Genomic DNA, 144,179 nt, shown 5'->3' on the forward strand with positions numbered 1-144,179 from the left:
GTCCAACACCGGCATCTCCAAATCTTGTTCTGGATGGTAGTGACTGTGAGTTTAGAAGGTGCTGCCAACGGAGTCGATAGTTATGCACCTGAAACGGGTTGGATCGTTGGTTAGTTCGAATCTCTTTGGTTTGAGGACATTGCCTGACAGTTGGGTGGTGTGAATATTACTTCGAATTTGTCTCTCCTATGTAAATGCCCAAAATATTGTAACTGTTTCTTGACGATCATCCACAAAAGGTTATCTCGTGTGCCTGCTTTCCTCAGAATTTCTTCATTACTTGTATGCGATTGCGACTCATTCTCATCTTATGTCCCAGAAACTGCATATCCGTTGCCTTTATTTTCCATTGTCTAACTTCTGTTCCAACTTTTGGATCCATATAGTAATATGACAATTTCGTAATCGCATTCCCTCTTATCAGAAGAGATATTCCCAGTTCTGCATTCATGAAGCTCTTAATTACTTTTGCGTATCATGTATTGGTGCAGCCCAGCTAGCGAAGAAAATTGCAAACGATCGTTTCGACGAATCGCCTGCACGACTAACTCCCTTTACCCGACAATTTATCACGACTCAAGCAACCTGACAAACCTTAAAACAAGAGAAAGACCTGCGGATGTAAAAAGCACAGAGATTGCTGGAGAAACCCAGCAGGTCTGGCAGCCTCTGCGGAGAGAGAGAAAGCAGAGTTCACAAGTCAATTCCGGCGACCGTTCTTCAAAACTTAACCTCTCCGCCCGCGAAGGGGCCCTTTCAGAGTAGGAGCGGGGGAAGTGAAGCATGCGGAAGGCGGACTTCCGGTTGGAGATGACCTCTGACTCCAAGTGACGCGGCCAGAAAGTGGTGTATGCGAGTGACCAGCGGCGGAAGTCGTGTTGGGGCGGGGCTGGTTCCTCGCCGTCCCATTGGTTGGAGGGGGCGCGAGACGACCCGGGGGCCCGCGGCGCGTGCGCGGTGCCCGGGTTTGGCTCAGCAGCGCGAGGCGGCTCAGTCACCCTCCCCCACCATTGACGCTGTCGGAGACGGAGGGAAAACAACAGCAGCAGCAGCGGCGGCGGCGGCGGCGCTCACCCAGGCAACTAACCGACCCGGACCGCAAGGATGGGTGTTCCGGCCTTCTTCCGCTGGCTGAGCCGCAAGTATCCGTCCATCGTGGTGAACTGCGTGGAGGAGAAGGTGCGTGATGGTCGAGGCTGCGAGCCGGGCCTAGCGTGTCCGTCTGCATTCGGGGAACTAGGCCTGAAGCCAACCCGCTCCCTCTCCCCGCAAATCCTCCCTTCCTGACCACCGCCACTGCCCCCTGATCCCCACAGGGGGAGAGTGGAAAGCTGAAAACCTCGAGGGGAAGGTTTGCATTTGAATTGTTTCCCCCCCCCCCATGAAAGCGATAGAGTCGAGTGAGAAAACGAAAGTCAATGTCTTCATTCCTCACACACTTCCCCCCCCTTCCCCCCCTCTCTCCCCCACCCCCCCCTCCTCCTCCTCCCCCCTCCAAACTTGGTTCTGTGTCGAAGACTTTTTGGAAATTCGAACCTTGCATCTCCATGTTAGCAAAAGCATCAGCGTTTATAAGGCGTTTCCGATCCCAGGTTTATGATGGGGATTTGTGAGTTTGCTCCGTAATTCTCCAAGCATTGTGATCCTCTCTGTGGCAGGCTGGCCTAACTCCCTCTTATATAGCTACCCTTACTTTAAAGATCTTTGAGGTAGATTCTTGCTTAGGAAGAGGTGAAGGCAGGAGGATGGAGTTGAGAAAGCTATGATCGCATGGTAGAGCAGGCTCCTGGGGCTGAATGGTCTAATTCTGCTCTTAAAATGTTTTGTTTGCAGTAGAAGCAAAGCGCCTGCTGTGAATTTGAAGTGCAGTCACTGGGCAAGGAGGAGTAGAAAAGCAGTTGACAGGTTGGGTCAATCAGTGGGGAAAGTTAACAGGTTTTGAACAAAAGTAGAAGCAAGGAAATGGGATGAGGAAATGAACAGAATGCGATGTCTGTGACTGAGTTGAAATCAGATTTAATGATAACAAGAATGAAGAAGAATCATCAAGGTAGAAGGAGATGGTAATGGGAACACAAAGAATCAAAACATTTATCTAGCAGATGTGTAAGTGGGAATAGAAGAATCACTAGCTTTTACTGAAAAAATACAGATTGAGTTTATGATCTGAAATGTTGAACTTCGTTCAGTTTACAAAGCTGCGCAATACCTAATTGGAACTTGTGACCTGTTCCACTGATTGTAAGATTTGGGTTTGTATTCCAGAGGCTCAGGCAATTTAATGCTCTGTTGAGACAGGTTCACATCATATCCAACTAATGATGGAATTCGAATTCAGTTAAAATTTAGAAGTTAAGCTTTCATCGATTGTTGTAAAAACTGATTTCATTCAGGAAGGAATCTGCTGTTCATAGACAGTTGGATCTGCATGTAATTTCAGATCCACAGCAATGAGTTGACTCTTAACTGTCCTCTGAAATGGCCCAGCTCCTCTAAGTTCAAAGATAAATAGAAATGATCAAAAAAGTGTTATCCTTGTCAGTGCTGTCTGCCTTCCATGAAAAAGAATGATGAAAAAAAAGTCACGGTGGTCACAAAAACAGCACATAGGTGCATTCAGCTGTCATTCGTGTCAGCCCTTTGGAATCTATCCCCCTTTACCCCAGAGAGTTTCTGTTCTTGGATTCCCCTTAGGATCATACCATTTTGTTAATTGTTGGTGTCTTCCTCGGTCAAATGTGTCACTTGACACCTCTTTGTATTAAATTTCATCTGTCATGTGTACATCAGTTCCAGCAGCCAATGTTCTTCTGAAGTCTCAGTTCACAATTCTATGTTTTGTCACCTGCAAATTTTGAAATCATTACATATCAGATTATAAGTATAGATCAGGATAAACAGTAGCCTGTGTGTTGACTCCTGTGGTATCACTCTGTACCTGTGCTGTGTTTCTGATCGATGCTCTGAATTTTTATCCATGGTGTCACTATCTCTTCTATTCAAAGACTTCAACTTTGCTGCAAACTTATTGTTTGGCACTGCTATCAAATGCACATGACGTGAGCTACATTACCCTCATTATCGATTATATTATTAAAAGCTTGATAAAATTAAACAACCTTTACGTGATCCATGCTGACTTGCCGTCTAATTGACTTAATCTGCATTTAGTGTCCACACTAAAGGTGATGTTATCATGAGAATGAATACAATATGTAATATTGAAAGCAATTCAAGTAAACTGCTTTTCTTTCTTGGCAAGGAGTGTTTGTGTTATACAGTCTTATAGCAGAGAAACAGACGCTTCGGTCTAACCAGTCCATGCAGAACATAATCCCAAGCTAAACTAGTCCTATATGTCTGCTCCTGACCCATATCCCTCCAAACCTTTCCTGTTCATGTACTTATCTAATTGTCTTTTATACATTGTATTGCACCCACATCCACTACTTCCTCAGGAAGTTCATTCCACGTGCAAACCATTGTCCTGTGTTTAAAAAACAAATTGCCATCATGTCTCTCTTAAATCTCTCTCTCTCTCCCCCCTCAACTTAAAAATGTGCTCCCTGGTCTTTAATTCTCCCATCCTAGGAGAAATACACTTGCCATTAACCCTATCTGTACCCCTCATGTAAGGTCACCTCTCAACCTCCTACTCAAACCTTCCATCCCTGGCGTCATCCTGGTAAATCTCTTCTGAACCCTGTCCAGCTTACTAACATCTTTCCTATAACTGGGCACAGTATTCCAGAAGAGGCCTCACCAATGTCCGGAGCAACCTCAATGTTGCTTCCCACCTCCTACATTCAAAAGAACTGAGCAAGGAAGGCATCCATGCTAAACACCTTTTTAACCACCCTGTCTATATGTGATGCAAACTTCAAAGAACTATTGACCTGAAATCCTAGATTCCTCTGTTCTACAACACCACCCAAAGCTCTACCATCAATTGTACAAGTTCTACCTTGTGTGTTGTACTAAAATACAATATCTTTCATTTATCCAGATTCAATTCCATCTGCCATTTTTCATCCAATTGACCCATTTGATCAAGATCCCTTTGTAATTTTAGAAAATCTTTTTCACTGTCTATTATGCCACCAAAGTAAAAACAAGGACTGCAGGTGCTGGAAACCCTGATAAAGGACTTTTGCCCAAAACGTCAATTTTCCTGCTCCTCGGATGCTGCCTGACCTTCTATGCTTTTCCAGCACCACTCTAATCTACTATGCTACCAAGTTGAATCGTCCTCAAACTATTCAACCATTCCTTCTATATTCTCATCCAAATCTTGTATAGAATAACAAACAAAATTGGACCCAGCTCCGATCCCTGTGGAACACCCCAAGGTGACAGGCTTCCAATCTGTAATACAACAACTCTGTCTATGTCGTTTGTGCCAATTATGTATCTGATTAGCAAGGTTACCCTCAATCCCATGTGATCGAGCTTTACTAATTAGTCTACTATGCAGAACTTTGTCAAAGACTCTGCTAAAGTTCATGTAGACAATGTCGACTGCTCTGCCTTGGTCAATCTTTTTGATAACTTGCTCAAAAAAACTCAGTCAAGTTTGTGAGGTGCTGTTTTCCTCGCCGAAACCAAGCTGATTATCACTGGTCAATTTTTGCCTCTTCAAATGTCTGTACTTTCTACCTTTTTTGGAATCGATTCCCAACTATTTACCTACAACCAAAGTCAGACTCTCAGGTCTGTAGTTCCCTGGTTTTGTCTTACAACCTTTCTGAAACAAAGATACAACATTAGTTATCCTCCAGTCATCAGGCACCTCATTGGGAGTTATTGGTGATGCAAATATTTCTGCAAGGAGCCTCCCAATTTCCTCCCTTTTACTTCTCACAAAGTTCTAGGTTACATTAGATCAGATACTGGCAATTTATCCAATTTTATATTCTCTAAGACCCCGAACTTCTCTTCTGTAATGTGAACGTAAGTATTTATTTCCCTGAATTCTCCAACCTCTATTTCTTTCTCCACAGTAAAACTGGTGTGGAATATTCATTTAGTATCACTCCCATCTTCTGGTGTTTTTGGATTGTAAGAGTGCAGGAGGCTTTAAAAAAAAACAGCCTTTTCATTTCCTGCACTTGTATGGTAAGCAGTATCGGAGGAGTGGTTTTGCAGCATGCTAAGAAGTCTGAAGGAATGTTGAGATTGGGATAGATATGATTGGTGACATTATATTGGCATAATAAATACGCAGGGAGGCTTAAAAATGATGACAACAAAGGAACTTCATTGTGATTCGGGAAGCAATAAACTTCAAGTACAGGAGTCCCCTCCATACTCGCAGGGTATATGTTTTAGGACCTACTGAGAAGCCCAAAATCGCGGATAGGAGTGAATCCATTCAATTAAATGGGAAACATACCTTCCTGGTCCCTGGTTCCAGAATGTTCCCTATAATGTGTTCTGGCAGCAGAAGACAATTCTGCAGATAAAGGAGGTTGTCTTGCACTCTGTTTTCTAGAATCCAACCTTAGCATTGTCATTTCAAATCTTTTTTGGTCAACCTAGCAGATCCCTGCATATTTATTATACCAATATAATGTCACCAAAAAACTCAAGTTTTCACTGAGCTCCACCAAACAAGCTGAGAAGTAGAGAACAGAGTTCCGACTTATGATGCAGAGGTGCTGGTGTTGGACTGGGGTGGACAAAGTTAAAAAATCATAGATGACTTAGGCAGACAATTAAAACTTCAAGCTACTGAAAATTCAAGATCAGACAAGGACTGAAGAATGTTTTACTATAAAGCCCAATTTGCATTTGGTCTCCCCAGTTCAAAGGAGATGTCATTTCCTGTACTTGTGTAAGAGGAGATATGATTGTTAGGGGTGACTGAAGAACATACCAGGGTATCACAGAAGTAACAGTAAATTGGAACTCAGAGGGGACAGAAAGACGCAATTAGCACAATCTAACTTTGAAGGCTGCGGATTGAAGACCACAGATGATACACAGTAAGTGTCAAACTTGGAAACAATGATTCAATGTTCAGTCATTGGGTCGCAGTCCAGATGCAACATCCTTGTAAATCATTTCTGAATCCTTTCAAGTTTCACAACATCCTTCCGATAGGAGGGACACCAAATTTACACACACTATTCCAAAAGTGGCCTAACCAATGTCCTGTACAACCACATCATGACCTCCCAACTCCTATATTCAGTGCTCTGACCAATAAAAGAAAGCATACCGAATGCTGCCTTCACTATCCAAACTGCCTACGACTTCACTTTAAAGGAGTTATGGACCTGCACTCCAAAGTCTCTTGGTTCAGCAACACTCCCCAAGATTTTACCATTAAGTGTATAAATCCTGCTCTGATTTGCCTTTCCAAAATGCAGCACCTCTCATTTATCTAAATTAAACTCCATCTGCCACTCCTTGGCCCATTGTACTCTGAGGTAACTGTCCACTACACCTCCAACTTTGGTGTCATTTGCAAACTTACTAACTATACCTCTTATGTTCCAATCCAAATCATTTATATAAATGATGATGAAAGTGGACCCAGCACCGATCTTTGTGGCACATCACTGGTCTCAGGCTTCAGTTTAAAAGACAACCGAAAACCACCACCACCCTCTGTCTTCTACCTTTGAGCCAGTTCTGTATTCAAATGGCTAGTTCTCCGTGTATTCCATGAGATCTAACCTTGCTAACCAGTTAACCATGAGGAACTTGATGAATGCCTTGCTGAAGTTCATATAGATCACGTTCACCACTCTGCCCTCATTAATCCTCTTCATTACTACTTCAAAATCAGAATGAAGTTAGTGAGACATAATTTCCCGTGCACAAAGCCATGTTGACTCTCTCTATTCAGTTTTTGTCTTTCCAAATTATGTAAATCCTGTCCCTCAGGATTCTCTCCAACAACTTGACCACCATCACTGTCAGGCAATGTCAGACTATACAGGTGCGTAATTCCTTACTGCTTATCTTAAATAGTGGGACCACGTTAGCCAACTTTGTCTTCTGGCAACTCACCTTTAACTATCAATGTTATAAATAGGTTGAGAAATTTCTTTTTATGGCAAGCTACTGGGCAAGGCATGTAGGAAATGATCAAGACAGAATATTTTGCACCATTTGTAGGAATGTTTGAATATTTTAGTTTCAATATTTGACGTAGCATCTTCTTCATGGGAGAGTCAGATAATTGTACCTGCAACAAATGCTGGGAGTCCGTTTGGTTTAACTATATAATTGATTTGGAACATGAAGTCCAAATATGATCTGAGTGCAGTTTGAACTTAAGTTTGTAAATGATTGTTCTATCATATCATTTCTATATATGCGATTTGGTTATCAGCATTGTTTACTAAGTGAAAGTGTTACTTTTTGAATAACTGTGACCAGTGTTCCTCTAGGTTGTTTAGCCACTGAAAAGACTGGCATGAATTGTGTCCGAATCACTTCCATCACACTACTATGTGTGGAGCCATGTAACAATAATTGTAGAACCCGCGTACTCGAACCAATTGTCCGTGTGTTACTAATGTATTTTAGGTGATGTGTTTGTTGTAACTTTGGTGTTATGTAATTGAACATAATTTTGAATTCATAATTTTGAAGAGCTTCAACTCTTGTGCATCAAGCATTGTATAAAGTGTTATGCCATTGTTTCTGTATTACCTTGCAGTCATGACTTGAAATCAACCAGAAAATAGCCTTGATCTTATTATGTTCTTTGTGAACCAATACTGGTAAGGTTAGGGAAAATGATCTTGTCAATGAAGATAAATAAGAAGGGGTGATCAGTTTGATGGGATATCAGCAGAAAATTGAGGAACAAATGGGTAGGGACATCGCAGATAACTTTATGAATAAGAGGGTTGTAATAATTGGGAATTTTAACTTGGACTCCAACTGCCATAGTGTTAAGGGTTTGAATGGGGAGGAATTTGTGTGTTCAAGAAAATTTTCTCTATTAATGTGTAGATGGCCCTGCTCGAGAAGGAGCAAAACTCCATCTCCTCTTCGGAAGAAGGGAAGCTAGATGACTATCAGTAGGGGAGCACTTTGGGACCAGTTCCCATGGTTCTGTTAGCTTTTAAAACTTATAGGAAAGGCCTGGTCCACAAGATAAAGTTCTATACGAGGGCAAGGCCAATTTTGACGGTATTGGACAGGAACTTTCAGAAGTTGACTGGGGGAGGCTATTTGCATGTAAAGGAACGTCTGACAATGGAAGATTTCGAAAATTGAGATAATGAAGGTCAGGGGCGGCATGATCCTGCTGGTGCGAAGGGCAAGACTGGCAGGGCTAGGGAGGTGAGAATATAGGAGGTATGGTTAGTAAGTTTGCAAATGACACCTAAATTGGAGATATTGTGGGCAGTGAGGAAAGTTATCTAAGAGTAAAATGGGATCTTGATCAACTGGCCCACTGGTCTGAAGAATTGCAGTTGGAGTTTAATTTAAATAAATGCAAGGTGTTGCATTTTGGTGAGACAAACATACACAGTTAATGGTGGGGCCCTGGGGAGTGGTCTCAAACAGAGAGACTTAGAGGTGCAGGTGCATTGTTCCTTAAAAGTGGCATCACAGGTAGGATGATGGAAGGCACTTGACATGCTTACTGAAATCAGTCAGAGCTTTGAGTGTAGGAGGGGACATCATGTTATGGTTGTACAATACGCTGTATTTGGAGAAGTGCGTATAATTGTCTTTGTCCTGTTATAGGAATGATGATATTAAACTGGAAAGGGTGCAAAAATTAGTTACAAGGTTGTCATTGGGACTGCAGGATTTGAGTTACAAGGGCAGCTTAGATAGGCTAGGACTATGTTCCCTGAAACATTAGCTGCCGAGGGGTGAGCTTATAGAGGTTATCAAAATCATGAGGGGCACAGAAAAGGTGATTAGCCAAGGTCTTTTCCCCAAGGTAGATGAGTCCAAAACTAGAGAGCATATGTTTAAGGTGAGAAGGGAAAGATTTGCAAGGAACCTGAAGGGCAACGTTTTCACATAGGGTGGTGCTTATGTAGAATGAGCTGCCAGATGAAATGTTAGAGGCAAGTACAATTGCAGTTAAATTACATTTGGGCCGATACATGAACAGCAAAGGTTTAGAGGGATAAGAGCCCAGTGCAGGCAAATGGAACTTATTCGGTTTAGGAAACCTGGTTGGCATGGATGAGTTGGACCAAAGGATTTGTTTCCATGCTGTATGACTGACCCAGTGACTCCTTGATTATGCCTCTTCCTACATCCATATATCAGTGCAGATATTTAATCTTAATGTTAGAGAATCAGTGGGACAGTTTGCCTTTTTCTGTTATGTGAAAAAATATTGTATCTCATTTAAACTATAAAGAAATAATTGGAGAAGCTGTACCTGATATCTTGACCAATACCTATTTCTCAGATCAGTATATTGAAAGTAGATGATCTGATTGCTTGCTGCACAGTTAGTTTTCAGACTCTTTGTGCAGTCGTTGGCTGCCTCATTTCCTACAATGCAACCATGCAGAAGGCCTTCAAAAGCCAATTTGGGATTCCTTGAGATCATGAGAAGTGTTACAAAATGCAAGTTCTTTGAGTCCACGACTTGTTTTATAAATGCGGAGCAATTGCACAGTTTGGGTTTAAAAGGGCTCATACTTTAAAAGCCAAGGTTTTGTGACTTGTGAACACCAATATGGGAAATGTATTAGCCCTCCTTTGAGTCTCAACGTAGAAAATTACTAATGGTCCCGACAAAGTAGATGCTGAGAGAATGTTTCCACTGGGGAGTTGAGAATTCAAGGTCACACTATTAGAATAAGGGATGATCATATATGGCTGAGATTGGCCATTTAGGACTAAGGCCAAAAATATTCCTTACTGAGAAGATTGTGAATTTTTTGGATTCAGTAGTGCAGGAAACTGGATGCTCAGCTGTTGAGCATATTCATGTCAGATCTCATGAGGCTTTTGGTTAGCAACAGAATTGGAGTGCCTGGAAAGTTGTAATTGAGGTACAACAGCTCTAATTTTGAAGTTTTACTTTCTTCTTTATCAGAAGAAATAGTTTATTTCGATTCCCCCCATTTAATCCTTCAAAAACACTTCTATTAGGAATCATCTTGTATTCTAGAGAGTACAAATGTAAGTCTAGCCTGTACAACTTCTTCTCGTTCATTCTTGTTGGCCACAGTCTTATTTGCAGCAGAGATTAGGAAGAGGGGAAATCTGTGCTATTTCCCTTTCTCCCAATCTCTGCTGCAAAGGATGGGATATCTTTCCTGACAGCCATGTGACAAGCTCAAGTGATTTGCAAGTACTTATTGGATATGGTCTGTCTTCTCTTGCACATTGGTTGCTATTGCACCAAGGCTGTGATACTTTACCTGTGTGTTTAAAACCATAGTTTGAGCAGTTTATTTCCTATTTTTTTTTAGGAATAACTCGGTGGCTCAGTGGTTAGTACTGCTGCCTCAGCACCAGAAACCCGGGTTCAATTCCGGCTCAGGCGACTGTCAGTGTGGAGTTTGCACATTCTCTCCGTGTCTGTGTGGGTTTCCTCTGGGTGCTCCAGTTTCCTCCCACAGTCCAAAAATGTGCAGGTTAGGTGAATTGGCCATGCTAAATTGCCCGTAGTGTTAGGTGAAGGGGTAAATGTAGGGGAATGGGTCTGGATGGGTTGCACTTCGGCGGGCCGGTGTGGACTTGTTGGGCCAAAGGGCCTGTTTCCACACTGTAAGTAATCTAATCTAATCTAAAAAAGCTCAGAGGTTTAATTGTAAGAGCTTTATTTATATGTTATGACTGTATTTGTTTTTATATGTTATGTGTTATGAATGCAGGCTAAAGAAGTCAATGGAGTTAAAGCCCCTGTGGACAGCAGCAAGCCTAATCCAAATGAAGTGGAGTTTGATAATCTGTACTTGGACATGAATGGCATTATTCATCCATGCACGCATCCAGAAAACAAGTAATATTTCTCATTTTAGAATAACTTTTTGTTCTTTTGTCAATTCAATTCTGATTCAATTTTGAATGAATTTTGCAGGCCAGCTCCCAAGAATGAGGATGAAATGATGGTGGCCATATTCGAATACATTGATCGATTGTTTAATATAGTTAGACCCAGGCGTCTACTTTATATGGCAATAGATGGAGTGGTAAGTACCTATTTATAGACATTGAAGTTAGTCAGATGAATCTTTAGAGTTTTAAAACAGGATAATTGGATATAGTAACGTATATATAATATGTGTACCATTGAGTTAATTTGGTGCATTTGTTTTGTTGCCCAAGAATATAGTCATAGGGATGTACAGCATGGAAACAGACCCTTCGGTCCAACCCGTCCATGCCAACTCGATATCCTAACCCAATCTAGTCCCACCTGCCAGCACCCGGCCAATATCCCTCCAAACACTTCCTATTCATATACCCATTCAAATGCCTCTTAAATGTTGCAATTGTACCAGCATCCACCACATCCTCTGGCAGCTCATTCCATACCTGTACCACCCTCTATGTGAAAACCTTGCCCCTTAGATCGCTTTTATATCTTTCCCCTCTAGTTCTGGACTCCCTGACCCCAGGGAAAAGACTTTGCCTATTTACTCTATCCATGCCCCTCATAATTTTGTAAACCTCTATAAGGTCACCCATCAGCCTCTGATGCTCCAGGGAAAACAGCAGCTCAAATCCTCCAACCCTGGCAATATCCTTGTAAATCTTTTCTGAACCCTTTCAAGTTTCACAACATCTTTCTGATAGGAAGGAGACCAGAATTGCATGCAATATTCCAACAGTGGCCTAACCAATGTCCTGTACAGCCACAACATGACCTCCCAACTCCTGTACTCAATATTCTGACCAATAAAGGAAAGCGTACCAAACGCTGCCTTCACTATCCTATTTATCTGTGATTCTATTTTCAAGGAGCTATGAACCTGCAATCCAAGGTCTCTTTGTTCAGCCACACTCCCTAGTTCCTTACCATTAAGTGTATAAGTCCTGCTAAGATTTGCTTTCCCTAAATGCAGCACCTCGCATTTATCTGAATTAAACTCCATCTGCCACCTCTCAGCCCATTGGCCCATCTGGTCAAGATCCTGTTGTAATCTGAGGTAACCCTCTTCGCTGTCCACTACACCTCCAATTATGGTGTCATATGTAAACGTACTAACTGTACCTCTTATGCTCGCATCCAAATCATTTATTTTAATGACAAAAAGTAGTGGACCCAGCACCGATCCTTGTGGCACTCCACTGGTCACAGACCTCTAGTCTGAAAAACAAGCCTCCCACCACCACCTTCTATCCTTGAGTCAGTTCTATATCCAATTTATCCAATCTATCATTTTGTGTTAAGGAGCTGTTTGGACTGCAGAATGACAATTTTGTTCAATGTATTTTTGTGTAGATAGGCAGTCCACAAGTATACTTGCTTGTAAATTGTAGTGAACGTTAGGAGGTGAACATTTCGGTGGGATTTTAAATTATGCAAGTATTCATTTTCTGCATCAATGAAATGTTTATTTATAGAATGTCAATAGCTTAATTATATGAACTTAATGACCTAACTAAAGTATAGGCGCACAGTTCTTTATCCAAAATGCTCAGGACCAACTGGTTTTCGGAATTCAAAATTTTTCAAATTTCTGAATAAGTGACAGTTTGATGGTGAAATTTTTAAAAATTCTTACCAACCAGCAGACTCATTGTGAATACAACAGGTCCTGAGACAGAATTGAGGCCTGCCAGTGCTGGGCCGTGCTCCACCACCCCCCCATGTCGCTTCTGAGTGACACACATCGGGTGGGTGTGGAGTTGGGTTAACTGTTTGCACACCAAACAACCGTGTTAATGAGAAATAAACTTCATGAAGAAACATTTGGATTTCGGAGCTTTTCGGGTAAAGGGTTATCTACCTGTATTGTAGATTTGCACCTTCTGCCAAGTTACAAATCAGTGCTCCTTTGTACAAAATTGACCGCAGAGTTTTGCTCAGAATAGCTTAGCAGTACCAAGTAAGAATGCAAAGCATGCAAACGTAACTTGTAGTGGTCTATATGTTGCCATGGAAATGTGCAAATTGCAAAAAAAAATTGGCAAATATAAAGTGATCATAATATTCTCTCAAGTTTTAAGAAATATTGTGGCTTTTTGAAATTTCATTTACTAGTTAGTTCATATTTTAATGTCTCATTCACATTCAGTCATTTAAAAATAAATCTACCAGTGTTACAAATATGATGCCAAAGCACAGATACTAACCTGCCACATAATCTGTAATTGTCATTTTCATCTAACTTTTCACATGTATTGGTATACATTGCACACTGATGTTTTTCTGACCGGTTCTTCAATGATTTTGGCATAGAAACAGCAATTTTACTGTTTGGATCCATTTAGGAACTGTATTACTTTGTAAGCTGTTGGCTGTCAAAATTCAATTTATAATATGTCAAAGATTTTATTATGAAATAATTTTCATAATAGCCAAAAATACATGCCAGTAGTTAGAAGTAAAGATAAAACATGAGTATGTAAATATTATCCAACATATGGCCACCTAATGAGAAAGAGAAGTTGAGTATATCAGCAACAAGTGTATTGGATATTCTAGGCTCCTCGTGCCAAAATGAACCAGCAGCGATCGAGACGGTTTCGTGCATCCAAAGAAGGACTGGAACTGGTTGAAGAAAAGAGACAAATGAGGGAAGAAGTGCTTTCTAAAGGTATGATATAATTGTATTATGGCATTTATTTCTCATCCCAATTCATAATGTTGGAAGTAACATTTGATGGACATCCTCTCTTGGTAAATCATGAATCAAAATGTTTGACTAAATTTAATATGAATTATGTAGCATTTCTAAGAAATTATACATAGATTACCTTTTTGCTTCTGTACTTATTCTCCACTGTGAAACTGGCCTTCCATTTTGCAGGTGGATTTCTGCCCCAAGAAGAGGTCAAAGAGCGGTTTGATAGCAACTGCATTACTCCAGTAAGTATTAATCATTTGAAAATGGATATGTGAAATTCCAATCTGTTTTGTGTTGCTTGTGGTTGCAAAATATTATTATTGAATTACTCCTTTTGATTTATTCAAGGGAACTGAATTCATGGATAACTTAGCAAAGTGTCTTCGGTACTATGTTGCTGATCGCTTAAACAATGACCCTGGATGGAAATCCTTAACTGTAAGTGTCAATTTATTTCTCATTCTTAGCATTTAGAGTATGAGCGAGGGAGAAACATTCAGCCTAGTTTATCATACTGTAAATCTGGATGCTCGGTGGTATTCCGGTTACACTGTTATACTCCTTGCTGAGTCAGGAATGAAACTTTTTCTCTTCAACTCTTTGAAATTCCTCACCAGTTGACTGCATTAGATACTGGACTGTTTTGTAAATTATGTCCTTGCATGCTAATTTGCACAAATAGCTTTGTTTTCTTTTTTAAAAAAAAGTGATATTCTGTATTCCTGTCAGCATTTTTTATTGTAGTGAAAACAAATTTGGCAATCTTGGTGTTTTTATTGGCAACAAATATTTAAAACAGAAATATCATGTAATAAAAGAAGTGGCTAGTTTGTGCATTGGTTTTAATTTTCCAAAATTCTCTTGAACCTGGAGAAGGTTCCCTTGATTAGAGAATAGTGAATACAACTCTTATTCAAAACGTGCGGTAGACACCTCTTGCAGGAAAAATCTGGAGTTGATTATTAAAGATGTCATAGGGGGGCACTTGGAGATGTTCAAGGTGATTGAACAGAGTTGACAAGCTTTTATTGAAGGCAAGTCATGTTTAACCAACTTTTATTGGAGTTCCTTGCAGAAGTGCATTTGGTGTGGTTAAAGGAGAACCAATGGATGGACTGCATATAGATTTTCAGAACACAGTTAATGAAGAATCACGTCTGAGGTTATTGCAGAAAATAGGAGCTCATATATAAGAGCTATGTAGTGTCGTGTTTGGAAGATTGGCTCGTTAACAGGAAACATTGGACAAGATGGGTAATTTTCTGGTTGGTAAGACATAATGAGTGGTGTACCCAAGGGCTCTGTGCTGAGGACTCAACATTTTGCAGTTTATATAAATGACATGGATGAAGGAACCAAAGGCGTGATATTGAATTCGCTGATGACATGGAGACAGGTGGGAAAATCGGTTGGGAAGAGGTTAGAGGAGGCCACAAATACTGATATGTTAAGTGAATGAGCAAAGATCTGGCAAATGGAGTATATGGAGGAACATATAAAATTGTTCTTTTGACAGGAAGAGTGAAAATTTGACATGTTAAAATTGTGGAGTTTGCAACCTGGAGTATAAATTTTAGGGACTACGGAAGAATCTCCTACTCGCCACTGCTACAAGATTATCTAAATCCTAGCTAAGCACCTTCAGCCAGTCTCTGAAGAAATTGCTCCTGAAACCAGTGTGGCTTCAGACCAAATTATGGAACTATGGGCGTGATTTTCACTATTTGGCAACTCCCAAGAGAAATGCCAATAACCCCAAGCACTCTGCATGGCCATCATTGTTCTGACCAAGGCTTTTGATTCAGTCAGTTGGTAAGTGCTGTGGAAGACCCTGGCAAGGGCTGGATGTCCAGAGAAATTCATTGACATTCTCTGTATCTTCCACACAAAATGTTGGTGACAATCATCGCTGATGGGGTATAAAATTACAATCCTTTGAGGTCAAGACATGAATCAACATGGGATATGTTGTAGCACCTGCCCTCTTCCCTACTCTCATTGCCACCATTGTTTTTATCGAGAACAAGCTTCCTAATGGTGTGGACCTTTTCTCACCTGGTTGAAATCAAAGAAAATGACACCAACCTCACTGTGGAACTTGAGCACTCGTGGCTGGCCATGTCATTTCTTGCACTTGTGGAAGAGGATCTTCAAAACTCACAAACAGCTTTGCAGAAGTATACCAAGAATTGGTCTCCACCTCAACCCATAGAACCCATTATCACCTAATTTCCAGACCATCCCTCCATTAAGATCAATCAAGGAATCCTCCTAAACTTGGGACATTTCCCTTCCTTGGGGTGCCACCTCTCATCTAAGACTGACCTCGATGTGGAGATCCAAACCCCACAGCTAATCTGCCAGTGGCGTCTTCAGGTGCTTAATGATGTGACATTAAGATCTTTATGTATAAGGCAGTCATCCTGCTAACTCTTCCATGTGACTCTGAAACTTGGACCATGTATAGGCGCCACCTCAAGACCCTTGAAAAGTATGACCAGTACTGTTTGAGATAGATTCTCTGTCATCTGGGAGGACGGACATTGAGGCTGTGATCACCTGCAACTAACTCTACTGGGGCGGCTACGTGCTTGGGATGCCTGAGTTCTGACTGCCAAAGCAAATTATCTTCGCCTAGCTAAAGGGCGGCGTTTGAATGAGAGGAGGATAAAGGAAACTTTTCAAAGACTACTTAAAGGCTTCTCTCCAGAAATGCAACATCGAGGTCAATATGGGAGACGTTCCTTAGAAGAAACCGATTTGGAAGGACTGCTGTATGAAGAGACATAATTCTTTGAGAACACTTGTTGGCAAGAGGAAGTATGGAAAAGGAACCAGGGAAAGGAATGCCAGTGATCTCAAGGTCAAGGAGTAGTTCCACCTCCTGGAAACACCTGCTAACTCTAGTGAGAGATTCAGCTCTAGGATTGGACTCGTCAGCCTCACAAGGACTGTTTAAAAAGTGGAGGTCGACACCCCTATGATAATCAAAACCAAAACACCCAGAGAGGAGCACCTCACTTTGCAAACTTGTAGTGTGACAAAGGGTATAACCTATTGCTCACTCCCCAGTCAGTTATAAATGAAATGAAATGGAATCCTTTCACCCACTCTAGAATTAACAAGAAACAATTTATTTATGTAACTCCAACAGTGAACAAAATAACAAAACAACTAACAAACTGGAAAATCCCTCTCTAACTACCTTTCCATATAAAACAAGATTCTATTGGTATGCTGTTTCAGTAACACAGTTCCCACTTATATAAATCCAGATAATAAGAACAATAAAAATTAGTCTCTCAAAGTTCACACAGACTGCGTTTTCCAGAATGCTCTGTGATTCTGCTGTTGGGGATGTTTTCTCTGCAATCTTCTGATCTGAATGTCTCCCTCTATCGAATTCTTCTATCCGAAATACCTTCTCAAACATTTTCTGGTGTCAAGAATATTCACTAAATGTGCCATGTACCATTATAGATGGTGCTTTTTAGAGAGCGTGGAGATTTCTTGTCAGAGCGCGGTGTTTCTTTCTTAGATGGTGGGTTTGCTGTCCCTTCAGATAACAGTTAGCTCTCCGCTCTCTGACATTTGCCTCTCTGTTATATAACCCCTGTGACAATTTGAGTTCTTATAATATTATTGGTTTCAAGTCTGATGGCGCTGACAACCTGAATTTAATTGGTTCTAGTCTCCAAGTGCCTTTTTTAAATTAATTGGCTGAATTTTTTTTTAGATTGGATTACTTAGAGTGTGGAAACAGGCCCTTCAGCCCAACAAGTCCACACCGACCTGCCGAAGCGCAACCCACCCATACCCCTACATTTACCCCTTACCTAATACTACGGGCAATTTAGCATGGCCAATTCACCTGACCCGCACATCTTTGGACTGTGGGAGGAAACCGAAGCACCCGGAGGAAAGCCACGCAGACACGGGGAGAACATGCAAACTCCACACAGTCAGTCGCCTGAGTCGGGAATTGAACCCGGGACTCAGGCGCTGTGAGGCAGCAGTGCTAACCACTGTGCCGCCCAATTTATGCTGCTTGGGCCTGCAAAACTGAATGACGTTTTGATACATTGTGTCATTTCAGAGCACCTGCAGCTCCTTAACCACTTACTTTCATTTTTAAATTTCTAAGCGAAAGAACACCAGCTTTTAAAGGGGCGTCACAATGCTTCCCCCATTTTACGATTTTATTTTTTTTACACACGCCGACTTTGTGACAAGGGGCCACTGAACTCATGAACAGTAACACAGAATTTCTTAGGTGGACAATTCATACTCATTAGTGAGTTATGGATGAAGGGAGCATGAATTGCCAAAGACAGGTACAGAAAATAATTAGGAAAGCTATTTATGTGAATGGAATTGGATGCAAAAGTTGGGGGCATAGGCTATTCAACTAATCAAGCCTGATTTGCTTGCCCAATCTAGCCCATGGCTGATCATCTCAATGTCATATTCTCACATTATCTCCAGACCCCTTTAATATTATAGTCATCAGTCGTCAATTCCTACCTTGAATCTGCATTCTGAGCTCTAACAGCCTTCTAGGGTAGAACATTCCAAAGATACTCCACTCAATGAAAAATTCCTCATCATCTCAGTTTTAAATAGGTCGATTCTAGTCCTGAGATTGTTTCCAGGTTTGACAGTTATCAGCTGGAGGAAGCATCCTAACTAGATCAAAAAACCTGTTGTGGCCTGTTTTAAAAAGAAATCCTTGAGATTACTCTCATTTTTCAAAGCATTAGAGAGTAGAGGCTCAGTTTCCTCAAACTCTCCTCTTAAAATCATTCCACCGTCCCAGGGAATAATCTGGTGAACCTCCATTGCACTCCCTCTGTGGCAAGTCTGACCCTCCTTAAGTAAGAAGTTAGGGGCGGCACGGTGGCACAGTGGTTAGCACTGCTGCCTCACAGCGCCAGGGACCTGGGTTCAATTCTCACCTCAGGCGACTGACTGTGTGGAGTTTGCACATTCTCCCCGTGTCTGCGTGGGTTTTCTCCGGGTGCTCCGGTTTCCTCCCACAGTCCAAAGATGTGCGGGTCAGGTGAATTGGCCGTGCTAAATTGCCCGTAGTGTTAGGTAAGGGTTATATGTAGGGGTATGGGTGGGTTGCGCTTCGGCGGGTCGGTGTGGACTTGTTGGGCCGAAGGGCCTGTTTCCACACTGTAAGTAATCTAAAGCAGACTAGCACTCCTAACAGTAATCCAGATGAGATCCCACCAAACTTCTATACAATTGTAGCAGTACATGTTGATTTCCTTGCTCAAATTCCCTGTATTTCAGCTCTAAAGAGCATTGATGAGATCACATTTGGAGTATTTGCACAGATGTGGTCTCTTTATTTAAGGAAGGATGTCAATGCATTGGAAACAGTCCAGAATTCTTACTGGCCCAGTAACTGGAATGGGCAGGCTGAGTTAGGAAAGGATGGACAGACTAGGCGTGTGTCCACTGAAGTTTAGAAGAGTAAGAAACAAGTTAATTGAAAGGTGTAAGATCCTGGGGGGCCATGACAAGATGAATGTGGAGTGGATGTTTCCTCTTGTGAGAGATTCTAGAACTGGGATCATTGTTTAAAACTAAATGGTAAAAATAAACTGTGCTATCCATTTTAGGTATCGGATTTGGAGAGAACTTGAGAGTGTTATTCTGGAAAGTGTAGCATGAGGTTGTATTATTTTCACTGGGTAGGGATGGTGGTGCACCTTGTGTCCCAAACTGATTGGGAAGTCAGAGTCATACAGCACGGCAACAGACTCTTCAGTCTAACTCGACCATGCTGGCCAGGTATCCCAAATTTCACTAGTCCCATTTGCCTGCATTTGATCAGTGTCTCTGTCGACCTTTCCATTTCATGTAACTGTCCTAATGTCTTTTAAACATTGTAATTGTACCCATCTCTATCACTTCTTCTGGTAGGTGGTGATGTTAAGATCCAGAGGAGAATGGGGGGTGGTCTAAACTTTAGTCCTAGGTACCTAAACGCACAACCAGCCACAATGGAATGGTGAGGGGATGAGCAAAGAGTTCAGAAATCGGGAGGCTGCTAGACTGTGGGAGGTTGCAGGTAGGGCAGGAAGCTAAGAAGGGAACTTAAAGCAAAGGTGATTTTCTTATAGAAAAGAGGAATATGCAATTCAACTAATGTAGCAATGCGAGTTGGATTTGAATTCCATTACTCCCCACCAAATGCATTTTCAAGTACTGTGCGTATGCAGAGTACAAATGTGAGTTGGAGAGCAAGGTTAGGAACTGACTATTTATCCCAAAATTAACTGCCATGAGCACTGAACTGCTTTACCCAAGATATTGTTTCAGCTCAATAGAAGCTAAGTTTTTGACCCAGCACCTAATTAGATTTTAGGAAGCTGCAATTGTAGAGTAAGAACCTAATTTATGAAAAGCTGTGGAGTGCAGGGAACTTCTGTCAACACTGGAGCAGACTCTTCCTGCATTCAGCAAGTTAGCAATCTTTCAAGTTCCTAAGAACTTTGGAAAACTAACCGCTTAAAGCAAACTATTTGGCTCCTGTAAGTTTATTTAAGTAGACTATAAAATTCTAGAAGCATTGCAAGATCAATGAAGGCCATTTTACTTTCAAAACTTGGTTTGATAAATGACCAAGTCAAGGGATTATAAAGGGTTATTTTTAAAAATCATAAAATTGCAGATAATTGATGCATAAATTGGAGAAATATTTTTGGTGTCGTAATTTAACTTAATTCCCTGGGTGACAGGAACATTGATCACAGATCAAATTTCTGATCCCAACCCAGCAACAAGTGGTTACAAAAGGAGGCAGAAGCAGAAAAGGTACTCCCTAATTTCTTTACCAATTACTTGACTTCTATGATCCCAATTATTGACCTTTCTGGTGTTAGGAATAGTCCCCTCCGAATCACCTGCATAGCTGCCTCAGTCTTAATTAAATCTTCGTTCAGCCTTCTCTATTCCAAGAAAAAAAACTGCAGTATTTTCAATTTTTTTTATTTAAAATTCTCTATCCCTGGGAATGTCTTTGTCAATCTCCTTTGGACTCTGTCAAATGAAATCGCATCTTTCATGTTATATAGTGAGCATAAAGCTAGAGGTCTATACATTCTAGCATAACTTCATATTCTTATACTTTGTGTCTGTAAATAAATTAAGATATTGTATATGACTCCTTAATACCTTCGTCTACATGAATGGTTATCTTCAGTGGTCTGAGTGCATACGCTCAAAAACCTTCATTTTACACTTCTCAAGATGCCCATCCTTTCATTTATTCCATTCTGTGTTGCCCTCCCCAACTGCGTAACTTTCCTTCACTTAATTCTCTGGATAGTTTTCATTTTCCACTTATATGCACCCCCGGCCAGTCTGCTTTTATTTAGCTACAGTCTGCATTTTTCTTCTAGTCAATTTGCATATTATCACCATATTAAATATATCCAAATTAAGAACAGGAGCATCTCAAAACTGCTCACCATTTAATAAGATCATGATTGACCTGATTACACCATATTTCTGCTTACCCTTGAAAAAAAAATCTGTTTTGTTAATAAGAAGCCATTTACCTCTGCTTTTTAAAACATTTTTCAGCTTCTGCTTCTTGGAACAGAGTTCCAAAGACTCATGACACTCTGCTGAAAAGAATTCTCTTTTGTCTTTAGTGCTGTTAGATCTTTGACTTGGGCCAATTCAGGCTAGATAGCGAATTATAGGTGAAGAATTTGCGTTTATTAAGTGGAGAACACTCTTTGAAGTGGTGATATTTATAATGCCATCAATATGGAAATTAGTTTTGATCACAATAACATAATAAATTTGCTTTTTAAAAATTCACTAGGTTATTTTGTCAGATGCAAGCGTTCCTGGTGAGGGTGAACACAAGATCATGGATTACATAAGAAGGCAACGAGGTATGTGTGCTATATTTGATTGGAAGATGGATTGGGGTGCTGAGGGGTCAGTTGACAGTAATTTTTTTTAATGTTCATTTTTACTTTGCAGCTCAGCCAAACCACGATCCAAACACCCATCATTGTTTATGTGGAGCTGACGGTGAGAATTTGTCTTATAGTGCATACTATGAGCCGTGTAGCTCTTGGGGAAATTAGCTTTCAGTATCTTGTAACTTGTTAAAGATTGCTTTTGTTTCAGAATCTTGACTGCAATTATGTGGCATATAAATGCCGACTCTTCTGCTATTAAACCTATTTCTTTTCAACAGCTGATCTTATCATGTTGGGATTGGCAACTCATGAACCAAACTTCACTATAATCAGGGAAGAGTTCAAGCCCAACCAGCCTAAGCCATGTGCTCTTTGTAATCAAGTTGGCCATGAAATCAAAGAATGTCAGGGTTTGCCGAAGGAAAAGCAAGGAGAGGTACTGTAATAAAAGCCTGTAAAATGTTGCTGTTAACTACTTTCATCAATATTAATATCACTGCTGAAAATAAAATGAGATTTCTTTTTTTCTTGTCAAATGGGGAGGGATTTGACTTGTATTATTTGGCACTATGAGGGTGAAAACACCTGACTCTTTATCCCATAGATATTGAAGCATTGCTTGAGAAACAAAACCATTTAAACAGTGTTTTAATTCATAGTGCAAATTGATTAGCAGCAGTGTCTCCATTGATTTCAACCATAGATTTCCAACATTTAACTTGACGCTCATTTTTATGGCACTTCATGCTCAGCTCACGAATGTGGACATCAAATAAAAGTTTATCTTTAACTTGCAAGAGCAAAAATATGTGTTTTGTTTACTCTGCATGGTCTAACTCCTTAGCTTTCCTACACCTCTTCCCAAAAAGCCCACTTTACAACAGAGAAACACTTGACGAGCAAAGGTTTTTCAGCTTAGAGTTATTAAACCTGAATCCCTGCAGCCTATTGGTCAGCAGCAACCCATATTTTGAAGCACATCACTTCAACCGTCTTCATTGCAACATTGCCAGATTTAAACACTCAAATTGCTAATGCTTTCTCACCATCATTTCACACTCCTCACATTTTTGTTTACTGTTCTCCTGCAGCAAATGCTGACTCAACACTGATTTTTTTTTGTAAATTGAATGCTAGTAAAATTTGCTTTGAGCACACTGCAGATCACTATTATTTATTCCCTTAAGAATGGTTCATTACTGTCTTTTAAGAGTGGCATTTAAGGAAAAGTAATGCTAGATTCGGATTTTACATTTGCTGCTACTGTGCTAATGGGAATGCGCCAGTTCTGTTATAGCCTGTAAGGCTAAGTTTTTTGTGCCACACAATGCAGCTTTCCAAATAGGTTCATACCGTTACAGTAACATTGCCCTGTTACCATTACTCCAAAAATAGCGATTCTGTGGCAGATTGCTTACCTTGTTTACTGTGTGTGTCATTCAGTGCAAAGATGCAAAGCAACCAGATAGCTATTTGGTAATTCCGAACTGGGGGATTACTGAAAAAAAGTGCATTTTGTCAAAGCTTTTTGACTTGTACACATCTACAATTTGCAAGAATACCAAATCAAACAAAACCACGGTTTATGCTAATCAGAGAGATATGAGCTAATTCATGGGCAAGTAAACTCTGCCATGGCAACACTGTACTAATTAGGTTAAACATTCCATCCATTTATTACTGTAATTTCATGTTGTATAAACTTTGTTTTCCCCTTGAGTTGATCATCGTGCAAATTGTCCTGATGAATCCATTATGAAAACCTCTGACAAATTGTGTCAGCAATAAATAATGACATTGAAGTGCCCTCAAATAAACTTGGTATGCTTACTGTGTTCATAAGGAAAGATTAGGATAGATGTCCAAAAGCTTGTTCAAAGTGGTAGGCTTTAAGAAAAGTTTTAAATGAGTTCGAGATGTTAAGAAAGATGTTCCAGAGCTTGGGTGCTGAGCAGCTGAAAACAATACCAGGTCATGGAGATCAGAAAAATCGTGGTGTGGTCACATGTACAGGCAGTTCACCAGGTTACGAATGGGTTCTGTGTTTTGACTCCATATGTAAGTGTGATGCAATGCAGGACAATATAAAGTAACTGCTTGTAAGTACATGAAATATTTGTCAGATCTTTAAAATTAAATCCCAGTAAAGGATCACATTCATAAGCATGGGTGCTTATAGCCAAATGTTCATATATTGGGGAGCCCTGTACTTTGCTGCTACACAATGGAGATATTCTGTTGGGTATAAATGAAATAACCGTAAGTGTATTCTTTGTTTTTTCTTCTAAAAAGTTGTTGGTATTAAGATTGGCGGGTTTTTCACAGTCAAAATTATGATGATTTTCTTCCTTTTTTCCTTTAGTTTGATCAATTAGGAAGTAATCCTCCAATTGGCTCAGAAGTGGAATTCATATTTATTCGACTAACTGTATTGCGTGAGGTGGGTTGATCTCAAAATATTTACTGTTAAAATGTTTGTTTGGCATGATAAAAACTTTTTTTTTTGCATTTTAACCAGTACTTGGAAAGAGAATTAACTATGGCAAGCCTCCCCTTCAAGTTCGATTTTGAGAGGAGCGTTGATGACTGGGTTTTTATGTGTTTTTTTGTGGGAAATGATTTCCTCCCTCATCTACCATCGCTGGAAATTAGGTACGCTAATTCACTAAATTATTTCAATGTTGTTTGACATTTTTCTGTACACTTTGGAATACTTGAAGATATATTGTTTAGATCATCAATACCTTTTCTGGAAATCTCAGCTTTTCACTTCATCAGTGTTGAATTTCATTGTTTATTTTTTAAGAAAATAAATATGGCTACCTTGATTTTTTCCAGTTTAAAATGCTTTTGTTAAGTAAATTCTAATAACTTCTAGAAAGTTAACCTAAAAGAGATGCAGAGCAGATTGGTGAAGCTGAATTTATTTGATACCTTCATGAAAAGCAGTTGAAGTTTACAAGAGTTCTTGTTATTCAATGGTGAAAACAAGGTCAGTGTTGGCTTATTTCCTGCCAGCTGTATAGGGAGCATCTTTGTGCTGGAAGCTAGACGTTTTCAAGCAACAGAGACTCAGGCTTGCAGTGCAATCATGCTGCCTTCTGATAACTGGGTTTTAGTTGACTTCAGTGCATTCTCACAATTGCTCTGCATTTTCAAGATTCTAAGCTGCAAACTTGTTCAGAAATGTTAATAAATAATGCTTGCACACTTCCAAAATAGCATATTACTGGACTTCAAGTGCATTTATCTGAATAAACTACATATAGATTATGTCAATTCTGAGGAAGGTTCATCAGACTTGAAAAATTAACTTTGATTTCTCCTCGGATGCTGCCAGACCTGCTGAGCTTTGCAAGCAACTTCTGTTTTTGTTTGTGATTTACAGCATCTGAGTTCTTTTGGTTTTTACCATTTATAAGTTTTGTTCAGACTTGAGACATGGAGAAAAAAATTTCAATCCCTGATATTTGTGAACTATGTGAATGGTAGAAGCTCTGAAGCCCAGGGATTTGAGTGGGTTTCATTATTGGGCAGCTGATCCCATTAAAGATAAGAAGCAGTATTAATAGGTAGGAGGCTGAAGGTGCTTTTGCTTCTCCTGGCCCAAAAGAATTGCTCTAAAACACAGTAATTTTTTAAGTCTGTCAGCTCTCCCTTGCATTTTGTTTTTGGTTTTCAAGAGCTTGTTGGTAAACTTGTAAGGCTCTTAGTATTGTCATTAACTAAATAACAGAATCCTTTCTGTTCGTGACATGTAATCCTCTCCCCTCATGATGTAGCGATGTAAAAGGATTACAGCAGCGAACCCACTGGGTTTGGAATATGTTCACTGAATAGTTTTAACTCTGCCACAGTCAATTATTAGAGTGGGAATTGTACAGGGCAGTGCATAACTTTGAAAAAAACTCTTTTGTGCTATCAGCATGAAGTAATGGGAGTAAATTTAAGGTGTTTCAAATTTACCTTTGTGAAAGTCGTTGCTTGTGGATATTGGATAAATCATGGCAAGTTTTTTTTTGTTAAAAAATAGTTCTGCAACTAAACTTTTGAGTGGGATGAACATTTGTTATACTGTATTTCCATGCACTGCGTGCAGTTCAGTGTTTTGTGGGCTGCATTGTTTTACAAAATGTGTGATTTGTGTATTGCAACCTCTCATAAAATACAGTAGTTCCATATGAACAGAACTGATGACAAAACGTTTGACCGTGTCATTTCATTCTTGAAGCTGACTTGTGTGCTGTGTTTTTCTCAGGGAGGGTGCAATTGATCGACTGGTTGGCATTTACAAGAACGTAGTACACAAGACAGGGGTAAGTGACATGAATCGCCTTGCCAACTTGTGTATTTAACTGCAAAAAAAATCTAATAAACTACAATGCTTTTGTTTTCTTTAGGGTTATCTTACGGAGAATGGTTTTGTCAACTTAGAACGAGTGCAGATGATTATGGCTGCAGTTGGAGAAGCTGAAGATAACATCTTTAAGAAGAGAAGAGATGATGATGTAAGCTCTCTCTGGTTTTGCAGCCTGCAGGCATATGTTCAAGAAATGATACTTAACACTGTGTTTGTAGTTAAAGATGAAGTTACTTATTATTAATTACTCAGGTAAGTTATTCAGGTATTGTCATTTTGTCATAAAAGTTGACAAGTAAATATCCATTTTCCATTAGTTACCATTCAAAACTAAAAGCATACTTAAACTTGTTGAAGGCTGTATGAAACAGCTAAGTTGTATAATGGGGGAAGGGGGTGGTTAACATTGTTTTTACAGTGCAAGTTTGCAATCAGCCAAGTTTCACGTTGCTGAAGTTGTGGAATGTAAAAGGTTGTCAAGACTGAACTAACTCCCAAGTTTAGTTGAGACTGCTATCTCAAGGGAGTCTTGCTCCTCTTTGTTCTCCACCTGGATTCTGGCCTGTATTTGTGTTTCAGTTACATTGTGGTGTCAAACTTGAGGAAATGTTCCACAGTATTGCTATAGACAGAGTGTGAATGAGCCCCTATGGGATAGTATTCCATAAAGCTACAGTAAATAGCTGCTTTTAATTGATCTTTTAAACATGCAAGTAAGACAATTGGCATCTACTTCTTTCGCAGGTGTCATTTAGAAAAAGGCAAAAGGAAAAAAACAAAAGGATGAAAGTAAGTCATTCCCTAATTCTGTTATAGAGATTAATCTTCACAGTTGTAGGAATTTCCAATATTTTATTCATTTTAATGTGAGGACAAACTTTCATTCAAATCTATCTAACTGCGGGTGAAATAATTTTTTTTTACTTATCTGAGCAAACACCCATCAACTTGTTTGACTTCTGTGCCATTCAATTGAATTGATAGAATTTCTTTCAGCAGATGTTTCATTTCAGATGAGGGAAACTGAGAGTGACACTTAATGTTGCCCTACCTGCACTTGCTAATGTCGAGCCATTGTCCATTTCTGCCTTTTTGTAAGTTTGATCCAGACCAATCAAATTTTTTTATTGAATGTGTTTCAATTGGTCTGGAAAAGAAAATGCACAGATTAGAAGGTATAGATCCACATATGTAATATGGATTTGTTATTTGCTCTGTTTCTGCTTTTACTTTTGATGCTTGATTTGTTTCAGTTTTCTTAAAGATAATGTACAGTTCAAGAGATATGTTGGGACTCATATAAAAATGGAAGTGTAATGATTTCTGAGGTGGAATTTGGAAGTGAAGTTGCAGTTGACTGGCTTAGAGGTCCCAAGTTTCTATTGTTTCATAAATTGAAAGTGTTTCATAAATACTTTCCCATTAAAAAAAATAAGCTAAGCATCAATTAACCTCGGAAATGGCCTCCTCCCAGTATTATTATTCATTTTAATCTCAAAATCATGGGAAAACAACAATTGGCTCATTCATTGGCTATTTTTTTCAGAAGAGGAAGGGGAATAAAAGGTAGGAGCCAGTCAACAGGTGAGCTGGCACTTCCAGGTAGGCTGAGGATCGCTAACCAAACTTTATAATGTGCTTGTTTCAAACTGAAATTTTTTGTATCCTGATAATATGAAAGGCAAAGTTAATGTATTAGAAAATATCAGAACATTTGCTTTTGTAAAAAGCTAAATTGAGTTTGCATAAATACACTTTTAAAATTTTGTACTAAGTTTTACTGAAGTAATGTTGTATGTAGATTTGTTGTGTTAATCTATAATGTCTAGAAACTTCCCATAAATGTTCATTTCATTTTGTTTGGGTTACAGTTGAAATGGAGGCTCTGGAACAAAATTTGCCTCCTGAAGGTTTATTATTCTGTGTTGGTTTGGTCTGTCTACTACAAACAATAAGTGGGTATAGACCATGCCATCCCTCTCGAGCCTTATGTCCCACTTAACTCTATTGTAACTGATTGATTGTCTTCAATGTCACTTTTCGATATGTTTCCCATATCCTTTAATTCCCTTTAAAAACCAATTAAATTTTAAGTTTCAGTTTGCTGAACAGTAGAGAATTCAATCATGTGGGTGCCCAACTAAAGGTTCTTGACTTCTGTGTGGAATAGTTGAAAATGTGTTGCTGGTTAAAGCACAGCAGGTTAGGCAGCATCCAAGGAATAGGAAATTCGACGTTTCGGGCATAAGCCCTTCATCCTATTCCTTGGATGCTGCCTAACCTGCTGTGCTTTAACCAGCAACACATTTTCAACTGTGATCTCCAGCATCTGCAGACCTCATTTTTTACCCTTCCGTGTGGAATAGTTTATTTCAGTCTAAATCCTAAAATGATTGTCTCATTAATCCAAGATTTTGCTACCATGGTTTATCTTTCCAAGCCAACAGAAATAATGTCTCAGTGCATGTCAATCCTCTTCGGAACCATAAATGGTTCACTGAATTAACCCCCATTATACTAACATTTACTACCTTGTGGCTCATGCATTTAACCTGTTTATATTGCCTTTGTCGCCTCTATCATTCTCATTGTTTGCATTCCAATCTAGGTTTCTATTGTCAGAAAATCCGCATAGATTATATTCGTTCTCTTTTCAAATTGCTGTTGCCCCAGCATTAATCCTTTTAGAATCTACTATTTGTCACCAGGTTGAAAATGCACTATTCGTCCTTGCTCTTAACTCCCTTTCTGTTAACTGTTCTCTCTTCCATGCTAATTATTATCTCCACTCAGGAGCTATTATCCTGGTTACTCATGTTTTGTGTGACACCTTTTGAAATACCTTTTGGAAGTCTCAGTTTATTAAGTTTACTGACTCCCCTTTATTCCTCTTTTTATTGGTTAAAGACTATTTTTCTTTCTGATTATCCTATTTCTTTGAATGTATTATTAAGCATTCCTGAATAATATCCTCCTGATGGTTCAAGTCAGGCTAAATGTGAGTTCCTGTTTTCCCTGTTCTCTGACTGCACCCTCCCCCTCACTCCATCCCAACACCACCACCAATGATGATATTATATAGGCTAATGTACAGTCTGTTGAGGCCACTATAAAATCCAGGCAGTCATGAAAAATCTTTTTCATGCATCTACTATCTACTTTAGACCCATAGTATGTATGGCATTAAATCATGCAGAGTTGTTGGTTTTTAACTGCTTAGATCTTTCAAAACTTTTCTCATGCTTATTACACACTCAATTCTCCTATCTGCTTGATATGCAGTTTGTATACTCAGCTATGAAAACAATCAGCAGATTTGTTCAACTCCTCACCCATTTTCATGATTCCTGTGATAATCTCTCCCACCTCTGCCCCTGAAAGACCAATGTTTCTTTCCTTTCTCACATACATTGTGCTAAAAGATACATTTTGGAAGTTGCCTTTTAAAATAGGGGCAGATGGATGTGGTTCATTTGTGTGAAGTTTTTTTTAAACTGGTAAGAAAGTATTTTGGATCAGTAATCTACATGTATCAATACAAAGTATGTCACTGCATTCAACTGGCTGGGCAAAGCCTTTTGCTGTTTACATATGGAATGCTTTTATTACAGCATCCACAACAGACCACAATGCTATTAGTTTATCTTTGTCTTCAGAACAGAACTTTCAGGATCTCTGCTCAGGAGAACCAATGTTACATTTCAAAAAGGAGAAAGATTTCTTCTAGCAAGAGAATCAAATGTTAGTTTAGAAGAATGATTTGCCTGAGCTAAACTGTTGTGAGTTTGTGCAACTTCCAAGTTGGGAACTGAAAATGTGTTGCTGTAAAAGCACAGCAGGTCAGGCAGCATACAAGGAGCAGGAGAATCGACGTTTCGGGCATGAGCCCTTTAGGAATTCCTGAAGAAGGGCTCATGCCCGAAAGGTCGATTCTCATCCTTGGATGCTGCGTGACCTGCTGTGCTTTTCCAGCAACACATTTTCAGCTCTGATCTCCAGCATCTGCAGTCCTCACTTTCTCCTTCCAAGTTGGGAGATCTTATATAGAAGTCTTTAAGTTGTTAGAATTGAGAAAGTTTAGGCCATCAGAACTATGAGAGGTTCATGACATTGGATTCAGAAAAGAATCATAAAATTGTCTCTACAGTTCAAGGAAAAGAAACTGGGAGCGGTTAGTTTTTACTCACTAAGTGTTGAACGGGAGTGAAATTTCTCTGAAAGGAAGTATCTGTAAAATGATGATTTTGGAGAACGTGTTGAAACTTTGTAACACCTTTCAAACTGTCTTAAAATATATATCTTTATCATGCAAAAGAAGGTGCTATGTTCCTTATGATTTAAAAAAAATTTTGGCCATCTTTGCTGTTTGTTGTGGTTGTCGTTATGCTTGCTGAGCTGGAAAGTTGATTTACAGACGTTTCGTCCCCTGTCTAGGTGTACTTTGTCTGTATTGTACAGCAGCGCTTCACAGAAGGCTCCAAAGCACTGAAGATGTCACGTAGGCAGGGATGAAACATTTCCAAATCAACTTCTCAGCTCAGTGAATATACCCACAACTGGCACCCAAGCTACAAATCTTTACACAACCTTGAACATTTGCTGTTTGTTAAAGTATCCCAGTGCCACAGTTCTTTGTGACATTTTAAGCCTATTTTAAACATGTAATTCAATGTTTAATTTCCCTTGTAAGCCATAATTTGGATATATCACACTGGATTTGTTTTTTAATGGCATGCATTTTTGTTAAGCATTTCAAATTGTTTCTTTAAGTATGCCAACTGTTTGTTTACTGCTGTATCTTCTAGTTTACTTGCCCAATTAATGTTGGCCAGTTCTCCTGTTTATATCAACATAATTGGTTTTGTTTAAGTTTAGGGGTCTGCTTTTGGAGTTGGAGCATGTTGCTTTCAAACTTAAGATGAAATTGAATTATACTATGATCATCTTTTTCCAGAGATTCTTTTGTTACGGGATTTATAAGTAGACTTGCCTCATTGCGGAACACTAAATCTAAAATCACCGAATTCCTAATTGGTTTCTCAATGAGACCTAGGAAACTACTGTGGAGTTTTATTTGTCCATTTGATTTGTCCAGTCTCTATGAAAATCATGTCCCACAGGAATACCCATAACAACTGTGCCTGATTGGATTTTTTTTTTCAAATGAAACTTACATTTTCCATTTTTTTTATTTGTTATGCAAATAGTGTTTCGTTTTCCCTTCTGTTATTTCCTATTGGAGTATCTTGAGACTCTTCTTGACTGGTAGTTCATTGCATTAATTAGCGTCTTTTCACTTTTTAACTATTTTTAAATATGTCTTTTTTTTTATTCTTTCATTAGACAGAAGCAGCATCTTTTGTTCTTGGTGGGCAACTTGCCCCACAACCTTTGGGCCAACGAAGTGGTGGAAGTAAACCACAACCCCTCCAGAATGCAAGGCAAACTGCTTATGAAATGAGAGTACAAGGTAGAGATCAACAAAATAAGGTGAGACAGTGGTCGGCTTTAGGTGCCAAAGATATGTTTATGACTAGATATAAATATATGTTTCTTTATTAACAAATGATGTTAAAACAGCTAAATCGAAAGGTGACTTTTAAAATCATGTTCTAAGATGTTGCAGTTCTTGTATAGTTTACAATGCTGCTTCACGTTTAATTATAATGTGGTGGAAATGTTTTTGTTTTTGTTTCCAAAAATCAAACGTGTGCTATATTTTATACGAGAATGTACCTCATCAACAGCATTTAGATTTTAGACACAAAGTTCCTTTACAAATTTCTGGAAGCATCCTTTTGAACACCCATTGAATAGGCTATAATTGTTTGCTGATCTCAAATTTTAAGTGTGTCTGCAATTTTAAAAAAAATGTTGAACATTGCCCTTAATCTAGCATTCTTATTGAAGGCCACTTCCTCCAGCTGCACTTTATTGCTGTACATTCATTTCATTCCATATCTTATGTAACGAAAAGCTTTACAGGGTTGTTTGAAGGAAATCTGGATGGCAAGGTTATTCTAAGCTTGGGGAGAGTGATCTGAGCAGAGTAGGAATCCTTGACTCCTCATATTTTCATTTAATAATTTTGTTAGTTTAAAGTGCTAGCTTTACAGCAGCAAATTTCTTTTCATGTCTTAGTATGAGAAGTTCTGATTATTTCCCTTTTAATTAGACCTTCTCTTTAGAAATTTTCTTGGGGTTTTTCTGCATACTGTTTTCATTGGTTGCGAGCCAACAGTGGCGATTCAGACCTATCTGATTGGTCGGTTCTGCTATACTGGTTTCTGTTGAAGGTGTTGCCACTCCTGGGGGAAATTAGATCTATTCTTATCCTTTTCTCATTGATGCTGTCTTTCTGCTCAGTCTCAACAATGTCGATGACCCGCCTGATATAGAGTCTTTTGGAATCATGTTCTGTAGCATGCTGTTCCCATTGGTAATGGTTGATTTAGCACACTTCTTCAGGGGGTCCTTAAAACATTTGCACAGAGTCCCACTGTTCCATTTGCCAATGTTCAGCACTTTGTACAACCCAAACGTGGGCAGTATATTTGATCCACCCAATGCAGAAGGATGTCTTTGATACTTGTGTTAGCTATTTCTAAGACTTCAATGTTTGTGAATCAGTCCTACCAGTAGATCTTGATGTAGCAGAGGCATCGGTGATGGTGGCGATCTCGGTGGCGTAGATGATGCCACAGAACCAATGACTCTGCAATACATAGCATGATTAAGAGGGCTGTGACTTTGTAAAGAGTTTGTTCTGTATGCTGGAACTGCACGTATTTATCAAGTCTTTTGGCTGCATTGTTTGCTTTTGAGGGTTGATTGTCTGCTTTCTTGATGATGGCATTAAACAAGGTAATTCATCAAAGTGGAAGATTGCTCATCACGTCCAGCTCAAATTCCCTCAGTGTCAATGCTTGGTGGTTATATTCCTTTTGTGATGCAGGCTAAAACAAAACTTAGTTTCTTCAATTTGGTAATTGATTTTAGTCTAAGAGTTATGATATCTCAGGCAAAAAATGTGTAAGTTTTACATAGTGAGTCTGATGGTGTGCACTCCTGGCCCACAATCATCAGTTATAGAAGTTCACAGATTCGGTTTCCTTTTTTGTGTCTTTGTATGAGTTTGAAGATTTGAAAATAACTTTTTCTTATTTAAGTAGGCCAGATGCTTTGGCGGCTGTTAATTTATTTGTTGATGTTCAATAGTTCAGTATTTAAAATAATTTTGTGATTTGCAAATGTGTAAACTTTGACATTGCATTTTACATCTGTTCATATATCAGTTAAGATTATTTTGTGCATAAATTATTTTGTGTAGCTAACCACAGTTATTACTCTAGTTTCTTTGTTTGTGGCAGTAAATATGCTTGTGGTATTTTATACAAAACCTGACTCTGTTTATACAGTAGCATTGTTGATACACAGTTATACATGCTGGTGTCAACCATTTATGAATCCAGATTTGAGCATCTTGCATTTGAAGCTTAATATGGAGTTGAGCATAGACTTCAGAACTGACAAAAAGTACACTGGAGTCCTTCAGTTTCTGAATAAAACCTCCGTGATCATTTAATGTCAAATCTGGATTTTCTTCTGTTTCCTGATGTTTAAAGATTATTTCTGGAAGAAAAAATACATTTTTCTCCTAAAGGGAAATTGCTTGCTTGGAGCTAATATAATCACAAGATTACTTGATTGGATTGATTTTGGAAAAAGTAAAATGCTGTGGGTGAAGAGCTTTGCAGTTGAAGAATTTAAAAGGCTAGACAGAGGGATAATTCTTCAAGTATTCCTTTCTTCTCACCTATTTTTTCATTCAATATATATGGTGGTTAAATATTTTGTCAATGTGGAAATTAGACAAGTGGCAATGTTGAAATTGGCTGTGAATGTTAAGAACTTAGAGTTTGCTATATTGTCTTTTCACTGTGTAAAGCTAATGAAATTACTAAAAACGTTAGAATTAGTTGTCAGAACATCGTCAGCTGTTGCACAGTATGGTATGTTTACTGGTGCTGAAGATTTGACAACATACCAGAATAGCCTAGAGACGAATTGGCCTCAGCCTCGATAAATTCCTGTCAGATGGGAGGTGTAGTTGATCAGAGTAAAATTAGCAGTTTTCAAATTCTGAAATGGTTGTTCACGTAGCTATGAGAAATTGATATTTCAGAGAAAAGCAGGGGAAAGATTATAAAAAGTGGTTTAATAGTCTTGAATGAAAATAGATGATAAACTTTGAAATTCCCTCCCTAAACCACTCTCCTGCTGTATTTCATTTCTGTTCTTTAAGGTAGTCCATAGAGCATTTTTGCCATCACATTTTTTCTATAATATCAACTTATGTGACTCTCTCTTGGGTAGTGTTGTCTAACAGGGACACCCAGGAGTTCAGGTACATAGTGATTAAGAAAGTGTTTAGCATGCTTGCCTTCTCTGCTCAAGTCATCGAGTTTTGGAGTTGGGATTCAAGTTGAGGTTGTACAAGATGTTGACGAGGCCACTTTTGATGTACAGTTCTGGTCGCCCTGCTATAGGAAGGATATTATTAAATTGGAGAAGGCTCAGAGAAGATCTACCAAGATGTTGCTGTGACTGGAGGGTTTGAGTTATATGGATAGGCTGGGACTTTTTTTCATTGGAGCATAGGCGGTTGAGAGGTAACCTTAGAGAGGTTTATGAAATCATGAGGGGCATAGATAAGGTGAATAGCAAATGTCTTTTCCCAATGGTAGATTATTTCAAGATTACGGGGTATTTTTAAGGTGAGAGGAAAAATATTTAAAAGGGACCTGAGGGGCAACTTTTTCATACGGCAGGTAGGTCATATGTGGAATGAATTGCCAGAGGAAGTAGTAGATGTAATAATATTTAAAAGTTACAGTATTTAAAAGACATTTGGATAGGTAAATGAATAGGAGAGGGTTAGAGTGATACAGACCAAACACAGGCAAATGGAACTAGTTTAGTTTGGAAAACTTGGCTGGCATGGACTGAAGGGCCTGTTTCTGTGCTGTTCGACTGAATGACTCCATGTCCCTTGGAATGTTGTATTACTTGAGAGCACGATATAAATACAAATTGGTACAGTCTGTATATATTTGAATGTATGGAGAAAATAACAGTAAGTGGTAAAACGATAATGGAAAATTGAGTTCTTGTGTATAAAGCAGCAAAATAATTGAGAATGCAAAGAAGTTAGAATGAAGGAAATTTTGAAATTTTTGAGTGCCAACCTATTGAGTAATATTTTCCAGCTTACAAAAGACTGGTTAAAGAATATTATAGCTGTGTTAGCATGTCATCTTTAATGAGGAGAAACTCTTGAATGTCACTGAAGAGAGATGAATAATGTATGAATTTTTGTTGGAATTTTTCTGGAAACAGTCGTTCGTAGATGAGTAGATGCTTTCTATCGTAAAGCCCTTTGTATGGTTCCTCAAAAGACTGATAACTCAGCACGTTTGATTTATTTTTCATTTCACTCCTTACATTTTAAAACATTAACTCTTTAGCCTTGTGGGAAATATGTTGCATTTGCATATAATACAAACAAGTTTGAGATTGCCATGCACCGCAAGATTGGACGGTTTGAGGTTGACGAAGAAAATATCGTAATAATTATTGTATTAATTTTTAGATCAGTCTGAAACTTGTAATGTGTTTTTTGGTCCATTTCATGATTGTTCCTGTATTTGCAAATATCCATATAAATTGAAACATTTAAGTAATAATTTTTTGATTATGCATTAAATAAATAGATGTAAACGTCAGTAAAATAGCAGAGATGAAAATGGTGTGGTGCATTATAATAGATCAAGCAAACAAGATGGGCTGTGTCCTTTTCTAATCCTCGCCATAGCAATGTATTGTTTACCTTGCTGAAATAGGCTTATAATGCTGTCTGGGTAATTAGTTGCGTAATTGGAGACTGGCCTTGATTGTAGTCTTGCAGATTTGACGTTTTGATTAATTGGTTTATTGTCATGTGTGCAGAAGTACAATGAAAAGCTTTGTTTACAAGAAATTTAGGCAGATGATAGTAAACAAAAATGTCCAGGTCAAAAAGACTTTGACAGAAGCATACAGGTTGCATTGCACAGGACGTGCGCAAGGCAAGATCGACATTAGCAAGGTCAGTATTATTTGAGGCTAGAGAGTCCATTCATCAGTCTAATAATGGCCGGGAAGAAGCTGTTCCTGAACCTACTAGTGCGTATATTCATGCTAGTGCGTATATTCTTCGTGATGGAAGATGTAGGAGAGCATGACCAGGATGCATTGGGTTTTCTGATGTTGTTGGCAGCCTTTCCGCAGCATATAAATGGAGTCTACGAATGGAAGGGTTGGCTTCTGTGAAGGTCTGTGCTGTGGTTTCTTATGGTCCTGGGCAAAGCAGTTGCCATACCAGATTGTTTTCCAACTGGACAGTATGCTTTCAGTTGAGCACCTGTAGAAGTTAGTGAGGGTCCTTATGAACATGCCAAATTTCCTGACTCATCTAAGGAAGAAGCAGCATTGTTGTGCCTTCATGACTGTCACATCTCTATGCAAGATCCAGGACAGGTGGTTGGATTATCATCTCTCCAAGGACATTGATGTTTTCCACCCTCTCAACTGCAGTTCCAGTGATGTAGTTGGTAGCATGTTCTAAAGTTTTCTTTGTGAAATCAGTGATCAATTCTTTAGTTTTGCTGACATCGAGAGAGAGGTTGTTCTCATTGCATCATGTCACTACGTCCTCTATCTCCCTTCTGTTTTTTGACTCATCAGTCCTCCTGTGGTGGTTTTGTCATCGAACTTGTAGATGATGATCATTAAGAATTTAGCAATATAGTCGTGGGTGTAGAAGGAATACAGTAGAGGCTTCAGTGTTAAGTGTTATTGTGGAGGAGATGCAGTTACCTGTCTTTACTGACTGCGAGCTATGGGTCAGAAAACTGAAGATCCAGTTCCAGAGCGTGGAGCTGAGGCCAAGGTCACAGTTTTGAGATCAGTCAGGAAGGGATGATGATGTTGAAGGCGGAGGTGTATTTAATGAGCAGGAGTCGACACAGTTGTCTTTTTTGTCCAGAAGTTTCCGGGTAAGTGCAGGTCTTGGAATATAGCATCCGCTGTGTACCTGCTACATTATAGGGGATTGAGGCAGGCTGGAAGATTGGAGCTAATGTCAGTCATGACCAGCCTCTCAAAGCACTTGTGATTGTGGAGGTCAGAGCAACTGGGCGATAGACATTAAGGCACATTGCATGTGCTTTCTTAGATAAGGGGAGGATGGTCTTCTTGAAGCAGGTGAGGACTTTGGTTTGTAAGAGGAAGAGGTTAAAGATGTCAGTGAATACCTCTGCCAGTTGGTCCGCACAGGATCAGAGTGGTCGGCTGGGGACACTGTTCGGGCCCATCACAGAGTTAGAATAAACTTTGTTTTCAACCTCTCAAGTTAGAAAAGTCCAGGAACCGCGTTTTTAGTTTTGGAGTATACACTAGAGAATGGAAGTTGAGCACAGTTATATAACTTAAAACGTAAAATTCTTTTTGCAACTTCAGTTAAGTGGGATTGTGTGAGGTACATGTTGAGTGCTTGTTACTTTCAGCACAGCGAATTTGATAATTTGCTGGATGGATGGGTTTCTATCAGGAATCTGTTGAGTTAAAGAGAAAAACTGCCTTGTAATGGACAATGGATTTGCTTTGTAAGCTGCAGTTTTCACAGATCCTGTAAGGCAGGGTATTTAGACAACAGAAGCCTGCAGTGAAGAATCATTTCTCACTCCTTCTCGCTGACTGAAAAAGGTGATATTTGAACAAGCTGTAAGAAGAGAGTTTTAGCACAAGGCGATACCCAGGTCAACCTAGTTGGCTATTGAATCAAAAGATTTATCATTGCACTGCAGGTGACATTGTCCCGTCACTGTTTTAAAAGCAGTGAAAATTTTGTGAAAGACATCTCGTCCCATACTTGACTCATGAATTGTAGAGTTTGTTTTTCTGTCTGTTTTACTGTTCTTAGAATTTGTGTAAAGTTTCTTTTTCTGGTTGTATTTGTGTATGAATGTGTGTTTGAGGTTCGAAAGGAGTATAGATTAAATTGCATGGTAATTAGTTTTTTTTGCCCTTCTGAAAAAATGTTTTGTTTTCTACAAATTGTGGTGTTTTCTGAATATTGAAACTTGATATGAGTTATTTTTGTCAAAGAAAGCAATTGAAGTCTGACAATTTGAACATAGTGGTTTAATTGGTGATTTATGCACTTATAGCAGCTTATAGAATGATGGGGCTTAATTGTTGCTGCACTCTTTCCATTTGAGTGAGAACAGAGATTGGTGAAATAATTTTGTACAACTTGAAGTCTTCAGTTGATACTTTGAGAGTTGGTGGTTCACTCCTAAGATTTTGATTCAACTCCAGACCAATGGAATTTTTTTCTTCTCTGAGGCTGCAAGAGGAGATGGATTTAGGAAGATTCAATCCAGTCCACTTAAGCAGGCTTGTTTCACCAAATTGTACTTCATTCCGTATTAATCTGGCAATCTCATTTCTGAGTAAAGGTGTTATGCTTCACTGTCCACCACCTGACCTTGCAGTACTCAATGTTGAAGATGGTGTGTCTGAAATTAGAAAATTCCCCACTTTCCAGTAAGGATGCCTGTCACTTTGAAGATTTAATGATTGATTATCTGTAATAAACTAAAGAGTAAATTTCTTATAGCCATCTGATTTAAGATGGGCAGTCAGGTAGTTATGCAGCAAATGAATTTTCTTTCCAAATTTCATAGTTTATACTTATAGGTGTTCGTGGTAAAGAATCTTTGCTTAAAATTTTATTCATACTAGTAATTAGCATTTCATCTGAGCACCATATCTTGCCCATAGGCTGCTTGTACTATAAAATTCAATCTTCTGGCATTCATTTGAGACACCTGTTTAGTTCAATGAACAGTACATTTTACTTTGACTCTTGACTTTTTGACTCTAACCTCCAGCATCTGCAGCACCCACCTCCGCCTCTCTGGTACAGGTGGTCAGACCACATGTGGAAGCCCCTGCACTGAGCTGCTGCAATGTAATGTTTACTTGATTTTATTTTCATCTGACATGCCAATCCTTTCAAGTCTTATTTCTGACCTATTCTTTAAGTACTGTAAAATAATGCAATTACTTTTCTTCTTCTTTTGTATCTAAGATCTGTACCTAGGTAGGTATACCTAAGTTGGCGGCACAAGAGGCAACATTGTAAAATCTTTCACTGTACTCCTGTATTTTTGTCCTTGCGTACTTAAGCACATGTGACAGTAAGCAATATGCAATATTCTATTCTAAGGTTCCAAAAGGGAAAAGTGAAAACTGATACTTCATACAAAGCTATAGGTTTACATTAAAAACCTTGTAAATCTCCCAGTCTTTAGTGGCCTAATCCTGTATATGGATCCTGGTGTGTTAAACAATGGACACCCGCCTCTTAACCCACACTGAGCCCACTTCCTTAAACAGTGAAGCTTTTTTTTACTCCTGTCTGGCTGCTCAGACTTTTCCCATTGGGGTTTGATGTTCTGCCTTCCCGACCACTTGAGCTCCATCCAGCAAGTTGCCTGTTTATTTCAATATGGGTATTTCTGATTGTTGTGTCGCCATGCACACACAAGAGGGAAAATTAATGGTGTCCATGGCCTGGTGTTTCATTCATTTTTTTTTACTCCAGAAACAAAATGCTTAAATTTTAAATTAATTCATTGGGCATGGTTGTAACATATAATAGGATCCAAAGCTTGAGAGATTTGTTCACTCTTTCTCCACAGTCAGCATTAAAATTGCTTGCTGAGGCATTTGAGATCAGCTAAACTGAACAGTGTATGGATTGAACCTACATCATCTCCCCCAACCCTAATTGGTCCGAATTGGCTTTTCCGTGCCAACTAACCAGCTGTTTAATAGAGAGTCAGTTTCAGCTCTGTCATCTTGGAAATGACAATTGTTTTACACATCTAATTCAATCAATTCAAATTGTCACACCACAAATACTAATATTTATTGAATCAGACTGCATTTCACTCAAGAAAAAATCAATCTTGGCACTTCGTTATTAGGGGATATACTTGAAACAATTATTGGTGTATCTTTTGTTCAACTTTTGCTTTTTGTAAACTGCAAACACCTAGTACTGACTTTGATCTGGTGGCTATCAGTGGAAGGAAGAAATCTTAAACACTTCCAGTTTTAAAAAATGTAATGCAAGGACATATAAAATTGAGTAAAGGTTATGTTCTCAATGATTGGATTCCCATTTCAGAATATTGTGAAAAGAAACGTTCCAGAATGAAAGAAAAGTGATGTACAAGTCTTTGTCTAAAATCATACTCCTCTTCTTCATTTCAAGAAGGCAGCATTAGATCTCACTAACTGAAGTGTTACCTGTCGTTTATAGCCACTGTTTTGATTGTGGACTTGTAAGCCTTTTTTGATTTGTCAGATCAGTGACATTTCATATGGAGATGCATTTCTGTGACTTGCTGATTTACAATTCTAATAAGTATATACGGCTGGCAGCATTTCACATTTAAGCTGTGATTTTAGTGACATGACTGGTACAAGGCTACCTCTACAGATTTTACAAAGGAATGCTTCAATCTTTTTCTCTTTAATTTTGTAGACATCAGCCCACAGTAACAGTTCTAATTCAGATGGAAGCCCAGTGCCTCTAGGAACGAAGAGGAAGAATGGGGATAATGATGATGACGATGAACCACCAGATAATATCAGGTACTGTTATTGGCTCGTTGCCTTGTTTAGCTGTTCAGCAAATTCCTAAAATAGATGCACTAATTAATACCACTTAATTTGAAGGAAAGAAATCATCTTTTCCATAACAGCTTTTCTGTTTATCGAGTAGTAATTAATGTGGAGGCATAGGAACGCTTAACAAAGTGTTTTGAGACATTGGAGCTGTTGATTGAGGAGAGAAATTAGTTATCAAGTAGGTTTTTCTAGTAAAAGTCCCTTCTGCCTCTGAGATCAAACTGTAAATTAGTCATCTCTCTTTTTTTTTAATGTATTTTTGAGTATTCAATTTGAGTGCTAGTACAGAACATTAACCAGTTCCTTCCACTTCATTTTTGTGGTAGTAACTGGGGACTACAAAATACATACGGTGTACTTTTTTTGTTGGGAGTGGAGGGGGGGCTTGGCTGAAGTTTGGGGAAGAATACTTTAACTTGAAGTATTATGAAATATGGTTGACCTTTTAAGCAGCAATACTAGCTTTAGTTTAAAATAATTGACAGCATTAATGGCTGAAATAAAAAAAAGTAGAGTTATTGTATACCGATGGCTCAATTTGTACTTCCTATTTTACCGTGGGTGTACGCCAGTGATAAGCGCAGATTGTTAGGAGCTGACTATTCCAAACTAGGCATTACTCAAACTAATTGTGATAATCTCTGAAAACGAACAGTACTTTGTTATTGAAGGAACGTGTTGAGACATTTTTCAAACTTTGCTCTCTGAAACTTGCTATTGTACTTTCTATCTATTGGTTTGAGTGTTGGAATTTGATATTTCTACAATTCTAGTCTGAAAATTAAGATGGATGTTGTTAGGAGTTGGGGGTATGTCCATGAAACGTTGTCTTAATTATTTTCTACATTTACTTTAAATATTCACACACTTAATATAATTTTAAATCTGATTACTTTCAAATATCATATGGGCTAGAAGGAATGTCCATATACTTACTGACCATAAATAGGTTGTTCACCTCAAGTTTGAGATCCAACCAATTTATGCGTGTCTACGTGGCTCATATTTTATTTCTTAATCTCCTGTAATTAGCCTGGACCTGAAATTCTGATAGTGACGATGTCTAATTAAACACCTGACCAAATCTTGCATGACCACCACAAATGGATTTAGAGCAGCATAGGTACAGAGGCCCTACCAACGGCAAAAATTTTCCACCACAAACATTTTTATAAAATATTGAATGAGTTCAGGTTGAAGATAATTCTAGAAATAATTTTTATTTATTGAATTGAGACCATGTTAAAACCTTATATCTTTGTACATAACTTTTTTTGAATTACAAAGTAAATCAAACAAATGTGTATGAAGGAATTTAACGCTTAAGTCATGCTCAGTCCGTGTAATGAGGTTCTGCTTAGTACTTCCTGCATATTTGAGAAATGATCTGTCTTGAACTATATTCATTTGTATTATCAAGGAGAAAATTAATAAAGTCAGTCATGTATGCAATACAAGGAAACCAATTTGTCTGTCGAGTCCATAATTCCAGAACAATCCAGTCAGCCTTGCTCCCGTACTTGATCCCGAGAACATTTCAAGTTCCTATTCAATTTTTCTTTTGAAATCATTGATTCTATTTCCACCAACCTCATGGTGGCATGCTGCAGGTCATTATCCCTTGTAAGTTTTTCTTTGACTTTCCCCTGCATCTCTTGCATCTGCTGTCAGATGGCACTTTGAAGCAGGGCCTTCCTGGTAAAGTTGTCATGCTCAAGTATTTGATTACTTTTCTGCATTCACTATTGCAATTTCAACATGAGTGACCTTAAAGTATTTCAATGATTAGGACAGCTTAATTTGTGTGGGGGGTGTGGAAGGTGCAAATACATGGACAAGTTCATATTCTCTTCCTCTCTTGACTTATTCTTGTTGTTGCCTCCTCTCATATTGACCAGCTTGCCTTCTCAATTTTATTTTTGTCTGTTTTCTCTCTCTCTCTCATTTGTGTCACTTTCTGAAAAGATTGTTTCAGTCAATATGCTATGTCACAGTAGCAGCATTTGTTTCTAATGGAGTTCAAAAACGCACAAAACAAATCATTAAACTGAGAATATTGTCAGCACAAAGGTCACCAGTTTAGCTTGTAGTCAGTGTCTGGAATGTGTATAGAGTGTTGTTTGTACTGACTGGGTTTCTTTCAAACCAGAGTTTGGGTAGATGATTGGTTTTTTTGGGGCTTTTTCTAAGAATTGTTACATCATTTTCCTTGGAAAGGCATTAAGCTGCTAGAGCTGCAACAGGCTGGGACTTATGACTATATTGCTTGTGTCGCAACTGACACAAATCTGGGGTTAAGTATATTTTCATTACAAGAGTGGACACAACTTTGTTAGCAGCAGTGCAAGGTCTCCAACTTGACAGGTTTCTGAGTTGGGTCTTGTTAAATGCACAACAGGCCAGAATGACTGGATGCACGATCTACATTTGAGTTCCCCTTCCATATGTGGTTCCTGCTTATGCCATAGCAATCTGACTTGAATTGCATTTGTGAACTTCCCTTATGTATTGCACATGCAGTCCAAGAAGGCATGACTGGTGTAGGTCAATGGCAACAACTGGTGGAACTTTCTGGGCAGTGAAAGGGAAAGCACGGCAAGTAATTCTGCCCCTCCTGAAAAACTTCAGCATGATAACTGAATGCAGCAGTGATCGTGGATCATGAGCAGAGAATCCAACTCTTGTTTGGTTCCACACAGGGTGGTGTGGACTGCCAGAGGAAGTGGTGGAGACTGGTACATTTGCAACATGTAAAAGGCATTTGGATGGGATATGAATAGGAATGGTTTAGAGGGATATGGGCCATGTGCTGGGAAATGGGACTAGAATAGATTAGGATATCTGGTTGACCTGGACAAGGTGGACCAAAGGGTCTGTTTCTTTGCTGTACATCTATGACTCTAATTCTCTCAGGATGTACTTGCAAATACGATGAGTGAAAGCAGGATCAAAGTGTCTTGGTTTCAATGACTAGATTATGAGGGCGTGCAGCTTGGACCTGCTTTTAATATATGCTGGGGATAAACTGCATATGAAGAGTAAGGGAAACTGAAACGCAATTGCATTTCTGTCGGCATTTTAACTCTGGTTGTTTCCCAGCAAGTAGGATGTGTTTTATTGCATTTTTTAAAAACCTTGTTTTTATAACACAGGCTTTGGGAAGAAGGCTGGAAACAGCGTTACTATAAGAACAAGTTTGATGTTGATGCTTCTGATGATAAATTCCGCAGAAAGGTTGTGGAATCATATGTTGAAGGTCTGTGCTGGGTTCTTCAATATTATTACCAGGTATGTAACCTTTTTGTTTATGATCTATTTTTGTCAGAATTAAATTGCAGCACATGATAAATTCCAACTTGAGTGTTCTTGTGGACATCAAAGGAGAGGGAATACTTTTGGGGAATTGAGCATTTCCCTTTTCTCCCCTAAAATAACTCATTAGAAATAGCGTTTTTACAATATCAGGTTGGGCAGTGTATTTCTATTACATTCCGCTGATGGTCCACCGAGGCATGCAGGATTAAGAAAGACCCCAAAGTGTTCTACATTTGTATGCGGCACAACAGGATGGCATGAGTGAGGGTAGGGCCAATCAAGGATAGTGGAGGGAACTTGTGCCTGGAATCGGAGGAGGCAGGGGACATCTTTAATGATTACTTTGCTTCAGTATTCACCAGTGAGAGGGAACTTGTTTGTGAGGACAGGTTGATGTTAAGAAGGAGGATGTGCTGGAAATATTGAAAGACATAAGGCCCCTGAGCCAGATGGGATATACTCAGGGTTATTACGAGAAGCAAGGGAAGAGATTGCTGTGCCTTCGGCAATGATCTTTGCATCCTCACTGTCCACTGAAGTAGCAGCAGATGATTGAAGAGTGATAAATGTTATTCCCTTGTTCAAGAAGGGGAATAAGGATAACCCAGGGAATTATAGACCAGTCTGTCTTAAATTGATAGTGGGCAAATTATTGGACAGGATTCTGAGAGACAGGATTTGTGATTAGAGAGAGTCAGCGTGGCTTTGTGTGGGGCAGGTCCTGCCTCACAAGCCTTATTGAATTCGTTTGATGATGTGATAAAACACATTGTTCAAGATAGAGCAGTGAATCTGGTTTATATGGATTTTAGCAAGGCATTTGATAAGATTACCCATGGTAGACTCATTCAGAAAGTAAGGAGACATGGATATGGAATTGTCTGGCCCATAGAAGACAAAGGGTGGTGATAGATGGAAAGTATTCAGCCTGGAGCTCAGTGACCAGTGGTGTTCCGCAGGAATCTGTTCTGGGACCTCTGCTCTGTGATTTTTATAAATGACTTCAGTGAGGAATTGGAAGGGTGGGTTAGTAAGTTTGCCGATGACATAAAGGTTGGGGGATTTGTGGATAGTGTGGAAGGTTGTTGTCGATTGCAACGGGATATTCACATGAGGCAGAGCTGGGCTGAAAAGTGTCATACAGTGTTCAACCAGGTAAAGTATGAAGTGATTCATTTTGGAAGGTCGAATTTGAATGCAGATTATAAGGTTAAAGGCAGGATTCTTGGCAGTGTGGAGGAACATAGGGATCTTGGGGTCCATAAGTTCCTCAGAGTTGCCACCAAGCTGTTGATGTTGTTCAGAAGGCATATGGTGTGTTGGCTTTCATTAGCAGGGGGATTGAGTTTAAGAACCATGAAATTATGCTGTAGCTCCATAAATTCCTGGATATATTGGTCACCTCATTATAAGAATGAAATAGAAGTTTTAGGGAGGGTGCAGAGGAGATTTGCCAGGGTGATGCCTGGACTGGAGGGCATGACTTATGAAAGAAAGTTGAGAGAGTTTGGGCTTTTATTAGAGTGAAGAATGATGAGAAATTAATTAATAGAGTGTACAAGATGATAGGCATGGATAGAGTGGATAGCCAGAGACATTTTCCCAGGGTGGAAATGGTTATCATGGGGGAGCATAATTTTAAGGTGACAGGGGGAAGGTTTACGGGAGCAGACAGGTAGGTTCTGTACACAGAGTGATGGGTGCGTGGAACGTATTGCCAGCGGTGGGAATTGAGTCAAATACATTAAGAACATTTAAGTGACTCTTAGATAGGCACATGGATGATAGTAAAATAAAGGGTATGTGGTTAGTTTGATCTTAAAGTAGGAAAAAGTTTGGCACAACATTGAGGGCCAAAGGGCCTGTACTGTGCTGTACTACTCTATGCTCTATGATCCAAGTTACAGGGAGTGTCCCAAAACATTCCATTGCAAGCATCAGGAAAAGGGTAAGAAAAGACTTGAGAGCAATCAAGAGTAACCCTTTCCATGAAAACTGTACTCCAGGCTTAAAAGTCTGTATTCTCAATTGTTAAAGCAATTTCTTGTGCACTTTTTTGGCCTTTGGAATATTGTGAGCTTGTGGTAACTGCTGTTTACAGTGTAACAAGTCCGTGCATGTTTTGGAATATGTGCCCCAGGAGAAGCCAAAAATGGTGAATGGTTCTATTTCATGATCTATACCGTAGGTTTTAAGAAATGGGACCGTGTATCATAAATAAGCTGCTTCTGTTGAACTAGATTTCCTCTGAATTTTTTTTAACGAGCAACTAAATTCTATTGACAGGGCTGTGCTTCCTGGAAATGGTTCTATCCATTCCATTATGCACCATTTGCTTCAGACTTCACAGACATTAAAGACATGCCTTCCACATTTGAAAAAGGCACTAAACCGGTAAGACTCAGGAATAAGTGAGTGCTGCACTTTATGGTAACATATGGTCTACCATGTTAACTACTTTCTCAAAAGCTTTGAACTATGCAAGTTAGCAAACTCTGCCATTCCAAGTGTAACAATTTGGTCTTTAAGTGTAATATGAAGGAATTCTTAGTATTGCTACATAAAAATTAAGATTTTTTTTGTTTATTTCGTCCCCTCTATATACTGGAATGAAAATGATTGTGTTTCTGTTATTGTATGTTGAGTGTTTCTAGGTCATAGTGTTGATAGGCAGATAGCCAGACATTGCAGAATTGTTACAGTAATTCGTATTGAATTTGAGAAACTGGGCCTGGACATTTTGCTGTCCAGAAGTCATTTCAGCATATATTGGAGTTGGAAATGTGGACCCTGCAGAATTCCCATCATCGCAGGCTCCAGAGAAATTACATGTGGAATTAAAGATTCCGCTACTCAAGGAACCCTGCCAAAGTATCTACTCTAATCAGACAATGAAATTTACTAAGTTGTTAGTCAGGAGACATTAGACAGTTAAAGACTTAGTCTAACTCTAGAGTAAGTATTCAACTATCCCTGTTTTTATGTCTCACATCACCAGCTATACCTCCTCAGACACCCTACACTCTCAGCTTGATACATTTCCCTGCTCCATTAACAGAAAAGATTTCTCCTACTCAACAGATCAGGTTCTTCCTATCCATGTTGATCTACCTTGAACTCTGTGATACAATTACTAGGTTAGCACATTGATAATCAAGGCCAGATATTCCCAGAATTGTGACAAAAGTAATTTACCTGTTATTTTTGAGGAAGGTTGACAGAAAGCACAGACCCCACGTTTCTGAACATAACAAGCTTTACTATTTATTACAAGCAAATAGACTGTAGCTGCAGGTAAACAATTATGAGCTGTTGGCAAATAGCTCTCCTGGTTAAAGCTTATCCTCTTTCTAGCCTCCCTTAAACATGCCTATAATCGGAGACAGAACAATGCATGGGTGTTATGGGCAGAGGGAAAACAGTTTATTGGTCGTTGTTGACAGAATCTGCTGAGATGATTCTTGCGCCGGTCAGAATGCTGCTGTCAATCTGTCTACTCCTGGATGTTTTCATTGGTGTTTGGTTCAAAAATGTATTCCGGTTCTCTGACATGTTAATTAAAAGTCACAGCTTAAAGCAACAGGGAAAATAAACTGGCTTAGGCTTAAATGGCTTTTTACTGCAGATAACAGCCTTTACTGAGCTGATGGAGACTGGTTGTCTTCTCAATCTCTTGTTCATAAGCCCAAGCTATTCAGCGATCTGACACCCAATCATATAGTTGTTGGTAAGCAGAAGGCCTTCATAAGTCTGTGGACCAGTTATCAAACAACTACTTGTGCTGGCTTGCAATCCCTATTTGTAAGCACCCTTCGGCTCCAGGTTGCCTTCAAGCTAAACTTCAACTACTGTTTGAACAAGTAGCTGTGTAAATGGTGCTTGCATTGTGTGTCAAGTTACTTGCTTTCCAAACACTCAGTAATCTTTCAGCAGTCTTTTAATGTTTAGAAGTTATTTTCCCATTTCAGTCTACAGTCCAAAATACTGAAAAAAAAGACAACCTCATCACTCACCCTTGCCACCTCACACTATGGCATCCTGCCTACTTGGTACTCTAACCACAAGACACCTTGCCACCTACCCACCTGACATTCTACCCTCTCCCCAGCTAGAACTGTACCTACTTGGCTTATTAACTGAATAAACAGTGCAGCACTATTCAGAGCTACGTGAGGTTGCAAGTTTGATGCTTGAATTTGATAGGTGGACATTTGCGGTGAATAATCTTCATACACAATATTTAGTTCCAATTTAAGCTTTACATTTTCATAACTACTTCAAACACCACCCCTATTCCCAACCATCAATGAGCTAGATTTCAGCACTTCAGCGTTTACTCTCTATTGCTGTCTTCTACTATCGTTTCTTGTTTTCCTTTCACATGTCCCCAGCTCCTCCTCTTATACAGAAGATTACACTTTTTGTTAGCAGAACATTTTGTCAGGTGAGTATGAACTGTGTTGTTCTCAATCTTTATACTTAAACATAATTGAATCTTTTGTTTGCAGTTCAAACCACTGGAACAGTTGATGGGAGTGTTTCCTGCAGCAAGTGGCAACTTCCTCCCTAAAACATGGCGAGCCCTGATGGAGAATCCGGTGGGTTTTTTCAAATAATGAAATTGTGGCATGAGTATAATTCAGAATGGATATTTTGTATGATCTGCCTATGTAAATATATACATGTATGAAAAGCGATGAAAATTTGTGTTTCAAATTTACCATTAGATTTAAAAATTGATTAATTTGTGATGCAAAGAATGGAATTTGGTGCTCTGACAGTGACCACTTTAAAACAAATTTATTTTGTTACTTGACCTTTATGTCCAAATGAAAATTTTTATTCTCCATTCCAAATTAAGGTTAAGTGTACAATGTAATCAATCAGTTGTGAGAATAGTCAAACCAAATAACAGCTTGCAGTGTATTGTAAGGTGAGAGGTTTAGATGATACAAATAGTGATGTACTTACTGTACTTCTCTAAGAGGGGTTATGTAATCTGGCTCTTGCTAGCATGCAGCTCATCAAAAATAAATGCTGTTGGCTTGACTTAATTGAAATAAAATTTAACATGTACAGTGCAGAAAACCCAAACCATGCACAAATGAGAATTGTACATTTTTTTTAAACAATTCTCAGCTCATATGGGTTGCAGCTAACAATCACTCATTTCAAAGCTAACAATGTAAGAGAATTAATGCTGAGTTTTGTTCAAAAAGGCTCAAGGACTGTTGCAAGTACAACATGTAATATCCCTAGAACAATGATTTTTCTCATCCTAGTTACCATTATATTAGAGTCGTAGAGATCGACAGCATGGAAACAGACCCTTCAGTCGAACTCCTCTATACCAACCAGATATTGTGGATAATTCTAATCCCATTTGCCAGCATTTGGCCCCATGTCACTCTTAAACTCTTCCTGTTCACATACTCGTCCAGATGACTTTTAAATGTTGTAATTGTACTAACCACCACTTCCTCTGGCAGATCATTCCGTATATGCACCACCCTCTGCATGAAAAGGTTGCCCTTTAGGTCCCTCTTAAATTTTTCCCCTCTACCTTAAATCTGTGCCCTCTAGTTTCAGGCTCCCCCCATCCCTGAGAAAATACCTTGTCTATTTACCCTATCCGTGCCTTCGTGATGTTATAAACCTCTATAAGGTCACCCTTCAGCCTCCAACGCTCCAGGGAAAATAACCCACACCTATTCAGCCTCTCCCCACAGTTCAATCTCTCCAACCCTGACAACGTTCTTGTAAATCTTTTCTGAACCCTTTCTAGTTTCACAATGGCTTTCCAACAACCAGAAAACCAGAATTGCGCACAATATTCCAAAAGTGGCCTAACCAGTGTCCTGTACAGCCATGACATGACCTCCCAACTCCTTTATGCACTGACTAATAAAGGAAAGCATACCAAAAGCCACCTTCAAAGTTTACCTGTGACTCCACTTTGAAGGAACTATGAACCTGCACTCCAGAGTCTTTTTCAGCAACACTCTCCAAGACATAACAATTAAGTGTATAAGTCCTGCCCTGATTTGCTTTTCCAAAATGCAGCACCTCAGATTTGTCTAAATTAAGCTCCATCTGCCATTCCTTGGCCCATTGGCCCACCTGGTCAAGGTCCCGTTGTAATCTGAGGCAATCTTCTTTGCTGTCCACTACACTTCCAATGTTGATGTCATCTGCAAACTTACTTATCATACCTCTTATGTTCACATTCAGATGATTTCAGTGTGGCTGACCTAATAAACTACTGTACTCTATTTTCAAACTGCTTGAACCAAAACCAGAAACTCTGAAATAGGAAAATTGCTGAATGATGATTTTTTTTTGCATGTGAAACACTTTTAATTTTAATTGTAATTTTCAATTCTTTAGTCATTTGATTTTCTTAAGAAAATAATAGACCTTGTGGACAAAATGCTAATGCATCTTAACGAGAACAAAGGTTGGTATAAATGGTCATTTTAAATGCATATTTCTGATAATTGCTTGACAAATGGGCTGAAAGTTGACAGGAATATATTGTATGATTCCTCACAAAATGTAACCTATATAGATCATGAGTTTTATTCTAATCTGCTTCATGTATCATTGTAAATTTTCTTTTGTGGGATGAGGGGAGAAGGCAGGTTGAATTGCGTGCGTGTATTTGTATAATTTAAGATTGTGTGGACAGCAGATGAAAAGATAATTTTTTTTTAAATAGGACTCTTCAATCATTGACTTCTATCCAGATGATTTTGCTATTGATTTAAATGGAAAGAAATATGCTTGGCAAGGTAGGAATTTGGGTTTCAGCATATAGTCTATTATCATAAAATACTTCTGAATATTGCGATATTAAATGTAAATTGAAGACAGCTGTGTTTTGCAGGCATCTGCACAGAAAGCATTAAGATATGCATGACCCAGTTTTCAGATTAAAAGCGGAACTAGCTTTGAGGAAAGGTGTCTACTTGTGAAAGTAATTTGACTGTTATGATTCAGGAGCAGAACAAGGATCAACAATGAGAGTATGATTATGGCTGGTATTATTGACAGATGAATGCGAATGTAATGGACTGATTCTTTTTCTGCTGTTCTTTATTTGACAGGGCTATTATAATTGGATTTTTAATTTTTTTTCTCTCTATATCTAGATGTTTAGCTAAAAGCTCAGAAATAAATATTAAGCTCATTGGTGCACAATTCAAAACCAGATTATTTAATCTCTTAAGTTTCAGAAATGACGGAATTTCAGAACACTGAATAGTTCTGGTATCTAACTTATAAAAGAAAATGTAGAGTCAACAGAGAGTGCAGAAAAAAATTGCTGGGAAAGTAATATAATTAACAAGTTGCAGCTATTGAAAAAGTTTGACCAGGCTGGAGTTCTGACCTTGTAAGAAGCCAAGACTGAAATGTGACCTGTTCAGGGTCTCCATGATTGATTGAAGAGAAAGTGTAATTGTGGGCAAAACCAGAACTTTTAGGTCATAAATTTAGTCTCTGATAAATCTAGTAGGGAGCTAAAGAGAACTTTTTTTACCCAGCAGCAAGTGTATGTGTAGTACTCAAAATGACAAGGAATGGTTAAATTGAATAGTATTGGTACATTCATGGGGATCTACACAAATACGAGGAAGCAATAATGACAAGGATATGTTGGTGGGGCTGGATGAAAGGGGTTTGTGTAGAGCATAAACAATCGCACAAACCTGTTTGGCTCAACGACCTGTTTCTGTGCTGCACAAGCACTCATTTTACAAATCAAAAGAAATGTGCACAGTGGACATGCTTGAAAATGTTCGAGTGGTTTTTCAACTTCTCGGCTTCTGTTGTAACTTGTTTCCTATTGCAATTCACAACCGGTATGGATGATGGTATTATTTCTTTTCCATGGTTGATTGGAATGAGCTGCTGTTACGATAGTTAATGGACAGATTTGTGTCTTTGTGTGTAGTAATGACAGTCTGTACTCAGCATGTGTTTATGGAGCTTTCTCACATTTCTATCTTTTTGCACTGCTCTAATTTTATTTTCATAGCATACTTGATAATTTTGCCTGACTTGGTCATGCAGACCTCATTACGGAAACTAGGACAGACTAAGCAAATTTAATTTGGTTATCACTGCGCTTCAGTGTCACTGTTTCCAAGAAGAAAACAATCGTACCTGTAAAAGCAGGTACGATTTTATCTGCAACTTCCTGATCAGGCATTATCTAAACACCTGGTTGTCAAAATACACTTCTAGAAGTGAACTGACTTTCTTTATTCTATGCTGTCTTACTACTTCACCAATGTACATTGATTCTTCATCAGTTTATTGATCTGGTACACATGAAGTCAGATTCTTACACAGGTAATGGATAACCTGTAAAGAATTGTTCCATGCATTAGAGCAATTATACATTTCTTCAAGATGCAAACACTTAATGGTCAGTCAGCTGTGGCTAACAAAGGAAGTTCACTTAAACTACGTATAAAGTTTCCAAAAATAGTAATTCTGATGATTGGACAGTTAACAGAAAACAATAAATGGCGAGGGAGAATGAGGAAGGAAATTTACATCAGTAAGAAGATCGTACTGGAGAAATGAATGGAGGCTGATAGTTAATAAATCCCTAAGATGTTATGATTGAAGGAGATGGCCATAGAGAGTCCATCCATTAGTGACCATCATCTAAAATTCAATAGATTCTGGAACATTTCTGTAATTTGAAGATTCAAAATGTAATCTTACCATTTAAGAAGGGAATAAAAGAGGAAATCGAGAACTACAGACCTGTTAGCCTTACACAGTGCTAGAATCTGTTATCATGGATGGGATAAATAAACACTTCGTTTATAATCTGATAGAACAGCAGCATCATGGATTTACAAATGGGAAATTCATGTTTAGTGAACTTGGCAAAGTCAATAAACATTCTATTCTTAGATTAGCTGATGGCTTTTGGTGAAGTCCCCAACAGGAAGTTGGTTAGAAAAACAACCATATGAAATAGGGAGTACAAATTGGCATGGATTAATAATTGCTAACAGACAGAAAATACAGGAGGAAGAAATGGGTTATTCTTGCATTGGAAGGCTAATAGGATGTTGCAAGGATCAGTACTTAAGGCCCCGGCTTGTTAATATTAGTGAAACGTAATACTTCCACATAGATAAGACAAAGCTAAGTGGCAATGTGTGATTTGAAGAAAATGTAAAGTGCCTTCAGTGGGTTTGGGGCAGACTTAGTGAATGGGCTAGAACATGGAATATAATGTGGAAAAATGAGGTTAATCACTTTAGTTGGAGAAACAGATATGCAAAGTATTTCTTAAATGGCAAGAGATGAATGTGTATATGTAATATGGGATCTGAATTTCCTTCTTGATAAGTCAGTGAAGGCTAACATGCAGGTGCAGCAACCTGTTAGAAAGGTTAATGAAATGTTAGCCTTTATTGTAAGAAGATTTCAGTGCAGGAATTGAGAGGTCTTGCTTCAAGTGTATGGGAATTTGGTTAGACCACTGCTGGAATGCTGAGTGCAAATTTGGTCGTCTTATCTCAGGAAAGCCATTGTCAGAGAGTTCACCAAACTTGTTTGCAGAGTGATTGGACTGTGCTGTGAAGAGACATGGGGCAAAATGGGCCTGCTCTCTGAATTTCCAAGCATGAGAGGTAACCTGATCAAAACTTACAATACTTAAATGGATAGACAGGGTAGATATGAGTAAGATGTTTCTCAGGTTGGTGGAGTCCAACCCCAAAGGGATCTATTTAAAAACCAGTGGGATGTCCTTAAGTTGAGCATGATGGGGAATTTTCTTTACTCAGAGGGTTTTGAACATTTGCAATTCTCTGCCACAAAGTTCTCTGGAAGCTCACTCAGTCTTTGAGTATGTGTAGCATAGAGATTGATTGATAGATTTCTGATTACCAGTGACCTACATGATTATGGAAATGGTGTGAGTAAAAGGCATTGAAATTTTGATCATCATATTAAATGGCGAGGCAGGCTTATTGGGCAGAATAATGTCCTGATCATATGTCCTGTGACCTGTGCAGATGAGTAGATACCATTTTACATTTGTGCATCGAACTTTATGCAGAACTTGGAGCCTATTCTCCCTAGCATAGGACGGTGGTCAACTTCTTGATCAGACTTGTGAATATCTCTGTGATGCAGCCTTTGATAGCTATTTCAACTTCACTTGGAGTGCAAGCAGCAGTCACCTGATGTCTAGATGCTGTTGTGAAGACTTACATTATGCAAGCCCAGCTTGCTGTCAAACAAGGTTTGACTACTAATACCTGAGTTGCATCCAAGAGGATATTGCAGTCCAACAGAGTGTCTGTAATTTATTGCAATATTTGTTGATGTCCTGCTGATAATGGTTGGCAATGAAGTCACGGAGCTTAAACTGCTGTCTCTCAATGACAGTTTATTCACTACTGCTGCCACTCTACCAACGTGCTTATTTTTAACCTGTCAGCCCAGACTACTGCTGTCTATGTTGATCTGGGGCTGTCTGATGCTGGATCTTGAAGGTCCTGAACTAGTCTGGATCCTTAATGTAAGGTTTTCTGTAGCATCTCCAATTGAAAGCCAGCAGCCTCCGATCAGTGATGTTGCACCCACTGGGATAGCGTTGTATGGAGAGGTATACTAGGAAAAGGCACCCACAAGCAAACATTAAATGATTTTTAACTTTAATTTATGGGGTAAGGGCATTACTGTCTAGATCACAATTTATTGCCCTTGAAGGTGATGAGGAGCTTTCTTCTTTAACTGCTGCAGTCCATTTGGTGTAGGTAGGTCCACAATGTTTTTGGAGAGGAAGTTAGAGGATTTTGATCCATGACTCTGAAGGAATGACAGTATATTTCCAGTCAGGGTTGAGAGTGACATGGAATGGTGTTACAATTCATGGTCTTCCCATGTATGTGCAACCCTTCTAGATGATCGCAGTCATGGGTATCAAAAGTACTCAATGTTTGTGAGAAGATTTGTAGCTCGGGTGCTCATTGTTGTGGTTCTGTTCGCCGAGCTGGGAATTTGTGTTGCAGATGTTTCGTCCCCTGTCTAGGATACATCCTCAGTGCTTGGGAGCCTCCTGTGAAGCGCTTCTGTGATGTTTCCTCCAGCATTTATAGTGATTTGTATCTGCCGCTTCCAGTTGTCAGTTCTAGCTGTCCGTTGCAGTGGTCGGTATATTGGGTCCAGGTCGATGTGCTTATTGATTGAATCTGTGGATGTGTGCCATGCCTCTAGGACCTGGCTGTTCTCTGTTTGGCTTGTCCTATAATAGTGTTGTCCCAGTCAAATTCATGTTGCTTGTCATCTGCGTGTGTGGCTACTAAGGATAGCTGGTCATGTCGCTTTGTGGGTAGTTGGTGTTAATGGATGCGGATCATTAGCTGTCTTCCTGTTTGTTCTATGTAGTGTTTTGTGCAGTCCTTGCACGGGATTTTGTACACTACATTGGTTTTGCTCATGCTGGGTATCGGGTCCTTCGTCCTGGTGAGTTGTTGTCTGAGAGTGGCTGTTGGTTTGTATGCTGTTATGAGTCGGCGTGGTCGCAGTAGTCTGGCTGTCAATTCAGAAATGCTCTTAATGTATGGTGGTGTGGCTAGTCCTTTGGGTTGCGGCATGTCCTCGTTCCGTTGTCCACAGATTCAATCAATAAGCACATCGACCTGGACCCAATATACCGACCACTGCAATGGACAGCTGGAACTGACAACCAGAAGCGGCAGATTCAAACCACTATAAATGCCGGAGGAATTTCACAGGAGGCTCCCAAGCACTGAGGATGTCACCTAGACAGGGGACGAAACGTCTGCAACACAAATTCCCAGCTCGGCGAACAGAATCAAAGGTACAGTCTAAAGGAGCCTTGATAAATTTCTACAGTATATTGTTTCGATAATGCGTACTGGTTCTACTGAGCATAAGTCGTCTTCAGACTGAATGTTTGTGGATGGAGTGCTAATCAAATGGGTAGCTTTGTCATGAATGGTGTAAAGCTTCTTGAGTGATGTTGGAGCTGCACTCATCCAGCCTGGTGGAGAGTATTCTATCGCACTCCCAACTTGTACCTTGTAGGTGGTAGACAACCTCGGGGCAGAGGGGGAAGAAGGAATCTGATGTCAGCGAGAAAGTTGATGATTGTTGCTTGGCTCTTGTGTGGTCCAAATGTTATTTGCTACTTGTCAGCCAAACCTTGTGCATTGTCCTTGTCTTGCTGCATTTGGATATGGGTTGCTTCAGTTTCTGAGGAGTCACAAACGATGCTTAACTGTGTACAATTATTAGCAAGCATCCTCATTTCTGACCTTTATGGGAAGACCCTCGGTGTGAAGCAGGTGAAGATTGTTGTCCCTCAGCCACTATCCTAAGGAATAAATGTCTTGGACCTGAGGTGGTTGACCATCAACAACCATCATCTTCTGTGCAAGTTATGACTCTAACAACAGTGTCTCCCCCCGCCACCCTGTTTTCAATGATTCTGAAATGAAAGAAAGAACTGCAGATGTTGAAGATCTGAAACAAACACAGGAATGGCTGGAAAACTACAGCAGGCCTGGCAGTATCTGTGGAGAGAGAGCAGCTTTGACACTTCGAGTCCAGTGACCCTTCTCCAGACAGCCAGCAGACATCACTCATGTGCCTGCGCATGCGTGAGTCTATTTCGGCATTCTTAATCATCCCACTTATGCTGTGCAATAGTGTTATGACCTGTCATCATGGAATGTATCTTTACTCGAGGCAGGGATCCTTTTGTTTTTGAGGTGTTTTAAATGCAGTTGTGCAGACATCATGACTGCTGCAGGAGTGCCTGAGTGAGGGACTCTGTTTTAATAACTCTTGAGCTGAATATTCCAACAGCGCTCAGGGCTGATATAGCAAAGCTATATGCATGTAATAAAAGGCATCCTGGACCATTGGGAACCCTTCAGTCTGATCAAATTGCATCCGCACTCCTGGCCCCTCATTGAGAAGAGAGAATGGAATGTCTGCAGTTTCCCTGGAATATTAGATTAGGTTCCTTACAGTGTGGAAACAGGCCCTTCGGCCCAACCAGTCCACACTGGCCCTCCGAAGAGTAACCCACTCAGACTAATGCACCTAACACTATTGACAATTTATCTGATTGCACATCTTTGGACTGTGGGAGGAAACCAGAGCACTGGAAGAATGTGCAAACTCCTCACAGTCGCCCAAGGCTGGAATTGAACCTGGGACCCTGGTGCTGTGAGGCAGCGGTGCTAACCACTGAGCCACTGTGCTGCCCCTGAATTGAGTGTAAATGACTAAGTTTATGCAAGAATGAATAGCTTAAAGATATGTTTTGCATCTCTCATGACCTGTAACTAAAAATGGGCACCAGATAGATAAAGTCATCTACATAGCCCTGGCAGTGCGATTTTTTTTTCACTGCCCAGAAGTTCTAACTGGAAGGTTTAAATGAGAACCTCCTCAGTGAAATGGAGATGGATTGTTTTTCACTGTGGCATTGTTCAAGGAGTCACTCCCAGAATATCCAGGATGGATACGACTACAACTGAAAACTTGCTCCCTCTGTTGCAACAGATCGGCCTCCACTTTGCTCATTCTCCTCATCAATACTGTAGGTTAAAGGAAATGCAAAATACAGAGCCATGTCTGGAAACAGGTGTCATATGCATAATCCTTGATGTCAAAACATCCTTTAGCGCATGTTGGAGTAACATGTAAATTTTATCTTTACTCTTGGAAACCAGTAAATCATCCAAACCCCCCACACACACGCGTCCGCACACGCTCTGTAGAAAATGATTGGTAACTAAATCAACTCTACATGGACGGGTTGGACTGAAGGTCTGTTACTGTGCAGTATATCTCTATGATTCCATCACTAAATGATCCCCTTAAAAGCTATTTTCGGTTGTTAATCATGTTGATGAGTAGTATCTGGAGAATTGAACTCCAACATTACAATGTTGATATTAAATCAGTACTCTATAATAGTGTCACCATCAACTTATTCTGCATACTTCAGGTAGATGTCCCTCTGGGTGTGCAAGTAATATACGCTAAAAGCCTTGTGGTAAGAGAATTTGACAGTATTGATATCCAGATTGGATGACCATTATTTATAGAATTAAGATGTTAACTGGAAATGCGATGTTTGTGCGAGTTCGTATCTGGCTTAGTTTTTTCTAGCATTGATTTATTGTTCATCTGCCAATAGGTGTTGCACTTCTACCATTTGTTGATGAACGACGGCTTAGAGCCGCTCTGGAAGCAGTTTACCCTGATCTCACTCCTGATGAAAGTAAGATTTATGATAACTGCATTGGGTTTGCTGGGTTGTTTTTGAGGTTTACATGTTTTGTTTGTATTAATATGCTTCAAAACATCAGTAATGGATTGATATTATTGATTCAGTATAACTGCTCTGCCCTTGATTTATTAAGTGTATGCTAACTTTGTTGTTTGACAGCATAGTACTTGCACTTTGCTGTAAAAAGACCCATTTTGTCAAAGTTTTTCATCTTGCGCTAATCAGGACAATTTGCAGCAAAAACTAAAGGGTAAGTAGAACTTACACATGCATGCGCAGACATGCAATTATTGGAAAACTCAATAGGTCTGGTAGTTATGGAGAGAAAGCAGAATTATCATTTTGCATCCAATGACCCTGAAGGCTTCTAAAGAAGTCACTGGTCTGGAAATGTTCCTTCTGTTTTCCATGAATGCTGTCAGACATGCTGAGTTTTTGCAGCAGTACGTGTTTTTGTTTCTGATTTCCAGCATTTGCAGTTCTTTGGATTTTTGTATAATTTTTAGTGTTTAAGAGGAGGGTGCTGAATGGTTACTGAGTGAACTCTGATTGGTAGGTGCATTACCATGGAGCATATGCCAGTTAGATGATGACTGACAGTTAACTGCCAAATTTGGTTAAATTTTAAACCAGGCAGATTGATTCTGATTGGTCAAGGTATTGCCCTGAGATGTGAATCAGAGAATGACTGATGTCTGTTTTCACTATGTTAGTAAAGTGTTGCAAAGAAAAGTCCAGAGTATTAATAAGTGTAACTTCTAGTACACACATGTGCCACTCTGAGAGACTGACTAACAATCTTAAATTGGTTGTCAGCCAGTTCTCCATGCGCATAGGATTATTTAGTAAATGTTGTCTAGTCATTGAATCACATCAACTGATGGCACTATTAATAGAATGAACTGGTTGGGTGTGACCAGCAGAACAGCTAAAGGGATACTTGTTTTGATACAATCCTCTAGATACTGGTACATATGACCAACATAATCTGGCATCACACCAGCACTAAAATTCATATACCTCAGTAATCTTCCGTGTGATGGGTAGATGTCCTTTTGGCTTGATAGGAGCATTCTATTCATGGTGCATTTAGCAGTGCATAACACCTATCTTTACCTATTGCTCAAACCATTGAGATTTTACCCTTCCAGGTTAACCTTAGACAAAGTGGGCACTTCTCAGGACCTAATGTGATGGCCATGGACCTGTTTCAGTTTGTGTGATAATTAGTGAGAAATTATGGATCGCCATTAACCCACAGTTTTGTTGTGATGTGGTCTGTTTCAGCATCCAGCTTGCTCAGGTTCTGTTTGCTCATCTGGTCAATCTTAAAGCAACTGCAAATGTGCACTAACCAGTGAAGGTCACACCAGTCAGCTAGTGGTTGTAAGCCTCAACAGATTGTCAAACAGTCGATGTGATTGAGTGAATGGACAGAATTTGCTAAATAACCCTGAATACATGAAGAATTGCATTGACAATCAATTTGGGATTGTCAGTTGAGCCCATAGTGTGGCATGCAGATTCAGGGTCGTGTTCTTTTCAAGGGGAAAAAATATGTACAAGCTCTGCCCGTTTTAGCTTAAAATAGGTGACGACCACTTTATGATTGATTTTTCCGAGCATTGCATTGACCAAATGGTCAGCTGTGAAAAAGTGAGGACTGCAGATGCTGGAGATCAGTGTAAGAGTGTGGTGCTGGAAAAGCACAGTCGGTCAGGCAGCATCTGAGGAGCTGGAGAATTGATGATTCTAGCATATGCTCTTCAGGAATTCCTGATGAAATGTCGTTTCTCCTGCTCCTCTGATGCTGCCTGACTGGCTGTGCTTTTCCAGCATCCTACACTCAGCTTGCCTGTTTTAAAATTTAAGCAAAGCTTGACAGCTAACTCTGTCATTGTGTAACTGATGCATTTTCCATGGCAATGCTAATCAGAGTCCACTTGTTAATAAATACTATTCTCATCCTACATAAATGTTGTTTTCCAATTAGATTTATGTTTCTTGCATAATGTCCTGATGAGTGCAAGATGAAAAGTTTAGACAAAATGTATTATTTTCAGCATTACTTCAGTTGAATACTGCTTTGTGTAAGGTATAAGATAATATATCAAACAAAAATCTGTAGCGTTTATGGAAATAATAGTGATGATTTTAAACTTTTTTACTTAGGGATCTCTGCTCCAGTTACAATATTCATAAATAAACAAACACCGTATGATTGAATACTGAACAAGAGGTGCTAGAAGTAGTTGAATAAAACTGAGCTTTTGATAATCTTTGATTTTAGTTCGACGAAATAGTCTTGGAAGTGATGTGCTGTTTGTTGGAAAACACCACAAGTTGTTTGACTTCATTGTCGAATTGCAAAATAGTGGTGCTCAGGTGGGTAATTTGAATAATTTTGTTGTTTCTCACTTTTTTTTTTAAAATGTGTCCTTACTAAATTAAACTTGTGATTCTAGGATATAGATATGTCTCCTGAGCTTTGCCATGGTATTAAAGGCCTCCTAACGTTAAAGGATGATGTAATAAAGCCAGGAAAGTAAGTATTCATTTTTGTTTAAATTGTAGGGATTGCTTAGGAATATAAAGATATATCAACACATTGCTAACTGTGTAATCCATTATAGTTGCCTGTTGAGACAATTGTGGAGGAGAATTATGTCTTCAAAATTTTTTAAGGTTCAATTAATACAATTAAGGCTAATTTATTAGAGTAGACTTGAAGATTTTTTTTAAAAATGGAAATGCTTTTCAGTTTTAAAGACCACCCTGATTAGTTTAGTGCTTGATTTTGAACTAGAAAATTGTCATTCAGAATTAATAGTTGCTTGACCAAGCTAGTTTGTATTCTTGGATGTGTGTGTGCATAATGCTGTACTTAGGAAGAAAAAATATCTTTGAAGGTAGAGGTGGCATGGTTAGGTGAAAGGCTGTATTTACTTGTGCACATAAATTCTGGTGAATTGGGAAGGTCACTGGCTCATTGCTCCAGTTTTTACTAAATGTGACTGTGAAGAGAAGAAATTGAGTTTTTGAAGATAAACCAACATGGAAAATCACATCTTTAGTAAACGATTGCCTGAATTTATATATACATATATGTTTACTTTTAGAACAGTGGAATCTCCTGTACCAGCATTGCAAGACATTACTGAGAATAATGCATGCAGGTGAGTGGAACTTCTGTTCACTTTGCTTACACCTGTTTTTAGTGCTGCAATTATTCTGTTCCATTTTGATGTTGTATATGATAAAAGAAATCTGCTTTATGTGCACCTTCCCTTCCCTCCCGACAGTATATTATTCAAGGATCCTCAGTTTGAAGATGGCTACACATTCAAAGCTGCTTTTTTACCTGGAGCAGTGTAAGTAATATTTCTCAAAACAAAGTTTCTTGGCATTTGAACTTTGTTTAAAAGTTTAGCATTTAAGGTAGAAGCTTTGAGTCATGAAAGCAATCTGGTCACCAGTTGTTTTTATGTATTGAGAAACCTGTTAACAGATCAGTAGTGCATGCTTGTGAGAAACCAAAGAATCATTCAGACAATGAAAATTTGTGTTATTTCTCTTGTTTAAATTGAGTTAGACAATTTGGTTTCTCATGGTGACTTGATTATAGAAGAGAAATAAGATTTTTTGTTCAGTGTCCACCTATACTTGGTGAAAGCATAGTTCTTTGAAGAGCATCATGCGTGGGGCACCTGTTAATGCCTCAGTTCTCTCAACTGCATACCATACAGTACTGTCTAGGCTGAGTTGAGAAAGGGTTCTGCTGCTTGCATAACAATATTCCAGTAATAGCTACTAATTTATGGAAAGAACGTAATAAAGAGAATGTAAAGTAGGTCAGTGGAAGTTGATATGTGGGATTCATCTACAGGTTGGATGCTTGAAATGTTGCTTTCTTTCATTTAATAGCCATATTTCTGTTTGTTGTTAGTGATCTATTAACAAAATTCACAGAATGTGCAAAGAGCAATTGAGAAACAGTTGGAACAGAAAAGGGAATATGAAGAAAGACGATTGGATTAAATAGAGACTCTGAAAGTCTTATCTCAAAGGAGAATGCAGCTGGTTTTGCTATAATGCAGTAGTTCCATTCTCATGCAATCTCATGTTCGAAGAAAATCGCATAATAGTAGCACCATTTAAACTGGAATCGTGTTATAATGAATACATGCTTTAAAAGTTTGCGCTTTAGAAAATTTGTCAATCCCATCATAGCGAATTCCCATGAACGAAACTCATGTAGCAGAATGACCTTTAATTAAGTTAATGGTGGGACTGATGCAGGAATTCTTCTATAGGTGGAGGGCATTACTCACATACGTGTACTTTGCAGCTGATTTTAAACTTTACAGGTCTTTGGTTGGTGTTTTCTGTACTATTTTGATAACCTGACATTAGTACATGAGTACAGCGGAGGTGCCTGGGATGAGATGCATTTGTGATGTGAAGAGGAAAACACTGGAAGTTGAGAGTTTTGATACAGAATCTCAAAGTTATGAGAGATTTCATTATACCAAGTAGGAAGTAATGTATTCCCTTGCAAAGTGGGTTGATAACCACAGGTCACATTCAATATAATTGGCAACGGTACTGTCGGGAAATGAGAAAATTCTTTATACAAATCAGGTTCTGGAATGTACTGCTTGAAAGGCTGGTGGAGTTAGATTTCATAAGAACGTTTTAAGAGATAATTGGCATGTACTTGTAGAGAATTGGTTTGTAAGTTTATGGGAAGAAATCTGGAGTGTGAAACTCAATTTGGAAAGCAAAAGCAGGATAGGCTGAATGGGCCCAATCTGAACTATATTGAGTCTGTACAATAATTGTTGAATGTTTGGAATAAAAATAGGAAGTGCTGAGGAATCTAGCATGATCTCTGAGGAGAAGCAGTTAACCGTTTCAAGCCTAGTGATGCTTCGTCAGAATGGACTCGACTTGAAACATTACCTTTTGTCTCTGATCTTGCAGATGCTGCCAGACTTTGTCTTTATTTCAGATCTCCTGCATCTGCAGTTATTTGATTTATGTTAAGTTATTTGGTTTCGCATTTCTCTTTCAGAAAACCTCCCAAAGTGTTGAAACCATCTGATTGGGAACAATCTAACCAAAAGCAGCCTTGGAAGCCTCGACTTGGCTTTAACCCAAATCGGCCTCAAGTACACTTGGACCAAGCAGCATTTAGAACACTGGGGTGAGTGATGTTCCAAGCCAGCAAATGTAAGAGTTCAGTGGAATAATTTGACCAGCAGGATCATTTTAGCATCTGTTGTGTTATCCCCTGCAGCTTTGATGTTTCTTCCTTATTTTGTTAGGGTACAGACGTAAAGCAGGAATCATGTCAGACAATGCTGGTTTAGCATACAGTAATGAGTACTGTGACCACCACATCCCTCCCGCGCGCTCCCGCCCTCCAAAACCCTGGTCACATTCATGCAGGCAAGCACCCCAGCTTAGTATTTGATCTAACTCCACAATTAAACTGTCTCTTTTTTTAAGAACATTTATTCTCTGGAGAGTGAAGTGGCAGTCAAGATTATTCACATGGCGGCCTATTCCAATAACTGTCAGTGAGTCAGGTGCCATCACTGCAGCCATTGTCCTTTGTGCCATACAAAATAAAGTTTTCCACAGTCAAACTTGTTGCAGAGTTTGATCTGTTTAACTGAATTGTTGGTTGAAAATAATGTGTTCAGTATGTTTGCTGTTGTAATAACTTTGGGCACAGGGACCTTGGTATTTGATTTTTCAACAATTGGTCAAACAGAAATTGGTAAGTGAGTTGGAGTGTTTGCAAAATGGAACTTGTAAAAACTCAAGTAGCATAAATTTTCTCCATCATTAGTAGAAGTCAGCCTTTCCTTTGATTCATTGCAAGATTAGCCAGGGGAGCAGAAATATAAATCCTTTATTGTCAACCAGGTATGTTATGGTAATGATACAGATTTTAGATGATTTGAAGCAGCTCACAAGCACCTGGACCTGTTTGGTTTGTAAGTCTTTTTGTACATGCAAATTGAAGGCTCCAGTGCAATTTTCACATTTTGTGATGCAAAATCTATGTGCCACTCCCTATGTGGGGACAGCAAGACTGAAATGTCACATAGTGTCACATTACATAGTATTTGTAAAACAGCAACAGACCACATAGCCCAGTGGATTAGTGCCAGTATTTGTGTTCTACATTAACCTCTTCCTACCCTTCTGGCATGTTGACAGATTCTTTTGGTTTTTTTGTCCCTTGTGTTTATCTAGCTTCTGTTGAAATGCATAGAGGCTATTCATCTCAACCACTCTTTATCCTACTCTCTGGCTAGCGCAGTGTCTTCTGATTTCTGTTTTGGGTTTATTTGTGTTTGGCTCATAAATATACAATCTAGTTCCCTTGGGTGTATTAGTGGCTACCTTACATTTATGACCCTAATTCTACACTGCCCTGCACTTGGAAAATTCTTCACTGGTGTGTCCTTCATAATTTTATAGACCTCCATCAGGTTCCCTCGCACTGGATCTGGGCAAAATAGCTTGGAATTTTCAATCCTTCCTGATGGGCTCAAACACTCAGTTCAGTTCTTAGTGGTAAATCAATAAAGACATGGCTGTCATTATGAAGTTTTTCTGTGGAAAAATTAACTACTGTTTTGGATATTGAACTTTGATACGCAGGTGTTAATATTTTGTTTTGGGAGCGATGTTTCACATCTTTCAAAGCTGCAGGATATGAATCATTGAAAAAGCTATCGGCTTCAATTCCAACACCCATAGCAAACTGCATTTTTATATTTGTTAAATTGTTTTAGCATAAAAAGAATAACCTGGTTTGTATTATATGCACAAGTTGTACATATTGTTTCTTTAATTTTGTTTTAGCCATGTTATGTCAAAAGATCGCTCTCAAGGAGGAAGTGGTGTTTACAGTTACACCCCTCCGCCTCTTTATCAACAAGCGAAAAATTCTCGGCCCCCATTGATGAGAGCACCACCATCTCTTACTGTCCCTTTGCCAAGTAAGTTATTTGACAAACCTGTGATTTACAGATTAAGTAGTAAGCAATACATAAAGTAAGGATTAAACTTGACGGACTTAGGATTCTGTTTTTCATAGGAAGAATAAAACTTGTGTGAAAAATTAAGCACTCTTAGCAGTGACAGTAAACTTGTGGCCTGTTGACATTTTAGTCAATGGCCCTTTGGAAAATAACTTGCAAAAACTGGTAAATCTATTAAACTTCCCTTTCTGACCTTCATACAGCTGTCTTCATAAATGTTTCTCCTCAAAAAACCCACGCTGTCCTTGCAAGTCTATACCCAATCTTTTTTTTTTCTCTCCTTCAAATACTTGTGCATGTTGATGGTTTACAAGAGCATGCATTTTTCCTGCAACTCGGATGTTTGGATCTCTAGAGAGAGTCCACTTCTGCAATTGCACCGAAGTTGTCCTAACCAAAGGCACAAATAATATTCTCTCAAATGGTGATTGTGTTGTACATATTCCTCCTCAGTAGCTTAGCTATGCTGCAGGTTTTGACAGAGTCAAGTATAATTTCCTTTCTCTCATCAATCTTCATGGGACTGCTCTTACTTTGACTCTCAACTGTCAAATCCTAGATACAATATGAGAGCAAAGGCTCCTGTTGTTAACCTGATGTACAAACTCTAGAATCTATTGCAGTTCTGTTTTTTTTTACTGTGACAGGCAGCTGCATCTCAACACATGACGTTAGCTTTCATTTGTATGTTTGTGATGTCAAGCTGTTATTTTGCATAAAATCTCAGCCATTCCACTCTTACTATATTGTCAGATTTTGTCCGGCATACAGTCTTTGAACTCCGATAAAATTCAGCCAAGCTTTCAGAAGAACAAACTGTTGTATCCTGCCTCAAATTCTGTACCTTTTCCTTGAATTTCATCCTCAGTGGATACTGTCTTAGTTCAAATTACCGTTCGCTACTTTCACATCACGGGACAACATTGCAGTTCTGGAAATCCTTTCCTATCCCTTCTTTACATTCATGATTTTTCTCAAACCCAGCTCTTTAATCAAAGTCAGTTTTTCAGTTTGGCGCACATTTTCATCCTATCAGATCACTTAAGCAACTTTAGGAGAAAATTCAATATTAATGGCATGATGCAAGTATAAATTGTAATAGTGAGATTTACATTTTCTGTTTGCCCTATCTCTGCTACCTCCTCCAGCCCTACAACCTTCCGAGATCTTTATGTTCCATCAATTGTGGTCTCTTGCACATCCCCAGTTTTGATTTGCCACTGATGCTGGTGTCTTCAGCTACCTGGCTCTGAGCTCTGGAGAATTTTGCTGTAAGTCACTCCACCTTTCCCTCCTTTTTAAGACATTCCTTGAAACAAGCTTTTGATCATGTATCCAGACTTCTGCTTAAGTAACTGTTGAGGTTTATTTAAAGCATTTTTGAGGCAATTTGGTGGGCTAATTGTGCTGTATCAGGGCACGTTGTTGAGCATGGATGACACTTTGGTTTACCAATTTCCTGCTTATTGATAGGGAAGTTAAATTTAGTCTAATCTGATTCCTTGCACACAGTCCAGTTGTTTTATCTGTGAGACTCTTGACCTCTTCTCAACCTGATTGTACACCAGAAGTGTGATGGGAATTGTTGCAAAATAGAGCTGTTTGTTCATCTATCAACCTTGTTTTAAAAATATTAGCGGCATTTATGTGGCAACCTTAATGTGAAGTTAAATGTCGGAGCATCTTTCAGTCAACTTGGAGGAGTGCTTACAAAATGAAAAGGCTGGGGACTTTAAACTTTGAGACTTTTAAATGCAACTAATCTCACCTTCCTATACTTTATCTCTTCTTTCTTGAAGAGCTTCAGCTTGACTGCTGATCCAATCCTTGAACTATAATACTCAAGCAGGTCCTTGAGTTGAGTAGATTTCTATGCCTCTGTACCTACATGTAAAGGTTGGTGTTTCTCACTGCTGCTATTTGGCCCCCAAGAAAGATGTGTGATTGTTAGCCATCCTGGCAATATGGAGTCCTTCACCTGCCTGCCTTATAGTTAAAAAGATGCTGCAACGTCCTGAGCAACCAAAGCAATGTTCTGTTCTTCTGGCACTTTGCTTTGAGTTTTTTTTACACGATGTAATAAAAGTCATGTGATAGAAAAGGGTCTGTGGAAAATTAGTTTTCTGCCTTGCTTTCCTGACCAATTTTTCAAATTGACTGGGATTCACTGTCCATAATGTTTTTTTGACTTTTGTACCTCCCAGTATCTTTCTCTGTTTGGAATTGCTACACACACACACACAAAGAATTAAGTGCAGACAGTCTAAAGGACATAAGCACTGATAAAAGAAGAATGGAGGAGAAGTGTGTTTTTAAAAGGACTTGCTTATACTCAAGTAAGATTGAGACATAGAGGCTCTCTTGAATTATTCAGCAAACCCCTGTCCTCACCATTAGACTATCACTGTTGCTGTACAGATGCTATCTTTGCCATTTTTGTTTTCTTTGTGTGTTCATGAGAGACATAGTATGTGCACACAGCTGTAATGTAAAGCCTTAGATACAAAACATAAAGGCTTTATGCACTTTAAGTTTGATCTTTTACCTTTTGTTTACTAATTTGTAGCCATATTTTCTCTTTTGTAATGGATTGTTTTTTTTAATTCTAGCTCTGTTGCAAATGCTAGAAATCTGAAGGTTGTTGACCCTGAATGTTCACTTGCCTTTATGGTTTCAGATGCTGATTCACCTGCATACTTCAGGCATTTTATTTTCTTTTAGTTACAGCTGTTTACTCTTCTGCCTCCTGGCTGGAGCTGGAACCCACACTAAATTAGTACATAGAATTTTACAATGCTAAAACAAACCATTCTGCTATTGTTTATGTTCCACTAGTTTCCTGTCTCTGTACTTTATCTTGCATTATCACCATTTCCTCCTCCTTCACATCTTCCCACTTGAATGCATTAGTTTTGCATTACATGTGGTAGTGAGTTTCATATTTTCAGCACAACTTAACATTGAACACTGAAAAACTGGCCTAGTTTTCAGTCAATCGAAGTTTGAAAGTTTAAAACAACGGATCACTGTTGTCATGTGCTAGGAAGTCAAAACATGTAAGTATGCTGCTCACTGAATTATTTGCGTAGTCAGGCAGCAGCAAGTTATGACAAATTGATACCTTAAATTTATTTATGTATTTAATTGAGAAAATGTAATTCAGGAATAGACCTCATTCCGTGTTTGTGTCAAGCAGCTTCTCCGTATATATTTCTTAGCACAATTGGCTGAAACTGCTGCATTTAACCATCCAGCTATAATATACTTTGTGTAAAGATTTTTAGCATGTTATTTCTTGATGGCTTTGGTGCTATATTGAAGAGTGAACCTGGAAGACACATACCACTTTGAGACAAGAATTACATGACTTTGCAGTGGTCTTTGTAATGGCAGTATGAAATAGGTGGATTGATTTTGAATAGAAAGAAATGTTGGAAGTCTGAACTTGATAGCTACAAAAAGACGAGAGTTTCAGACCTGTCTATTTTCAAGAACATTAAAAGCTGCATGGTAAACTTGACATATGTTGTATTTGTGCATAGCATGTTGTGATTTAGGTAAAATGGCATTTAAAACACTTCGACATTTGTTAGCTGCAGCCCTGAATAGCTTTATTTATTTCAGAATTTGAGGAATGTTAAATAACACCAATACAAACCCACGTGCTGCAGTTTCTGTGGTGGTCATTGAGGAGGACTTTTTTTTTTAATGTTTGTTGCATTGTAAAGATTTTAATATCTGGTCACGTGGCCTTGCCATTGTCTTTCCCAGTTATCCTCATTAGTGCATCTTTTGTTAAATTTCTGTTCAGTTACAATAATTTGTTTTTCATGTCACTAGTGACATGAAAATGTGTACAATATAACCAGTTAATTCCTGTTTTTTCCTACACTCAATTTAGAATTGTTAACCCAGTAAAATCATCATAGTTCTTCTATTACCTGCAGCCCCACCCCAAAAAAAACCACACAATCCATTGACTGCCTTTGGAAAATTGCATAATAAGCTTGTGGTACTGAGAATTTTATTGGAAGGACAGAACGGTCAATCAGTGTTATTTTCTTTCCCCTTCAACCCTAAAATATATAATGTGGGTGTTTCCATCAGCAATCTTTGATTTTGCTGGGATATTTCAGTCTACATACTGCTGATGAATTGTCTGAGTGCTGATAACTTGTGGGAGTCAAGTGCTGTCTGCAAGCACTCGATGTGAATAGCATATTTGGTTTTTGCCATCCAAAATTGAATCTGATTTATGACATGCTTTCATTTCAATGTAAGCTTGCCAATTAACTCCATTTGAAAATTGGTTTTGATTAGTGCAATCAGTAAACACCAAGGCTTTTCCTGATTGTCACACTGATTGGAAGAGTTCTCACTTCAGTTCACAGTGGAAATGTTAACAAACATCTAAACATGTGACCTAATAGCATTGAAAAGTGATGAGCTCTTCTTTCTGCAATTTAATGTTCTGTGTATAAAATAAAACGTTTTTTTTATCTTGACACTGCTACTAGGTGAATCAGTGTGTTTTCCTGTAATGTACCCGATGTTACGAGAGTTAAATCAGCATTTTCATTTTACGGATTGAAGTCTTGATTTGTATCCCCCCATCATGTACAAATGTGGGTAATTATTCCAAGAATTTTCTGAAGTGATTTTCCACAAGCCCAAAACCTAATCAGTCTGTCTTAAGTAATAGAAAAACCTTGAGTTTGAATCCTCATTTAAATGTGCGAAAAGCATGTACTGGAGCAGAATGATTAACATCGTGTTGCAACTTTATGGAAATATTCAGTTTGGAGTTGTGATTTCTATAATGTGTTAAAATTCCACAAACATTCCAAAAGTAATTCTTAATTGGCTGTTTTGAAAACTGAATTTAATGCTTAAACATGGAGTTGCTGCAATATTACCTTTCCAGAAAATACGATATTCATACATTTGAGCCAGGGTCAGCTATATTTGTATCTCTTTGTTTGCCATTGTGCCATATAGCACAATGTCAGTAAAGTTACTCGGAAGTCCTTTCTGTATGTTGGGGATTATAATACCTTTATTACCAAGATTTCAATGTATGTTCTCATGAGCATACATTCCTGGGCAGTGTATATTCAAATTGAATATTGATTAAAATCCATCTGGAAAAATATTCCAATTGTGAGTAACTTTGCCCACAGTGAATCATAGGTTACACAAGGTCTGGTGATGGGGTTAGGATGTCAGAATTGCCTCCAAAACTTCATGAATGATAGGGTGCTACCAGGAGAGGGTACTATTTTAACAAGCAATTTTTTTCAGTTCTCAGCATAAGTAAAAGCTGGTGTTGTATCATTTTAGGATATAATCCTGACTACTTCTACTCAAACTCATCGTAGGCAATCACCTATGACAACCATTTGTCATTTCCATTATTAATAAAATCTACCCTTTGCACCAACTATTTTGTGCAGCCTAGTGTTTATTAATATAAATACTCTGACTTTGAAACAAGAGTGAAGTCTTCAAGCAGCTTCAGACCATAAGAAATAGGAATAAGTGTTGGCCCTTTGCCATTCAATGCATCCATTTTGATGCCCTTTCCCTGTAATCCTTGATTCCCCTACTGATATCTATTTCAGCATTAAGTTTACACAAGGACTCTGATCCCATACCTCTCTTGTGGGAAGAAGTTCCAAAAAGAGACAGCCCTCTGAGAGAAGAAATTCCTTCTCGTGTCAGTCTTAAATTGGCTGGCACCTTTTCAGTCTTAGATTGGCTGACAATGCCCTCCAGTCTTAGACTCCCCCCATTAGGGGGAGCATCCCCTCAGCTTTTACTCAGTCAAGACACTTAAGAATTGTGTACATTTCAAAGAGATCACCTTTTTTTATCTTCTAAATTCCAGTGAGTCCCAATTTATGTAACCTTTGCTTATAAAGCAGTCTGTATACTAGGGTTCATCTGAATGAATTTTCCTGAAATGTCTCTGATGAAAGATCTTTAATACAGGGGCCAACACTGTTCTCAGTACTCTAGATGAGGTCTCGCCATCATTTGTGCAGTTGCCGTAAGATTTATTTCCTCTGATACTCCAACCCCCTTGAAATAAAGGCAACATTCAATTAGCCTTCCTGATTTCCTGCTGTACCTGCTTGCTAGTTTTCAATGTTTCTGGCACAACTATCTGAAATAGACCCTTCAGTCCAACTTGTCCATGCAGACCCGATGTCCTAAATTAATCTAGTCCCATTTGCCAGCATTTGGCCTATATCCCTTTAAACCCTTCCTACTCATGTACCCATCCAGATACCTTTTAAATGTTGTGGAGAAACTGGTGTCTAACTGGGGTGGGCAAAGTTTAAAAATCACACAACACCAGATTATAGACTAACAGGTTTATTTGGAAGCATTGGCTTTTGGAGTGCTGCTGCTTCCTGATGAAGGAGCTGTGCTCTGAAAGCTAGTGCTTCCAAATAAACCTGTTGGACTGTAACCTGGTGTTGTGATTTTTAACTTTAAATGTAATTGTACTAGCCTCCACTACTTTCTAGCAGGTCATTCTATATACGCACCACCCCCTGTGTGAAAAAGTTGCCCCTTATGTCCTTTTTCAATCTTTCTCCCCTCACCCTAAACCTATGCCCTCTGGTTCTGGACTCCCTCAATCCAGGGAGAGACCTTGTCTATTTAACCTATTCATACCCCTCATGATTTTATAAACTTTTATGAGGTCACCCCTCAGCCTCCGATGTTCCGATAGTCCTAGCCTATTCAACCTCTCCCTGTAGCTCAGACTCTCAAATCCTGGTGACATCCTTGTAAATTTTTTCTGAACCTTTTCAAGTTTCATAGCATCGTTACAATAGGAGGGAGACCAGAATTGCACATATTAGCTGTGGGAAATGCAGGATTACAGGGATAAGGTGGGGCAGTGGGTCTGGGTGACTTGCTCTTTAGATAAGGTCTACATTTATTCCCCATCCATACATACTTAGAAGGTAGCTAAGAGTCAGTGATATAGCTGTGGGTCTGACGTCTCATACGGGCCAGACCAGGTAAGGATGGCACATTCCCTTCCCTAAAGAACATTAATGAACCAGTTAGGTTTTTATGATTGTCACTGATTGTTCTCAATAATGAAATTGGCTTTATATTCCACAATTTAAATTCGAACAGCTGTGGTGATCAGATTTGAACCTGTCTCCAGAGCATTGGCATAGATCTATGTGTTGTTGGTCCAATGACGTTTACCACAGCATTCCATTCATTCTGTTGCCCGCATATATCCTATTCCTCTTGACATAAAGGGAGCATTTCTGTAGTCTCTTTTTTGTTACTTGGTGTACCCATTCTTGATATTTTAATTTGTGTACCTGAAACCCATGTGTCTCCAAACATTCACTGTTTCTAGCTTTTCATTTTTTTGGAAAATATTCTTTCATCCTTTCTTACATCCAAGGTGTAGGGTTTCATATTTGCTGACGTTAGCTGCAATTTTACCCATTCACTTTTATTTTTGCAATTTTATGCTTCCCTCTGCACTACTTACACTCTTCCTGTCTTTGCAACATTGTCAAATTTGGATAGGTTAATTACTATTTCATCATCTAAGTCATGAATAAATAGTAAATAGTTGAGGACAGAGTACAGATTGTCTCTAACTGCATTGATTTTCTTTTATATAAAAGGTGCCTTGTTGTGCGATGATACATTGGAGTACCAATGTGCAGTGACACAAGAGTGGATGGTGGGAACTCCCAACACCCTTTTGCTGAGTTCTTTCTGCAATATTGATGTGATGAATGCTAAGTTAAAGGCACGTATCTTTCCATGGTAGAAAGAGTTGTTAGCATCATGGTAAACCTCTTAGTAGATGATATGAAGTCAAGGTTAGGTGTTATAACACAAGGCAGGAAAGAAATGGGTGATGGAGAAGAAAGCATTGCAGCTTACGTATATCTGAGAGTATTTCTGTATTCCAGTGTTATTAGGTGTAGACCAGAATTTGATCATTGGACGATTTAAAGTATTAATATTTATGATTTATAATATATTTGAGAATAGAACCTGAACTATAACCTGAATTGTCATTTTGTAAGTGACAAGACTGCTTTAATGACTGAACAAATTTTAGGTAATCTAGAGTGTGAGCCCATTCAATTAAAGCTGTTTTTGCTGCTTTCACTGAGGTCAAATAAAATAGAATGGTATGCGAAATATGCCTGACCATCAGGGTAACATAAACTAATGCAAAGTCAGCTAAAGTGAATTGGAAACTTCTGTCAAAATATTGTCCTAAAGGTGAGGGATGATTTGAGATGGAAAATTAATATAGACCATTTTGAGAGTCTAAAGTCAGCACCAGGCATGTCCAAGCTCGTAAAGAATAGCTACATAAAGAACAGAGAGAGCTTCAAAAATTTATTACACTCCCAATTTCAAGAGTATCCTCATCACAACTTTGGTCTAAAACTGCAGACAAGAGCTGAACCCAAGAGAGTGAAGTAAGAGTGAACCAGCCTTGACCTCAAGTCTGCATTTGATCAAATGACATAACATGCTGGGAGGGGGTACCTCTTTATACTCGTTAGAATCTCTCTTCCCATGAAGCAAGATGGGTTTTCTTTGTTGGAGAGTTATAACCTCAGTCCTAAGTCATCTGTGCAGGAATTCCTCACTCTACGTGCTTTCTCATCAACCTGTTCAAAAGTGTCATTGCACATCTCTGGAGCAGGTAGGACTTGAATCCAGGCCTCCCAGTTCAGAGGTAGGGACACTGCCACTGCGTCACAAGAGCCCCTTTCCTCAGGACAGACTAATAATCCTCAGCTGCTTTCATCAAAGACCCTCCTTCCAAAATACAGTCAGAACTGACCAAGTTTGCTGATGATTACAAGTACCATTGGCAACTTCTTAAATGTGGAAGCCAGTAAGAAGCAGAATCAGGTTTGAGCTGAGAAGGAACACACAATATTTACACCACGTGAGTATTGGGCAATCATAATCTTCAGTGAAAGACAATCAGACTATATCCCCATGTCATTCTGTTGCACTGCCACCACTGAACTACCAATGTTTTGGTTGTTACTATTGACCCGAAACTGAGCTGGGTTACCTGTATAAATATTGCAGTTTCGAAAGCAGGTCAGAGACTGAGAATTCTGAGGCAAGTAACTCACTTACTGACTTCCAAAGCCTGTCCATCATCTGTCAGGTACAAGAAATGACTGATGAAATACTTTGTTTGATTGGTGCCCAATCCACCAACAACTACTCATTGCATCACCAGTGTGCAATAATATGTGGATTATACACAAGATGCACTGTTGCGACTTAGCAAAGTTCCTTCGACAGCACCCGCCCAACTTGTGGACAGGACAGCAGGAACATGGAAGAATACCATCACTTGCGATTTCCCCTCAAAGTGGCAACTAGCCTGACTTGGAACTATATCTTTGTTTCTTCACTGTCCAGGTTAAAATCTTAAAATTTTCTTTCCAGCAACACTGTTGGTACATCTCATCAGATGGGTTTCAGTGGTTCAAGAAGGCAGTTCATCACCACGTCCTTGGGGGCTAATTAAGGATGGCCTGCAAATTCTGATCTTGTCAGCAATGCCTATATGCCATAATGGGCAAATGAATTTTAAAAAATTCTATCATTTTGTAATTTTCCTTCCCCCACATGGTTTTGCTATTGCAATGCCTGCCATGAATTGTCTTACTATGTGTCAATTTTTGACTTAATTAAGCACTGGGAAAGTAGAGTGATTATCTTAAATTGTAAAGAACCTTGAAATTCACCAAGGCACCAAAGATGAATTGCTAGTATTTAATGTCTTTCAAAATTTTGCATATTAATTTAAAACTATTTAAAAAATAAAGCTTATGATGACAATTTTTGGTAGTCAATGGAAAGGTAATCTTGGTCTGTAAAAAGACATTAATTATCTACATACTTTGTGGGATTTCATTAAAACTTAATTGACTGCCTGATTGATATTGTATAAATTGACATTTAATTGTAATGCACCATGTGGAGACTGGATAGATTTTATGTTGTCTGTTTTCATAAAATCCCAATATTCAAGTGCGCTCATGCAAAATGTAACATTTTCAAAAATATTAATTTTATTAACATAGCTGTATCATTTACAGGTTTGAGACCACAAGATTCATGGCGAGGTCCACAACCACTCTTTCAGCAGCTTATACCTCAGAGGTAAGAATAATCACATAATTTCAAGGCTATTATTTATTCAATCTCTCTAGAAGTTAATGTAATGAGTATAGTATTTGCCTTTGCCTTTTTTGTTTTTTTTTATCTTGGCCAGTGTCCCTCGACAAACATCTCAAAAGAGATTAGCTAGGCATTTTTTTTATTCCTGTTTATGAAACCCTACTGTGCACATTTGGCTGTTATGTTGCATCACTTAAAACATACTTCATGGTGTGCTTAAGGTCTGAAAGGCACCTTATAAAATGGAAGTGTGTTTTTCAGGTTCTTTGTATCAATCTTATTAATTTTAATCTGATGTTCAGATGGGGTATGTGGATACATATGATGAGTACATTATGGTCATTGATTTGCCATTTTTCCGGATAGTCTTGTGATATCTGTCACAGTTGAAGTTATAAAATGTGGTGCTGGAACGCCCCTCCCCCAAGTCCCTCCTCCCTACCTTTTATCTTAACCTGCTGGACACACTTTCCTCATTCCTGAAGAAGGGCTCATGCCCGAAACGTCGATTCTCCTGCTCCTTGGATGCTGCCTGACCTGCTGCGCTTTTCCAGCAACACATTTTTAACTCTGGAAAAGCACAGCCAGTCCCGCAGCATCTGAGGAGCAGGAGAGTTGACATTTTAAGCAAAAGCTCTTCATCTGGAATGTGGATGGTGGGGTGGAGCAAGGGGTCTGAGAGATAAATGGGAAGAGGAGTGGAGCTGGGGGGGAGGAAGGTGGCTAGGAATGTGATAGATGGAGGAAGGTTGGGGGGGATTGATGGTTATGGGTCAGAGCAGAGGATGGAGCAGATGGTTGAGAATAACGATGGACAGGTAGGCCATCTTCAGGAGGGCGGTGCCGAATTGGAGGTTGGATCTGGGATAAGGTGGGGGCAGGGGAGATGAGGAAACTGGTGAAATTGACATTGATTCCAAGTGTTTGGAGGGGCCCCAAGGTGGAATCAATGTTGATTTTACTTGTGGTTTGAAGGGGTTTGTTTGATTAAATCTCTTCTGACCCCCCCCCCCCACATTAAAAAAAAGTTTCAATCTATATCTTAAATTATGCTTAAATCCTGTTTCTTTCTTGGTTATTCAAAATTATTTTGTCAGGTGGCTGTGAATACATGTTTAAAAATCAACTGCTGATGTCGTATTCAGACCACGACTCCAGAGCATTAATCTGGATCTCCAGATCACTAGGCCAGCGACATCACTGTTTGACCATCGTAATCTGTTTTTTTTTAGGCTGAGGACTGGATTGGGTAATTCACTGTTTCTGGTTTAAATGTTTATTCAGGAATAATTTGCACCTCTACATATTCTAAAAGCTTTGGTAGAACTCAACTCCTTGGGTACCTTCCTTTGTTTGATGTGTGGTTAACAAAATTGTGAATAGGTGCTGTAACACTGTACCTTTGATTCCCTGCAAATAAGAGAGAAACTGAGATTAGGTGGCAGTTTCATTCACGCAAGGCCTCTGCATGACATTGGCATTTGTTTTGGATCCATTGGGTTATCATAGTCTTTTTACTCAGACTTAAAATCAGACATCTTTCTTTTAAAGATGTGTTTTAAATCAAAAACAGCAATCAAATTGCTCACTTTTATCTGCAGTCTTATATTTTAATGATTAAGTTTATTTTCATCTGTGAAAAGTTGATCCTAACTCAGGTTATTCAGTGACCTGAAAGGAGACATTCTTTTTAGTGACGGCAAGACTTTCAGTAATAATTTATTTAAAAATGAACTCCAGCTAAGCTCAAATATATCTCATTTCACTTTACTCATGCCACCTGAGGCTTGATGTCCAAAATTCAAGATCATGCAAGAGGGGAGGTCAAAGTTTAAAAAGGAGAGTAGCTTGCGATGAAATTGGTGCCCTTAATTCCATTGGTGAGTTTCTAAGGTTGCCTTCACTAAATTATAGTAGATGTGGTGCGATGTATTTAAGATAGCTGGATCAAGACAACTGTTCCTTCTATTTTTCAGGAGCTCTTTGGGTTCAGTCAATGCTCAGGTCAACTGATTTCTGCCATTAACTCTGTGAAAAATAATTCTTCCCCGATTAGGAAATATCCAGTGCTCCTTTCTATTTGGGTCTAAATGGCCCTGAACTTCTCTATTCTAAAGTCACATAATTCTGTGTCAGAGAATTTATTTTTTTTCTAAGTCTGCTTCATTTCTAGATTTTGTTCATTCAGTTAAGGTTTGGTTTGAAGAATGAGATGGATCAGATCTACGCAAGATCAGTTAACTTTTAATTTGGCCCTTCATTTAACAATTGCTTGTTCTTTGTTTAATCATAATTTTGTTAGATTTTGCAAACAGCATTGGCGCAAAATGAATTTCACAAAATATCCTCCGCTTTCTCTGAATATTTTCACTCTGTTGGATCCCATGTAGCTTTGGGTTAATGAACTTGACTGTGGGGATTTATTATGGCAGGGCAGTTATGAATAAATTAATTTAAAGGTACTAGTACCTAAAGTGGAGATCATTTGTTTTGAAAAAGATAAAACATTTAATCTTAAGGGTTGGTAATTTTTCTAGCTACCATTAATTTTTTTTTTAATGCTTAAACAGTTTTACGCGTGTTCTTCAATAATCACTTCTGCTGTACATTCTTCCTTCTCTAGTATTTTCTTTTGTTTTGGCCAATTCTTCTTAATTAAAATAGAATTTGCTTTAGCCATTCCAAATGTGACTAGAAAAGATTAACCTTTTTAGTTTATTTCATTAAGCAAGATAAATAATGCATCTGTTCTATACTAAACTTAGCAAAAATCATTGCTCTTCATTTTGAAAGCTAGTCACTTTCAGGTCTGTTGGATATGTCGATTCAGTGTTGTGTGTAATTATAAAATTCAGTTTTGGTAGCTTAAATCTACATTAGATTTTTGGATAGGCTAAGCAAATTTCTTTTGAGAATTGTGAAGATTAATGAGGCATAACTAATGTGTTCCGCCATTATCATTTTGTGCTCAAACCACAGTATTAGTACAGACGAACCATTGATTCTTGCTACAAACCTCTTCAAGTACTAATCAGCTTCTTTGGAACAACTTTTCAGGCTTGACAAGCCTATTGTGGAGCAGTGTCACTGTAGGTCAGTAGTTATTAGTGGCAACCGAAAACAGTTTCTTTAACTACTTAAGTTTGAACTGAATTAAATACAGAAGAAACCTGAAGGAGGATTACTGAATTTGTAAAGTTCAATAGTACTGTGCAGTAGAATGAATGTGACATGGTTTTGTAATAGGGGATTTTGTTTGGGATGTTGCATGAATGTGAAATTTTTGTATAAGAAATTGTTTTAACTTTGTAAATTTAAGTGAAAATGTTTGTGTGCACTTTTTACTAGCTTCAGTTTCAGAATATTAATACTCTACATTGAAGAACCCATATAAATAATACTAAGGTTAATAGCTCTAGGATGCTAATGCAGTATTATAATACTAAACAGAATAGATATCTTAAATTGAGGATTGCATGCTGTTGTTCATGTTGTAATTTTATAAATAGGACTGTTGTGAGTCCTTAAAAGAAAGGATAAATCCAGAACTCTTGTAAGTTATCTTGTTAATTTGTGTCTGCAAAATAAAAGAAGACTGCCGATCTTAAATTAAGAAATGTGATCTCTAACTCTACCCGTTGTAATCTGAAGATAATTCATTTTGCATGTATCATGTTTATGTTAGGTGATGCACAAATCATGCATTGATAACACTTTCTGATGTCCAATGGAATTACTAAAGTGGCCACTACCACCACAGCAGAGTTGCATGCAATTTGTATGTGGCAGTTTGAATTTACTGAACCCATATGAATGATATACCTTTTTGAAATCTCACCTTCCAAAGTGGGCAGTTTTACCGTTGCAGTATGATTATAAAGGAACAAATTGCACTTATTTCAAAAACTTTTGATATTTGCAGATCCACAGTAATTTTATCTGAGCTTTTAAGTTGTCTCAAAGGAAGTACTTGTCTATTAATCGTTGTACGTGAAGTGAGAACAAGGGAGGTTCCTTGGCATGAGCTCCATAAAGTGGATGGGGGAGGGTACACTACATTCAGCACCTTTTTGAAATCTGGGAAACTGTTTATTCTGAATGAGGGAATCTTTGTCAAAGAGGGTGCAACTCTGACCCCTTAAGAAATGTTAAACTTGTACAGAAGCAAAACCACTATGTATTTTTATGTTCATAATTAAGCTGAGGAAGCTTAGACAACCTGGAGATACTTGGGTATGAGAATTCTGTTTCAACAGATTATTTGTATTTAAAATCAGTCACTTTTTGAGTGTCTTGAATTTGCAATGCAATCTTTGTAGACAAAACGGAATGCTAGATTTAATGTTGTAGTTAGATGCATTTAAATTATTTTGCACTTGGTACTTTTCTTGTGCTTGCATACCTGTTCCTTATCTATCTTAAGGATGGCGGTGACAACTAAATATTTCTTGTTGGGAATCTAGGCTGACAAACTAGGTTATAATTGAAGTGGATTCTTGTTCCCATATAAACTGTACACCAAATGTCAGTCAGTCTGTGCCAATTAGTGCTTGTGTTGCTAGGTCACCACGGTCAATTGAAACCGCATCAATAGGACTTGAAAAGGTTTCTTCCCGATCAGACCTTCTGACATATTGAGTAGCATAATGGATGGGAAAATACAGCCACGGCCCTACCCTAGATTCAAAATACACAGCAGTAAGGATTCATTTACAACCTGCAATTAACTGGAAAGAATAGGCTTCATGAAAGTGTCTGGCTATTTAGAAAATAAAGCCCCCTTCTACGGGTGGATTTGTTTACTACTTGTGTGGATTGTCATCCTTTTTGGTTTTGGCCAAAACAGGTTTTCCCTTTCTTGAAGCTATCAGAAAAGGGCTTGAGTTCATCAGTTATAAATAATGTATGTTAACATGCTAATCTGAGGGATTTTATGCAAAATTGTTGGACAAAATAGAAGTTTTACCATATGCCTTACTACTTTAATAATAAATCATTGCTTTCATCAGTCTATGAGGCTACCTTTTGAAACTAGAAGCTTGACCAACAATTTAGATTTTGTATCTGAGATGTTTTGATTTATTGCGTCATTGGTATTTAAAATATTTAGGGGGGCTTTAAGCTTTCAAATGTGGCATATGTGCTTGGAAAACTAGCAATTGAATATTCATGAAACACTGATTATTGGTCTTTACCACACAGCACTACAACACAGCTCAACCAGGATGTTCTCAAACACAAAATCTGAAATTGGGGATGTGGAAAGTGAAATATATCGTCTGCTTGACTTGTACTAATTAGTGCTCTAGGATTTTTCTGTGTCGTATAATGCAGGGTATATTGCCAGAATTAAGAAAAGCATTCCATTAGCAAATTAGAGTATGGATTGAGTGAAATGCTAGTGTTACGTTCTTGAGGAGTTAAGTAGTTGGCCCAAAAATTTGAACTTGTAGAGTGTTTTAGATTCAGCTTTCCTTGTACAGTGTACAATTTTCCTTTAGTTATGTTATGAATGTCTCTTGCTGCATTGAAGAGCTGCTAAATTTATTTTTGGATCGAGAGAATGGAGGTTTTTCAAATTAATTTTGATAGTTGTTTGAAGATATTATAAACAACTGAGAATTTTATTGATGGAGATCCTGAAACAGACCACTGCAGTGAGATCTTTCTTAGAATACTGTTTCATAAGGATATACATAAAACAAAAGCAGAAAATGGTATGAATACACAGCATTGTGATGAAAAGTTCTAACCTTGAAGCATTAACTTGGTTTCTCTATCTCTCTCCACAAATGCAGTCTGACCTGCTGAGCATTTTTAGAATATCCATTTTTTTTATTGCAGTTTCTGGAAGTCTGAAATATTTTGTTTTTGTCTTTCTTTCATGTGAATATCTGGTCATTTCATTTTCTTCCCAGTTGACTTCTCATAACTTTAGAGGACAGTTTAATAGCTTGTTTGTTGTCTATAAATCTAACTAATTGCAAGAAATTGACTCTGAAAGTCTGCACTCTGATTTATCATTTGACTCCTATGTCATCCATAAACTGCGTATTTTTAGTAGGCATAAAGTTTGGATTTGAGAATTAAATGTCATCCATTGTTTTTTTAGAAAAGGTATTAACAGGAAGACTATTTTTATTTACTTCATAGAAACCAGGGGATTGAGCAGCAGTTGGCATGGAATCGTATCTTACAGTCTCAAACTGGCATGTTCCAGCAGAATCATCACAGGCTTGGATCAATAATGCCAAACCCTTACCAGAGTCAGGATCGTAGAGGACGACAGGTAACAAAAGCAGACAATAGTATTAATAAATTGCTTTCTTTTAATTGTTTATTTGATGTTGGATTAATATCCTTCCAGCATAACCAAATAACTTGAAGTATCTAAACATTAAAGTGAACAAAATCTAGCTATCATATTCTGTGTACTGAAAGAGTGGCTATTCCACTTCTCTTGTGTGTAATTTATTTTACAGTGTTGTGCTTTGTGATTGAACTATTGTGGCCGTCCAAACTTAAATGTCCTTACATGACAGCAGCTGTTGGTCTCTAACCTTAGATTTGTTCTTCTGAAGCTGTTGGCATACATCCTCCCTTGCCATATTACACTCGATTGTAACAAATGGTGCCAGACACTTGAGTTTCTCTCCCATAAATGCATAACCAACTAATTGTGATGTTCTCTTGGTGATGTTCTGAAGAGCTGCTTGTTTGCCTGTTTTCTTCCAGACTTCATTTGTTGTGCGTGTTATCCAAATAATACTCCGATGTCTTAGGAGCTACATTTCTGTTAACTTATCTTCCAATATCGTGCTCACATTAATCACAAAACATCTCCAATTTGTTTAATTTAATCCAGTTTCTAAAGCTGCTGTCCGTTTTGTCACTATTTCGTTCATGAAAGAGCACTGTAGAACTTAAAACATTAGGGCAGTTTTACTCCTAATACTACATTTAAAGTGATAAACTAAACTTGCAACACCTTGTCCAGCACAGCTTTAGAAGTGACGAAATTGACAGAGTAATTGAACTTTGCATTAAATCTGATTCATGTTATAGCTGATCTGAGGATCTTGATAAATGTACTAAATATAGATAACAGATAAATCAATGTTTTTAATTCATTCATGGGCCATGGACATTGCTGGCTACACCAACATTTATTACCTATTCCTAGATACCATTAAGAAAGTGATGATGAGTTACCTTTTGAACCGCTGCAGTGCTGATTAGAAATGGGTGAAGTGTTTCCTTATCTAATATCCTCTGCTCTTTGAAGTGATAACATACTCTCTGGACGATAGGATGGGCAAAGAAATATTTGTCATAATCTAAGTATTGTAGAAGACCTGCTTGAAGCAGTGCTTCTGGCTGACATACATAGTTGTAGCATCATGTGAATAGTTCTGTCTGCTGTGTCCTTGTCAGCTGAATGCAGCATCAGAACAGCCCATCTAGTACTCTGCTACTTTCAAATACTTAACCATTTTTCTTTTGAATGTTTTGATTGAACCTGCATCCAGCACAAACGCAGGCAGTGCATTCCAGCTCCAAACTGGAGGTCTCTGCTGCTAAGTATCTTTTAAAAATGTTGCCTTTTCTTGTTCTTCTGGCAAAATGTAATTTCATACTCCTCTGCATTAAACTACCTGTGCATTCATGCACTTGTCTATATCCTCTTGACTCACTCTTTTCATGTTTCACAATGCTTCCAAGTTTATTGTCATCCATAGATTCTGAAGTTCTCCCTTGCACATTCAATGCTATTTATTGAACATATTTCATACCCAGTAAAGCAGATTAGTGGGCGGCACGGTGGCACAGTGGTTAGCACTGCTGCCTCACAGCGCCTGAGACCCGGGTTCAATTCCCGACTCAGGCGACTGACTGTGTGGAGTTTGCACATTCTCCCCGTGTCTGCGTGGGTTTCCTCCGGGTGCTCCGGTTTCCTCCCACAGTCCAAAGATGAGCAGGTCAGGTCAATTGGCCATGCTAAATTGCCCGTAGTGTTAGGTAAAAGGGTAAATGTAGGGGTATGGGTGGGTTGCGCTTCGTCGGGTCGGTGTGGACTTGTTGGGCCGAAGGGCCTGTTTCCACACTGTAAGTAATCTATCTAATTATGCTTGTAAAGAATCTGGCTTAACTATCTATAATTTACATTGCAATATCCAGTTAACTAGGAAGGTAAATTTTAAATACTGGTTCTCATAATGAAATACTTCAATTGAATGGAGTATCAATTCTGAGCTGTTCCTGTCAGTTGGTGCAGTATAAGAACATCAAAAATTTATGACATAGGAGACCATTCAATGATTGTCTTTTTTTATGAAGCAGCAGAAAAGCCAATAGCAATGTTGTGTTTTTTTTTCAAATGGCCATGGAAAAAGAATGAATGAGAAAGCAATGAAGTTGCAATGGTTCTGAGATGCACCCCCATTTCATTTATCCATTGTTTCAAAATAGCATTTTACACTCTTAATTTCACCAATGTTCACAATTTTCATTAAATCTTGGTATTTAGATTTTAAACACTTCTATATTAAAAGTGTAAATTGTCCTATTAATAGTTAAAAAGAACAGATTTCTGAACAGTGTCATTCATACAGCCCTTATACACAATGTTGTTTTTTTTTGCTGTTTCACCCTTGTGAGCTCTTTCTCCTATGCTCACACTCTCTCTCTAGACCCCACTCTCATCCCATATACCATTTTCCCAATTCTCTTTTCGAGCATTGCATAATTCAGCACAGAACCATCTTCGGTCCACTATATCTGCACCAGTCATGATGCTATTCTAAACTAATCCTAACTGCTTGCACGTGATCCTTATTCCTCTCTTCACTGACTATTCATTTCTATCTAAACTCCTCTTAAACATTACTTTCATATCTACTTTTATCATATCCCCGTAATCCAGGCACCTACCACTCTCTGTGCAAAAAACAATTTGCCTCACACATCTCGTTTAAACTCCCCTACCCTTAAACTAATCCTCCCAATTATTTGATATTTCCAACCCTGCGAAAATGTCTCTGACTATTCACCCTATCCATGCCTCTCAAAATTTTATTTACTTCTATGACGTTGTCCCTCAGCCTCCAACATTGTAGCACAAGCAATCAGTATTTGTTCAACTTCAACCTGTTTTATACTCTCTCAAAAGCCTCCACATCCTTCCTGTAGTGTTGCAACATACTGTACACAATACTGAAAATGTGGCTTACCCAAAGTTTTATTCAGCTGCAACATGACTTACCATCTTTCATACTCCATGCCTAGACGTTGAAGGCAAGCATGCTATATGGTGCCTTTACCATTTTATTCACTAGTTTTGCCATTTTTAGGGAGCTTTGGACTTGCAAGAGCCCTTTGTATATCAATGCCTCTCAAGGTCCTGCTGTTTACTGTATAATTTCCTCTTTCATTTGACCCTCACACTTGTCTGGATTAAACTCTTGTTTGCCGTTTCTCCACCCAGCTTTCCAGTTGATCTATATCCTGGTTGTATCTTTCAACAACTTTTCTCACTATCCACACCTCCACCAGCCTTCATGACGTTTGCAAGCTTACTAACCTGGCTACCTACATTTTCATCCACTTCATTTATGTATATTCTAAGTAAGAGATGTCTCTGCGCTGATCCTTGTGGAACCTCATTGGTCACAGACCTCCAGTCAGAATAATACCCCTCCACAGTTACCCTCTATCTTCAATCTTTAAAATAATTTTGTATCCAACTTACCAACTCTCTGTGGCTTCCATGTGGCTTAATCTTCTGGACCAATCTAACATGAGGCGCCTAATCAAATGCTGTTGTAAGGTCCGTGTAAACAACATCCACTGCCCTACCCTAATCACTTATCTTTGTGACTTCGTCAGAAAACTCAATCAAGTTTGTAAGACAAGGTCCCTGCAGAAAACCATGCTGACCATCCCTAAGACTCCTTTCTTTTGCAAGTGTGAGTAAATCCTGTCCCGAGGAATCGTCCCCAATAATTCCCTACCAATGATGAAAAGTACTAACCTATAATTTCCTGGATTATCCCTATTGCCCTTCTGAAACAAAGGAACAACATCAACTATTCTCTGGTTTTCTGGGATCTCTGTCAAGGCCCCAGCAATTCCTCACTTACATCCCTCAATTTCCTAGAATAGTTCCCATCAGGCCCTAGGGACCTATCTACCTTAGTGTTTTTAAAACACCCAACACCACCTAAATATTGACATGCCCTAAAATATCCCTCCGTAATCATGCTGTCATCCATGTTCTTGGTGAATACTGATACAAGATACTCACCCACTTGCTCTGACTATGCATAAATTCCTTCCTTTGTCCTGGAGTGGACTTGCCCTTTTTCCACTACCCTTTTGCTCTGAATATAGAATGTCTTGTGATTCTCCTTATCCTTGCCAATGACATTTCATGGTCCCTTTTATCCCTCCTTTACCTTGTTTAAGTTCTTTCCTGCTTCCTTTATATTAGAACATAGAACAGTACAACATAGGAATGGGCCCTTTGGCACATGATGTGCAAAACATGACGCCAATAAAACTGCTCACCCTTGGTCCCTGTCCTTCCATTCATGTGCTTATTGTGTCTGCCTCCACCACCTCCTACCACACTGTAAAAAAAAACTCGTCCCTCATATTTCCTTTGAACTTTCTCCCTGTCACCTTAAATATATGCCCCTAACATTAGACATTTCAACTCTGGGGAAAAGAATACTTACTGTCAACCCTATCTATGCATTTCATAATTTTTATAACCTTTTATCAAGTCTTCCCTCAGCCTCTATTACTCAAGAGAAAACAACCTGAGTTTTTCTAGCCTGTCCTCTTATAGCACATAAACTCTAATCTAGGCAGCATCCTGGTAAACCTCTTCTGCACCCTCTACACATTCTCCACATCCATCCTATAATGTGAAGACTATAACTGAATGCAAGTGTGGCCTAGCCAAAGTGGTAAAAAGCTGTAGTGACATCCTGACTCTTGTACTCAGTTCCCCGACCAATAAAGACAAGTATGTCATACACCACCTTTACCACCCTATCTACTTGCGTGGCCACTTTCAGAGAGCTATGGAATTGAACCCCAAGATCCCTGTACATTAATGCTATTCAGAGTCGTGCCATTAACTGTACAATTTTCCTTAACATTTGATCTTCCACAGTGCAGTACCTTGCACTTAGCCAGATTAAACTCTTATCAGCCATTTCTCTGACAATATCCACAACTGATCTATATCACCCTGTACCCTTTGACAACCTTCTACACGATCCACAACACCACTTGTCTTTGTATCGTAGGCAACTTACTAACCCACTGATCCTACATTTTTATCAAAGTAATTTATATATATCACAAAGCTTAGATGTCCCAATACGGATCCCTGCAAAATGCCACCCGTCATGGACCTCCAGCCTTCCGACACACTCCTGTCTTCTGTGGGCAAGCCAATTCTGAAACCGTGCAGCCAAGTCACTGTGGATCCCGTGCATCTTAATCTTCTGGATGGGCCTACCATGAGGGATCTTGATGAAAGCCTTACCAAAATCCAAGTAAACAACATCCACTGCTCAACCCTTATCAAACACCCTCGTCACCACCTTGAAAAATTCAATCAAGTTAGTAAGACATGAACTATCCTAAACAAAGTCATGCTAACTCTTCCTAATTAGGCCATACATTTCCAAATGTGCATAAATCCTATCCCTAAGAATTCTCTCCAATCACTTCCCAACCACCGATGTGAGACTCAAGGGACTATAGTTTCTTGGATTATCTCTATTTCCTCTTCTTGATAAGAGGAACAACATTAACTACTTGCCCATCCTTATGGACCTCTCCACTATCTAGCGAGGATACAAATTTCTTGGTCAAAGCCCCAGCAATCTCCTATCTTCCCCTCAATAATCTGGGGTAGAAACCGTTGGGCTCTGGGGGCCTATCCACTTTAATGCTCTTCGGGAGATCCAACAATATTCTTGATCTCAAAATGCTGAAGTTTGTTAGCATGCTGCACACAGATATTCCTCAAGGGCCTTGGTTGATTTCAGTTTCCTAAACCTTACATAAGCTTCCTTTTTCTTTTTAATTAAACTTTCAGTATGTCTTTTCATTGACGGTTTCCAAACCTTGTCATCCTTGTCTTTCATCCTAACAGGACTTTGCTCGTCCTGCACTCTGATAACCGGCCTTTAAAAGACTTCTACATGTAAGCTACATGATTTGTCCTCAAACAGTCTAATTTCTCCAGTTCCTGCCTAATACTGTTGTAGTTAATCTTTCCTCAGTTTAGCATTTTCTCTCAAGGACCAGTCTTATCCATAACTATCTTTAAACCCACGAAATTATGATCACTGTTCGCAAAATGCACTCCCATTTGAATCTTTGATCACCTGACCAGGCTGATTCCCTTCTCTAATCTTACAATAGGCAGTTTGAAATTCATTACATCCAAGATGGCATCACATATGAATCATCAAGCTATCGTATTTTATAGTGTAAAGGTAGACAACCCTTTATCCGAAATCATAAAAGATCCGAAATCCAAAGGATTTTCTTGAAGTTTTTTTCCTCATAAACAAGGTTGTTTGGCGTGCAAACTGTTAACCCAACTCCACACCCACTCTACGTGTCACTCAGATGTGACATGGCTGGGCATGGCCCAGCACTGGCAAGCCTCAGTTCTGTCTCAGGGCCCTTTACTCACTGTGAGTCTGCTGTGTGCTAAGATTTTTAAAAATTTCATCTGAAATGTCACTTATTCCAAAATTCAAAAAATTCTGAATTCCGAAAAACAGCTGGTCCTGAGCATTTTGGATAAAGACTTGTGTATCTATATTAACTTGTGACAATTATAATCATAGCACCATGTAAATGCAAATACCTCTTTGTATTTTCTTTCTGTAAAAAGCATTGCAGTTGTTCAAGTTGAGTTGACTGTGCTTTCCTTAGTAGTTTTGCAGATGTGACTGACCCTGACAAATTGAAACTGCTGGATTCCTTGGCCTTTTTCTTGACGTTCACGTGGATTGGGGAATGTTGTTTTATCCACCTTTCCTGTGATTTTTCTTAATTCGGCGATTCACCAGTAAGCTGGTCAACCAAAGTAGCTACCCTTGAAGCTCCTGTTCTCAGCACACCCTGCACAAGCTACTAAGAATAATCTAAAGCTAAAAGTCTGAATTGTAATAACAAATTACTTGTCTCCAGTCATTTTGGGTAATTGACTCATTAACACACCAACTCCCTGTTAGATATATGCTGCAGTGGTGTGACATTCTGAACAGCTTTAATTTAAAACAACCTGCTTAAATGTTACTACTTTCCAAATCCTTTTCTGTGGAAAAATGGCCAGAAAAATCCTAATGCATTGCAACAGTGAGTAATCTTGTGTGTTTAGATGTGCATTGATCAAAATTAATAAGTGTTGTGCATTGTATTTATTTCAGTTGTAGTCTTTTGGTTGTTCATTCATTTTTAAATCTCTGGCAACATTTTATCTTTCAGGGGTATCCTGACAGACGTTACCCATTGCCACCAGATTCTGGAAGATTTAGCTGGAATTAATAATTTTCTCTGGCTCTGCAACACAAGCTGTGCCTTACAGGGTCCAGTTAACCGATCAGCGTACACTCAAGCTGAATTTTAACCATTATACCTGTAAAGAATGCTGACCTAGTTTTTAACGTGTTTGTACGTATTTTTGTGCTTAATGTTTCACTTGCTGTAAAATGGATTCTGCAGTTTCCGTTTTTTTTAAATTGTCAAGATGGGGCGTGATAAATATATTGCAGAATGTATGCAGCAAGGTTTAGTTAACATCATAATGAGTTAGTATATCTCAAAATTGTTTAGAGAAATTGAGTTTTTATGCCTGTATACTGTACATCAGAAGTGAACTTTAGTAAATGCTTAAAATATTTGATTTACAATTCCTCTCCAATTCCATTGTTTGTTGTATAATTTTCTTGAAGTTAGTCCCATCTTAAGAGGGTTCAGTTCTTACCTAACTACGGTGTTTTCTTTGAACAAAGCTGCCAATGATATTGATGATTGCATTCATCCTTATAATTCAGTGCATCCACATGATGCCCCTTTGTCCCAATGTTATTTATGACCAGTTGTGCACAACATGATTTGGCCAAATGGTTGGGGGATTTATCATGTTCAAATTTGTGCATATCTTTCCATATTCACAGTGCAAGATTCTTGCACATTTGTGAAGACTGTGCAGAACTTGCATATCAATGACAGTGCCATGCCCATGTGCTTTTTGATATTGATAGCCCATTCACCAATGTGCTATTAAAGGAAGCTGGAAATTTGCGCTGCATCATGGTACCTGCTACCATTTTGCTAAACTCTATTCATTGAAGTCCCTAAGTCAGACAGTTGAGTTAAAATTTAACAATACCATGTATGCCGAAACAGATGATCTCACCTAGACCCAACTCTTGCAAGCATCTTTGGGTTTTGTGGGAAATGTTTCTTTGAAATAGCACCTTACTTCCTTTGCATATTTCTGATATGTTTGGTATATATGAATCAGCAACTACATGTCAGAATTTCCTTGCCTGTCCTAGTGGATTCCATCCTGCTCTCGAATTCATCTCTTTGAGATGCAGTAAACCTTTCCTTGATGTCATAATTGAGAACTCTGCCAGAGGTTCTGTATTACTGTCCAGCACAAGCCTGTCTTCACTGGTCAATATTCTCATTGGAGTTTACAAGGTTGCTGAACAAGCAAACTTTGAGACAAATAGGAATCTTATGGTTCCTACAGTTCAAGGTACCTCACGATTGGCCTTAATGGCAACATTGTAAAGAGAGCCTGAGCCAATTGCTTACTCTGCAAGCTTGATCCTAAGATGATGACTATCCTTCTCGCTGTGTGTTAAATATACTCATGAACAGGTCTCAGGCTGCCAGAAGGACATTCTGTCTATCTCTCAAATTGGTAAAATTATATGGGAATTTCAGTGCTTGCACAATTTTTGTCATGTAGGCCATATGTCCCAAAGACTTGGATCATTTCAAACAGCAAATCCCTCAGCTGTTCGCTCCAGGCAAAGTATTAATTGTACCCAACCAGGCTGTACTTGCAAGACTCAAAACCGAAACGTCGATTCTCCTGCTCCTCAGATGCTGCCTGACCTGACCAGCACCACATTTTTCAACTCTGGTCTCCAGCGTCTGCAGTCCTCACTTTCTCCTACACTCAAAACAATATCTAGCATTTTATTTGATTCCACAAGTGAACGACATTTGATAAGTAATCTAGAGTGCAAGAATTGCACTGACAACAAATTTAAGATTGTCATTCAAACTCTGGTGCATGTACATCTTTGAAGATATATATATGAATACACAGGGCTTTTGTGCTTTGCAGATAGAACCTATAAATGCACTGTGCCAATTTCAATTTTACAAAATATACAACAGCCATTCTCTGGTTTATTCTGTAGGGCAGTGCCTTAACCAATCAGTCAATCTGGTTCATTTAAATTTAATCAAAGCTTGGATGTTAACTCAGTCATAATCAAACTGCATTCTCCATGGCAGCGCATGTATAAGTCAGAGTTCATTTGCTAGTGAATTAGCACTCTTATAATCTAAAATGTTCCTCTTTTATATTGGTATTCTTAGGAATATCTTGATGAGTACAAGACAATAAGCTTTGATAAATGCCTTTTTCAGCCATACTCCAGTTCCGTGCTGCCACATGACGATTTGTTCACTATTTTTGTGGTACTTTATTGATGTCTATTTGAAAATCCAGATAGACCACAGCCACTGATACCCTGGTTTTATTCTACTGGTAAAATCTTCAAAACAACCTCCCAACTTTGATTTTTTTTCATATATCCATATTGATTCTACTCAAACAGATCATTATTTTTAAGTGCCCAATTATCGCATCCTTTACTAAGAATTCAATGCTTCTCTAATCCTGATGTCATGCTAATCCGTTTGTAGTTCCACATTCTGATGGCTTTCAGCAATTCCCCCATATTCTAGAATGTTTACACTCAATCTCTCGTTTGCTATATCTCATCCCTTCTGCAAAAGCCCACTTAAAACCTATTTTTGGCCCCTTGCCCTCACTCTCCTAATTATGTTTGGTCCTGATTTCTGTATGCAAATGCTTTGATCAGTTTGAAACATCAGAAGCATTTTGTAAATTATTGATAGCAGTATCAATGTTGACTTGATGACCAAAAGTGAACACAATATTTGAGGTGAGTTTGACCAATGTACTGCACGCTATTAGTAGGATATTTTCTGATTTATTCTACATATTTGCATCCTCCGTATTTTGTTTAATGCTCTACTGATGTGACTGGCATGTTAATTACGTCTATTATCACTTTTAGCTCCATTTGTTACTTTCATCCCTTTCAAGCTATACTTATATAATATGCTATAATATTTAATTTTGCTTTCAAAATGACTTTTGACAAATAGTGACACTGAATTTAATTCATTGCCATTTGGACCATTCTTGTAAATCGTGCATTTTGGCTCAGTTGCATTCTAATCCCAATTAGAATTCTCTGCCAATCTAACTTGTCACATTGGATTTCAGAATTCAAGTTGTTACTATTGATTAGAGCATTGATCCCTAGAATGTTCTACATGGTACAATTCCCTGTTCCATCCTGCCCAGCCATCTTCTCGCTCTCAAAACGAAAATGACTCTCTACACTAGTTGCTAATCCAGTCTTTTTGTGGCAAGTGTATTGCAATTTTTAATTTCCTTTCCAAAAACCTATCCATCACTTTCATGATTGATTTTCCTTGGCCTTTCTTCTCTAAGTGCTTATCTGCCCTACAAGTAAGTTTTTACATAGAATAAATGCACATAAAGGAACTGCATTGTGCCTCTTTTTTTTCTATGGGCCTGTTAGTTTTACCAATCAAATTTGTTTCAAATTGCAGGAATCAGTTATGCAACACTTAAACCTATGACTAACTAACTAGAAGAACAAGGGCATGGGAACACAATAATCTTTCACCATCCTGACTTGGAAGTTTATCGTCTTCATTATTGGGTTAGATCCTTACACTGCAGCATAATAGAATACCTTCATTATGCTGACTGCAGCAGTTCTAGAAGGCTTACCTTCCCAAGGGTAATTAGATGCACAATTAATGCCCCTATTTCAACTCTACCATTTGCGATGTCGGCTCGTAGATGCAATTTTGTCTGCCATGAGCATACGTCAAAGGCCTATCTCAAAATGCAGACTAGTGCACCTGCACAAAAATTACTTTCTCTCTATCCCCTTACCTGAGGGATGCATCTTCTAAGCAGCCCTCAACATTATGCTGTTGTCAAATACATAAACAAGAATGAGATTGACCGTAAATGTGACTTACATAAAGTTGTTCTCGTATGTGAGAACTTAGGAATTGAGACGACTTCTCGGAATCTTGCAGTAGTATAATGAGACAGTCCTATTATGGGCAATGCCAACGTTTAGACTGGAATATGCATAGGAACTGAAGAAAGATTAAATGGTAATGTCCTAACCAGAATTACAAGGCATTGGTGAAAATGTATGTCTTCTGCTGCTAGACATTTATTTCCCAGATTATTACAACTAAACTTTCTTCCTAATTTGTTCAAGCTTCTGATATTCATGGAAGAACTGAAACTCCCTTTTTCTCTCAAAGTGAAATAAAGAGAGTGAGAATCTTGTAGCCTTACATCTTCTGTGTGTGTGTTTTGGTGGGGTGGGGTAGGGGGATGCACAGTAGATGTGTAATAGAATTGCATGGCCATGGTGTAAGTTCCAGTTTGAGGAGTTCCAGCCATCTCTTCCCCCGTGGATATGCATACTCTTCACACATCCATCTGCCATCAGGCTCTCCACTTTCTAAAGGTCTAAACTGAGGTGGCACGGTGGCTCAGTGGTTAGCACTGCTGCCTCACAATGCCAGGGACCTGGGTTTGATTCCAACCTCTGGCAACTGTCTGTGTGGAGTTTGCACATTCTACCCATGTTTGCATGGGTTTACCCCGGGTGCTTCGGTGTCCTTCCACAATCCAAAGATATGAAGGTTAGGTAAATTGGCCATGCTAAGTTGCTCATAGTGTTCAGGGATGTGTAGGTTAGGTGCATTCGTCAGGGGTGTGTATAGGATAATAGGGATGAGGAATAGGTCTCAATGGGTTACTGTTTGGAGGATTGGTGTGGACTTATTGGGCCAAAGGGCCTGTTTCCACACTGTAGGGATCCTATGATATTCTATGAATGCATCCACCACTAGCCCCCTCCAATTGGCTGAGCTTGCTTTGAATACCTGCTCCTTTAACTCCTCTCACTTATTTAGATCAAAGGTATGGCCATGGGTGCCTGTCTCTTTGTAGGGTATGTGGAACATTCCTTTATTCCAATTCTGCTGTGGTGCCTCCCAGAACTCTCCAGTACATAATGACATTATCAGTGCTGCTTCCCTCTCTTGTCCAGAATTGGAAACAATAATCGATCTCACTTCCAATTTCCACCTTGCTCTCACCTTCAGCCCCTCTGTTTCCATTTTTGGGGATAAGCTGGCCACTGATCTCCATGACATGAAAGTAACGCAAAGTCACCAATTTACCTGTCAGATAGACCCAGGTTAACAGAAAACACAAGTTTACATACTTACAGAAGTTACTACAGTATTTATTACAAATATCAGGATTCTAGTCACAGGTAAACAACTATGAGCTGTTGACACAATTCTATTAGTTAATGTTCTAACTTCTAAAGCTTCCCTATATACAGACACTCACAAAAGCAAATGTGCTAAGGGTGCAGGGAAAGTAAGTTTCTGGGGAGACAGTTCAACAGCACCAGCCCTTAGCATCTAATGTATTGTTCCTTTTGTTCTCTAACCTTATCCTTCAGTGAGCTCACTTCATCACAGGATGCAGAGAACAAGTGGTAGTCTCTTGATTTATGATTAAAATCAACAGCTTACAGAGGCTGGTGATGGAAAATGACCTGGCCTCCTTCAGGCTTGAGCTATTTTACTGGAAAGAAAGACAGAGAGACGCCAGCCACCCTTTCAGCATCTGAAATCTCCTGCCAGTATCATCCACCTCCACAAGCTGTTCAGCTGCTCAATCAGCGGGTTGTCAGAATGACAGTCGTTGGCATTGACAACTGGTCACAACCCTATAAACCAGTAAGAAACATCTTGCTGGCCAAATCACACTTTGAAAAAGATGCCCGGCACTCGGCCATTTATAATCCACTTCCCCCATTGCTTGTTGTAAACGTGACTTAGGATAAGTTTCAGTAACTTTTGAAAAAATGGAGCAATTCGTTCCACATTCTATGGTTTCAAAACCGTCCATTTTCAAACTTAGAGTAAAAAGTGAGGTCTGCAGATGCTGGAGATCAGAGCTGAAAATGTGTTACTGGTTAAAGCACAGCAGGTTAGGCAGCATCCAAGGAATAGGAAATTCGACGTTTCGGGCCAGAGCCCTTCATCAGGAATGAGGAGAACTTAGCCTGCCTGGCACATTCTCCTCATTCCTGATGAAGGGCTCTGGCCCGAAACATCGAATTTCCTGTTCCTTGGATGCTGTCTAGCCTGCTGTGCTTTAACCAGCAACACATTTTCAGCCACATTTTCAAACTTAGACCATGATCAGCAATAAAATAACAAGATGCCCCCTTTGTAACATGTAATCACAATTTAATAACATTGCCATTTTCTTAACAATTGCGACCGTGAGTAGGTTCATTTAATATCCATGTGCTTGACTAGGGATGCTGCCCGTTCTCCTTGATATTCTAATTTATAAAGTTTGAAAACTTTTATAAATGTATTGCTTCAAGTAGAATTTGAATTATCAAGCCCATCTATGCTTAGACTGCAGTTCTATTAAAATAAAACAAAGGCTGTCAGAAAAATCTGTTAAATAGCAGATGTGTAACAGTGTCACCAAGCAACAGCTGATTGTTTCGTTTTACATGATTACCAGCTATTGGAGATGGATTCCCTTTTATTAATAAGCAGTTAAGTTCAAAAAATCAGGTTAGCTTAAATGATCTGTGCAGAGCAACCACATAAATTAGCTCTTTAACTGGACTTATTCTGAATTTGATTAGGGATGAATAATCGAGAAATAGCCCAGATTAGGTTGAAGGGTGTCTACTCATTGGATTTGTCCTTGTAAGATTAGGACGGTCACTTTTTTTTGGTGTGACAAACTATTGAAAGTACACACTTAGCAAGACAAGTCGGGTGTCTGGGTCTTAAGGAAACAGGACAGTTAACTATTTCCATAATGTGCTGAACTGGACGGTTATGCAGTTATGGATGAATGAGAAGCTAGTTTAAGAATGGAAGAATTTGATCTTAAATCTGATGCATAAAGGGAGGTAAAGATTTGAATTAAGAGTGGGGGATAAAATTCAGGATTTTTCTTAAAAAGCTACATTTTTAAAATCTCAGACAATACCTGAATGAATGAGACTCCATATCTTTAATAGCTAATTTTCAGTGTCAAAGTGAGGAAGTAGCTATAATAGCAAGCAACATCCGAAGCACATGTTGAGAGTGCAATCAATGGCTGGTATGCTTTCTTTTATTGATCAGAGAATTGAGTACAGGAATTGGGAGGTCATGTTGCGGCTGTACAGGTCATTGGTTCGGCCACTGTTGGAATATTGCGTGCAATTCTGATCTCCTTCCTATTGGAAAGGTGTTATGAAATGAAAGGGTTCAAAAAGGATTTACAAGGATGTTGCCAGGGTTGGGGGAGGATTTGAGCTATAAGGAGAGGCTGAACAGGCTCGGACTGTTTTCCCTGGAGCGTCAGAGGTTGAGGGTGACCTTCTAGAGGTTTACAAAATTATGAGGGGCACGGACAGGATAAATAGACAAAGTATTTTCCCTGTGGTTGGGAGTCCAGAACTAGAGGGCCTAGGTTTAGGGTGAGAGGGGAAAGATATAAAAGAGACCAACGTTTTCACACAGAGGGTGGTATGTGTATGGAATGACCTGCTAGAGAATGTGGTGGAGGCTGGTAAAATTGCAACATTTAAAAGGCATTTGGATGGGTACATGAATAGGAAGGGTTTGGAGGGATATGGGCCGGATGCTGGCAGGTGGGACTAGATATCTGGTCAGCATGGATGAGTTGGAGCGAAGGGTCTGTTTCCATGCTGTACATCTCTATGACTTAAATGGCATTCTAAGCTCAATTGGAGAGACTGGCTAAAGCATTCTACTCTTTTTTTCAGAGCAAGTTAAAAAGGAAGCAAGCTATGTTAAATGTTTGTGGAGCACTGGTTTGTCATCCACTGATATATTGTTTCAGTTTTGTATGCAATGCTTTAAAAGGGATGTGAGGCAGTAGAGAAAAGATTCATACAAATATTTGCAAGGGTGAGGAACTTCAGTTACATAAATAGATTGAACTATTCTCATTAGAGAAGAGAAAGCTGAGAGGTTTGATGGAGGTATTCACATCATGATGGCTCTGACAGAGTAGAGGGAGAAATCAACTAGGCAAAAGTGAGAACTGCAAATACAGATGAAGGGCTTTTGCCCAAAACGTCAGTTTTCCTGCTCCCTGGATGCTGCCTGACCTGCTGTGCTTTCCCAGCACCACTCTGATATAAAAACTAGAGTAGAGGGAGAAACTGTTCCCATTGGTGGAAGAATCTAGAACAAGACAACACAGATTTACGATAATTGTCAAAAGACGACATGAGGAATATCTATTTCAGACAATGATAGGATTGGACTGCTCTGCTTAGAAGTAACGTCAAGGTAGGTTAAATTGAGGCATTCAAGAGGAATTGGATTGTTATCTGAAAAGGAAGAATGTTCAGTCCCGTTGCTGTCAATTAAACTGAACATGTTGGGCTGCATAGAAGCTGCAGCTGATGTGACACTACCTATTCCTACAATCGCTTGAGACTAATTTCTGGCCTATAATGTTAAATTTTAATCAGCATTTCGATACCAGCAAAGTTTCACTTTGAACAAAGCCTGAGTATAATTTGAAACTATTGGCCCTGTGTTGCTTTAAGCAGATAGCAATTTAAAAATACTATCTATGGAAACAACATTCTTCAAAGGTTCTGTGGGAGTTTTGCATAATGTGTGCTGCATAATTAATGAAGTAGGTTGGATCATTTATCTTTGTGTCGGAATCAATTGCTGATTACATACAAATTACTTTGCTTCTTTTCTTCCAAGATTTGCTTTTGAATTATCAAGCTCTTTTCTTGAGCTTGCATTTTGCCATAGCTATATACATAATTATGCTGTACCTTTGTCTAATTTGTCCTTGAAACATAGCTATAAAATAAGTAATAAATTTAGCCTTGTTGCTCAACATTGCTCAAAGATCATTGCTCAATATTACTGATTCATTTTACATTATCGCTATTGATTACTGGTTTTGCCACTTATTCTTGTCATCTTGCCTTGTCTTGCTTACAAGAAATTACTACTTGATGGAACCATGTCTAGGGCACAGACAAGTGGAAAGAGGTCACACAATTCTAGCTCAGAAGAGGAGTAGGATTCCCTGGAGACTTCTTTCCCTGTTTATATACTGCTCTTATGCATGGAACATGAGAATAAACCAACATGCAGAATTCTGCAACCTAGTACAGTAAGTGATCATTTTTTGCCTTCTTTCCTTGTTGAATAAATCAGTAATGGTGTACTAAATTATCATTTAAAAGTATTAACTGTCACACAGGGTAACTTTCCATTACAATGAATCTGCCTGGACATGCTTTCATTAAACAGTGATGATATATTTGTTGATGGAAGTTTGGAATTGGGTTGACCCTTTCAGACAGACTTGGTGATTCAGACCTGGGCAAAACAATGTTTTCTATAATCATACCTGGACTACAAAGGTTGAACTATCAATAAAGATTAAGCAAGTCAAGGTTATATTCCATTGAACTGGGTTGTCAAAACCTGGATTGTGGAATAATGATGTTAGGGTCACAGCTGTTGAGTGGAGACTTCGATGGGTTAACTGTGGGATCGGTGCCAAGATTTCTGTAATGTACATAAACATGACTCTTACCTCCAAAACTGATTCTGACTGTTCAAAAGAATGGGACACATTGGGTTCCACTCAGCAACAAGCCTCCATATCCTTTCAACAATTCCCACCTGCTAAAAAAAACTAACTTCACCCCCCCCCTCCTCCTCTACATGATCTGAAAAACTCTCCCCCTCCCCCAATCCAATTCTGGCAACGCACCAATTTTCAAATGTTTAAACGAAATCACAGTTGATAAAATGTTGGAAAGTACTCACCTGGAATTTAGAAGGTCAAGGCATGATTTGATTGATCTTTGGAAGATAGAGTGAGAATCATACAGTTGTTTGGGGGAAACTATTTCCACTATATGTGGAGTCTTGGTCTAGCGGAAATAGTTTTTTAAAAAGTGGCTGAACATTCGGGAAACATCATGAAAAGGTGTTAGAAGTTTAGAACTTCCTTTGATAAACTGCACTTAATGATGTGTGGACAATGATTGATTTTAGAACTTTAGAATTGTTATTGATTTTAGATTGATTTTTTAAATTGATATATTCCCAAGGAACAAGATATCATAATATTATTTATCGTTTAATTATTAACATTTTCTGGATTTAAAATGGCTGCAAGCAATTGACAAGTCAGTTGCTTGTAGAAATTTCCAGTAATCACCAGTGCACAAACAAGCTCTTCATCATTTGACATTTCCCACCTCCCACTGTCTGAACATTACAATGAAACTCGCTTGATGGAGCAATAGATGTTGCCTCATCCCAGTTGGGTTTGGGTTGAAAGAAAAGCAATGATAATCATTGTGCCAGAAATGGTGCTAACAGCCCTACATTTGCTTCCTGCAATGCACAATGATTTGTCAAAATACTTTGAAGCTGCCTTGCTAGCTTAACAGGAGCCCCATACATGACTGTAACTCGTAAAGTTTGAACAGTTTTTATTGTATAGCTCCGAATTCTTTTCTCAGACTTTTTCTTTTAGCATTTGAACAGACAATAAGCAGTTCCAAGCTGCTGAATATCAGGGTCTATTAAAAACTGAATGTTCCTAGTAGTTACTGTGTCACATGAGCTTTCATTTTACAGCTATTACAACAGCCTGGAAAACGAAAGAGAACAGTTATCAGAAACATAGGTGTCATAATGTGTATGAAATTAGCATCAACAGTTTATTTGATGTACCTGTGATCAGTGTATCATTTTCAAAATAAGGTATTTTTCTTAGAAGGAATAAAAACTCACCCACAGATGAAGGTGGACAAGGGACGATGGTCACTCAACATCATGAGCGACTGTCCCATCTCTATTGGTCAAAAGGATTCAAACAATTGATTGACATGGTATAAATTGCCTGCCCTTAGAAGTATAATATAACAATAAGTGCTCAGGGACAGAGAGTTATTTCACTTGCAGAGAGTCCTCATCAATCAGACCTTGGCAGCAGTTTCTGGTGGGTGGGGAGGGGGGCTGCCCAGAAAGCAGTCTTCATCAGGCAGTCCTCATTGGACAGGTGAAAGATGGACCAGTGTAATAACAGGAGGACCCAGGGAAGAGTTCCTTCACAACTTGGCTGGAGAGCAGGATGCTATCCCTACAACTTTAATGAGACCAACATGTTCTGCACCAACAGTCTGTTTGACCTCTGACATCAGTGAACCGTTGTATACTTTCTTTATCTAATGAATGAATCTATCGTATCTGAGAGCAGAGATTGTCACCCTCAAACTGAAGTTCCAGTGAATCTTCAAGCTTCAGTTCATGCCTTTGTGGAAGCACATTGAAGTATTGGTCTCAGCCTCAAAAACAAGACTTAAATCCCTTTCTAATTATCCCAGGTCAAGTTTCTGGTCTGTCACCCATTAAGATCAACACAGAAATTCTCCAAAATATGGAATATTTCCCCTGCTTGGGAAGCTACCTTTCATCTAAGGCTGACATCAATATATTCATTCAAAAGAAACCAACTTGGAGGCAAGTTGTACAAAAAGACACAATGCTTGGAGAACATCCGTTGGCAAGAAGAAGTACAGCAAAGGATCTTGAGAACGGAATATCACAATCTTGAGGCCAAGGACCAATTCCACCTCCTGGAAACACCTGCCAAATGTACAGTTGAATGTGTGGCTCTAGCATTGGGTTCATCAACCACACAAGGGCCTACAGAACCCACGACTAGTAACACAGAAATTTTTAAGATGCACAATCATACCTACATTCTCTATGAAGGGCCTATGCCTAAGAGGTCAACTCTCCTGCTCCTCCAATGCTACCTGACCTGCTGTGCTTTTCCAGTGCCACACTATTTGAATTATACCCATTAGCCCATGGTTGCCAATGACAATGATGTTAAATATCTAAACTGCTGCTTCTTGACAAACTCACAAGCTATCAGAAAATGACTCACAAATTGTCACCTGCCTAAATCGGGTAACTGTGATTGTGAACCCCTAAAAATCAACAAATTGGTGTCAAAAGCATGATCACAGGAGGTGGGGTCTAATTCACCTTAGCTTCGATAAGCGAAGAGGAAACAGCAGACTTTGGTTTGAGTTACCGTGTCACTGGGATATTCTGAAATGCAACTCTTAAATATTTAAATGGAAAAGTTTGGATCATTTGGCATCAAGGATTCTACTGAAAATTGTAGAAATGTGCATAGTAATTATGAGTGTGTCATTGATAGCCTTTTGAAAGAGGTTATGAAAGGAACAACTAAGTTGGAAACAGTCTAGAATAAATGAGCCTCAGGTGTCCATTTGTATGCTTTCCAGTTGGATAAGGAAAGTAGAAAGCTGCAGGAATTGGTTAAAAAAGAAAGCTGCAGGGTAAAAATGATTGCCAACAAGCATGCAGTGTACCCATTATGCAAAATACACGGAAAAGGTAGACCCAGGTCTGCAACTGAACAAACTGGATTTTGAAATTGAAACTAATGATGAAATGGACTTCTTACCTGATTGAACAAAAATTAAACCAAATCAGCGTCGGACTTAGACACTTAATGGGAAGGTCCTGGGGAGACAAAGAAACCTTAGAGTGCAGATTCATAGCTCCTTGAAAATGGAGTGCAGGTAGATAGGATAGTGAACAAGGAGTTTGGTATACTTTCCTTTATTGGTCAGAGCATTGAGTACAGGAGTTGGGAGGTCATGTAGTGGTTGTATGAGACATTGGTTTGGCCACTTTTGGAATATTTTGTGCAATTCTTTTCTCCCTTACATCAGAAGGATGTTGTGAAACTTGAAAAGGTTCAGAAAAGATTTACAAGGATGTTGCCAGGATTGGAGGATTTGAGCTATAGGGAAAAGTTGAATAGCTTGGGGCTGTTTTCCCAAGAGCGTTGGAGGCTGATGGGTGACCTTTTAGTGGTTTAAAAAATCATGAGGGGGCATGGATAGGATAAATAGACAAGGTCTTTTCATTGGGATGGGGAGTCCAGACCTAGAGGGCATCGGTTTAGGGTGAGAAGGGAAAGACATAAAAGGGACCTAAGGGGCGAATTTTTCACACAAAGGGTGGTGCATGCATGGAATGAGCTGCAAGAGGAAGGGTGGAGACTGGTACAACTACAACATTTCAAAGGTATCTAGATGGGTATATGAATAGCAATGAACCAAGTGCTGGCAAATGGGACGAGATTAAGTTAGGATAACTGGTTGGCATGGACAAATTGGACCATAGGTTCTGTTTCCATGCAGTGTATCTCAGTGGCTGTAAGATTTCTACTTGTCAAAGCGCAGACAGCAGCTGGGACTGTTATCTTTCAAGAAAAGGTGTATAACCTTAGAATGTAATTGAATGTTTCCATCTGTTCCATCTCTATGTAGTGAGACAAAGCCAATGTGTAACATCATCCAGGAGCTATACGGAGTGAATAGAGGAATAGAACCCTTAGGTAGGGTTAAGAAAGAGTTCAACAAGTCCCTTTTCCCCCATGAAGTTAAAAGAGTCCCCTGTGAAAATTATATTGTGTTCAGAGTTCCCATGACAGTTACAATGAGGGCAACCCTTCCATTTGACCAAAAGCATCATCAGTCCAAATCATTGAATCCTTACAATGTGGAAGTAGGGCATTCAGTTCATCGAGTTCACACTGACCCTGTGAAGAGCATGTCAACCAGATGTCCCTGCAACCCTGCATTTCCCATTGCTAATCCGTCTAACCTACTCATCTAAAAGTCTATCAAATCTTTTTAATCAACAAATTTTAAAAGTTATCTTAAATTGCTGTGGAAAAGATGCTGTGAAAGTAAAAGATTTAACTTGTTCTCAAAACAGATTTTTTTTGGGGTGACAATTTGAACTCAGAATGTAGAATAAGAAATATTTTGCCTGTATCTCCATTTCCTTTTTTGAAGGTACTTTCAAAAAAATCTCATAATAGACAGCGATTAACTCTTGGTGCTGACAGTTTATTCATCTTATCACATACCTTCTGTGTGGCAAGGTGTGTGATTCTGGACAGGACTAAATGCTGGACTTCTAAATTTGCAGATATGTTTGGACATTATTAACCCATCAGTCTTCTTGCAGAGTAACAGCAGATTTGATTTTTTGAAGAGGTTTCAAGAAGACGGGCATGATTTATAAAATCATGAGGGGCGTGGACTGGGTGAATCGCCAAGGTCTTTTTTTCCTGGGGTGGGGGAGCCCAAAACTAGAGGGCATAGGTTTAAGGTGAGAGGGGAAAGATTTAAAAGGGACCTAAGGGACAACATTTTCATACAGAGGGTGGTGTGTGTATGGAATGAGCTGCCAGAGGAAGTGGTGGAGGCTGGTCTAATTGCAACAGTGAAAAGACATCTGGATGGGCACATGAATAGGACAGGGGTTTAGAGGGGTATGGGCAAATGCTGGCAAATGGAACTAGATTAATTCGGGACATCTGTTCAACATGGATGAGTTGGACCGAAGGGTCTGTTTCCACGCTATGCATCTCTGTGATTCTATGACTTTATAACGTAGCAGGGGACCCAGGGATCTTAACTGAGTCAATGTCTTTGAGAGTATCCTGTCTTTGAACAGGAGTATCTTGCAGTCACTGCAATCATTCGAGTTTTCCATAGAAAAGCGCTGGGTAAAACCATCAAACCTGGACATAACTGTTTTTGAAATTGGAATTGATAAAATACCTTGATACAATTATCTAGTTCAACAAACAACCGAAAGTTTAGTTAATATTTGAAGGGATGAGTATTTCCTTTTTACATTTAAAGCTTGAGCCATTTGAAACAGCCTAGAAATTTTAATTTGTATCAAATAAAAAGGCAAGATTATTTTGGGAATAAAATAATTGAACACTAGTGAAACCCGTCAGCCCAACAACATTGTTGAGGCTGTACGTGAAAGAAACCTTCAAGTCTATTGTTGCCATTCAGGGTCATTTTAAAAGAGAAAAAAAAATCTAACAATTTATTTTTGAGAAAATTGTATGTACTTCTTGGAACAAAGTCCAAATAAGCAGAATTTGGTAATTTTGCATAATGTTTAATCTCTGTTTTAAAGATATTCTGAGAATATGTTTTTTTTTTAGTAAACTCAACAAGTCAGGTTTCTCCAGAGCTCCTGAATCCGATAGAATGGAAATTAATAGGGTAGTCCACTTAGAATGAACAAATAATGACAGGAAAAAGTTCCCACCTCACATTGTGTTTACATTGCAATGAAACTCTCATATAGGAGCAACTGACATTGCATTTCCCTGAAACAAAAATAAACATTGCTGGAAAACCGCAGTCAGTCTGGCAGCATCTGTGGTACAAAAGCAGAGTTAATCTTTCAAGTCTGATGATTTTTCATCAAAACTGTTAGGAGATAGGAAAAGGTGGTGGTGGGAGGAGAGCAGAGGGGCAGAGGTAGTCAGATAGGTGGAGATGGAGCCCAGAGAGAAAGAGATATGAAAGGGTTAGGTAAACAAAGAGATTATGGATAACAGGCCAGGATAGAAGAAAAGCTGAATAAAGTGATCACATAGGCTAAGAGTAGGAGAGAGTATGTGAGCTGTACTAAATGCCACCACGTACTTTGATAATGGTGCCTTATGAATATGTGGAAAAATTGTGCTAAAGATTGCTCATGTCATAACAGGACTAGTGTGGGTTAGGTAAAAACATCGAAGGATCAAATCAGGCTCTAAAGGTTTTGAACTTGATGTTGGTCTGAGATGCTGTAGGGTTCCCAAGTGTGGGCGGCACTGTGGCACAGTGGTTAGCACTGCTGCCTCACAGCGCCTGAGACCCGGGTTCAATTACCGACTCAGGCGACTGACTGTGTGAAGTTTGCACATTCTCCCCATGTCTGCGTGGGTTTCCTCCGGGTGCTCCGGTTTCCTCCCACAGTCCAAAGATGTGCAGGTTAGGTGAATTGGCCGTGCTGAATTGCCTGTAGTGTTAGGTAAAAGGGTAAATGTAGGGGAATGGGTGGGTTGCGCTTCGGCGGATCGGTGTGGACTTGTTGTGCCGAAAGGCCTGTTTCCACATTGCAAGTAATCTAATCTAATCTAAAAAATGAGATGTTGTTCTTGGCCTGAGAGTCACTGCAACAGGAATATTGGTGTGGGAACGTAGTGGTGTGTTGAAGTGGCAGGCAAATGGAAGCTTAGGGTCATTTCTGTGGACTGGGCGTAGGTGTTCTGCAAAACAGTCACTCAGTCTGTGTTTTGTCTCTCCAATATAGAGGAGACCACATTGCCCCTGGTATCTCCCTGGCCGAGTTTGGTTTGAAAAGAAAATCGCAAGATAATCATTCTGCCAGAAATGATTCTAACAGATCCACATTTATCTCCTGCAGCACACAATGATTGTCAAAAGATTTTGAAACCACCTTGTCAATTTGAATTGCCCTATCCAGGAACCGTGTCACATGACTGAAACTTATTGATTTAAATAGTGCTGCTCTAAAGTCTATTCTCAAACTGATTTGGAATAGACAACAAGCACCTCCCGGGTCAGCTAATGTCTGCCTCTGATCTTAAATTAGGAACATCTCAATTTCCAGGAAAAATCCTGCATTTCATCTGAACAGTGATCTCATCCCAGTTCACCAGAAATATTTTGCTACACCTTCAACTGCATCAGAGCTCCTAGAAAAAGGATTTCTGACAGAACAACCAATTGCAAGAAGCTTCACTGGACATTGAGTTACTCAATTCTAATTCTTGTGAATTCATGCAGTTCCCTTTTTTAAAAGTTATTCATAATTGTAACTTATTTTGCTTTCTTCCTCTTCTTTCTTTTTTATACACTTGTGTAGTGAGAATTTATCCCTGGGTTTGAATGCTTGAATATATCAAGCTTTGTTTTTAATCCTAATGAGAATCTGTACTGGATCATTTAAAAGTGAACTTCACGAACAGAGGGTCCATTTTAAAAACCACCTCTCTGCCAGACTGAAGAGGAGGTCCATAAAATAACTTAATTCACCTCTCCCTCTTTCTTGACAATGATCCCTAACCAAAAGTATTAAGGGATATGGGCAAGGATGGGTAACAACGTTAGGATTTAGATCAACCATTATCTCATGGGTTATCAGAACAGGCTTGAGGTGCTAAATGGCCTTCTCCTGTTTCAATGAGTATTCTGAGTCACTGTTGATTATTAATTAATCAACATTTTTCAATGTCCAAGGACTAAACTCTTTAAGTTCAGAGTGTCTCTACAGGATGAGTAGCTTTTTAGGATAAACAACCTCTGTAGGTTTCATCTTAGCTGTGTTTATAATATTTGGGTTTCAAACAGCAGTCAGAAGTAAATATTCATCTCTGAACTACTTATTATAAAATACTTATTTTCCAAAATGTACAGATAAAACCAAAACTCTCATAAAAACTGGCTATGAAAGCCAAATATTATTGCCAATATAGTATGTAGGATGCTTTAGAAGAAACAGATAGGATCAATATAACTTTCAAGTTTTCAATCATTTTCTTTGTCCATTCAAAGTCAGTATATGAATGGAAAGTAGTAATACAAACCATTTTAGAAGCCATCTTTATTAACAGTCAACTGACTGACCAATTTACAATATTAGGAATTGTGCAGAAAGCTTTGAGGAATCTGCAATTTATATTAGCACTGAAAATTGTAATTATCTTGACATGTAGGTCTCCCTTGATTCTGGTAACACCCAAACTCCTGTTAAAATGAAGAATGCTTATTTTCACATCATTTGGAAAACACATGAACCGCTGAAAAGATTTGCTTTTGAAGCATAGTGCATGGCCTTGGTGTGGTCTCACTGTTACAGTGTTGTTGCAAAAATTACCTCCTTTTATATGCCATCTCACTTGCAGTAGATGACAGCATTCTATTTGTGTTCCTAAGTTATTTCTTATTAATTTTTTGTGATTCATGTACATGGTCCTCCAAATGCCTTTGTATTGCTGCATTTTACAACTCTTTCTAATTACGTAATATTCTGCTTTTCTATTTTTTCTTGCCAAAGTGACAACATATTTTCCTGCGTTATACTCCATCTACCAAATTCTTTTGTCAATTTACTTAAGCTATGTATGTCTTTTTGCAGCCACTTTATATCTTTTCACCATTTGTTTTTCTACCTATCTTCATATCTTCATAAAATGCAGTTGGTCCCACCAGTAATGTAATTATTATAGATTATCAATATTTGAGGTCCAAGCATTGATACCTGTGCCATTGGCGCCTGTGACAAGTTACTTTGCCATCCTGAAAGCGACCTACTTATTCTAATCTTATTTCATGTCAGATAGCCAGTCCTCTGCCAATGCTAATATATCACCTCCAACACCATAAGCCCTTGTCTGAAGTAGTAACCTTTTATGTGTAATCTATTGAATGTCTTTTGGAAATCCACATATATTACATCTACTACTTTCCCTTTATCTGTTTTGTTTGATATGTTTTGACAAACAAGATTTTCTTTAGCTAAACCATATTGACTTTGCCTGATTGCATTTTGAATTTCTCAAACTTATTTAATAATGAATTCTAGAATTTTCTCAATTACTGATGTTGGGTTTATTGACCTTTTAGTTTATGTTTTCTGTCTCCCTGGTTTCTTGGGTAATGGCCATGCATTCTTGGATTTCCAATTTGATGTGAGGTTTACAAAACCTAAGGACTTTTAGAATAATGCACTCTTGGAAGGATGTTGTGAAACTTGAAAGGGTTCAGAAACAATTTACAAGGATGTTGCCAGGGTTTGAGGATTTGAGCTATAGGGAGAAGTTGAATAGGCTGGGGCTGTTTTCCCTGGAGGATGAGGGAGACCTAATAGAGGTTTATAAAATCATGAAGGGCATGGATAGGATAAATAGACAAAGTTTTTTTTTCCATTGGGATGGGGGAGTCCAGAATTAGAAGGCATAGGTTTACGGTGAGAGGGGAAAGATATAAAATTGATCTAAGGGACAAACTTTTCACACAGAGGGTGGTGCATGTGTGGAATGAACAACCAAGGGAAGTGCTGGAGGCTGGTACAATTGCAACATTTAAAAGGCATTTGAATGGGTATATGAATTGGAAAGGTTTGGAGGGATATGGGCCAGATGCTGGCAGGTGGGACTAGACTGGGTTGGGATATCTGGTCGACATGGACAAGTTGGACTGAAGGGTCTGTTTCCATGCTGTACATCTCTTTGACTCTAACTCTGCAGCCATTTCTTTTAATGTTTAGTGGACACAGCCCATCAAGTCCAGGTGACTTGTTTGTCTTATTGCCCACTACTTTTCCTATGTCTGCTTCTTGAGTGCTAATGATTGTTTTAAATACCTTGCTCACTTTTAAACTTTTGGTTTCCTTATATTTTTGTGATGTTTACTCCTGCAAAGGCAGATACAAAATACTTGTTCAAAGCCTCTGCCATTACTTTCTTTCTCATCATTAGTTCCCCCAGCCTCAACCGCTAAGAAACCAGCACTCGCCTTAGTTCCTTTTATGTACTTGTAGAGATTTTACAGTCCATTTTTTTTACCTTTTTTGACTGTTTCCATCTCATGCTCCAATTTTTTTAGGGACCCTTTGGGAAAGTTTTAGGTAGCAGAATCGGATCAACCACTTATCCTCCCAGAGTTGTATGTCTCTCTTTTCTGTCAATGTGACGCCACCTTTAACTTCCTTCATTTGCCCAGGAATGTTCACCCCGGTCATGGATTCCTTCTTCCTCAACATAGTCCATAAATCATCTCGGATTAAACGGATATCTCCTCAAACGTCTGTCAGCCGACTAGAAAACGTATCACAAGCGAAGGAAAGATGGAGTCGCCCCCTTCCTCGCCTCTTAATGGCTAAAGATTGTAGCTCTCCTCGAGAATCTCCTGTTGATAGATCCTTTTTGTTACCTTTATGGCTGAATGAGAAGACAAACCCTGCTTAAGGAAGGTACGGCGTTGATAGTTTAATTACATTCACTGTCCCAGAAAGATGCCAAGTTCATTAAAAGGAGAGATTGAGCGTGAACTTCACGCCGTAGAATACAATGCAAATGACCCCAGAATAGACAGGAAGCATGTATATATTAGAAAATAATTCGAGAGCACTTATTCAAAGGTGATCCTTTCAGACCAAGGTTTCGGGTTAAATCGCTGTTCTACCTATTTCCAAATGCACTATTTATGTATTTTTTTCGCTATTATTATAGAATAATGTGAGCCTGCAAATAAAACTTTATGAAAGCGAAGATAACTGCCGTTGACCTATTAATCGCAAAACTGAATGGGCGTGAGGAGGGGTCAAATTGCACTTCACTACTGGACAGCAAAATAGACCTGTCGCGTTTGGGCTGCAGAGATTCCTTTGAAGTAACAAGTGCAATCCTTTCCACAAAGTGGATCATGATAGAGAATAAAATTATGAGTGATTATTCGGATTTGACTACAATTAGCCCGCACGCACTTTAATCTTCATTAACAAGGTGCTGGGCTGGAACGCATTCACAGCAGCTCGACCCCTTATTAGTTGGGTATTTCTACATTAACGAGTCTTCAGGTACTTCTCATAGAAATATTACAACGAAACACTCCTGCAGCATTTCCAAGTGTGCAAGGGTTGAAGCGATATTATTGGGTCGATTGGAAAGGTAGTGGATATCAAAGCCTTCTCAAAAACTCGAGTGAGAGTTTTCCACGACCCAATATCAAGTTTTCATCTTTTAACTGACAGCTTTCCCTCTGACTACCTTTTAGGAGTTGGTCCGGGGTAGACTTTTGTCTGCACTTCATAGTTAGAAGAACGACCCTTTAGCATTAAGCATGTTTTATAAGAGCAAATATAGCAATACATCCAAATCAATTCTTACTGTGTGCCAGTTAAGCGTTTTTTTTCAAAAGGTAATGTTGTGTCTGTGTTGTACGTTTTGCATAAATTTGTAAAATTGACACTAATGCACTCCTTTTAAAAATATATATAAAAGTATCCCAGGATTGTCAGACTCAGAGATGTACAGCATGGAAACAGACCCATCGGTCCAACTCATCCATGCCCAACCCAATCTAGTTCCACCTGCCAGCACCCTGGTCCATATCCCTCCAATTCCTATTCACTTACCCATCCAGATGCCTTTTAAATGTTGCAATTGTACCAGTCTCCACCACTGCCTCTGGCAGCCCAGAGCAGCACGGTGGCTCAGTGGTTAGCACTACTGCCTCACAGCGCCAGGGTCCCGGGTTCAACTCCGAGTGGAGTTTGCACATTCTCCCCATGTCTGCGGACACAGGGAGAATGTGCAGGTTAGGTGAATTAGCCAAGCTAAGTTGCCCATAGTGTTAGTGGTAAATTTGGGGAATGTGTCTGGATAGGTGTGGACGTGGGCTGAAGGGCCTGTTTCCAAACTGTAGGGAATGTAATCTAATCATACAGGTACCACACTCTGCATGAAAAAAGTTGCCTCTTAGGGTTATTTTATATATTTCCCCTCTCACCCTAAACCTATGCCTTCTGGTTATAGACTCATGCACCCCAGGGAGATTGTGTTCTGCAAAAATGCTTCCAGGCTTCTAGAAATTCTTTTGGAATTTTGCTAAATGAAACGAGAGAGCCAACATATTTGTGTGTTGAATACTTCAGATGTATTGGCACATAGGAACAAACCAAAACACCTCTACAACCTAAACTGTGCCCATTCCAAATAGAGAGGTAAAAACAATGACTGCAGATGCTGGAAATCAGATTCTGGATCAGTGGTGCTGGAAGAGCACAACAGTTCAGGCAGCATCCAAAGTGCAGCAAAATCGATGTTTCGGGCAAAACCCCTTCATCAGGAATAAAGGCAGTGAGCCTGAAACGTGGAGAGATAAGCTAGAGGAGGGTGGGGGTGGGGAGAAAGTAGCACAGAGTACAATGGGTGAGTGGGGAGGGGATGAAGGTGATAAGTCAGGGAGGAGAGGGTGGAGTGGATAGGTGGGAAAGTAGATAGGCAGGTAGGACAAGTCATGGGGACAGTGCTGAGCTGGAAGTTTGGAACTAGGGTGAGGTGGGGAAGGGGAAATGAGGAAACTGTTGAAGTCCACATTGATGCCCTGGGGTTGAAGTGTTCCGAGGCAGAGGATGAGGTGTTCTTCCTCCAGGCATCTGGTGGTGAGGGAGCGGCGGTGAAGGAGGCCCAGGACATCCATGTCCTCGGCAGAGTGAAAGGGGGAGTTAAAATGTTGGGCCACAGGGCGGTGTGGTTGATTGGTGCGGGTGTCCCGGAGATGTTCCCTAAAGCGCTCTGCTAGGAGGCGCCCAGTCTCCCCAATGTAGAGGAGACCGCATCGGGAGCAACGGATACAGTAAATGATATTAGTGGATGTGCAGGTAAAACTTTGATGGATGTGGAAGGCTCCTTTAGGGCCTTGGATAGAGGTGAGGGAGGAGGTGTGGGCACAGGTTTTACAGTTCCTGCGGTGGCAGGGGAAAGTGCCAGGATGGGAGGGTGGGTCATAGGGGGGTGTGGACCTGCCTAGGTAGTCATGGAGGGAACGGTCTTTGCAGAAGGCGGAAAGGGGTGGGGAGGGAAATATATCCCTGGTGGTGGGGTCTTTTTGGAGGTGGCGGAAATGTCGGTGGATGATTTGGTTTATGCGAAGGTTGGTAGGGTGGAAGGTGAGCACCGGGGGCGTGCTGTCCTTGTTACGGTTGGAGGGGTGGGGTCTGAGGGCGGAGGTGTGGGATGTGGATGAGATGCGTTGGAGGGCATCTTTAACCACGTGGGAAGGGAAATTGCGGTCTCTAAAGAAGGAGGCCATCTGGTGTGTTCTATGGTGGAACCGGTCCTCCTGGGAATACGGGAATACGGGATGGCATTTTTGCAAGAGGTAGGGTGGGAAGAGGTGTAATCCAGGTAGCTGTGGGAGTCAGTGGGTTTGTAAAAAATGTCAGTGCCAAGTCAGTCATCATTAATGGAGATGGAGAGGTCCAGGAAGGGGAGGGAGGTGTCAGGGATGGTCCAGGTAAATTTAAGGTCAGTGTGGAATGCGTTGGTGAAGTTGATGAATTGCTCAACCTCCTCGCGGGAGCACGAGGTGGCACCAATACAGTCATCAATGTAGCGGAGGAAGAGGTGGGGAGTGGTGCCGGTGTAATTACGGAACATCGACTGGTCTACGTAGCGAACAAAGAGACAGGCATAGCTGGGGCCCATACGTGTGCCCATGGCTACCCCTTTGGTCTGGAGGAAGTGGGAGGATTCAAAGGAGAAATTGTTAGGGTGAGGACCAGTTCGGCCAAACGAATGAGAGTGTCGGTGGAAGGGTACTGTTGGGGACGTCGGGGAGAGGAAGAAACGGAGGGCTTGGAGGCCCTGGTCATTCCGCCTATCCACTCCACCCTCTCCTTCCTGACCTATCACCTTCATCCCCTCCCCCACTCACCCATTGTACTCTATGCTACTTTCTCCCACCCCCACCCTCCTCTAGCTTATCTCTCCACGCTTCCAGCTCACTGCCTTTATTCCTGATGAAGGGCTTTTGCCTGAAACGTCGATTTCGCTGCACTTTGGATGTTGCCTGAAATACTGTGCTCTTTCAGCACCACTAATCCAGAATCCCCATTCTAAATAGGTCATACACAGCTCCTTCTTGCAAGTGGGCGATGGAAGATAGCTGTTAAAATGGACTGGATTCGAACGATATAAATACGTCAAAGATACGATTTCTGCGAATGAGAATGAATCTGCTTCCCTCCTGCCTTCTCCATGAGCGATGTATGTAGCAAGTCTGGCTCGTTGGTGGAGAGCTGTTGCTGTATCCTCCAGGAAGGTTCACATTATACAAATTATTACATTTCTGGAAATGAGATTCTCGGGATGGGGGTGGTGAAGAACCAATCATATTTTAGGAAATCAAGAAATAAAAAAAAGGTTAGATTCCTCTCTCTCCAGGCTGTTAGCTTTTCCAACTTACCTTGGGTTTTGCCAACCCTCACAGGACAATATTGGGAAGACTCAGGGGAGGTGGTAGAACCAGATAGGACTGCAACGTTTAAGAGGCATTTAGACACGAACAGGCAGCGACTAAAGGGGGAAAAGACTACGTGGAGGCAGATGTGATTAGTTTAGAATGGCATCATGGTCGGAATAGTCGTGGTGGGCCGAAGGGCCAGATCTTGCCCTGTGCTGTTTTATGTTCACAGCCGAGGATAATCTGTAAGGAATTAAAAGAGCAAATCTGAAAGGGTTTTAAAAACGTCAGTGGTTGTATCCCTCCCTCTTGAGCCAGGAGTCCTAAGGTTTAACTCCTACCTCTCTCTAAACATATGGATTCGAAATTATTTAAAAGGATAATGCCCGTCGTTGGAATTATGTTAGGTTTACAAATCCAGGTGGCGTTGATAATAATCTTAATGAGAGTTTGGGTTTTTATTTGTATTTATACATGGATTTCGTTTATAAATAGAGCGTGTAGATATTATTTTATGAAAATAACGTTTCCGTTGTCAGCTATTAGTTGGGGCGTGGTGGGGAAGGGAGTTAACTTGCTTCATTCGGTTGGGAAAGCTGTGGGTCTGAGCCAAGATTGGGGTTTGAGGGCGGCGAGGGATGGGGGCGGTGGGGGTGAAAGTTGTTTGGTGTAAACTGCAGAATGCGGCCCCTGTCACTTCATGTAGGATCTGTATCACTGCGTTTCAAACCAACCATTTCCCCAACGCATTATAAACAACTTCTGGACGGCACCTCCTTTCAGAGTAATCCAGAATTTCAGACCTGATTTCTATAAATTTGCAGAGATTATTTTGTAGGAAGCAATGTGTGACGTAAGTTGTTTATTTAAAAATTCACCATCCCAGCACGTAACTTGATGAATGTATTATGTATCTGTCGCACTTTCTAAATAAATAATACTCCCTTTCTATCAAGTGTACTCTTTACATTCTGTGATCAACAGTGACAAGAAGTCAAAATCCTGAACTGCAGCACTTGACCTCAAACTGTCATTTTAACATGTCAATTCAAGGACTTTCTGCAGTTTTATTTCGTTCTACCTATTTCCACTTCGATGCAATTGTTAATTCGTCCGATATGACATATTGACCAGAAAATCAGAAGGGGGAAATCACCAAACTGCCAAAGTTTGGTTTCATTTGGTGTAAAAATGTCCCTCCCGTTAAAGGGATTACCAAGCCTTCACCTGGTTATTACCGTAAAGTTCCTTCCCTTCAATGTCTCTCCTACATTGTGGACTCCATCTAAACTTTCCACCTGATTGGCGGAGATCTTGCTATTATTGAACGCAGAACCGTTACGTTGCTCGGTGGTGGAAACATAATGATGAAAATGAATTCCTTTAAACCCAATTTAGACCGAAACCAAACGCAAAAAGGCTCCTTCCTAATAATGGGCTGAATCGTTAGAGTTACGGGTCAGGCAGAATGGTGAAGACAAATGTCAATTCCCTTGCATTTGGATTGTGCATATTTTTGTGCAGTATTTTATATGCAACTGAGTGGGGATGCATCTTTGTATAACCAACTTTGTTCTGTCTTGCATCGTCCTGTGTTGTAAATTTTCGGTGAAGGTGGAAGGGGATTAATTCTGGAAAACGCGGGTCAAGTTCACTGAAACATATCTCCAGTTAGTCAGATTCCGAGAAGTCATGTCATCTCGCCCACTCTAACTCCATCTGCTGTTAGAAAACTCTACCCATTCGCAAGCACAGAAATCAAATCTAGCCTCTTGAGGACATTTCCTGGGGTTCAACTCATTCTGCAGGGCTTTTCGGACCTTTTCTTCAGATTCAACTCAAATCAGAGTTACCTTCTGGTTGACACTTTTCACCTCTTCCCGAGATAATTCCAAGACACCTCACGCGCCCTCCCAAAACAACAGTCTGTTGCAGAAACAAAAGTTGGTGGAAAATCTCAGCAGGTTTGGCAGCATCTGGTTGAGCTTTTCCTGCAATTTCTGTTTTTTTTTATTTTGATTTTGATTTACGGCGTTGGCAGTTAGTTCGGTTTTTAAAGTGTCTGCTGCTTTTGAAAACTGATGGCCAACCAATCCCACCCTATCTGACAGCGTCTTGGGAATCCGTTTCTGGTCTTAATCGTTCTTAAAGTCTCTTGTGCACTCTTGGCTGTGTCCCCTGTCCTTTCAGGGATAAATTAGGCGTGAGGTTTAAAACATAAAACAGACTTCACCTGCCCTCTTTTACATCAAATAGATACAACCGCACGTGACAGGTTCTTTATCCAAATGTTTAATGCAAGAATGTTGAACTGATAATTGTTCTTTTATGTTAAAAAGAAGCAAGCAATAAGCCGCTGCCCGAATGCCATTTTAAGGTTTACTGTTCATAAATGTTAGCAGTACTGAATCGCCACAATGCAATCGCCTGCAGTTTGTTTGAAAGGAGTTTGGAGGTGGTGGGTGTGGAAGATAATTTGCCCTTTACCTAAGACGTGGGACCCCCCCACGTCTGGCGAAACCTGCAACCCATCCCTCGTTTTGCAGGTTCTGTTGATGTTGGTTGTGTGTCGCGACTGCAGCTCGGAGGCATCCACCTCACGCTATCGCCTTTTGGCGATCGGAGAAAGACGCTCGCGGGGGCAGGCAGTATCAGGAATGTCAACAGTTCCAAGTAACGGTGCATTGAGACGCCAAAGCAAGTGTTATAGGCAGAACACCGAATAATGATACATCGGAAGCTGAACGTGGTTGGAGGACAGCTCCCTTGACACCTCTGCGCCGATATAGAGGTTAAGGAGCGATGCTTTCCATTTTGTCTTCAGTCACAAAAGCATTTGGAAGTCTAATTTGAATGTATATTAGGTCGAGTTGGGAACGCGAAACGCGCGCTTGCTTTAATATTTACCCTTCCAAATCGACGAGGTATATTTACAGTGAGGCATTTTGATATAAATAACCCCCCTCACAAGTTATAATAAGCAAATGCATTCGAGATTTGTTGAGAACGTTCGTCTTTTGAGGATAAGGCAATCAATTGAGAGAGGAGAGGAAAAACCCCATTCACCTGCAGCAGCCCTTAGGAAATTATTTCTGTTAAATGTGACAGAGGAAACCAAAATTTTACATATCTCACAGAGGCTATTCCCAGAACATCTAAATGGCTCAATGAGATCTACCCCGGGTGAAAGTTTGACCGATGTGGAGTGCCCTGGGTTTTAAGAAGCTTCTCTTGCCCATTGTGAAGCTAGTTGGAGTTCAACACTATTGAGAGAACAAACGGATTCAGCTGCTCACCCGCGGGGCCTCCCAATCAATGTCACAAGTACCTTTTTTGCCGGGAATTGGTTTATTAATCATTTAAGTGAACAATTAAAATAGCGTTTAAACGCTGCCACAAAAAGGATCTGGAATCAATGTGTTACTTGATCGTTTTCTTTTACCTGACAGAATTAGAAAAACAAAAAAAAATCCGCGCGATTATTTTAAAGCAAAATAAATATTTCGAACGAATTTCTGCTCCAGACGCGTTCATTTCTACGCGTTTGAAACCTCGTGTGGCAGAGCGAGCAGTTCAGCTATAGACTCAATCTCATCTAAATGAAGGCAGTCAGAACGTTTGCAGGTCAACAGGCAGGGATGTTATTATTGAGCCCACCCGTGTTCAATCGAAAGAGACAGCACTCACTCCTGCAGTTTTAGCTGGTGCCTTGTGGAAAATGTAAGGTACAGTCCCCGACGCTGAGACTGGGAAACACGCGGATGGGCGGCAATGGTTAACCGCCGATCATAACCGCGCCTCTCTCTCTCTCTCTTTGGTGTTTCAATCAGATTTCAATTCCCAGGAATTTGGATGATTCCGCCTGTTGGGAATCCATGCAGTTTCCGCATTGGAATTTACAAAGAGAGAACAAAAAAAAATTATTAACGGAGTGAAATAGGAGCAACATTTCAACAATTTTGCAACCAGCTAATTCCGCCCTGTGTGCATTTAGCGATTTCAGGAGTTTATTTTACAACCGATCGATAGTGTAATAAAATGACTCCTTTTTTTCTATTCTAACAGTGTGCGAGAATTTGCATTCGATAAAAAAAACAACTTCAATTATTTTTTAAATGTTATAATAAATAACATGACCTAAAATTCCCCATTGAAATAAATGTTAGCAGACAAACCCACAATCGAGGTGAGAACAATATCAATAACGTGTAGATTTCACATCAGTCTTTTTTTTTGAAAAGCGTGTTCGGTTATAAATATAAGCGAAGCCACACTTCTGGCTGTCTCTTTCCTATGTTAAACTTACAATAAACAATACCATCCCTCTAAAAATGTGCTAAGTTGCAAACGATGTCACGAGAGAGCCGTGATATCCTGAGCATGGTTCAGAAGAAAAAAATGTTTCAAGATCGCGTTAGATCCCATCGACATTTCAGAGCCGGGGTGGCTTCTAACGCCAGGCGCAGGCCGCCGAGTTAAAGGCGATGATCGTAAGAAACGGATTACAGACCGACTGGATGCAGCGATGGAACTCAGAGACAAGACAACACGACAATTCCAAATGTGCTGACCGCATTATTGTTTTTGTTTAGCTGGTTCTAACAAGAATGGAGGCAAATTATTGTGAAACACTGTTTTCCGTTCATGCTATTTATTCCTTAATTCCCCCCTTCCAGATTACACACTAATATTGTGCCGCTTTCTATATCACATCGGGTTTAAAGCACCGTTCAATTTGTCGGTCTCCAGCACATTCCTTGAAACCTAGAGCGTTTATGCCTGAAGCGTTAATGCTGATTTTTTATATAAAAAAAGCAGTTTTACATCAGCAATCTGCTCCTTGTTTTAAATTAACCAAATTCTGAAAGGCCTATAATTCTGTCTTGAATCATTAAGCTACTACATCGAACTGACTGCACAATCCAGAGATTAATTTACAAGAATGTACAGCTAATTCGCAACAAGTTCCGCCAAGTGTTTCCGGTAAGATACTGTTGGGCCACGGGATGAATTCATATTTCGTTCTTCATTGTTCTAACCTGGTATGTAGTCATGTTGATTCCCCGGATTTTGGAAGAGCATTCACAATCCAATTCAACAACTTGTTAACTACAAATTACACAACTGTCTAAGCAAATCCAAAACGGTCACAGATATCTTTTTGTTTAATTTAACCTGTATTTATCTTTTGTGTCGCGGCGTCTTCCCAGTAAGTCCCCAAAGTCCGAGAGGGCTCCAAGTTAACACCAATGTTGCATTGTCCTCAAATTTCACAGTAAAGAACAAGTCCAAAAGAACCCGAGAGGTGCAATTCTGGGTATGTGTTGCAAAGTTTGCCAGTCCAAACCTTCTCTAATGTCTCGCACATCTCCAGTCGTGCCTTGGTAAGGGAATTCTACCAGGTCCGGCCGTACATCAGGCCAGGATTCACCATATTACCCGTGTAATCTGCAGTCGCCGTGTCCATTTGAGACATGTTGGTTACCGAATTGTGGAGAGACGATGGGTTTGGCGACACTTGGGCGAGGTCTTGGGTCTGAGCGAGTGAATTCACTTGTTGATTCTGTTGCTGGGAGATGGTGCTGCTGGCGACTGGGAGGATCCCATTAGCGCCCTGTTGCTGCTGTGCTTGTTGGCTGGGGGTTGGGGTGCTGGAGCCGTTTTGACAAGGCTTACCGTCTTTCACAAGCACTGGCACGGCCACCCTCCTGGGAGACTGCTGCTGTTGACACAAACTGTTCTCTTGCTGCATTTGTTGAGTCGCCTTGTCTTTGGCCTGACGTTTCATCTTGTAGCGATGGTTTTGGAACCAGATCTTGACTTGTGTCGGGGTGAGGTGAATCATACTTGCCAAGTGTTCTCTCTCGGGAGCGGACAGGTACTTCTGCTGCTTGAAGCGTCGCTCCAGCTCGTAGACCTGGGCCTGAGAGAACAATACTCTTCTCTTCCTCCTTGGCGCTGCGTGTAAAGGTGCCATGGGCTTGGCCGAATCTGTCATTCCCGCTAAAGTCCCCATTCCGGACATGTTCATCCCTGAAGATGTCCCCATGAATCGGGAGACTAAACAAACATTTCAAAGGGGGAAAAAAATTCTGATTAAAAATGCTGGGAGGTAGAAATTTTACTCAGACACATCAGTTACGTTATTAGAAAGCAGTGTTCAGTTATTCACACAATATTAATCATCCACATCCTATCTTTTTTTTTAAATTCCCTGAACAAAATTATACATAAATGATGTTAAGTAAACATTAATTGGTTCGGTCGTTCCATTCGTAAGTACCAACTACACAAATATGTCACATTACAAACAAACCCTGGCATGATAATTCTCTACGGGGCTTGACCTGCTCAGGGCTTTTGTGAAGTTAAACATTGCAGAGTTGCCTTGCTTTATTCTAAATAGGTAGTTTATTAATCAGAGGAAGCGAATGAGATATTACCGCCCAATGAACATCTACATTAGGGTCATCTTTAAATGGATCTATTTCAAAACCTCGGCCACCAAGCCCAGGCCGAAATCTGAGTGAAAAGAGAGAGAACTTCTTTTTGAGGGAGTCTTACTTGTTGAATATCTGGGATCCGGGTTCGTTCCGCCATACCAGCCGCTCCCTGTAGCGCTGTTCCTCATGGTGTCCTGGTATGAAGGCAGTTCCCCCATGTTGCCAATGCTCCCGTTGCAGTAGCCTCCCATGGCCCCGTGTGAAAACTGGGAGACGCCGTGGGGCATATGGTAGGTGGTCGCCACCGTGGCGTTGTGTGCCATGGTGTGTTGCTGCATGCTGGACTGGGAGACCTGAGCTTGGCGGTAACCCCCCAGAGGGGGACCGAGATTGCCTGCGCCGTCCATGCCACCAAACTTCTTGTAAGTCTCCTCAATCGGGCTCAGGATGTCTGTCACTGAAAAAGGCGTTGTGTGTTTTGGGCTCAACGACATGGTTTAGCGACAGAGCAGGTAAAAAAAGGTTTGAGAGGATCTACCCGTGTGCTGCGCTCAGCTCTCCCTCTCTCGCCTCCTCTTGTGAATGTCGACGTAAGAGGATGTTTTGGAGCCCGCCTGAGATCCGATTGATCGGCTTTGGAGGAGGCGAGCCCCGAATCCTCTTGTCTTTGATTTATTTTAGCCAGGCGCCTGCTTTACGACAGAGCCCTGAGGGGAGGAGCATCGGTCGAAACGAGCAAACAATTGTGCTTGACATCTTTACCAGGATAATTGAGGTAAATGTAGGTAGGTCCATATTCAGATAAACGTGATGCCAGGATAAAACTTGATTAAATACTTTTTGAGCGCTTCTAGACTCTAATGTAACACCTTTGATATAAATCTGATTAACACGCGTCGCGATGTTCCACAGAGTAACGGGAAATGGCGAACTTTCACATACAGTAATTGAGCTTTTCTCATTAACGTGGATCCAATTTTCTTGAAAACTGGGAGTTTGTTGGCTCCTATTAGTTGGTCTTTTGCCCTGCTCTGGGACTAGGAATATCTATCGCATTAGCTAAAAGTGCTATTCACTGCAGGGAACAGCACCAGGACGCACAGTCAACTAGACAGAATGCACTGTCTTCCCTGCTGTAGTAACACCTAATGCATGCATCTCTAGGTTGTTGCTGCTGAGGGTCACTTGCAAAATCAGTTACTTGCATCGAAAGAAAGGGGTGAATATTTCGACCCTGTTGCACCTTCTCACCTCTGAGCTATGCTTCCTTTTCTACAATATAATTTCGAGTACCACGTTCATTTTAACCCACGGCTCATTTGATAGCACATCGCTCTCTCTATGTAAGTGCGCGTTTGCGAAATGCTTAAGGGGGGGGAGGGGGGAAGAAGCCGAACAGGAAAAAGGGGACATTTTTCAAAATTTCTGCGGGTCACCAAGCTGACTAGATCGAAAATCAAGTCTTACGAAAATGCTCCCTCTTCTTGGTCTGACTGAAATAGGGAAGTAATCCAACAGTCTCGAACATTACTGTTAAAATAGCCAAGACTGACTAGATCACTCCCGCAGCAAATGCCGCACAAAATATCTTCTAAAGGATGCAACTTTCTAAGACAGGAATTCCTAAGATGATATATATCTTTTTCTCTCTCTGTACATTTAAAGTTACCCCCAGCAAATCTATAGGAAGGTTTCGGTCACAGGAATCAACACAGCAGGAGAATTCAGTGTGGATGTTTGAAGGACATCTTAAGAGGGTTAGGGAGCGTTGGCAATTGAGAAAGGAAAACGGCATACAACGTTAGGCCGAGTGCCCCGCACTGTTACCTGCCCCGAAGGCGTTATCAACAGAGCCGTCCTTCATTTAAGGAACCGATTGTATAAAGCAAAATATTTTAGTTGAAGCGCATCACCCTCACAGCTAAAATCCGAACATTCTGCAGCAGAAATGAAGCCGGGCTCACGGTGGATTTATCGTTTTCCAACGATAAGTTTTTGTTTTGTTTTGTTTGAGAGGCTGGAGCGGAACAAAAGCGGGCAGTTTTGAGAAATGTTTCCGATGATTAAGAGTCATTATTCCGATCAATTCCAACTGTGTTAGTTCATTGGAGATTAACTCAGCCTTCCTCCTCAGCCTAACATTTGCTGGGCGGATTCTGCATTCAAAAGAAAATGCTGGAGACATGGTTCAGCATCCGCATTTCTTTGCTTTATTTCAGTTCCTTTCGAAAGAATAACCGGGCGAAGATGTTATACCTGGGGCAATATCAGCTTCGTTTTGAGACGTGTTTTAAAAAGTTCTCTGGGCGTCTATATGCCGCAGTGCAGAACTGAATTTTACTAGCAAAGTGTGTAAAATAGCCGCGGCTAAACCACTATCCCTCACTGGATACATGTTCAAAAATCCCACACGTCCCCCCTTCCCCTGTTGAAGAGACGCGGTCGCTTTATTAGCCGAGTTGGGAGGGTGAAGTGTTTGCCTTGGTACTTGTTTAATGCCGATTCCCGCAGACCGCGGCTGGAGATGAGGAGTCTAGTCAGACTCAATGACTTTGCCGCCACTCGAGAGGTTAGGAAGAGGGAGGCTTTGTCAATAAATGTTACCACTAATCCTGGAACTATGCACCTCGAGTTTAATGCAAGCGGTGCCGAGCAGGCGAGAGCACACGGGACAGCGCTCCAAACACCGCCAGTTATTCCGGCCTGAGACAGAAACAGGCCTCGCAATTAGTAAGTGGACCTTGTAGAGTAGGCACCTTCTCATGTTTCTATGCGAAGGAGTTGGGGGGGAGAACCAGACATCTGAATGATAATCCCATCTGTCTGCTTTCAAACAGGACTCGGCGGTGTGTTGTCAGGATTAGTACCCGAGGGTAAGTACAGGTGGGGGATAAGAGAAACTCTGTTGCTGTAGTTTGCCTCGAACAGGTGTGTGTTCTGACAAATAGGGCACGTTTGGTTTTGTACATGGAAAAGGCCGCGCATGAATCCGTCTTAATGGCGTTAACCTGCCCAAGCCAAATGCTCTGTATAGGGAGCTGGCTGTTAAATCGTTCAGAACAGAATCACAGACAGCCCGAACAGAAACGGGATAGTCTTGCCCACTGTCCGCAAGTTGAAATTTGTGAAAGAAACGCGAGAATTGAGATGCTATTATACCCGAAATAACCAACAGCATCAACTTTCAGAAAAGAATTTTGGATTTTTTTTGTGTATATTAATTTGGGATTGGAAGTGAAATACCCAAACAACCAGGTGTAAGGGTTGACTCCTAGCCATGGGACTTGGGGAGGTTTTGCATTTCGTGAACATACAACTTTAGTGACGGACTATTGTACCGCGGGGATAGTGTCTCGACTTCTGGATTACAAAGCGCGGGTTCAAGTCTCACTTTACTCCAGAGGAGAGCATCAGGTTTAGAAAATACCTGCCAATTTCGCATCGGTATTTTGGGGAAAAGCCAGTCAGGGTCAAATTAAGGCCCAATGTTTCTGGGTATCAAAATTATCAAGAGAATGTGGGGATAGCGCGGGAAAATGGCGTTGAGGTCGACGAGCCAAGACCGAGGTGGCAGAACAAGTTGGAGGGGCTGAACGGTCCCATTCGCTCCGTCAAAACCAGCAATGAACATTCCTGTTACAGTGGCCCGGATAGCGTAGATGAATGTTCTGGATTACTGGAAATTAAAAAACACGGCAATCACAGCCCCGTGTCGCCCGTAACAAAATGCTGAGTTTTAAATATCGGAAAGAAAAACTGTTCTCTTTAACAGTTCGCTTTTTCCCCGCACCTCATTCGTGTTCCGCAAGATAAAGAGATCTCCGAGAAATTCGTTTTAACGTTTTGGGACAGGCATGTCCCAATTGGAATATTGTGGTTTATATGTTTTTAAAAGCTGCCTGAATTGGTTTGTCACTGGGAGAAAATGGTGATTGGGGTAAATCTCGGCAAGAGCATATAGTAGTGCATTAAACTGCGCGCTTTGGACACAGTTCCAAAGGATTCTGCTACATTGAACGAACAAGTAGGAACCTCGGGTTGAAAACTGACCGAGCGGCCCAGTCATGAAGATCTCTCTCTTACAGTCACACGAGGCAAGGCTGTGATAAACCCCTGTACACAATTTCCCTGCAGTGGAATCGTTTGCGTGCGATTGGGGTGGACAAAGTTAAAAATCACACTACTCCAGGTTATAGTCCAACCTGGTGTTGTGTGGCTTTTAACTCCATGCAAAATAAGTGACCTATAAAAAGAAGTGCAAGCAATGACCAATATTTGATCAGCGCTCATTGACTTCAAAAAGAAACGGCCGCAAACATACATCTGACTGAACAGAAAACTGCTCTTGGCTGACATAGTGTAAACTTGGAAATGGGAACCCTTGTCCCGTTCTATTGTTATTTCATTGACAAAGCCTTACTTTGTGTTATTTGAGACAGCGCGTGTTTTACATGTTAACGCCATCTAAGTTAACATTGTTTACCGCCACACTGACATTTAGCTTTCGAACCTCATTTGAAGCTTGTTTTGCTCGTCACTGTTTTGACAGCAATTTAATGCTACCCGGATCCGCTGGCAACAAAACCCAACAGCGATAGGTAGACATATCATTCGTAAAGATGGTGATACCCATTATAAAGGTTAAAACCTCGACTTCAAATGCTGTGCACTTTCATATTCCGTTTTAGAGCACGGGGGTATTTCAAAATCCGCAAGTAATGACCACAGATTAGCCATGGTTACAAAGGCGGAATAATTGTCCCAGTCTTTCTGTCTGTAACGAGAGAGGGATGATTTCGATATTCTGTGTTTTGGCAAATGTTTGAAGATTGTGACCATGCAGTTATGTTGGATTTGGAGCCTTAATCTGACTTGACAGAGACCGTTCCATTCTGTCTTCTTTTTGAAAGAAAACAAAATCGATCCTGAAGATTGCGTACCTGTGAGTACAACAAATCTTTTTAATTTTGTGCCAGTCCCTTCATTGGCAACAATGATTCTGCAATTGAATCTTCAGGCAAAATCATAAGGCCCTGCAGAATGGTTTCAGAGAAGTGTGGTTTGTCTGCTTGAGAAGCGACAACACAAAAGATTCATTAGTTCAACCAACAAGAGGTCCAGCTCAGAGCCTGATCTCAATCGCTGGCTAGTGATTTAGAATGGGAATTCTGACTGACGTTCTGTCTCCTGGTTGAGATTGTTAGGCCAATGATTTGTCCCTCCCAGCTCATCATCATTTCCAGAAATACTTGGAAATTATATGGCGGAATACTAGTGGCTACATGGCTCTGAGTCCATTCACACTATGATGGCATTTATCCTCCACATGAACCGTGGCCCAAATCACAGCTTTCGCTTCAGTTTTCATATTCTTCCCAACCAGTCACCCAATTTACTCCTAAGTGGTGACATCGTCTCCTATTCAGTTGCCAATTCTAATAATAAATTTTGCAGCCTCAGAACCCTTTGTACAAGTAAATTTCGACTGCTCCCTGTCTTAAATTGCTTTCCCGGAATTGTTTTTAACCCATATTCTCTTGCTGTTGACCCCAGTCGTCACACAGCACAATCTTTTTCTATTTATGTGGAACCTTGTCACCTTGGTAGAATAGCTTAGATGGGTGCTTGAACAAATGAGGACTGAAGGGTTACAAAAAATCAGATTCGACATGGGATGAGGGTTGTTGTTTATCTTAGTGTAAATGTAATGAATATGAATCTTAATGCATACTAATTTGGCCAAATGACTAAGTTTCACATTGCAACTTTGTAACTAGTGCAATGCAAAATCTCTTCATCATTTATTATTTTATCAGAAGTAAAATCTGATCGTATTAATAAAAGCAGCCCTAATTATTCAAGATTTGGAGGTGCCGGTGTTGGACTGGGGTGTACAAAGTTAAAAATCACACAATACCAGGTTATAGTCCAATAGGTTTGATTGGAAGCACTAGCTTTCGGAGCATCGCTATTTTATCAGAAGCACCACTCTGAAAGCCAGTGCTTCAAATAAACCTGATTTTTTTTATTAATTATTCAGCTCATTCTTCTGATTGTATATCTGCTTTCCAGCCAGGAGTCTGCAAAATCTGTGCTGAACCCTTTCCATTGCCTCAATATCCTGAATGGTAGATAAATCTCCAGAACATCATGGTCATTTCTATCCTCATTTACTGAAATACATGAGATGAAATTGCAGATGCCTCCACAATAGTTTCCTAAAAGGTATCTCCATTCAGAAGCTGACTCTTTGGACAGGAAACTTTCCAGTATTGTTCTATTTTTAAAAAAATAATAAAAAAAGATAAGCTTAGGAATTTGTAACCACCAGTTTAAGGTCAGTTATGTCAAGTATACTAGATTCTGTTATTAGGGTCGGTATGACAAGGCATTTGGGCGAACATGGATTGTACAGAGTGCCAACATGGATTTGTAACAGGTAAACACACAATGGATCTAGCTCAATTTCTGAGTGGGCTATCTTTCAATCGACTCAGTGTCAACAGCATTTTGGAAGTGAGAGCTCTATGTTTCTATCAGCATTTGCGTGGTTAAACATTTCCTGACATTGCAGCTGAACTATCTTGCTCTAATTTTAAGTTTATGCTCTATTGTCATGAACTCCCCCAGTGGAGGAACAAGCTTTTCTCGATCTCCTTCATTAATGTTTTTAATCTTCTTTATACTTAATCTCCCAGTCTTCTCTATTCAAGCCAATGCAACACATGTCCAAACAAACCTGTCCTCGTAAGTTAACTCTTTTAGGCGCAGTGTCAACTGTGGTGAATCTCTGCTGCACTCCTTCCAAAACAAATATATCCTTCCTCATCCATTCAGATCAATACTGCAAGTGGCTTTCAAGAAGAGCTTCATGTAGCTCAATCACAACATCAATTGCTGTCTATTTCAGCTTCCATAAAATAAATTGCAATATTCTATTCACATTTTTTAGAAGTTTTATTGAGCACTAGTTTTTTTTGATGGCTATACATGTATCCCTTAATTTCTCTGCTTCTCTTAATTTCTTAATTTCTCACAATTTAGAAAATGGACTGAGATATTTTATCCCCTAGGAATTCTGCATTCTTCCAATTCTGGCCTTTTGTGCATTCTCAATTATAATTGCCTCACCATTGCTGTACAGGCCTAGGGTTGTCTCAGCCTTTATCTCTGGGGATCTCTTCATACATCTTGTTGCTGCCTTAACTCACGTTTCTCATGTCAGGCATTCTTAAAACCTGACACTTTGTAACCCAGCTTTCATCACCTGACCTTTTATCTTCTTGTGTGTCTCTGTGACATACTTTGTTTCATTGTGCACCCATGAAGTGCTTTGGAATATTTCAATGCTTTAAAGATGAAAAGGTTCAGAAAACATTTATAAGGATATTGCTGGGGTTGGAGGATTTGAGCTATAGGGAGAGGCTGAACAGGCTGGGGCTGTTTTCACTGGAGCCATTGGAGACTAAGGGGTGGCCTTATAGAGGTTTACAAAATTATGAGGGGCATGGATCAGGTAAATAGGCAAAGTCTTTTCGCTGGGGTCAGGGAGTCCAGAGCTAGAGGGCATAGGTTTAGAGTGAGAGGGGAAAGATATAAAAAAGACATAAGGGCAATGTTTTCACACAGAAGGTGGTACATGTATGGAATGAGCTGCCAGAGAAAGTGGTGGAGGCTGGTACAATTGCAACATTTAAGAGACATTTGGATGGGTATATGAATAGGAAGGGTTTGGAGGGATATGGGCCGGGTGCTGGCAGGTGGGACTAGATTGGGTTGCGATATCTGTTTGGCATGAACAAGTTGGACCGAATGGTCTGTTTCCATGCTGTACATCTCTATGACTCTATATTATATAAAAATGGTTTGGTGGGTCCTAACTGGAAGTGTCACACTCCCTCACATAAAAGTTCATCAGTCACAGTTTTGACTATGCGTCTAATCTATCAACAACTATTTTGCAGTTCGTTGTGCTAATCTAAATGTGCTGCCTTTAACATAACATCAAACGTAAACATATGACTCTTTCTTACTTCATTTGTGCCATTTACAAATATAGTGAGAAACTGAGGTCCTGGTGCAGATCCCCAGGGAAGGCCTTTAGCCACCTTTTGCCAGTTGAAATAAAACCCTTTATCCCTGCTCACTATCTTTTCTATCCTAACCCGTTCACCAACTAAGCAAAAAAGTTGCTTCCAGTTTCATTCATTTACAATTGAGAAAGACGTAAGAGTACTAGAAATCCTCTGGAAACTAAAGTTAATCAAAGATAGTGATTAACCAACATGCAAACTAGCAATAAAGAAGAAAGTAATGCCACTAACGAGTGATGTAGTCCCAGGATCAGATTGTTGCCAGAGTTTTAGAAGAAGTAGGAGAAAACATTATACAGAGCCATTGAATTTTTACAGCACTGAATACAACCTTCAGTCCATTGCATCTGCACCAGTCATCAAGAGTCTATCTATTATAATCTCATTTTACAGCACCTGTCCTGTAACTTTGTATGTTATAACATTTCAAGTCTTCACCTAAATATTTTTAAATGTTTTTAGGGTTGGGTTATGGTTGGGATCAGGTGCCTCTACCATCCTTTCAGGCAGTGAGTTCCAGACACCAACCACCCAAAGGGTGAAATACATTTTCCACAAAACTTATCTAAATTTTCTGCTCCCTACCTCAAAACTGTGCCCCTGGTTCATGACTGGGAAAACATTTCTTCCTATCTATCCTTTTTTATGTCCCCCATGACTTTGTATATCTCAATTAGATTCCCTTCCATTTTCTCTGCTATTAGGAAATCAGCCCCAGTCAATCTAGTCTCTCTTCATAGCTGAATCACTCCATTTCAAACAACAATCTGGTGAATCTACTCTGCACCCTCTCAAGTGCAACCATATTCCCCCTATAATATGGTGACCATGAATGTATACAGCATTCCAGCAATGACTTAACATTATATCTAGCTCTGTTATAACCAACTAACTTTTGTAATCAATACCTTGACTAATAAAGGCAAGCATAACAAACTTATTCTTAATTAACTTCTCTGCCTGTCCTGCTGCCGTTAAAGATCTCTGAGCATGCTTACAAAGTTCCCTCTAATCCTTGATACTCCCAGGGTTCTACCAATCAACGTGTACTCCATTGCCTTGTTAACCCTCAGAAAATGCATTACCTCGCACTCTGTTCTGCTCATCTAACCAGTCCATTTATATTGTCCTGCATTCTAAGGCTTTCCTCCTTGCTTTTTACCAACGCATCATGGTGACTGAAGACGACCTGACCACAATCTTGCAAAATATTCTTGATACTGGAACCACACCTAATGATTGGAAAATTGCATGTCACCCTGTCTATACGAAGCATGGAGAATGGGGTTGTCTTGTGATGCAGTCGCCCTGAGGTTAGAAGCTCTGGGTTCAGGTCCATGGCAGAATCTGTTAGCTGTGGAAGGAGTATTGATTATGTGGTTCAACAGGCTGATTATCAACTCAGAAATCCTTCCATTGCTTCCCCACTATTCCTTAAACAGGACTAAAAAGGTATGTGAAGATCTGCTTTCAAAAAAGGTAGTGGGAACCAGGAAATGCTACAATGGTTAGCCTGTTGTTGGGAAGTCATTGGACTCTAGAATTAGTGATAGTCAGGGAATAAATGCACTGAAAACTTTCAGCTGATTAGAGAGAACCAACATGAAATTGGAATGGGTAGTGCCTGATGAATCTGACAGAATTTTCTGAAGCGATGGCTAAAGTTAAAACAGGGGAATGTCTATGGATGTTATTGATATGGTCTTCCAGAACACATCTGATTAAACCTCTCATAAGCAATTGGTGGCTGAAGATGAAGCCCTGAAATTAATGATAAGTTAGTCGTGGTTAGAATATGGCTGAATGATTAGTGTCAAGAGTGTGGTGCTGGAAAAGCACAGCATGTCAGGCAGCATCCAAGGAGCAGGAAAATCAACGTTTTGGGCAAAATCCCTTCATCAGGGCTTTTGTCCGAAACGTCGATTTTCCTATTCCTCGGATGCTGCCTGACCTGAATGGCAGCAGACCGAGTGTAAGCATTATGGCAGGTACTTGAATTGACAGAATGTGGCTAATAGTGTCACATAAGGATTTATGTTTATTAATGATTTTTATTAATAATTATCAGATTTATTAACAACTTAGATGATGCACATTTACCTAGTGACAATGACGCAAAAATAAGGTGCCATTGTAAATTGTGTAGATGAAAGCATAAGGGATATTGATTGATTAAGTGATGGATTTTGACCTAGGCTTCCACTTTACACATAAAATGGAAAGAACAGGGTATTTTTTAAATGGTGAAATATTAGAAACAGTAGACATTCAAAGGCATTTGAACAATCTAAGGTACATTATTAAAAAGGCTAGTAGAGTGCTGACTGTTATATCTAGAGGACGAGAATACAAGGAGGTCAATATTATGCTGCAGCAATACAAAAGTCCTGTGTGTGTCACACCTGGAACATTATAAGCAGTTCTAGACACCACCCCTTAGTCAAGATATAAGGTGCAATTTAACATAGTCCATCACAGCAGGAACCATTGCAGTACAGCCCACTTAATCATGGGCAAGGACCTTTGACTGGCTCCTGGTGAGGTTAAACTACACCCCAATTAAATCAGATGGGGAAGGACAGACATGGAATGCCTGGCTGTTGCTAGGAAAATGAATGAGTTAACTTAAACTCCTTATGCCTGAGTCCACCCGAGTTTAGTGGTGATTGAGTGATTAAATGGGCTGCATGGCTTTCCTGAATCTCCCAAAGTCCATCCAGCAACCTCTGTTCTCTATTGAAGGACCTGGAAAACTTGGGGAGTTGCACATAAATCAACCCCTTATGCTTATCTCTGACTCACCTGTCCACCGTGACTCCCACCAGGCCGTCTGTGTTCCCCTCTCACTCACCTGCAGCTTGGGTCCCTCACTGATGCTGGGTGTTTGGTGGGTGCCATACCGACAGCAGCCTGTGATATTGATGGCGATGAGGAATTGCCCATGCCTGGAATCTCAAGCAAGTGAGATGGTGGCCATTTAATATTGTTCCCATTGAACTTATGAGAGGATGGGTTTCCCTGTCATTTCTCCAATCACTGGCTGAGACACTCATGAGGCTGATTAAAAGTTGACCATGTTGGTCTAGGAGTAAGCATGGAGCAGATTTACCAGAATGATATTTAGTCCCTAAAGGTTACATTATGAGGAGAGACCGCACAAATATTTATATGTATTCCTGGAATTTAAAATTTGAAGGTGTGATTGGTTGGTGTCTTTAAGAAATGAAGGTAAACTCTTCATAGTCTTACCAGACCACGTGGCTGCTCTCTCATTACAACGAGGTACCTTGGGGGCTTTGGAGGAGGTGGGGGTGGGAGGGGGGTATTGATGGTTTAATCTGAGGATTAGATTAGACTTACAGTGTGGAAACAGGCCCTTCGGCCCAACAAGTCCACACCGACCCGCCGAAGCGCAACCCACCCATACCCCTACATTTACCCCTTACCTAACACTACGGGCAATTTAGCTTGGCCAATTCACCTGACCCGCACATCTTTGGACTGTGGGAGGAAACCGGAGCACCCGGAGTAAACCCACGCAGACACGGGGAGAACGTGCAAACTCCACACAGTCAGTCGCCTGAGTCGGGAATTGAACCCGGGTCTACAGGCGCTGTGAGGCAGCAGTGCTAACCACTATGCCACCGTGCCGCCCGAGGATCACCATGCCACAGGCAAGAGGAGAGGTTGAAAAGGACAATCCTTTATGGTATCCTCAGCTGGTGAAGGAATGCACAGCACCAATCCAACCAACTTGAAATGACGGGTTTTCCAATAACAAAAGCTCAATTTCCTTTCTGGTCGAGATTACCATGAAGGGCTCTCCTTCTCAATCTCTCCCTTTACCTGAGGTGTGGTGATTCTGAGGTTGAAACCACCCTCTGTCATCTCTTTCTCTCTTATGAAATAGTAGACCTATGAGGTTTGGGACTATGGCTTTGAAGGTACAAACAGTATTAGGTGCATCTTTCAGGGAGTCTAAGACTGGAAGCATCAAATAAAAATTAGAAACTGACCATTCAGGAATGAAATTAGGAAATACTTCTGGCCTGGTTTGAAACCCTTTTCCACAAAAGGAAAATAATTCTCTGTCATTTGTAAATTTTAATTCTGACATTGTTAATTTTTAAAAAAAATCAAATGTATGGAAGAATATGGGGCAAAAGTATATATTTGAAGATGGACTGCAGATCAGCAATAATCTCATTGAATGGCAGAGCAAGCTTGAGGGGCTAAATGATCTACTCTTATTTCTGTATTCCTATGTTCTTTAATTCCATGTGCATTTACTTTAGCCAATAATTGCTTCTAAGAGGCCTTTGTGAGAGCTCAATATGACTTCTTGTAAGTAGCATTCATAGATGTCCCCATACCTACCACATTAGTGACCACCTCCAAAAATGTGGTTTGATATGATTTGCCTTAGCAGATTTATTTATTATACTGTCTCTGATTTTGCATTCAGCTACTTCCGGATATAACTCCACTCCCACTCATTTTCTTCTTTCTTTCTCTTTAGTAACAGCAAAGCGAAGCATCTGTAAGTACCCCAATAAATATCCACTTAATCTCTCTCTCTCTCTCTCTGTCCTGTGCTCTCAGAGATCCCATCGAATATTCCTTCTTGTTGATATATTTCTGGTATACTTTTTCATTCTTGTTGATCAACCAACTAAACAAAGTGCAAAGCCTGATTTGCACGGCTTGGAGGCAAGCTGCCATTTACTTTTACTACTTGGTCCACATTGGATGGAGGTTTCTAGATTTTGTCCATGACTGAACTATGGAACCAGTTGCAGATCAGGAACCTGTCTGACTAAAGAGGGGGCTTTGTAGTGACCTCTCCCCTGAGCCACATTAGTTGTACCTGTCACCATTTCTCCCCAGGTCATGGGCTGTGGGTAGGATATCACCCCAGTTTTAATGAAAGGAAACAGCAAAGCGCTCTTAGATTGTTGAGGCTGCAGGAACCTTAGGAATTGAGAGGATACCTGGGAAAGCTACTCTCATGAGGGTCTCACTTCTCTGAAAGTCGTGCTGAGGAATCAAAGAGGACGCAGGGAGGTTAGCTCTCCAAAGGACCTGAGAAAGGCTTGATCTCTCTAACCTATTCGGCGTGGATGAAAGTAACTGAGGAACTCAGCAGAAGTATGGTCTGTCCAACCTGGAGATACCTAATCAAGTGTTAAACAGCATTGTTAACTCTCCTGTTTACTGAGGTTCTATCCCTCTATCTTTTAAATCAGCTGTCATTGCCACTCCCCTCAAAAACCCTACCCATAAATCCACGACCCTGGCGAATTATCATCTCATTTCCATTTTCTCTTTTCTCCAAATTTCGCGAATGTATTATTGCCTCCCAAATTCTGGCCCTCCAGTCTGATCGCTGTCCTTGACTCAGTGCTGAAACAGCTTCTGTTTCAAAGACAAGTTAACATGCTCCGTAGTTCTGACAAAGGCAAACTTTCCTTTCTTGTCCTTGTCGATGTGTCTATAGTCTTCAGTACATTTGTTCAAGCAAAGACTCTTGACTGTTATTCAGAGATTATGTTTAACTGGTCCCATTCTAATCTGTCGAATTGTAGCTTGAGAATTACCATTGATGGTCTCTCATCCTGTTCCTGCACATTTAACCTGATGTCCTCTAAGGATCTATCCTTGTCCCCATCCTATTTCACAGCCACATGCTGCCACTGGTTGCAGTAGAGAGTGTGCAAAGGAGATTCACCCACACTTTCCCTGGGCTGGAGCGATTCAGCTGTGAAGAGAGACCGGATAGGGTAGAGCAGAGAAGGCTGGCAAGGGGGTGGTGGTGGATCTGAGTAAGGGATACAAAGAGAGGCACAGACAGGTAGATAGGGAGAACCATAATTTCCCTTTGTCGAGGGATCAATAGCCAAGGGGTACAGTTTTAAGGTAAGGTGCAAAATATTTAGACGGGATTTGAGAAAGACTTACTTCACCCAGAAGGTTATGGGTCATTGCCTGATAAGAGTGGAAGAGGTGGGAGCCTTCAAGACAGTTCGTAACTAGGTAGATAAGTACTGAAAATGCCATGGCATACAAGACTATGGACCAAGTGCTGGAAAACGGGATTAGAATAAGTGATTGTTTGATGACTGGTGGGGACATAATGTACTAAATGGCCTCATTCTATGCTGTAAAATCTCTATGACTCTATGCAGTTTGTCACTTTCACTTTATTCTGAATCAACCTATTTGGATATGTAATTAGACATGGGACTTGAACCCAGACCTATTGGCCCAGATATTACCACAGTGCCACAAGAGTCCACTTTCTCAAGTAAAGCAGCACCTATCATCTATCCTCCCTTCCCCCTCACATGTTGCTTACGTGATATTATAACACATTCCAAGAAGAGGCATCCTCTGGTGTTATCATACTGTGTAGGGCAATGCAAAATCTTACAGAGTCATGGAAGCATACAGCACGAAAACAGGCTCTTTGGCCCAACTTGTCCATGTCAACCAGGTCTCCTAAATTGAACTAGTTCCATTTGTCTCTGTTTGGCCCATGTGCCTCTAAACCCTTTCCATGGTCAGACAAAATGTATGTCCAAATGTTTTTTTAAATGCTGTAATTGTACCCCTTCTTCTGCCAACTCGATCCATACACGCACCACCCACTATGTGAAAAAATTGCTCCTCAGATCCCTTTTAAACCTTTTCCTTTTCACTTAAACCTTTGCAGTCTAGTTTTGGACTCCCTTACCCTGAGGAACATACCTTGGCTATTCACCTTATCTATGCCCCTCATGATTTTAAAAACCTTTATAAGTTACCCCTCAGCCTCCTACATGTCAGGGAAAATAGTCCCAACCTAACCAGCCTCTCCTTATAACTGAAGTGTTCAAGTCTTGGTTATACCCTTGTAAATCTTCATTACACCCTATCCAGTTTAATAACATCCTTCCTATAGCCAGTTGACCAGAATTGTGTGCAGTACTCCAAATGTGGCCTTACTAATGTCTTCTATAGCTATAACATGATGTCCCAACTTCTGTACTCATGCTCTGACTGATGAAGGTAAGTGTGCCAAATAACGTCTCCACCACCCTGTCTACCTGTGACGCCACTTTCAAAGAACTACGTACTTGCACTCCTGGGTGCCTCTGTTCAACAATACTAACAATCCTCATGATTATAGGTAGTTTTGATCAAATTGTTTAGAGATGTTTTGATGCACTTCTGACCAAATGGGACTTATATCTAGGCCTCCTTGCCTTGAGGTAGGGACAATACCACAACAGCCCTAAGCCTGTCCTGCTGTACACTTGCCTTGGTGACCTTTGCAGTTTGCTGACAAGACATGTAATAGGTACCCTATGTAATCTGAAATATTACTTAATTGGCTTTTTAAGTACTTACATTTATTTCCTAACAAATCAACAGGATATTCCCCACTTGCCTTCAGTTGTGTTCCCAGTGATATGAGATATGATGATAGGGAGGATTTAAACAATTAGCTCTGATTCTCATTCTGGGCTAGCTTTTCAATGTTCTAGAGAGCAGAATAGTATTTTAATTGGTGGATATTTTACTCTACTGCATGTGCAGTCTCTTCCATTTCTATAGAGTCTTTTACTTGACAGCTTACCAATGGTCAGAATTCAGAGTTGGAATGTGGCAGTTCCGACAAATGATTGAATTGAAATATTAACTATTTCTCTTTCCACAGATGCTTTCAGACCTGTTGAGTATTTCTGGCACTTTGTATCTTTGTTTCAGATTTCCAACCTTCACTTTATTCTACTTTTGTATTCACTTCTAAAAATGTGATGCATTGCTTGAAGTGAATTTGTAGTTTTAAGTATGTTTACATTCAATAATAGGATATATTGTGTGGTGAGCCTTGCGTGGCGGTCTTTGAATGTCCAGTGGTGAGGAATCACTTTCATTCCAATCAAATTGCAGCACTACACCTTCCTTACAGACTATCAAATAGGAGATACTAAGCTTTTTGACCAATAAAGAAAAGCATACCAAATGACTTCTTCATTATCCTATCTACCTGCGACTCTACTTTCAAGGAGCTATGAACCTGCACGCCAAGGTCTCTTTGTTCAGCAACATACCCTAGGACCTTACCATTAAGTGTATATGTCCTGCTTAGATTTGCTTTCCCAAAATGCAACACCTCACGCTTATCTAAATTAAACGCCATCTGCTACTCCTCAGCCCATTGGCCCATCTGATCAAGATCCCGTTGTAACGTTCTTTGCTGTCCACAATTTTGGTGTCATTTGCAAACTTACTAAGTCCTCTTACGCTCACATCAAAATCATTTATGTAAATGACAAAAAGTAGAGGACCCAGCACCGATCCTTGTGGCACTCCATTGGTCACAGGCCTCCAGTCTGAAAAACAACTCTTCACCATTACCCTTTGTCTTCTACCTTTGAGCCAATTCTGTATCCAAATGGCTAGTTCTCCCTGTATTCTTGCAATCTAACCTTGCTAACCAACTTCCCATGGGGAACTTTGTCGAATGCCTTACTGAAATCATACATTCCAAAAGGTAATTCAGAACATGTCTTTGCATTTATTTTATGTACATTAAATTACATGTACTTTTCAGGTTTGCCGCTATAACACAGTTTCCTTGGCCAGGAGGATGAACTACTTTGGTCAGAGGATGGCGACATGGACACAGATACAACTGTTCTGGTCGAGGGTGTAATTTGTGAAACAAGAATGACTTTACTGGATTTCCTCCTTTTAATTCCTTGAAACAAGGATTGGTTATCCACTAGCATACAATGCTTCAATAAATTTCTTTGCCAAGAATAAGTATAACTTATGCCCTCATGGTCACTGTAATCAAAAGTCAATCAGATCCTTTAGTTAGAAGCACAATGATCAATTTCTGCTCATGTTTCCATCCATGATGCTTAATATTCAATTAAAAATCCATTATTCCCCATATAAGAGATCGAGCATCTCAAGTACTTTCCCTTTTTGCAACATTATGGTAAATTTACATCAGCTCCAAATGGATAGTTGCTTCAATGGAAAGTTAATTGTTGATGATTAATTTCCACTGTGGCACTTCAGATGGAAATATAACTAGCTCACATTTGAGTTGGTGTAAGCTATCCTGATTGAGTTCCCCATCTGTCAATTTCAACAGAATTTTAAAAAATATTTTTGGTAACTGTGAGATCAGTATGGATGGTGGTTTGGATAAGTTACTGAGTCAAACAATGTGAAGAACTAAATTATCTTCTAGATTCACTTAGTCAACGTGCATCATTGATACTTTGCCATTTGAATTGTTCATGTTAAATTAAGCCTTTAGTGTTGCTTAGCCAATTTTCTTAATGGTGTCATCAGCTGTCACTGTGTAAGCACACAGTAAAAGCGAAAGGTGAGAATTAATCATCATTTTTCAACGTATTTTATCTTTAAAAGGGCACTGGTGATGATACTTCCTTTTCGTGCTTGCATTTTGTCAGCTGCAATCATATTAATTCAATTGGCAATGAAGCCATTTGAGAATAGTGTTATTAAATGAGCAGGGAAAATAAGAACATAAATTAAAGCAACCTTAAACAACAGTATTAATCTATCTTGAAGGAACATTGCTGTTAGTGATAACAAAATATATGCTCTTCATATATGCATTGACAATTTATTTATAACTATTGATTCCATCCCTATTCCTGGAAATAAGTTGCCATTGAATCAGTTTGCTTACAACCATGATTTAACATTTAATCCTAAAATGAGCTTCCAATCTATTATTTACCCCACCATTCAGACTGCCGATTTCCATCTCAGTAATATAATTTGAGTTTGTCCCTGTCTCAGCTCATCTACTGCTGAAATCTTCATCTGTGCCTTAATTTTCCTTAGACTTGATTATTGCATTGCACTCATGACTGGTAACCCAAACTCTACACTCCACAAACTTGGGGTCAGCCAAAACTCTTCTGTCCAGCAGCTCCATGACCCCTATGCTAGCTGACCTACATTGACTCCAAATCAAGCAAAACCTTGATTTTAAAATTCTCATCCTTGCTTCCAAATTTCCTCCAGGCTTACCTCTTCCTATCATTATATTCTCCTCTGACCCCAAAACCCACCAAGAAAGCTGTGATTCTGTAATTCTATGCTCTGTGATTATTCCACTATTGGTTCCTAAGTCTTTAGTTGCTTAGGTCTTAAGTTCTGGAATTCCCTACTCCAAAGCTTTTGCTCAGTTGACTTGGAAATATCCTACGTTAGTCAGTCTTTGATTTACAAGGTTCTTGTGAATTGTCTTTGGGTGTTTCATTAGATTAAAGATGCTAATAAATACAAGTTGTTTTTGTTATAACTAGCATTAAATATTCACTTGGGCACATAAATTTTGGTCGCTCCATACTTGGTCAGACTGTTGAGGTAATTGACTTTGCTGTTGAGTGTATGACATCATGATAGTACAATCTAAGGGTGTAACTGCAGAGCTCCTTGCCAGCTGTTTTGGATGCTACGTTTTGCACATATTCTCATGTTCATTTCACCAATCATTTAGAAGATGGAGTGAGAAATGTTTGGTTAAATGAAATAAGGTGTGGACTGTTTTTAATTCACATCACTGGTTAGGCCAGTATTTATTACACATCCCTAATTGCCCTGGAGAAGGCACTGATGAACTGCCTTCTAGAGCTGCTGAAACCCTTGGGGTTTATGGACACTCACAGTGATGTTAGGAAGAGTGTTACAAGAATTTTACATGGCGACACTGAAGGAATAGTGTTATAGTTTCAATTCAGGATGGTGAGTGTGGATTAGAGGGGATTTTGCAGGTGGTTCCCATGAACCTGCTGCCTTTGCCCTTCTATATAGTAGTGGCTGTGTTTTTGGTGGTTGCTGTCAAAGGAGTCTTGGTGAGTTACGGCTGTGCAGCTTGTAGAAGGTACACACGACCACTGCTCTGTGTTGGTGGTAGAGAGGGTGAACATTGAGGATGGGGTAGATATTTCACAGGCAGCAAGTTGAGACTTAGAGAAATAGTCAATTTCAATTCCTAAGCACTTGGTTAAATTAATCTTGCTTTTCTCCTCAACATAATGGGACAAAGAAGAACCCTGGATTTGCTTGCTTTTGACTTGGGCTGTCTTTCCTGTTGCTGATATGTCTTTGACCTTAGACAACTTGTATTAATTGCAAGCCTTGGTTTCCTGCACCTTTCGGCTTCAACATAAGAACCATCCTTTATTCTTGATTTGGAGATGCCAGAGTTGGACTAGGCTGTTGGACTGGGGTACTATCCTTTATTCTAACTGCCTTATAACCATGGGTTTTCCCTTCCTTTCTTTTAATTCTGACCCCAAGTGGATAGCAGCTTGACATCTTGCTGTGCAGAAATTCACCAGTAGGCTATCAAATAAATTGACTACTACCTCTCTAAGGGTTGTATTCTCCACACACATCTCATGTTGTGCTCACATGAATAGAATTGTCTTCACTACAATGGGTGTGAATGGCACCTAAGTGTAATGAGATGACATCTCTGGTTGTCCTCGCTACAGTATTTGGTGTGAGTCTGTAGATCATCACCGTTTTATGATTTGGAGATGCCGGTGTTGGACTGGGGTGTACAAAGTTAAAAATCACACAACACCAGGCTATAAACTAACAGGTTTAATTGGAAGCACACTTGCTTTCGGACTAACGCTCCTTCATCAGGTGATGAAGGAGTATCGCTCCAAATGCAAGTGTGCTTCCAATTAAACCTGTTGGACTATGATTTGGAGATGCCGGTGTTGGACTGGGGTGTACAAAGTTAAAAATCACACAACTCCAGGTTATAGTCCAACAGGTTTAATTGGAAGCACACTAGTTTTCAAAGCGACGCTCCTTTCCTGATGAAGGAGCGTCGCTCCGAAAGCTAGTGTGCTTCCAATTAAACCTGTTGGACTATAACCTGGTGTTGTGTGATTTTTAACATCATCGCTTTAGTTTGAAATGAATTGAGTGAGTGATGTCCTGTAATATACATTCACCAAGGTGCAGCTCAAAATCTTTCCCAAAATATCTATAAAGATTTGCTTCGCTTGAATACACAATCCTTCCATGTAACTCAATCCTAAATTCTTTCCATAAAAGATATATTTGAAATTAAAAAAAAATGACAATAATAACAGTGGAAATTTTTACCCCTTGTCCTGTTAATTTTACATCTGCCATGTAGTTTTATTATTGACAGGACTAGGGGTAAAGCATTGCTGTACAGACTGTTGGTACTCAATGTTGTCTGTGCAAGGCAGAATTTATTCCACACGTGTCAGTGGTTGTTATTATTACTGGCGTTGTAATATTTGGTTAGCCCTAATGTACAATACCTCTTGTTTGCTATTGTTTGAAGTGGAAACACTGAAATATTACTTAAATAGCAACTAAAGAAAACAAGCAGAGATTTAGTAAAGCATTTATAATCAGTTTTTACTTGACTATTGTGGAGTAGTGCTAAAAATGTGGCTCAATTCCTGCACCATGATGTTACCATGAAGAATTCTTCTCAACTTCTTCCCCCACTTGAGGCATGGTGACCCTCAAGTTACAACACCATCCGTTGTCTCTCTCTAATGAGAGACCAGTTTCTGTGGTGACTTTACCTTTTTGACTATGGGACATCTCAAAGCTTTTCTCAGCCATCAAAGTGCAATCATAGCTGGAATGTAGGAAACACAGTACAGGTAGCTAATTTACATTCAGCAAGCCTCCACAAACAGCAATGCAATTATGGCCCAATAACCAAATAATCAGTTTTGTGATGGCGATTGAAGAATAAATATTAAAACATAGAACATAGAACAGTACAGCACAGTACAGGCCCTTCGGCCCTCGATGTTGTGCCGGCTTCTTCTCCTATTCTAAGATCAGACGAATCCACATATCCTTCATTGTACAATCTTCCATGTGCCTATGTATCTGACTCTACTACCACTGCTGGCGGTGCATTACACACACCCACCAGTCTGTGTAAAGAACCTACCTCTGACTTCTCACCTAAAACCTCTTCCAATTACCTTAAAATTATGCCCCTTGTAATAGACATTCCTGCCCTGGGGAAAGGTCTCTGGCTATCCACTCTATCTATGCCTCTCATCATCTTGTATATCTCTTATCAAGTCACGTCTCATCCTTTTTCGCTCCAATGAGAAAAGCCCTAGCTCCTTCAACCTTTCTTCATCACAAATGCACTCCAGTCCAGGCAGCATCCTGGTAAATCTCCTCTGTACCCTCTCTAAAGCTTCCACATCTTTCCAAAATGAAGTGACCAGAACTGACCACAATACTCTAAGTGTGGGCTAACCAGGCTCTGCAAAATGGCCGCATAGAAATACAAGTAACTCTCCTGCTCTTCTCTCAAGCTATATAAAACTAACTGCCCCCCCTTTGAAGGACAGGGAGAGAGGCATATGGTAAGGCATGAATAATAGTTAAGTATTTACCACAGTGACATGGCACCTATTGCATCAACCCAAGCAGGCAGATGGTATTATAGTTTAATGCTTCATCCAAAAGATAGTACCTCTGACAGAACAGCAGTCTCTTGGTGCTGCACTCGAATGTTAGCTTTGATTTGTGTGGTCACGCCCTAGAGTGGAACTTGAACCCGGACTGCATGGTTCAGAAATAAGTATGTTACCAATGTTGCCACACCTGGGACTGAAAAAGACTGGACAACATCATTTGATAATCCACTTGCATTGAGATTTGACAAGTTCTACTTAGAAATATTTTTAATAAACCTTTTCAAAGGTACTATTACACACCCCTAGAACAGGTGCAACTTGGCCATGAGCCTCCTGGCTCTGATGCAGGGTCACTACCAATACATTACAAGAGCCCTTATATATTTAATAATATTACCCAATAAAACAGTTTGACTGGACTAGACGTGGCAAATATTTTCTATAAGTTCCATTCACCTTTCTTCAGAAACATCATGGGCATAGCCTGAAATTGATACAAAAAGCAGAAAGAGCTGTAAGATCTCAGTAGGTTGGGAAGCATCTTTGCAGAAACACAACATTAGAACTTGGAATTAATTATGAATTCTTTGGAACTGAAAGAGGTTAGATTCAACTTGGTTCTGTGTTTACATTTTGAAGAATTATACTTATAAGGTAGGATACCTTCATGGTATCCAACAGCGGTATTATTTAACAAATAATTCGAATTTTCATCAAAACAGTGTGAATTTTGTAAACATTTTCAAAAACAGCGAAGAAAGAACAACTTGTATTTTTACTGCACCTTCCACAATCACTAGACATCCTCATTTGCTTTTTAGCCATTGAAGTATTTGTTGAAGTGTAATCATTGTGATTTTCTGGGAAACACAGCAGCCATTTTTGCATACAGCAAACATTACAGGAACCTAAACACAAGCTGATTAGAAACAAAACAAATTTTACAAAATTGTGTTGCAAACCATCAGAAAAATATTACAGTGTTTACAAATACTGGTAATTTGTTTTCAGAATTTGGAATTGTCACAATAAAATCTTGCTTCTAAAGGTCTGAATTGTGCGATTATTTAAAGATCTTAAAAAGTTCATGAAAAGTAATGAATAAATGTCCATTTAACATGTTCAAATGAAACTCTTTTGCCCTTTACCTCAGATATACATATTTGTTAACCTATGAGAAATAAACAAATGAGTCCTTCATTAAAATAATGGGCAAAGAAACTTCAAATAAGTGCATTAAAACTTCAGGGATAATTGCACAATATAACTTCAAGGCCTTTATAATTTAATCAAGATGTTTGGAGGATGTCATTATCTCTGAGAACAGAACAAACATTGATAATCAACATCGGAGTCCTGACGTTGAAAGTTGGTGCCAGGATTTGTTCCAGTGTTGTTAAAGGAAATTATGCTCAGTAAACAGACATTTGAATAAAAATGGTAGAGAACCAAAGATCTCATAAGGAAAATAATTTTTTATGAAGCAATTTGTTAAGACCAAGGACACATCACTTGAAAGACTGACTGAAATGGATTCAATTGTCATTTTCAAAATGATAAGAATCATAGGATCCTTACAATGTGGAAACAGGCCCTTTAACTGAAGATTAGCCCACCCAGACCAATTCCCCTACTACTCTAAACTTACCTCTGCCTAATACATCTAACCTACACACCCCTGAAAACTATGGGCAATTTAGTATGGCCAATTCACCTAATCTGCACAATTTTAGATTACGGGAGGAATCCAGAGCACCCGGATGAATCCCACACAAACACAGGGAGAACGTGCAAACTCCACACAGACAGTTGCCCAAGGTGGGGATCAAACTGGGTCCATGGCACTGTGAGGCAACAGTGCTAACCACTGAGCCACCATGCTGCCACAAAACTATGAAGGGGAAGTTTCACAGAGTAAAAGGGAATAAGTAGAGAAAGGTGACTATCTGGAGGGCTTATTAAAAACATTATGGTCAGCTAAATGGTGCTACATTGTGCTATGGTTGTATTTTAAGATATGAATTTGGACTCCAATTATATTAGTTTCAAGGCTACATTTGGCAAAGCAAAGAACATTAATTGTTCCAGCACTGCAAAGTACTTTAAAATCTTAGCAGGCTTTTGAATTAAATAACGAATGTCCTGAAAGTGATCTTTATATCTGGTAATCTGTTTCCGTAAGTGTGCAAATTGAAAATTAACTATGCATGAAGTAAGTACAACTACATAACCATTCTTTTTTCCCGATAGGGATGGAATATTTTGCACTATATATTCACATCACTTTTGCTGCTTTCCTTTCAGTTGTTCAATTAGAGGGATAAATTTATTTGATAATAATTACCGAATCAAAGGTGAAATATTATGAATGCTGAAAACCTGGAAGAAAAACAGAAAATGCTGGAAAGAAGGCCAGGCAGAATTTATTGAGATAGGAACAACATTCAAAGACTGTTTAATGGTGAATTTATATTTCTAAGTTAACCCCTAAAGGCAAATATTTTGTGAATTCTGTGCTTACAGTGGATCTATTTCTTAAAAATTGATTTGCTAGTGAATCTGACCTCCTCAAAATGAGGATATTTGCACCTTCTTTTTTGTTTTTGACTTAGAGAACTGATTTAATGATGGAAGATTTTACAAAGTGCAGTGTAGCACATATCAATGTACTGTGTATTACTTCATAATTTGCTAAGACTTTGACTCGCAACTTGCTCGTTTACCAATGCCAGCAAACTGGCAGAAAACAATCATGGTGGCACAGTGGTTAGTACTGCTGCCTCACAGCGCTAGAGACCCGGGTTCAATTCCTGTCTCAGGCGGCTGACTGTGTGGAGTTTGCACGTTCTCCCTGTGTCTGCATGGATTTCCTCCGGGTGCTCCGGTTTCCTCCCACAGTCCAAAGATGTGCAGGTCAGGTGAATTGGCCATGCTAAATTGCCTGTAGTGTTAGGTAAGGGGTAAATGCAGGGGTATGGGTGGGTTGCGCGTC

At 39.6% G+C, this 144,179-nt stretch overlaps 2 protein-coding genes across 2 annotated transcripts; one reads left to right on the forward strand and one right to left on the reverse strand.

The window, feature by feature from the left end:
- The first annotated feature begins 948 nt into the window (after positions 1-948).
- On the forward strand, positions 949-89,721 carry xrn2 (5'-3' exoribonuclease 2). Its single transcript, XM_060831799.1, has 30 exons — positions 949-1,179; positions 10,821-10,948; positions 11,027-11,138; positions 13,601-13,712; positions 13,926-13,984; positions 14,091-14,180; positions 21,589-21,661; positions 21,753-21,803; positions 21,973-22,130; positions 24,057-24,134; positions 24,213-24,346; positions 25,953-26,010; positions 26,095-26,202; positions 26,799-26,843; positions 31,398-31,544; positions 40,714-40,823; positions 44,012-44,147; positions 46,461-46,568; positions 48,683-48,772; positions 50,893-50,965; positions 58,390-58,473; positions 60,773-60,867; positions 60,948-61,027; positions 61,602-61,658; positions 61,785-61,853; positions 63,557-63,688; positions 65,365-65,501; positions 75,683-75,746; positions 81,918-82,053; positions 89,286-89,721. The coding sequence occupies exons 1-30, from the start codon at positions 1,105-1,107 to the stop codon at positions 89,343-89,345; spliced, it is 2,859 nt and encodes a 952-aa protein (XP_060687782.1). The 5' UTR covers positions 949-1,104; the 3' UTR covers positions 89,346-89,721.
- A 28,838-nt stretch (positions 89,722-118,559) lies between these two features.
- On the reverse strand, positions 118,560-120,101 carry nkx2.4b (NK2 homeobox 4b). Its single transcript, XM_060831068.1, has 2 exons — positions 119,729-120,101; positions 118,560-119,224 (listed from the first exon to the last, which is right to left on the reverse strand). Exons 1-2 carry the CDS (start codon positions 120,099-120,101, stop codon positions 118,560-118,562), a joined length of 1,038 nt encoding a protein of 345 aa, XP_060687051.1.
- Between the last annotated feature and the right edge of the window lie 24,078 nt (positions 120,102-144,179).

The sequence above is a fragment of the Hemiscyllium ocellatum genome, chromosome 10 (genome assembly GCF_020745735.1).
Source record: "Hemiscyllium ocellatum isolate sHemOce1 chromosome 10, sHemOce1.pat.X.cur, whole genome shotgun sequence".
Lineage (NCBI taxonomy): Eukaryota > Metazoa > Chordata > Chondrichthyes > Orectolobiformes > Hemiscylliidae > Hemiscyllium > Hemiscyllium ocellatum.

Excerpts from the sequence above, each read along its gene's own strand:
- xrn2 (XM_060831799.1), top strand. The coding sequence starts at position 1,105 with ATGGGTGTTCCGGCCTTCTTCCGCTGGCTGAGCCGCAAGTATCCGTCC. Across the intron at positions 31,545-40,713 it reads GTAGAGATCAACAAAATAAG|ACATCAGCCCACAGTAACAG; the intron begins GTGAGACAGTGG and ends TTAATTTTGTAG. Across the intron at positions 75,747-81,917 it reads CAGCAGCTTATACCTCAGAG|AAACCAGGGGATTGAGCAGC; the intron begins GTAAGAATAATC and ends TTTACTTCATAG.
- nkx2.4b (XM_060831068.1), bottom strand. The coding sequence starts at position 120,101 with ATGTCGTTGAGCCCAAAACACACAACGCCTTTTTCAGTGACAGACATC. Across the intron at positions 119,225-119,728 it reads GGATCCCAGATATTCAACAA|TCTCCCGATTCATGGGGACA; the intron begins GTAAGACTCCCT and ends ATGTTTGTTTAG.